This window comes from Suncus etruscus, chromosome 9, assembly GCF_024139225.1.
Source record: "Suncus etruscus isolate mSunEtr1 chromosome 9, mSunEtr1.pri.cur, whole genome shotgun sequence".
NCBI lineage: Eukaryota > Metazoa > Chordata > Mammalia > Eulipotyphla > Soricidae > Suncus > Suncus etruscus.
In genome coordinates, this window is record NC_064856.1 from 30,919,298 (window position 1) to 31,061,988 (window position 142,691).

General features: G+C 49.6%; 2 protein-coding genes across 2 annotated transcripts; one reads left to right on the plus strand and one right to left on the minus strand.

Moving 5' to 3' along the window:
- Positions 1-1,295: 1,295 nt before the first annotated feature.
- RIPOR3 (RIPOR family member 3) lies at positions 1,296-67,863 on the minus strand. The gene is made up of 22 exons (XM_049781365.1): positions 67,846-67,863; positions 31,804-31,930; positions 20,078-20,209; positions 19,704-19,782; positions 16,602-16,625; positions 16,269-16,322; positions 15,369-15,518; positions 15,100-15,163; positions 14,796-14,839; positions 14,560-14,685; positions 14,273-14,418; positions 13,459-13,588; positions 11,691-12,239; positions 8,722-8,821; positions 8,376-8,524; positions 7,541-7,676; positions 7,144-7,305; positions 6,540-6,701; positions 6,067-6,269; positions 4,366-4,449; positions 2,546-2,636; positions 1,296-2,262 (listed from the first exon to the last, which is right to left on the minus strand). The coding sequence occupies exons 2-22, from the start codon at positions 31,920-31,922 to the stop codon at positions 2,159-2,161; spliced, it is 2,808 nt and encodes a 935-aa protein (XP_049637322.1). The 5' UTR covers positions 31,923-31,930; positions 67,846-67,863; the 3' UTR covers positions 1,296-2,158.
- A 39,218-nt stretch (positions 67,864-107,081) lies between these two features.
- On the plus strand, positions 107,082-125,393 carry PARD6B (par-6 family cell polarity regulator beta). Its single transcript, XM_049781347.1, has 3 exons — positions 107,082-107,159; positions 113,414-113,636; positions 124,286-125,393. The coding sequence occupies exons 1-3, from the start codon at positions 107,094-107,096 to the stop codon at positions 125,116-125,118; spliced, it is 1,122 nt and encodes a 373-aa protein (XP_049637304.1). The 5' UTR covers positions 107,082-107,093; the 3' UTR covers positions 125,119-125,393.
- The last annotated feature ends 17,298 nt before the right edge of the window (positions 125,394-142,691 follow it).

The following is a 142,691-nucleotide window of genomic DNA, read 5'->3' on the forward strand; positions in this document are numbered from 1 at the left end:
GGTGGGGCTGGAGTGAGCCTAGGATGGACCACGGTTTGATCCCTCTGCATCCCATTTGGTCCCCCAAGCCAGGAGCGATTGATTCCTGGGTGCATAGCAAGGAGTAACCCCTGAGTGTCACCGGGTGTGGCCCAAAAAAGTATGGTGATAGTACTCGAGGACTAGTCCATCTAGGCAGCTTGCCACAAATAGTGGGGAAGTGCTTTTAGGGCAGAGAAGGGACCTCTCTGACAATGACAGATGGAAATGATGGCTCTGGACAAGAATGGGTTACTAAAAGGAGATAAAGGTGTGATAAGTATGATACCTCCTCAGTAATAATATTGCACACTACAGTGTCTAAAAAATGGAGAGAGGGAAGAAAGAAATGTCTGTCATAGAGGCAGGCAGGGGAGAAAACAGAAGGGAAACTTAGGGACATTAGTGGCAGTAAATGTGCACTGGTAAAGGTGTTGGACATTGTATAACTGAAAAGCAGTCACGAACAACTTTATATCTCAGTGATTCAATTTAAGATTTTACTTTTTAAAAAATGTCTCTTGGAGCTAGAACAATAGCACAACAGGTAGGGTGCTTGCCTTACACACAGCCAACCAAGGTTCAATCCTTGGTATCCCATATGGTCTCCCAACCCTGCCAGTAGTGATTCCTGAATGCATAGTCAGGAGTAATCTCTGAGCACCGCCAGGTATCCCAAGCCCCCACCCCTCACAATGTGACTAGAAGCCAGAGTGATAGTTCAGCAAGAAGGGTATTTGCACATTACAACAAAAAATGGCACTTAGGTTCTCACAAAGGTGTGAAAAAAGTGCCTAGTTCAGAAGTCAGAGGAATAGGCCAGACATGGCCTGTGGTACTGTCTGCAGGTAGCACTTATGTCTTGGAGAGTCAGTAAATTGGAGAGGTACCAGTGTAACCTTACGTGACCTAAACAGGGTCACATTGGAAAGAAAGCACTCAGCCAGCACTGGGAAAAGTTTTCTCTTTAATGAAAGTTTCAGAAAATTGTACACATAGACATGGCAAATAAATACTAAATTCAAAAAGCACACACTCTTCAGCCATGAGAAGAGTAAAAATCTGACTCGGTTCCCCACGCCTTGGAGGCAGCCACACACCAACCCTTTGCCCCCTCCTCACTAGAGTTCCAAATGGTCATGTTGGCGGTCTGGAAGTGCCTTGGATTATTTTTTAACAGCTTGCTCAGATCTCTGCACGCCATCGCAAGGCTTCGGAGACCAGCTCTGGGTCCTTGCATGCCTGCACCCCATGCTGACTCCTGCTCATTCTGTCAGAATGAGCCCTTTCATTAGCAGCACCTGAGTGCTGTTAATTAGCTGAAACGAGGGGTCCCACAGCTCACCATGGCCTTGTTGCAGCTGTGAGTAAGCCAGCAGCCCCAGCGCTGGCCTTCCCACCACTCCTGCCCACAGTCTGTCTGCATTCACCTGAGCAAGACCAGCCAACTAGTCATCACCATGGGCCCAATCTTGGCCTCTTGGTTTTTGTGTTACACTCAATAGTGCTCAGGGGTTACTTCTGGCTCTGCACTCGGAAATTGTTCCTGATAGGCTTAGGGGACCATATTGGATGCTGGAGGTTGAACTCAGGTTGACCATGTGCAAGGCAGACAAACTCCCTACCTGCTGTGCTATCACTTTGCCCCCAATGTCAACTTCTCTTTGGGAGCTACTACAAGCTCTGCTTAGGGAATCTTAACACTCAGCCCAAGAGCATCTCTCCAACCCTGTGATGGTCTTTAACAAACTAGAAGTGCCATGCCTCTGCCTGCAGGGAGACCGCCAGTTCAGCACCCTCACCTCAGAGCCTTTATGCCAGGCTTCTCCTTGCTTGGCCATTACCCCTCTGCCTACTGACTACCCTGGCTCTGCCTCTGGGAAAGGCTAGGCCACCCTAATGCCAGCGCCAAGAGTGCAGTGCCATTGTGCAGTCCTCAGTTTACCAGGCTCACCCCTTTGCTCTCTGGGCAGGAGCCCCATGTAGACTCAAGGCTTACAACAGGTGTGGAGCCTGAACATTGTTCAGCAGCTCACAGTGTCAGAGTGCAGGGGTGCAGTACACACAGCAGGCCCTGCCCTGGCCAGTATGGCTGGACAGCAGCAAAGAAGCCAGAACTTAATGCATCCACTGGGGTCTCTTAAAATACTGTGATTTCAATGTCTGGCTCCTGGCTCAGGGCAGCTTCTCTCTGTTCCGAGCAGATTCTGTCCATCTTCTCAAAAGCCAAGCGTCCTTTTTCCCCTGAATGAGAAAAAGGATGGATGAGGGCCTGCTTGTCCCCTACTTTCATGCACCCTGGAATGAATGGGGAAGGAGGGGAGGGATCATATCCTGGTCCTTCACTCTTTCATCTGAGCTGCAGTCAGACACACTAGCCCTGCCTTGCACCTTCCACCAGGAAGGAGGCCAGCCTTTGGCCAGGTGCTGGAAATGGGTCCAAAATGCTATTGTGCTCGTCTGTGGCCTGAGCACCCCCTTCCCAAGGCCTCAAGCCCAGAGCTTGAACGGTACGGTGGCTTTTTACCAAAGGACAGTGTGGCTTCCCGGGCCGCTGAGCGCACGTCTTCCAGCTCAGACCAGCACAGGCTGGCAATCTGATCGATGCTTTCCATGGCCTGGGGAGAAAGGGGGAAGCCTGTGAGGGGAATTTCTGCTCTTGGGCAGAGAACCTCAGGAGCCCAGCAGGGTTGGCCTTGCCTGTCTTGGGGTCCACACACCACACCACTTAACCTTTTGGTTTAATTTTGCTTTTTGGTCTTTATTTTTGTTTGTTTGGGGGCTATACCCAGCTGTGCTCAGGAGTTACTCCTGGCTCTGTGCTCAGAAATCCCTCTTGGCAGGCTTAGGGAACCATATAGGATGCCAGGGATTGAGCCCAGGTCTGTCCCAGCTCAGCAGCATGTAAGGCAAACACCCTACTGCTGTGCTATCACTCTGGCCCTTGGTTTTGTTTTGGCTACTCAGTGTTGCTCAGGGTGTTTACTCCTAGCTCTGTGCACAGGGATCATTCACGGCAGTGCTCAGGGGACCATATGTAGTGCCGGGGATTAAACCTGGATCAATAGTGTGCAAGGCAAGCACCCTTCCCGCTGTATTACTGTTCTGGCCGCTGGGCTTAGCTTTTCATTACAAATGTTGCCAGCCAGGCCAGCAGAGATTGCAGGGGCATGTGTGGAGCCTTACTTGCTTCCCTTCTGGAGTCTCCCCTGCTCTCCCTGCTCTCAGGTGGCACTGCCATCTGTCAGCAGACCTAGTGCCCATCCTAGCTCCACTTCCTGTGCACTGGGCACCAGCTCTCATGCTCCCTCTGCCAGGCACCCCACCCCTCTGACTAGTCATTCACTCCATCCCACAGGCTCCTGGAATTTCCTGTGGACTCTTCCAGAAACCAGGAGGGGGGGGTTCATCGACTTTGGCTGTCTGCTAGACTTCTGCATCTGGCAGAGCTACAGGGTTTGTTTTAAGCAAGAGTTCCAGGTGCAGGGGAGCTTGAGGCTAATCCAGCACCCCAGCAGGCCTATTCTAAAGAGGTCTGAGAAACAGTGGCCTTCTTCCCATGGCCTGGAAAGACTTGGAGTTGCCTCAGAAGTGATGCAGAACCTGAATTTTCAGAGTTTTCTGTACAGAAAGGCTTATGATAGAAGAGTTAAAAAAAAAAAAAAAAGATTCAGTGCAGGGGCCAGAGCGATAGCACTGCGGGTAGGACATTTCCCTCACACTCAGCCAAACTGGGTTCTATCCCCTGCATCCCATATGGTCCCCCGAGCCTGACAGGAGTGATTTCTGAGTGCAGAGCCAGGAGTAACCCTGAACACCTCTGGGTGTAGCCCAAAATGAACAAACAAACAAACAAAAAAGATACAGTACAAATATTAGGCTAAAGCAGACATTTGGCAGAGACCTTCAGAACAACCAATGTGCAAGCCTGAATAACTCCAAAAGGGGCGTATTGCTGTTTCAAAACTATATTCAGAGGTCAGAAAGTATACAGTAAGTGGACTGCTTGCTTTGCATGTGGCTAGCCCTGGTTACATACTCAGTATCACATTGTCCTCCAACGACCACCTGGTGTGGCCCAAATTTCACCCCCAAAATTAAAGTGAGACCATACTGAACAGTCAACTCTGTGACATGCTTCCACATACAATTGCACACTACATAGACATAACATGCACACACACACCAGGATAGCAATAGTATTCCCACTAAGTTTGAAGATAATGTTTGATTTTCATATTTTTCTATTTTCCACTTTTTCTGCCTACTGTGCTGCTTGAGGGGACCCTGAAGACTCCACTTATGCCAGGATCTGCTCCCCTCAAACTGATCCAGCTGCTCACTCACCCCAAGGTGCTGCAGTGCCATGCAGGCCGCCTGCTGGAGCCGTGGTTCATTCCCAGCCAGGGCATCGGTGTAGAAGAGCAGAGCCTAGGGATGCGGGGGGGGGGGGGTGGGGGGTGCTGCAGTGAACCCAGATCAAGATTCAGCAGACCTTTGGCATCCGCTCCCCCACAGTGGGAGCAAAAGCAGCTCTTGAGTCAGGGTTCACCCAGCGCATCCGGAACCCACCGTCCACACAGGGTGCCAGATCCTGAAGCAAATGTCCAGGGTAACAGGGTGCCCTCTCCCACTTCTATCCATTCTCTGACTCCTCCTGCCCATCATATGACCACAGCCCAGTCACCTCCACTAGGAAACAAAACGGGCACTGCCACTGCAGTCTCAGGAAATAGGGGGGCATGTATAGGAGCTCTTTCCTACCAGGTGTGACAGCCCAGCGGTACCACGCAATGGCAATGCCAAATCCAGCCTGTTTGCACCCACTTGAGCTGCCCTGTTGCTTCTTGTCCCTCAGGAAACAGATCTTTCTGGGGCCCCACTCCCTCAACTGTGTGAAGATGCTTGCTTGGCATCTTGGAGGAAGCCTAGCCCTGCGCCCCAAAGCACAAGGCCCCTTCCTGGATCAGATAGAATTATAAATGCATCCAGGGGGACAGAGAGCTAGTACAGCAGGTAGGACACTTGCCTTGTAAGTAGCTGACCCAAGTTCAGCCGCAGCATCCCATATAGTCCCCCAAGCCCACCAGGAATAACTCATGAGCACAGAATCAGGAGTAACTGCTGATCAATGCCAGATGTGGCCCAAAAAGCAAAGGGGAAAAATAGCCATCTACTGCCCTATGGAAAATGGGGGGATGGACTGAGTTGAGTGATATCTTTAAAGCCACCATAGTTTTAAGGAATTAGGAGGGAAAGAAACAGACTGTGGTAATACCAGCTGTGTCTCACACACTGCAGGGCAGACTTAGATGAACTGCAGGGAAACAGGGAGCAAAATAAGTGGGGTCCAAAAGCTCAGGCTGGTGCCTTTTCAAGCCTTAAGTCTTTTTTGTTTTTGTTTTTGTTTTTTTGTTTTTGGGCCACACCCGTTTGACGCTTAGGGGTTACTCCTGGCTATGTGCTCAGAAATCACCCCTGGCTTGGGGGGACCATATGGGACACCGGGGGATCGAACCATGGTCCATCCTACGCTAGCGCTTGCAAGGCAGACACCTTACCTCTAGCGCCACCTTCCCGGCCCCAAGCCTTAAGTCTTGTGCCATGACCACCACTGTGTTGGGTGCCATGGAAAATCTGGGGGAGTTTCTGCTCCCTTTGGCAGAGTGTCTGCTCTCCTGGCTACCCACATATACGGGCCACATGAGCTGGCACTTGCCAGCCTCCACATTCTGATTCATTGTGGGAACGACGCTGAGTGTTCAGAAATGCTTCTGCATGTCATGGGAACAGTGCAAGGTACCCTTCAGACACTGGCTTGCATGTTGCTTTAGGAACAAACAGCATGGCATGTTATGGGCCTGTGCTTACTCCCAGGGAGAGGAGTGAGTGGACATAGCTGAAGTTCTCCAAAGTCAGCCTGACAGCCCATTGCCTTTTTCCAGGAGAGAAAGCTTCGCCCGCCTCATACCTACAGTCAGCCAACACACACACACACACACACACACACACACACACACACACACACACACACACACACACACACACCTTTTCCCGAAAGCTCTTGTTCCGAGCTGCGCTGGCGAGGCGGGCACTGGCTGTCCTGCAAGTCTGCGGGGTCCCGTCCAGCTGGAGCAGCGCCCAGGCACGAAGGGTCTGGGGCAGGGGCTGGAGCTGGCCCAGCCGCTTGCCCCGCAGCTTCCTGATGGCCTTCGCCTGCCCTGCACACTGTAGCTCTTCCACGAGTGTGACTAGGAGAGAACAGAGGAAGCCCTGGGTACCACCCCTGCCCCCCAGCAGGACCAGGCAACACCACCCATGCAAGCAAAGCCCTGTCTCCCAAAAGGTTGGTTGGTCGCAAGGAAACCTGGACAGACTGGAGAAGGGTATCCAGGCTGTCTGGCACCCTGAGCCGGCCCTGATCTCCCTTGCTAAACCTCTATGGTATTGGGGCTCAAAAGAGCAGCCAGGGCAGGAGACAGAGCCTGTCACTGTCACTCGAGGCCACCCACCACCCCTACCTTCCTTGGTGAGCTGTGCAAAGTGTTTCTCCAGGTCTGAGACTCTCTGCCTCTGCAGGTAGCTGTGAAACTGGAACCAGGTGACTGTCTGATCTTCAGGGAGCCCAGCTGTGACCAGTAGCCCCCCACAGCTGAGCACCTGCTCCAGCAGCCTGCGGCATGCTGGCAAGACACAGCCAGAGGTGAGGAGTAGGGCACGTGGACAAGAGGCCCTCAGCAAGGCAAAGCCCCTCTGGGGTGCATCTCTGTGTCCTCGCCTCCCACTCCCCCAAGTCTCAGGGTGCTGTGAGAAGGGCAGATGTGAGATCCGGGGTGGGAGTCACTGCTGCGGCCAAGGGTGGACCCACCCACATTCTTGCAGAAGTGCCTGCCAAGCAGCCTTTCTCGGGCCTGACACATCTCCCTCCATAAAGGTGCTGAACTCTGGGTTCTGAGGACCCGCCCCAGGGAAAAGCACCCTCCTGCTTACTTGGGGAGCCTCAACCGCAGCTGCAGAATTGCAAGGGGGAGAAGCTAGTGAGGGCTGGAATGGGTCAGGCTGGGAACCATGGGTCCTGCCACCTTTACCCCCACCCACCCCACAGTGCTCTCAGGGTAGGAGTACCTATTTCCAACTGTCCCGGGTACTTCCCTCGCACTCTGTGCACAAACATTCTCTTCAGCTGGCTCAGCAGCACTGGGGCAGGGCAGGCCAGGACCCTACCATGCTCTGTGCAGCCCCGCCACAGCTTCAGGCACCCCTTCCTCCGTGTGGCCTGAGGAAAGACTGAGAAAGCCTGGCTTGGAGACCAGACCTGGGTCCCGAGTCTTGGAGCTGCGTCTGGGGGCCTCTTCGCCTCATCCTTGGTCTCTTAGAAGCCTGACCGCATACCACAGGGTGCACTGATGACTGCTGCCTCCCCACAGTCCCGCCACTGTCCCCACTGGAACACCCCCTCCCCGCTAGCTGGGGCCACTCTGGACTTTGATCCCCAGCCCTACGGGGGTGAGCAGGCACTTACTCTTCTCAATGGCTGTGGCTGTGCAGGCCTTCTCAGAATCCATCCCTGACAGTGTCTCCAGAACCTGCTTCTGCTGGGCTGCCTCTTCCAGGAGGCATTCCTGGACCATCCTCGACAGGTTGGGAGAGGCGAGTTTCTGAGGGGCAACCACCATGCTCCAGGTTAGGAAGGAGAAATCCTACCAACGCTCTGGAAGCTGCCATGTGCCCACAGTGGTACGTTTTGAGGCAGCTCCTTACCCAGAGTGGGGGTAGGGTCTGCCTGATGGGGAGGACCAACTCTAGCAGGAAAGCAGGAAATAAGATGAGGTCCTTTGTCAGGCCTCTTGAGCCCTTGGTTCTAGCTGAGCCTGAAGCCCACCTTTGGGGAGTTTTTTAACCTGAGGCGATCCATTTTTCTTCTGCCTGAGCTCCTTTTGAGTTGATGTTCCAGAACCAACAACTAAAGGGAATCCAACTCCACCTTTAGCTCAGATCAAAATGTGGACAGGATCCATGCTCCAGGGACGTTCACCCAGGCCTGAATCCCTGTCCAGAACCTTCCAATCTCACTGGCTCTTAGGACACGGCTCTCTATATCCCCATTTTACTTTGGTTTGGGGCCACACTCTGGTGATGTTCAAGACTTACTCCTGGCTCTGAGCTCAGAAATCACTCCAGTGAGACTCAGGGAACCACATAGGGTGCTGGAAATAAAACCCAGGTTGACCACTTGCAAGGCAAGTGCCTTCCCCCACTGTCCGATATAACTTCCCTTCCCAACAGCCTTTGCAGAGAGGACTCCCAGCCCGATACCACCCCCCAAACAGGCTCTCACTCTCCAGTCCCTCTCTGACCTGCAGCAGAGCCTTGCACACTTGCAGGTGGACCTCAAGCAGCATGTCCAGCTCAGATACTTCGGCCGGAAGTTCCCTGGACATACTCGGAGCTGACTCTGGGGGCACTGTCCTGTCCTTCCTGAATGGGGAGAATTGAATGAATGTGTCTCATATGCCCATAGGCCATCAGCTCCCTCAGGTCCAAGGAGGCCCTCCTTCCTGAGGAGAGGTAGTTAAACTGAAAGGAAGCACCATTGTGCACAGCTGGTCCAGCCTCATCCTAAGACTGTGTGGTCTTTGGGAGGTAGCAACGAGGCTGAGACTCCCCCCCGAGTTGGAACAGGTTGGCACACTCACCAGGGACGCCCAAATAGGGCCAGGTCATCAAGCAGGAAAGCAGAACTGTCCAGGAGACACTCCATCAGGCTCTCGGCAGAAGCGCCTTTACGGCTGGCCACCCGGGGCTGCGAGAGAGACCATGCCTGAGGGCTGAGTCCTCCTCCCAAGGCAGTCCCTCCCCCCCCCCCCACCAAGTTTGCGAGTGGCTGGGGGACAAGGGAGACAGAGCTGAAAGGCCTCACTGGGGACACATCTGTCTCATCGAGGGGACCTTCCCCCAGGGGTTCAAAATATCGCTTCTGGAACACCTACTGTGTGTCCATGCCCTGGAGCAACAAGCTGCCCCTTTACTAAGAGCCAGGGAGTTCAACTGCAGTTTCTGAACATTTGCACTGACCTTGCAGTTGTCAAGCTTAAAACCTTTCGCAGAGGAACTACCAAGGCCATGGGTCACTGGACATAGTTTTTCGCCAGCTCTAAGACCACACCCCTATTTTTCTGTGCCTCTATTTTTTTGTTTTGTTTTGGTTTTGGGCCACACCTGGTGGCACTCAGGGGTTACTCCTGGCTCTGCTCTCAGAAATCGCTCCTGGCAGGCTTGGGGGACCATATGAAATGCCAGGGATCGAACCTAAGTCCGTCCCAGGTATCTGCGTGCAAGGCAAACACCCTATCGCTGTGCTATCACTCCAGCCCCTGTGCGTGCATAGATCTAGTGTGAGGCCCTGAGTTCCATCCACCCTGCTATGGTCCCCTGACCACCCACTGTGTGCATCTGGATGGGAGAGGACGAAGTCAAAACTGAGAGGCTCAGCATGCATGAAATGCCTGACGTTTAGCTGCCTTCTGAAAATCATGCCCACTTAACAAACAACACCTTGAAATAAAACCTGCAGCAAGGCAAGAATCAGAAACATCAGCTCAGCACCAGCGTGGTCACACTTGGCCCAATAGCACTAGGTTCATCTGGACCAGCTCGTCTAACACGATTTGCTTGAGATGGTCCCTAACAAGTCAGCCTGTGCTCCCAGACCCTCATCCCAAAATGTTGAGACGAAAAGTAAGTGGGAAGTGGAAAGCGAAGTGTTGGTAGATAGATAGGTCAGCAGCACTCGTGAGAGGCAGGGACAGGAGGCAGTGAGCCGTGCTTACACTGCCACATGGCAGTTGGTACAGTGGAATCCGGTAGAGTGGTAGGCTGTGTGGGACCCCGAGGAAATCTTAGGAAGTAGGTGAATGGAAGACAGAATCTATGGAAAATGAGAGCTGACAACGGCGCTGCTGCACACATGCAAACACACACACACACACACACACACACACACACACACAGGACTTCTCTAAAAGGTGAACTGAGAGGTGAGAAGCTATTCTTTGGGATAGCACTCACCTTACAGGTGAGGCCCAGGGTCCCATTCCCAATACCACAAAAAGTTGGGGCCCGGAGAGATAGCACAGTGGCGTTTGCCTTGCAAGCAGCCGATCCAGGACCAAAGGTAGTTGGTTCGAATCCCGGTGTCCCATATGGTCCCCCGTGCCTGCCAGGAGCTATTTCTGAGCAGACAGCCAGGAGTAACCCCTGAGCAACACTGGGTGTGGCCCCCAAAAAAACAAACAAAAAAAATCCCAATACCACAAAAAGTTTTTTGACTAAACTTTAAAACAACCACTTCAGGGCTAGAGATATTAATAGTCCAGAGGGTAGGACACTTGCCTTGCACTCAGCAAGACCAGGTTTGATTCCTGGTACCACAGAAGGTCCCCTGAGCCCACCAGGAATAATAATGCCTGGGCATAGAGTCAGGAGTGAGCCCCGAGCATCACCAGGTGTGGCCCAAAAACAAAAACAAAAAGTCAAAGATGTTTCCAATTCTTGCCTTGCTGCAGGTTTTATTTCAAGGTGTTATTTGTAAAGTGGGTATGATTTTTCAGAAGGCAGCTAAATGTCAGGCATTTCATGCAAGCTGACTCAAACTGCCCATGGAAGCCATGATTAGTATTCTGTGACTAGGAAATGCTACATAGATCCCCATCAATACATGTTCCCGGGAGTGTTCTGACTGCCTAAAAAATAAAAGATTACCATTGATAAATACAAAAGGGCTAACATCCCATATGGTCCCTGAGCCTGCCAGGGGCAATTTCTGAGCACAAAGCCAGGAGTAAAACCTAAGCACTGCTGGGTATGCCCCCCCTCCGAAAACACACACACACACACACACACACACACACACACACACACACACACACACACACACACACACGTTTAAAAAAAGACAGCCAAAAGGATACATTATAGCTAAGTGTTTTTCTTGAAGTTTTTGGACAGAGCCTTGTTAAAGACAATAGCAACGATCAACAGTGAAAATTTTAAGTCTTAGAGATGGATAGAAAAGTAATATTTAAACTGTCTCTCACAGCATAGGCTGTGAGTCAAGTGAGAAGAAATAGTCCAAACCAGCTTTGTGTTGTTTTTATTTTTGTGAGAGCCACAACTGGCAATACGGGGAGCCTTGGGGCGCCAGGGCCAGCCCACACTCTCTCCGGCTGAGCTCCAGCATGGTGGCCTCCTGGGTTAACTGATGTAGAGGCAGATGTTGACTGTCTCACCTTTGCTTTTCGTTTCCACAAATCGAAAAATTATTTTACCCCCAAGACTGTCCCAAACTGGGTCTGTCTCGAAGGTTCTGTGCGGAACATACAACCCTTAGTGACCTTTCACGGGGCCAGCTCCATCCCTGGGGTGTGCAGCCCCCACCATTCCCACGAGGGTCAGAAGCCTTGGGCCGGACCCTGGTTCTGGCCTGACCGGGAACAGAAGGCCTGCCAGGTGTCCTGACTTCCTTCTGTGACCTCCCTCCTTGCCTAGTGCCAGGCACTGCTGACCCCATTCAACAGACAAGCAAACTGAGGTCCCCTGGGGTCACACAGGGCTGGGGGCAGGCTGCCTGCAAAGCAGGGGCACCTCCCAGCTGGACACAGACATGGACCTACCTTGCACCGCTCCCTGAGGCCAAGAACCTGTTTCTGTAGCTCCCGGAGCTGGGGCTGGGCAGGCTCCAGGGTCCCCAGTAAATCCAGAACCTCCTGCAGGGACCCCTCGAGGACTGCCTGGGGCTTGTCCTCTGTGTCCCCCGTTTCTGCCTCCTCCTGGTCTTGCTGGGTCCCTGAGACCAGGTGGTGGTGGAGCAGGGGGGCCCCTGGCATTGGGGGGCACCCAAAGCCCAGGTTCCTCCAGCCAGGCTGTTCCACCCAGGGACCTCCAGACAGGTCGCCAATCTCCGGCAGGAGGCCTGGTGGCAGGGGCTCATCTAGGACCCCCTGTTCAGCGGAGGAGTCAGGGCCCACCACCAAGGGCATGAAGCCCACGTCCAAGGTGGATGCCGACGTGCTGGTCTCAGTATCCCGCGGGTCCTCGGAGCTGAATGAGTCCATCTCAGGGAGCTCCTGACTCGGGGCACGAAGGTCACCATAGGACAGGGAGCTTCGGAGGGAGATGGTCCCGGGCAGGGCTGGCGGGGGCAGCAGCGGCTGCAGGACAGACTGAGAAAAGACCAAGGACCAGTGTTAGTGCCTGCAACCATAGTCAGTGGCCCCTCGGGGTCCAACTCATGGCTCTGCCTAGAATATTCCTCACCAGTGCTCTGACTTCCCTGTAGTCCCTGGAGGGCCTGACTCAGGCATCCTTGCTGGAGACCCTTCCTCAGAGCCAATTTCTCCTTCCCACTGTGCCACTGCTGCATGTGCCACATGTGGGACACCCAGACACCACATTTAAGCAATGTTTCCCACTTGGCTCCAGCAAGCCCTCCCCTGCCTGTCCTCACTCAGGGACTTCAGGGTTTCTGGATACAGCTGAAAGAGAAGAGCAGCCTCGGGCAGATCCTGTGTCCACCTCATCTCCTCATTCTCCCAGAGTCCATCAGGGCAGAGCTATTAATTTGCTATGCATCACTCTTCCCACGGGCTCAACTCAGCTTTCTTTGTTCTTAACACTTTTCATGGGAGTGCATAAAGAGTCCCCTCACTTGGAAGGGGATACATGGGACAATGCCTGGCCACCCCTAAAAGGAACTGAGCTCAGTCCTGGAGGAAGAACACAGGGCTTAGAGCACCTACAGGGTAAGGCATGTGATCAAGTTCAAGTCGCCGGTATCCCTCATGTGCTGAGCGTAACTGGCTCAGCAGCCCCCACTGTCTGAGCCTAGATGTACAGCTGTCTTCAATCCCAGCATTAAAGGCGATTTCTGCATCACATATAGTTGCATAAGCATCACAAAGGGGTGCAAGGGTCAGGAGACATGGAACAGCCTTGCACATGATCAACCCAGATTCAATCCCTGGCACCCCATTGGGTCCACCAAGTCCCACCAGGAGTGATCCCTGAGCAGAGTCAGGAGCAAGTCCTCAGCACCACCGGGTATGACCCAATGCCCTCAATAATAATAGTAAGAAGTTCACAATCATTAAGTAGGCCTGGGCAATGAGAGAGACCAAGTTCCCCAGAATAGACCTCAGAAGGAACCGAGAAGGCCCAGCAGACACCCCATGTCCACTGGGGGGAGAGGGGCAGGAGTGAGTGGGGAAGAGCAACACAGGGGTGCCCCCACAGAACCACAGTGCAGGGGCCTGAGCCCGAAACTACTCCCCCAGGAGGGGCCACACTGCCCAGCCTCAAGGGGTTACCCAGTCTGAGAGCCCCTGGATCACAGAGAGCTTGAAGGTCACCCCCAATCCAGCAGCCCCCTGGAGGCATACTCACCAGATAGTATCTTTCCCGGAAGCTAGGGGTGCTGGGGGGCGTCCAGTTGTACAGGGACCCCTTCCTGCTGCCCATGGAGAACTTGCTAGCCAAGCCAGGTGAAACTAGACAGCTCTCAGCATCCAGGGGACTGTGGGGTGAGTAGGAATGACAGATCAACCCAGAGGAGTCTGTTGTCACCCTCATGGAACCAAGAACAACAGGCCTCACTGAGCACTTGCAGTTACAGGAGGGACTCCAGGAGACAACCTCCTGACTGGAAAAGTAGCTCTGGGCAGCAAAGGTAAATTTGTGGAGGTTACTTACCTGCCCAGTATGGCCCAGGGTAGTGAAGTCAGATGGACCTATACCTGGACTACACTCAAAGACTGAGGGGTCAGGAGATGGGGTCAGCGGGTCCTGACCCCCAGCCTGAATGATCCCACTTGTGAGTGATACCTCGCCTGTCAGGGGACTCAGTTTTGCCATTTGTATGAGAACTAAACACCCTGACAGCCTTGTCCATCTCATCATAGGGCAGCAGGGAACCCCTCTTGGGCCTTCCAGGAGGACCAGCTGGAGGCTGGCTCCTACTAGGGTCCTTTGAAGCAGCGAGGAGACAGCAGGGGTGCCCATAGGCAACATGGGTCTATAGCAAGGCATAGCCATGGTCTGAGGGGGACAGAGGACAGGCCCTTCCCACCCCCAAAATGGGAAAACAGCTTTGATTGGGGAAGACTATGCACTCTCAGGAGTGGCCCTGCCCTGGGCAGGTTCATTAGGGAAAGGATATGCTGCCCTGAACTGACCCTGAAGACAAAGCCCCTCCACTCACTTCCACAGCACCTCCAGCTGCAACTTGATAGTGCCCAATTCAGTGATGTCCACCACGATGACCTGTGGCCTGGTTGTGAAGAACTCGGTGATGTCGCATGTCACAGCACCCACAGCCAGGGAGCTTAGACCACGAAGCTCAGTCACCTGCAGGGGCGCAGTAGTGGGTGGTGTCCCATGCTCCTCAGCTCTGTCCTCCCAGGGCCCACACCAAGGTCCCCACCCTATCTTAGCCCCGTCCACACTCCACCCATTCCAGGCCCGCCCACTCCAGTTCTCTCTCCACACCTTAATCTCCAGGTTGTCATGTAGGGTGGGGATAAAAGCCTTGTCCTCTTCGTCCCAGGTCTGGCTGTCATCTGACTCTATCCGGCCCCTCAGCTTCCAGCGCTGGCGACCCAGGCGCATAAGCACCTGTGGACCAGGTCAGACTATCATCAATGCCCAGTTGGGACACTCTCCCCCAGGACCCTGGTTCTCAGTAGTGCCCAGCCCTAGAGTAGAGTAGAGCTAAGATGGCGTACCTCGTACTGGTCTCCAGGACAGAGGCGTGCATAGCCCACCAGGCCTGGAATAGAAAGAGAGAGAGGCCTGGTCCCTTCCTACGCCAGGACTACAAACCCTCAGTGAGTGGGTTGGGGGGGGGGTCCCTCTGCCTGGAATCTCAGGGGAGAAGGAAAGCTATCATGAGGAATAATAGTCAGGCCTGGGTTTTCATAGTTCACTCAGAGGGTATAGGGTTAGACTGAGGCCTCAGGTCCTGGTAGTTCCCGCATGGGGTCTGACTAGTCCCATAAGTGGAATCCTCTGCCCACCCTCTCCTATCACCTTTCATCCTGATGTGGAACTCGCCCAGGTGCACCTCCAGGGCTCCCTCTATGAGCCACATATCCTGCAAGAGCAAAAGGTGGGTCAGACCACAGACCTGAGACCTGCAAACAACAGAAGGCCCCTCCCACTCCTGCACACACAAACACACACACACACACACACACACACACACACACACACGTAGGTATACATACTCCTGGAGGCTTCACACACATAGACTTATGATACCTCAGCACACTCCTCAGGCTGTCAACACACACACGTACCTCGGCACATTCCTGAAGGCTGCGGCCCAGTTCCTGCACACTGTCCCGGGAAGCACGGCTGGGCGGGCGTCCCGAGAAGGCTCGTTGCATATTGCAGGCTCCGTCCCGCAGGCGACACTGGACACAGTAGCCCTCATAGAGCTCATCCACCTGCGGGCACACAGCGGATGGGCATTGCCTGAACAGAGGGCGAGGTAGTGGCACGCCGCCTTCTCCTTCTCTTGGCCCCCACCATATCGGACCCCTACACACACAGAACTTGAGCCCATAGGGCAGGGACCACGAATGTCAGGGCCCTACAGCCACACCCACTGCCACTCCCACTATGTCCGTGGCCACACTCACAGTGCCCACACTCAGTTAAAAGCTGAATGGGGGAGCCAGAAAGATAGCATAGTGGTAGGCCATTTGCTTTGCACGTGGCCAACCTGGGACCACCTGGGTTCGATTCCCAGCATCTCATATGGTCCCCGAGCCTGCCAGGAATGATTTCTGAGCTCAGAGCCAAGAGTAACCTCTGAGAGCCGCCAGATGTGACCCATAAACCAATAAATAAATAAGTAAAAGTTGCATGAGCGCTGCCTGGCTCTCTGCGTGAGTGTTTTACTGTGAAATGTCCAAGGGGATTTGCAGCATCTTCCACTGCTCCCTGCACCCTGGCTCCCTACAGGGGGAGGTGATCCAACCAACATCTAAAGGAATCTGCTGTGGGACCGAGACTACTTCTGACCCTCTCTAGGTCACTCCTCTAGATTCTACAGTTTGGGACAGCACACCCTGATCCACTTCAGTCCCTGCCCAGCACTTGGCACCCAGGAAGTCCTTGCCCATTGCCAACCCATCAGAGACCCAGGAGCTGAGACACTCCCACTCGCCTCAGCCCCCAGGAGCCAGGCCCACCTTGCTGATGTGGAATTCCATCTTCCGGATGTGCCTGTCCACAGCGCGAGTTTGCTTCTCCCCAAAACAGAGACACAAAGAGGTTGTTTGCATAATGGCTTCACCCTGTTCCTGCCACACTACATGCCCGCCCATCTCAGCATTCTGCTAAGGAGAACTGAGTTCACAGCCAGCGCATTCCATCCCCACTCTGGAAAAGGTCTCATGGTGGAGTCTCAGTTTCCCCATTTGCAAAATGGGTAGGAAGCCCCAGTGTTCTTCCTGGAAAAAGCGGGGACTCCAGGACAAAATACCGACCATACCAACTTCCCATCATGTTGACCCTGCACTTACCTTGTCCAGGTCATAATAGAATGCCTGCAGGGAGAAAAGAAGAGAGGAAGGAAGTGTGGGGACGGCAACAGACGTTACCGAGAAACTCACACAAGGCTCAATCCTGATGCCTTGAGCTCAGAAGCCAACAGGGTTCTGCCTAGCAAGGCCCTCATCCAGCCTGAGGACATCTGCAGTCAACCACCGACACCCTAGCCCCTATTTCCAGGGCACCTGCCCCAGAGTGTCTGCGAGGAACAGAGGACATGCGAGGCACTTCACAAAAGGCGGTCACTATTTTTAAGAGGTGACTTTAGCCAGGATCAGAAACATGGGATAGGGAAATGTTGCACCCCATTCTGCCCTTCTGGAATGGTGCAGCCTCTGTGCCATGCACCAGAGGGCACCAGTGAGAAGAATTTACTATGGGGATGATTTTCTTGCTACAAGAGAATATTTGAGGGGTGGAGGGCTTGACGACTAAACCCTCCACCCATTCTGGTGATTGCATGATCCTGGTGCCTAGGAAAAGCCCTTCATGCCTGGCAGCAGAGAGGGGCAGAGAGGTGCATTTTGGTGCAGAATGATGGAATTTAAAGCCAGGCAGGAAAAAAAGAAGGGCTTTCCCACTGCTTTGGAAAGAGGTGGGACCTCATAGAAGGTCTCAGCAGCATTCAGGGAGGCTGGACCCCAATTCTGTTCTTGCCATGTGGCCCTCTGTACTAGTCCTGCCAGTCCCTGGCCTCAGTGAGCTCATATGTGTACTAAATGGAAGCCACTGACCCATAAGGTAAGCCTGAGGGCAAGGTCTAGAGCCCATGAGGGCCCTGGGGCCATGTGCACTGGAGCCCCAGCCTGAGGGCACTGGCCCTGGGGGGTGGGATCTATCTGAGCTGGCCGGGCCCTACCTTTGCCTCCCTGTCCTTTGCTGGGTTACAGATGTGATGGTGCCAGCTGGATGGAAAGATTCAGTAGTTCCCCCTTTTCTAGTCCCTTACCTGCGTGATTTGGAGGATGTCTGGATACCCCATCTTTGGCCTTTCTTTTTTTGGGGGGGACACACCTGGCAGCGTTCAGTGGTTACTCCTGGATCTGTACTCAGGAATTACTCCTGTTGGACTCAGAAGACACCGTGGGATGCCAGAGATCATACCCTACCCACTGGACTATCACTCTGGCCCCAGGTCTCTGCTTTTCTTTTCCCATCTAGTCCTGTTAGGACAGGAGAGTCTCACAGTCCCCACAGAAGTATGAGACCCCAAAGCTAGACGGAGTCTATAACCAGAGTGATGGGGTACCAGAGCTGGGGAACCTCATTGACAGTGAGGGCAGATAAAACCAGGGCACCCTGACATGTAATTTTCCAAACCCTGCCTATGTTTACATCCCACAGATTACCTGGAACAACTAATGCTAAAGATTATTGTGGTTTATTTGAAAACTGTCCCCTCTCCCCTTTTAAAAATGATATCTGGGACCAGAGCAATAGCATAGCGATAGGGCATTTGCCTTGCAAGCAGCTGATCCAAGACAGAAGGTGGTTCAAATCCTGGCATCCCATGGTCCCCCAAGCCAGCCAGGAGTGATTTCTGAGCCCAGAGCCAGGAGTAAACTCTGACCGCCACCTTTTAGTATGACCCAAAAACAAAAATAAAAAAAGATATCTGGGGGGCCGGAGTAACAGCATAGCAGTAGGGCATTTGCCTTGCACGCAGATGACCCAGATGGACCCGGGTTCAATCCCCAGCATCCCATATGGTCCCCTGAGCTTTCCAGGAGCAATTTCTGAGTGCAGAACTCGAAGTAACTCCTGAGCTCCACCAGGTGTGGCCCCAAAACAAACAAAAAAAAAAGATATCTGGGGGCCCTGTTGGGCATTTGTCTTTCACATGGCTGATCCAGGTTCAATCTCTGGTATCCCACAATGTCCCTTGAGCACTGCCAGGAATGATCCCTGAGTATAGACCCAGGAATAAGCCTCGAGCAGCATCAGGTATGGCCCAAAAACAAAACCAAAAATAGTAATAATAGTAGTAATAATAATAATAATAATAATAGTAATGTAATTAAATTAAAAATTTAAATGATATCTGGGTCTGCTAAGGAGGAGGAGTGACAAAAACTCTGAGAAGACTACATTTGGGTTTTAAAGAGCCCTGGTCAGTGTCACCCTAATATAGCAGGAAGCCCCCAGGCCAATGGATGTAAGGGAACATGCCAGCCTGATGAAGGTCAACATGGGGGTCTCTGACTCCTACACAGGTGTACGCTACACCTGACTCACTTCCACATCAATTGAGTCACTGATTGGGGGTGGGAGACCTGTAAAATTGGGATGATCAAACTGGTAACCTGAAATCCTCCAAGATTTTGCCATATTGAAGAAAGAATCTGCCTGCCAGGACATCCCTGACAGTAACTTCTAGAACCAAGGATAAAGGGAATTTGGAAATCTGAGTAGCTGGATAAGGGTGCTATGGGGGGTGGGGGACAGATGCTCCCTGCCAGTCTATGAGATCAGATCTTCAGGGCCAAACTCAGGCTGATTCAGTTCCAAATAAAGTCTATTCCTGGATCCAGGCTGGGCTCAGTGGCAGAGCACTCACCCTGTGAGTTCGATCCCCAGTTCTACCCAGCTCCATCCAAATCAATCAGGCTGTTTTTGGTCCATACCTGGTGATGCTCAGGGGTTACCCCTGTCTCTACACTCAGGAATCACTCCTGGTGGTGCTTGGGGGATGTTCTGGAATACTAGGGATTGAACATGGGTTGGCCACATGCAAGGCAAGCGCCTTACCTGCTATGCTATCACTCTTGTCCTTCAATCAGGTTCTGAAATGGACCCTCACTCCCATGAACACACAGTCAGGTGAGGGTGGGTTTATATTTGTTTGGTATGGTTTTTTGGGCTTGGGGCCACATCTGGCAATATTCAGGACACTCTGTGCTCGGAATCACTCCTAACAGTGCTCAGGGGACCATATATGTATGGTACTGAGGATCAACCCTGGGTCTGCCAAGTACAAGGCAAGTGCCATTCCCTACATACCATCTCTCCTGCCCTAATGTCTGCATTTAAATTTGGCCTCTACTGTCCCGGAAGTGGGTGGAGCAGTGACTCACCAGTCTAGAATTCCTGTGTGTGTCCTTGTGACATCCTGACAGATAATCTAGCTCGGCCTGCTGTACACACAGGTGCTCCCTGTGGAGAAAGGACCAGGAGTTAGACAGAAATAGGGAGAAGATAGAGCATGGCAGGGCAGTGCGCTGGGCATTGGGGACACAGCTCTGCCCCTACCAGATGCCCAGCAGTCTGCAACCCTCACACATGAGAACTGTGAGGGGTTTCTTGGTTATTCTCCGAAAGCAGCACAAACCAGTGATGCCCACTGCAGAGACAGACAGAGCAGCTTTCAGAGCCAGTTGGCAGCCAGGGACACGGGCACCATACCAGCATTAGAGCTACAGGAATGAACCCATCTGTTGGTCAAACTTACTGGAGGCCTCTCTTGAGTGCTTCAAAGATCTTCTTCACTTGTTGCGGCCTAGGGCCAGGGCACACTGCCCCCTTCCTCAGCGTGCCATACATCCTGGCTGACTTTGTGGACATCCGTGCCCTCACAGAGTTCCTGAGAGCAGAACAAAGATTCTCAGTGGGCTCTGGATCAAGTGGTCGGCAGTGAGGGGTACAGCCTGGGGGTCAGGAGGCTGGGGGATAGTGGTCAGAACCTCAATAAATGGTCAGGAGACTGGGGGAGCTCAAATATCATATATACTCACAAACACCCGTATACTCCCAGACACTCAAATATACATCTTCAAACACAACTCATATTCTTCCAGATGCTAATATAGACACATACTCATAAACTCCCGGATGCTTAAATATATTCACACCCTCTCATATAACTCACAGACACTCATATAGACATATACTCACATAGATGTACATTTACACACAACTCACCGACTCTCATAGACCCACACACACTCAGGCTCATTCACATCCACATTTGCACACGCTACCTAGACTCACACATGCTCAACTATCCACACACTTAAATATCCACTCACTAATGTATATTCACACCCTCACATATATTCATACATTTCACACACATTCACTCATACTTACAGACTCAGAGTCACACACCCACACCTTCAGTCAGACACTCATACCTGTAAGTACATTCATGTGTTCCCGGCCTGATCTATCCAGTGCCTCTGATCCAGGGATCTAAACAGGGCATGTCCTTGCCAGGTTTTGGATCTACAAGGATGATTCTTTTTTTTTTTTTTTTTTTTTTTTGTCGTTTTTGTTTTGTTTTTGGGTCATACCCAGCAGCACTCAGGGGTTACTCCTGGCTCTACGCTCAGAAATAGTTCCTGGAAACAAAAAAGAAATCACTCCTGGCAGGCTTGGGGGACCATATGGGATGTCAGGATTTGAACCACCATCCTTCTGCATGCAAGGCAAATGCCCTGCATTCATGCTATCTTTCCAGCCCCCCACAAAAAGGATTCTTGCCCCAGGCTCACCTGTGGAAACTATACTTAGGGTTCCCAGTTGCCAACATGACTCCCACAACAGGCATGTTGGAACCAATGCAGAAAGAAACAGATGGGACTGAGAAACTTTATATGCAGTGAGTTCCTGGACCAAACCACACCTAAGGCTTATGTATGCCCAGATGCATTGAGTTAGAGAAGCTCCTGGCTTGCCTTTTTGTTTGTCTGTTGGAGTTGGGAGTGGCAACAGATAAAAACAAATGTCTTCCAGCAGGGATGGCTAGTCTCCCTGCCCTCTGGGGAAATGCTGGCCCTCCAGGATTGGTACAGTCTCACAGGGTTGAAACTAAACCCCCCCTTGGTCTAAAGGATGGTGGCCCTGCAGGAACCTCGTCTCTGAGCTCCAGACACAGTCCAACTCATGCTCATATCACTCCATCCACCTCCTGGCCAACAGACCTTGAGACTGCAAGACTGAGCAGAATGACGCTGAAAATGGACAAATGGCAATGGCAAAGACCATTTTTCTAGAATACGCTTGTCCTTTCCTACTGAAAAGGAAATACACATGGGCACTGCCATAAAGGGCCTGAGATGGGAGCACTGCCAGGCTATGCAAGGCTTTCACTTCCACCCCAAATGCAGGGAGGGACCCCCTAAGCACTACCAATCATGACATTCCCCAGCACCAATAGACTGAGCAAGAAATGTCACTTCAGGCTGAGTGGCCTTGGAGTGGCTCTGGGGCTCTCTTGCACACCCCTACCTCAAAAGGCACAGCTAGGCTATGACCTCCTGCCCATGAGAAAAGTCCACACTTGAAAAATATTAGAAATAAGTATTGCCTGAAGAAAAAACTTTGTTAGTGGGAGAGGAAATTAGAGCAGCCTCAGTGGGCAATGGAGGATCTTTTTTTTTTTTTTTGGCTTTTGGGCCACACCCGGCGGTGCTCAGGGGTTACTCCTGGCTGTCTGCTCAGAAATAGCTCCTGGCAGGCACGGGGGACCATATGGGACACCAGGATTCAAACCAACCACTTTGGTCCTGGATCGGCTGCTTGCAAGGCAAATGCCACTGTGCTATCTCTCCGGGCCCGCAATGGAGGATCTTTTAAAAATAAAAATGAGGGGCCGGAGCGGTGGCACAAGCAGTAGGGTGTTTGCCTTGCATGTGCTAACCCAGGACGGACCACAGTTTGACCCTCCGGCATCCCATGTGGTCCCCCAAGCCAGGAGTAATTTCTGAGTGCTTAGCCAGGAGTAACCCCTGAGCATCACTGGGTGTAGCCCAAAAAAACAAAAATTAAATAAACAAGCAAACAAACAAATAAAAATGAGCTGGAGCAATAGCACAGTGGGTAGGGTACTTGCCTTGCATGCAGCCAACCCAGGTTTGATCTCCTGAACCCACCAGGAGTGATTCCCAAGCACAGAGCCAGGAGTAAACACTGAGCCCCGCTGGGTCTGGCCAAAAAACAAACAAACAAAAAAGAGAGGACTAGGGAGACTACACATGGGGAGTGGCCCCAAATAAATAAGAAAATAACAACAGAAATCCCATCTGACCCAGTAGTAGCACCCCTAGGCATTTATCTGAATCCACCTAAAGACCTGTCCACAGCCACAGGATAAAGCGGCTGTGGTCAGCAGGTCACCAGAATGTTCCTCGAACACAAAGAAATAACGAGGTTGTAAGCCTCCATCTTTCCAGCAGAAAAAGGATCCAGCTCCTCCACCAAGCTCCAAAAGAAAAAAATGAAACTGATACTTCCCACGTAGTCTGGTCAAGACTCATTCCTCTGAGAAATCCTCAGAAGGGGTGGGAGGGGGGCAGATTCCCCTTTTTGCATGAACTACAGTAGTCCAGTGTAAACCCCTATACCCTCCCACAGAAACAGCAGCCTAGTTCAATGATTTAACCTTATCCAACTTTCAAGCCACCAAATTTGTTTCATAGATATAAATCCTGGACTGCGGCACCTCACTATCATATAGTAGTGTCTTCCCAGAAGAAATCTTATGGGAGGGGCCAGAGTGATAGCACTGCAGTAGGGCATTTACCTTGCACGAGGCTGACCTGGAACAGACCTAGGTTTGATTCCCAGCATCCTATATGGACCACCGAGCATGCCAGGGGTGATTTCTGAACACAGAGCTAAGAGTAACCTCTCAGCACCGCCGGGTGTGGTCCCCCCCAAAAAAATCTGATAGGAAAATTACATAGTCATAATCTACCAAAATCAGTGAGCCTAAATAGTAGCACAGAAAGTTCAACTAGCATCAACCAATAAATCAGCCCAATAAATCATCAGACACTGACTTTAGTAACACCTTGGAGAGGCAGAACAATCATCTCCAATTGACCAATTGACCCATGTTTTTTTTGGGTGGGTGCTGGGGCTACACCTGACAGTGCTCAGGGGTTACTACTGGCTCTGCGCTCAGAAACTGATCCTGGCAGGCTTGGGGGACCATCTGGGATGCTAGGAATCAAACCCAGGTGTAACCTGAGTCAGCCATATGCAAGGCAAACACCCTACCATTGTGCTATCTCTCTGGCCCCAATTGACCCATATTGATTTAAATGTTGATAATTCCATTTGCCTTTGTGTTGTAACGAGTAATAGGAAGTAAATGTGTTTGTGCCTGCATGGAAGCAGGCTAGGGTGGAGAATAGGAAATTAGGGACACTGGTGAAGGGAAGATCACACTGGAGATGGGATTGGGATTGGAACATTTAATGCCTGAAATGAATGTATTATGAACAATTTGATAAATCATGGTGTTATAATAAAAACTTGAGAAAAAAAGAAAAGATTGGAAAGAAGCATTAAAATGTTAGGGGTAGTCATGTTTATTGTCTTTGAGTAATGAATCTATTTGTCACTTTGGAAAAGAGAAGAAAAGGGCAGAGGGCAACACCCACATCCATATGTGGATGTGAATTTGGAAGAATTGGGTGGGCTACACCCAGCGATACTCAGTGGTTACTCTTGGCTCTGCACTCAGAAGATGCTCCTGGAAGGCTCTGGGGACCAAATGGAATGCTGGGAGTCAAACTTGGGTCCAACCCTGGTTGGCCACATGCAAGGCAAATGCCCTACCACTGAGCTATCTCTCCAGCCCCTAGATGTGAATTATTAAGGCAGATACACAGCATTGAATATGGAGGCAGATCAGACCAAGAGGGCTGAGAGGGGTTGGCAATGGCTTGTGAATGTCAGCTAAGTTCTGCACACAGAGAACAAGAAATTACCACCACCACCACCACCACCCCCGAAATTCTACATGGTCATAAACTCATGATGGATCTGTTAAAAAGGAAAAATCCTTTGCATGTGGTGAATCCATTTTCAATCCTCGTCAACCCATATGGTTTCATGAGCACTGCCTGGAGTAATTTTGGACTCTAAGTCCTGAGTATTGCTGTGGCACCAAAAACAAAAACTGAAAACAAAAATAAGGGCTGGAGTGATAGCACAGTGAGTAGGGCATTTATTTTGCAGACAGCTGACTTGGGTTCAATCCCAGATATCCCTCAAGCACTGTCAGGAGTAATTGCTGAGCACATAGCCAGGAATGACCTCTGAGCACTGATATGTATGGCCCAAACCTTCCCCCAAAAAAGTAGGGTGACCCAAGCAGAAGGGCAGGAAGTGGGGATTCTGCCTACCTTTGGGAACCAAGCTGGGGGCCCTCTGGGAAAATAAGCAGAGAATATGCTCTTGGCTACAACAGGGGAGTTGGCCACCCAGAACGCTCTCACCACCCTGATGCTCAGCTGCTGAGAGACAAATATGCTGGAAATACAGACACAGGGAGAGAGTGAGGACCAGACCTTGGGCCATATCACTAAAGAAAGAACTGGAACCCACCTATAGCCTTGGGGACTCTTGCCAGGCCAGAGGTCCATGCTCTGGACTGGGACCCAGCTCTTGGTCATTGCTATATCTCAACCCCAGGAGCACAGGAAACTTGAGCCTCAGTTTCCCCTTCTGTGAAAGGAGTGACCACTGGTCAATCAGGCATAGTTTTCATTGAGTAGTAGCTGGGCAGTGAGCTGTGCCCCCTTGCTGGCGGGTGGGGTCATATGGCACAAAACACTATAGCAGAGATGACAAACATGGACCCCAGATCACAGGCCAGATCTCTCTCTGGCTCGCCCCCTTACAAGCTGTGTGACCTAGGATAAGTAACTCAGCCACTCTGTCTTGGTGCTCTGATCTATGAGATGGGGGCAAAGAAAGATTACTGAGTTGTGTGAGTTAAGTAGAAAAGGGCTTTTGTGGTGCCCGGCAGGGCCTAAGTGTTGTGTCTGCTTATCAGTGCTATATATGACATGTTTTTAAAACCACCAGAAAGAAGCACCAGAGAGGCTGGAGCAATAGAACAGCAGGTAGGGTGTTTGTTTTGCATGTGACCAACTGAAGGTCAATCTCCAGCATTCCATAGGGTCCCCTAAGCACTACCAAGAGCAAGTCCTGAACATAAAGCCAGGAGTTAGCCCCTAGCATCACCAGATGTGACCCAAATCCCCCAAAAAATAAAAAGGAAGGAAGGAAGGAAGGAAGGAAGGAAGGAAGGAAGGAAGGAAGGAAGGAAGGAAGGGAGGAAGGAAGGGAGGAAGGGAGAATGGGAGGGAGGGAGGGAGGAGGAAGGGAAGAAAGGGAAGGAGGAAGGAAGGAAGGGAGGGAAGGAGGAAGGAAGGAAGGAAGAATGTGGGGAGGGAGGGAGGGAGGAAAGGAGGGAGGAAGGATGAAAGGAAGGAAGAAAGGAAGGGAGGGAGGGAGGGAGAAAGGAAGAAAGGAAGGATGAGAGGGAGGGAGGGAGGAAGGGAAGAAAGGGAAGGAGGAAGAAAGGGAAGGAGGGAGGAAGGAAGGAGGGAAGGAAGGGAGGAAGGAAGAAAGAAAGAAAGCAAGGGAGGGAGGGAGAAGGAAGGAAGGGAGGAAGGACGGATGGAAGAAAGGAAGGAAGAAAGAAGGGAGGGAGGGAAGGGAAGGAGGAAGGAAGGAAGGAAGGAAGGAAGGGAGGGAGGGAGGGAAGGAGGAGGGAAGAAGAGAGGAAGGAAGGGAGGCAGGGAAGAAGGAAAGAAGGAAGGAAGGAAGAGAGGGAGGGAAAGAGGAGAGAGGTAAAGGAGAAAGGGAAGGAGGAAGGAAGGGAGAGAAGGAGGGAAGAAAGGGAAGGAGGAAGGAAGGAAGGAAGGAAGGAAGGAAGGAAGGAAGGAAGGAAGGAAGGAAGGAAGGGAGGGAGGGAGGGAGGGAGGGAAGGAGGGAGAAAGGAAGAAAGGAAGGAAGGGAGGGAGGGAAGGAGGGAGGAAGGAAGAAGGGAGAGAGGAAGGAAAGAAGGAGGGAAGGGAGGGAGGAAGGAAGGAGGGAAGGGAGGAAGGGAGGGAGGGACTGATGAGGAGGGAGGAGGGAAGAAAGGGAAGGAGGAATGAAGGGAGGGAGGGAGGGATGGAGGGAGGGACTGAGGGGGAAGGGATGGAGGGAAGAAAGGGAAGGAGGAAGGAAGGAAGGGAGGGAGGGAGGGAAGGAGGAAGGAAGGAAAGAAGGAAGGAAGAAAGGAAGGAAGGAAGGAAGGAAGGAAGGAAGGAAGGAAGGAAGGAAGGAAGGAAGGAAGGAAGGAAGGAAGGAAGGAAGGAAGGAAGGAAGGAAGGAAGGAAGAAGAGCTGGAGAGATGGTATAGTTAAGACATTCGCCTTGCATACCCCCAGTCTAGGCTCAATATCTGGAAATCCATATGGTCCACCCTGAGATGCCAGAAGTGAATCCAGAGGTAGAGTCCGGAGTAAGCCCTGAGCTGGGTGTGGCCCAAATAAAACAAATTAAAAAAAAAAACAAAACCAACACACACAACATCAATCAGAAAGAAACTCTTGTCAAAGAAACAAAGGCCAGAATTCAAGTGGGAGATGGAGGATGGGACGGGGTGGGGTGGGGTCACTCAATGGTGGGGTTCAGGTCCTGGGTTTAATCCTTGAAACCCCAAAATTAATCACTGTGAGAAAACAATGTCTTAGGCATCTGCCACCTGCCTTCACTCAGACAGTAAATGCCAAGAACCCCTCTGCAGAGCCCCGTGGGGGTGCGTCCCCCCACTCCCAAGACACATCACCCACCTTTTGGAACAGGACCTCCAGAGATTCGCCATCTCCGGCAGCTGCAGAGATGGGGGGCAGAAGTTTGAGGGGTCCTCAGAGTAAGAGGATGGTGAGGGAGGCAGGCAGGGAAATGGGGGTGCTGAGCTGCTGGGGACGCGGTGCTGCCCAAGCTCCACTCACCTGCCAGCTCCCAGGGGCCCCAGTCTCAGGCTCAGGCCACCTGCCTGCTGTGAGAGCCCTCCCGCCTCTGCCTGGCCTGCGGTGTAGACGACTGTCCTGCAGTAAGTGGACAGTCTGACAGCCTCCCCAGGCAGGCGGATGCACGGCTCCCTCCGATGGTGAAACCCCGCGTCAGTCTCTGTCCCTGTCACCCCGCTGGGTCAGGGCCCCGCCCCTGGGGGCGGAGGTGTGAGCAGGTCTGTGGACTCAGTAAATATTCTACAGCCCCTGGCAGTCAGGTCTTCCTACAGCCAGCCACAGCCATTGTCTCCTGCTCCACTCTCACGGAAACTTAGAACTGGACCTGGTGGGTGGGTAAATGGACAGGAACCCCCAGCCTGTCACCTCTCCCCTTTCACCCCCGCTGAATCGGATCTGTGATGGAGGTTAGGTCTACACAGGACTAGACACCCCACTGGACACAGTACTAGAAACCCCACGATTGGGGCCGGGTAGGTGGCGCTGGAAGTAAGGTGTCTGCCTTGCAAACGCTAGCCAAGGATCAGGACCGCGGTTCGATCCCCCGGCGTCCCATATGGTCCGCCCAAGCCAGGGGCGATTTCTGAGCACATAGCCAGGAGTAACCCCTGAGCGTCAAACGGGTGTGGCCCAAAAACCAAAACCAAAACCAAAAACAAAAAAACAAAACAAAAAAAAAACAAACCAGAAACCCCACGATTACACTGGGCCCTTCCTCCCCACTCAGGCCTCTGGGCAGAGGAAAAGCAAAAACTGCCAGTGGCTACAACTGGAGTTCAGAAAGTGCCCTCTGGTCCCACATCTCTGCCTCTGTCCTCAGCCCTCCTAAGAATTCCCCATGGATCCTGACTCAGACAGTGTCCGCCTGGCCACAACTGGAAGGGGCTATTACCCGGAAGAAGCCGGCAAACGGTTAAAGCAACTGCCTGTCTGGGCAAATCCGGCCATGCCCCTACTGGGCTTTGTCTGGGAATGTGGACAGTGTGGATAGCAACCACTCACACCCTAGTATGAAATTTCCCTGCTGCATTGACTTCCTCTGGAGATTTCTTTCACCATGGATTAAAAAGTTCTCTTCAGAGTCCAAAGGGGTTCAGGGGCCAGGATGAGGTAGAGAGAACACACACACACCCTCAAAATGGAGTTCTGGTCCTCTGCCTGGTTGCTCTGGTCACTGACTGGCCTCACCTATGTCTTAGCCTGGTTGGATTAATTACCTGGGAAATAAGGCCAGAAGGTGAGGCCTGAAACCCAATCCAGGCCGTCCGGCCCAGAATCCAAGGTGTAGACTCTCTGAGCTGGCCAGGCAGGACCTGAAAACTCACTGTGCCTTCCTGATGTCCTGCTACTTCTGTCTCACCCGCAGGAAGCAGGTGGCTGAGCTCTCAGAGGGTAGGCAACTGTCTTTTCAATTCCTAATTTTAGAAAAGTTTCCAGAGGTAAGGGGCCCCAATACATTGAAGGAAGAGGTAACTCCAACTTGATTCTGCTGATGGGACCAAAGAGAGAACGATGGAAAAGGCACCTGTTATGCAGCAGCCAACCCAGTTTTGATCCCTGGCATGCCATAGACTCCCCTGAGCTGCACCAGGAATGATCCCTGAGCATGGAACCAGGAGTGACCCCTGAACACAGAGACAAGAAGTATGTCCTGAGCACCACTAGATGTGTCCCAAATAGAAACAAAGAGGACTTCTTCCTCCAAAAGAGTTCAGTTGAGAAAAAAGATCTGAATATGGCAAGTTTCTTAGCCCTTCTCAGCAGCACTGAATGGAGCACCTACTGTGTGCCTTCCTTGCTATGTGGCACCTACTGTGCCTTCCTCAATTTCTTCCCACTGGAGATCAGTTTCTGGTGCTCTGATCCTCCGGAGGATAGATGCCCTTACTCTTCTTCTTCTTCTTTTTTTTTTTTTTGGTTTTTGGGCCACACCCAGCGGTGCTCAGGAGTTACTCCTGGCTGTCTGCTCAGAAATAGCTCCTGGCAGGCACGGGGAACCATATGGGACACTGGGATTCGAACCAATCACCTTTGGTTCTGAATCAGCTGCTTGCAAGGCAAACGCCGCTGTGTGATCTCTCCGGGCCCGCCCTTACTCTTCTTACTGTGGCTCATGAGACCCTAAGTCTAAAGTGGGTGCTAGAACAGCCCAGGGGCTGGTGGAACCCCAGTTGTACTTTCAGTGTGTTCAATGTCAGTCCATTTCCTGGAGGTGCTAAGTGACTTTTTCTGATGCGAGGGGAGACTTGAAGACAGTCTGGAACTTCCAGCCTAGGCAATGCAGCCTTTGTCTGTCAGCCATGCACCCACTTCTGTCCTGCAGCCCAACCTGCCTTTTCCCTCCTGTCCCCTCCACCTGAAAGGCTCCCTCTCCCCATGTCCCTCCCCCCTGATTCTCACTGAGCCCTTGTGCCATGTGTCCCTTTGTCCTCCCATATGCCTGCTCTGACTTCCTCACAGAACCACAACAGAGTGAGTCATCTGCTAATTGCGACCAATCATCACTTTGGCTGCTGGGCCAGGAAGGCGGGTTCTGGGCAGCCTCAGCTCCAGAAATCTCTGCAGCATGAAATTAGGGTTCAAGCTGGCCATTCCTTCCAGCACCCAACTGAGAACTGAGAGGCCTGAGGCCTCTGGGGGCTTGCTTCAGTGATGCCCTTTGTGTGGGGCTGGGACCCATGGAAAGATCTGGAAGAAGTACTCACATGATCTGGGAGCAGGTGTCTTTCCTGGGCATGAAGAAGTTAGGCTTGATGGGGAGGATTTAGTAGATCCAAAGAAAGGAGGAAGGGAAGTGAGGGTGAAGGAGAGCTGGGGGGACAAGACACCGCCCCCTCCATTGAGCTAAAGTTCAAGCTGCTGGGAGCCAGATCATAGACCCTGAGGCCCAGTGGGGCCTGGCTGAAACCTCTGGGGCTCTGGTAGCAGGTGCTATTGCTGCTTTGGATTTGTTGATCCGCTCATTGTTGGTTCAGCCCTGCTATCCAGACAGGTAGAGGTGGGTGTCCCTCAACTGATGTCCCTCGGTGATGGCTAAGCAGTGAGCTCCAGGTCAAAGGGTCTGCGGACTTCAGAGGCAGCCCTGCAGGGAATGGTCCCATCCTTGGAAGCTTTCCACCAGCTCTTTCCTTCACCTGCTGGGTCAGTGGGTGCCTGCCCAGTGAGTGCATCTGTCCTGCAGCCTCCGCCTACCTGTGCCAACATAGATCAGCACAGATGGTATGCACCAGCTCAGCCAGCATCCACCAGCTTGGCATGCATCAGTATGTGTGTCCCTTGCTTGCAGGCTCACCGCAGCCCTCAGGGAAGGGCCGTCCACCATCCCATTTCTCTGAGGACACTCAGAGATGGAACATCACATGCTCCAGGTCACAGGGCCAGGAGAGGTGGTGGCGCTTCCTGTTCTGTCACACAGGAAAAACATTCCACCTTCATGCTCTGCATGGGATGAAGCTGAGTTAGACCCAGCCTTCCTGTGCCCGGGGCTAGCCGGACTCACCCCTCTTCACCTCCATTCTCTGACCTGCCAAGCGGGTTTAATGAACTCAGCAGGCGAAGTTCCCAGTGGAACCAGAGCATGTGAGATGCCATGTGCTCAGGTCTCAGGCAGGGACACAAGAGGTTTGGTCTATGAAGAGTGTCTGTGTTGCATACACAAACAGACATATATGCCCTGACATGAGACATGCACACATAAAACACAAATGCACATGCATACACTCTGCATAGAAACATACATAGCATCACACACACAACTAACTATATGCATGCATTCTTGTCTATACATACATCAACATGTGACCTTCATGAACATGCACATTAACTCAGAAGACAGACATGCATGAACATACACCTAAAATATTCATATGCGCACACACACATCTACATGCATAGAAACTCATCCACACACTGTACAATGCATTACATATATACATTCATACATGTAAAACACCTGAATACACAAATAAATAGGCATATGTCCACATGCAAGTGTGAGCACACATGCATTCATACATGCATCCAGCAATGATCTACCAGTGGTCCTCAAACTATGGCCCGCGGGCCACATATTGTATTTGTATCTGTTTTGTTTCTTCATTGCAAAATAAGATCTAGGTAGTGTGCATAAGAATTCGTTCATAAGTTTTGTTTTTACTATAGTCAGACCCTCCAATGGTCTGAGGGACAGTGAACTGGCCCCCTGTTTAAAAAGTTTAAGGACCCCTTAATTCTAGACACATGCATGCATCTTTGGACATATGCATTTATACATACATGATGCAGTGTTGTACTCATACACACATACATACACATGCTTGCATGGACTTTAGGAGAGACATGATCTTCAGGGTTGCAAGGTAGGACATATCCTGCTGACCCCCCAGCCAGGCCCCACCAGGACGGGTTCATCACTCACGAGATCCTCCGGCTCTGGGCACTGCTGTAGCCAGCGAAGGAAGCACTGCGACCCATGGCCCCTACGGCCCCCATGGCCGCAGCGTCCCCCGAGGACAGGAAGCGCAGCCTCACAGACATATCAGCACCTGGGAGAGAGGACAGTCAGTCCCACAACTACCCAACAGTGCTGCCCACAGTCCCCACCATTCCAAACAACCCAAGAGGGTAGCTGGGTACGCAGGCAGAAAACAGGGAAGGCACGAGAATGAGATTGGAGCCAGGCGATGCCCTGTGAAGTGGGCCCAGACCTCCTGGCCTGGTTCTTCCCACCTCAGCCCGGACCCTCACAAGCCCTTACTGGGAGCAGCTACTAGGCCAGACTCAGCACTGGACCATGCTCCGAGCAGGCTGGCCCTCTTCAAGCTCCTATCCGTGGGGTGGTCACGAGACCCCAGTTACTGTGGGGAGTTTACAGAAAAGTGATGGGGATGCCAGAAGATGTCAGGCCCAGCCATGGAGGTGCCAACCAGAGCTGAGAAGAAAAGGCTACAGAGAGCAGGAGGGGAGGAGAGGGAGAGGAGAGGAGGGCAAAAGAAGGCAAAGGAGTGGGGGCGAAGAAAGGAGAGGAGGAAGGGAGTGGTAGGGAGCAAAAGGTAAAGGAAGAGGGGAAGGGGGAAGAGGAGGAGAGAGGGGGCCGGGCGGTGGCGCTAGAGGTAAGGTGCCTGCCTTGCCTGCGCTAGCCTAGGACGGACCGCGGTTCGATCCCCCGGCGTCCCATATGGTCCCCCAAGAAGCCAGGAGCAACTTCTGAGCGCATAGCCAGGAGTAACCCCTGAGTGTCACCAGGTGTGGCCCAAAAACCAAAAAAAAAAAAAAAGAGGAGGAGAGAGAAGAGAGGAGAGAAGGAGAAAGGGAAGGAAGAGGAAGGAGAAAAGAGGGAAGAAGAGGGCAGATGAGGGGGAAGAGGAGAGGAGGGGAGGAGGGTGGGAAGGAGGATATCTGATGAGTGGGGAGGAAAGAGGATAAGGAGGGGAGGGGAGGGGAGGGTGTGCAAAGCCCAGGGAAAGCTTGGGCATAGGCCTGGAGGTACAGAAGACATAGTGTGGCCCAGAAACAGTGCAGTGGGGTCAGGCTGACTCCTGGCCAGGCTCAAGATGCCAGCAGAGTCTCAGGGCACCCTGGTGTCCTCACGGAGGGTTTCAGTCTGGGTGAGGGTAGCTGGGAGCCAGGGGGACTTTGAGCAGGGAGTAACCAGAACTGGTTCCTGGGTCTGCTCCTTTGTACTGACCCAGGCCACACTGATGCCAACCTGGCACTTTGCCGGGCTCGTCTGTTTCCAAACCTTCACTAGTCTGGAAAAACGCCGACTGGGCAGTCGGAAAATTCATGAAGTATCTGGCCTCGATCTTGACTGCTACAGTTTCGAGCTCATTCCCAGCCAAACTGGCATCTGGTCAAGGATGCCTGAGACCCCTCTGATCTGACTGTTCATGAATCCCTCATGCCTTTCCCTTGCTGAGATCCACTCCGCTCTCTGGCAGGACTGTTGCTCCAGCCTGCTCTCCATCAGCCCCGCTTTGGCGCATTGTCCTGCCTGCTATTCTGAGAAGCTCTTCCTCCTGCACATCCTCCTCTCCACGCACCCCCCAAGCTTGTGCAGGTGTGGCTGGAAGCGAGAGCCTGACTGAGCTGGAATTCCAGAGTGCCGGCTGCTCCTGGGCTCTGGGCCTTAGGGGTCCCTTCTGGAAAATGGTCTCCTGGCAGAAGCCAAAAGAGATGCAGATTGGGAGAAGGAAGTGCCGGGTGCCCTGTGCCATGGCCCATCTGTCCATTCAGCAGGCATATGCCAGGCCTGCACGAAAAACTAAAGCCTGGGTGAGAACTACGTTCCATCAAGGGAGAAACTGAGGCTCAGGGTGGGGAGAGATTAGGGTCTTAGCAGAGCCATTGACTCAGGAGGCTGGAATCCTCCTGCTGTGTTCATCCCCTGGACCTTCTGGAACATTCCTCAGCTTGACCCTGGTCACTGCTTTTTAGGCTAAAAGAGGACAGTTACTACTCTTCACATACACACACACACACACACACACACACACACACCAGCTTCTGGGGGTACCAGGGAAGATGGGAGGGATGCAGCTGTGCGCTCAGAGGGTCAGTGACTCTACTTTGCATAAGAGCAAAGAGACTCCTGGGGATCACAGTTGACAAAGTATGATTTTCTGTGAACCACTCCTCCTTGTCTAGGTCAGATGCCCCCTCCTCCAGAAAGCCTTCTTAGGCTGCCCCAGCCCCACCCTCCCCTTTAGATCCAATCTGAAACTGTGATGAGTCTGTCTTCTCCCACTACATGAGGAGCACACACAGACAGAGTCAATGCTGTTCTTCTTTGGTGCTTGGAATGTTCCCACACATGTTCATGAACCCAGAGAACAATGACCAGAAATGAAAGGCTGTCTCCTCATCACCAGGCTGTGTGCTCCCAGGTGAGCAAGCAGTGGGAAAAGCAAGGATGTGGGTGATGTTAAGTCTGAAATAAGAATAATAACCAGAGGGACCCTGAGGATGGCACCATGGCAAAAGTATCTGCCTTTCACTTATGAGGTTGTAGGTTCGATCCCAGACTGCCTACATGTGCAAAACTCCATCCCGGGAGCTCTTGGCCCTCTGGCTTTGCAGTAGCATCTATGACAGCTGAAGCACAACTGGGCATGGGAAAGCAGACTCCAGTTGAGAACTTGCCACTCCAAAAGCAGGCAGGCACTGCGACTGGGTATACGGCTCCTGCAAGCATGTATGTGAGCACAGCTGAATGTGTTCCTGTGAACACGGTGAGCAGAATATGCACAAGCACAAGAAGTGTGTGAACCCCACAGCTGTGAGCAAGTGTGGGAGCACCACACCCAGGCATATACTTGTCCCTGGTCACTGCATCATAAAGGGGAAAGGTGGTGGATAAAAATATAAATGGGGTGGAGCTGGAGAGATAGCACAGCGGTGTTTGACTTGCAAGCAGAAGATCCAGGACCTAAGGTGATTGGTTAGAATCCCGGCATCCCATATGGTCCCCCGTGCCTACCAAGAGCTATTTCTGAGCAGACAGCCAGGAGTAACCCCTGAGCGCCACCGGGTATGCCCCCCCCAAAAAAAATATATAAATGGGGCTAGGCGTCAGTACAGGGTTAGAGTGCCTGTACTAATTCAGTCCTTAGCATCTCTGCACCCCTGAAAGCCTTGGGGGTCCCTGGCATTCCAGGACAACCTTGACAGCCTGTGGCACTGCAGCGAGTGACACCACATTCTCATCACCTTGTGTTGAACTGTCCGACCAAGGAGGCTGAGATTCACCAGGAGCAGCCCCAGCCCCCTGAGCACTGCCCCCGAAATAGTATAAAAAGAACAGACATAAGCATTTCTCTTCTGTGCTAGACTCCAAGGCAGGGAAAGACAAACATTTTCTCTAAAAAGCCGGATAATGAGTATAGTTGGCTTTCCAGACCATATAATTTCTCACAACTATTCAGCCCTACTGGTTTAGTGCAAAGGCAGCCACAGGCAGTATGTAAACACAAGAGCTTGGCAATGATCCAGTAAAACTTCATTTATCGAAGTAAAAGTGGCTTAAACAGCAGTCCCTCTGACCCCTGCACAGCCAGCACAACCTCTGGCCCCCAGAATACCAGCACTATCTCTGGTACCTAGGTAGTCAGTGTAATCTCTGGCCCCTATCTCTGAATACTAGGTGGCCAGAAAAACTTTTGGCCTCCAGGTCCCAGCACCGCCTCTGATACTAGGTAGCCAGCGCAGTCTCTGGCCTCTGGATGAACAGCACTACCTGTTATGTATGTAGTCAACACTACCTCTGGCTCCTGGAGGGAAGGGGTTCCTGGAAGAGAAGACACTCTCAAAGGGGTCCAGCAGGCTAGAAGGAAAATTCTGGGGAGACTGAGAAGAACCAAGCCCCCACCCCTACCTCCACATACTGCAGGAAAGGAGGCCCAGGTGCTGCTCACCCTGGAGTCTAGCTGCGCCTCCTAGTGTCTGATACCGGTAGGGCAGGTCTCTCTGAGTTGCTTTCAAATATTCCTTCTCTAGGAAACCAGAATTGATGGGATACTGGGGTAGCATGAGGTCCCAGAACCCCAGAAGTCTATCAGGGATGGGACTTAGTGGTACATCAAATCTGGCCTCGATCCCCGACACCAAACTAAAAAAGAAAAGACTTTCCAAGGACACTCCTTATACTCCCCAATGACTGTCACCCCAATGACTGCTCACCAAATGAGCAAGACCCCTGCCACAAAAGGTCAGAGGGGTATGAGTCTGAGGGCTCTCACGCCCTATGAGACATCCCACTCCGGCTGGCAGGAAGGGGGTCTCTCACAGCCGCAGGGAAGGAGGGAGGCGCACAAAAGTCATGCATCAGTGGAGCCCAAACCTTTGGTGGCAAGCAGGTGGCTCTGTGTCTTGCTCGGTGTCCTGCACCCTGGACAGGGCGATGCAACTTGGACCAGCTCTCGTGCACAGGGAAGGTGAGTGGCTGCTGAGGGGCTGCTCCCCAGGGTAAGTGGTCCCGGCTTCTCTCCCAAGTGCAGTGAGCAGAGCTCACGTCTGCTGAATCTGGCCACTCACTCGGACCACGAACTCCCTGGCCAGAGCAAACCTGCAATTTCACCTTATTTGGAGGTAATGTTTCTAAATTTAATGTCTGGACTTCCAGGCGAGGCAGCTGTTAGGCCCGAGACCCTCACTTATGGCTCTCTCATATCCGCTCAAATGTCAGCCGGACCTTAGTTTGCTTATAGGAGTTTCCAAAATAGCCCGTTTGGTGGAGCATGAAAGGAAACGGCAAAGGAGCCCTGGAGGAGGATTTTGAGTTCAGATGGGCGTGGGGCAGCATCCAAGGAGGCGAACAGGACTGTGGGCCAAATGGAGTCCAACACCCCACAGGACACGGATGGCTGCCCCGCAATCACGTGGCCTGATGGAGGAGCCAGAACAACCTAATTCCAATTCCTCCTTCCTGCCCAAACCCATCTCCTGTTCTTCATCTATGCTCTGGTCCAGGCTTCCAGGCAGCTCCCTCTCATCTGCATCCTCAGCAGCTGGCGGAAAGATCACCTCCTCCCAGAGGCCCTGGGGGACTCCTCCCCACCAGCCCTGGTTATAGCAGCTTCACCCCCTCAGCTTGTCTCAGATCCTTCCGAGAACTTGGCGCCAGTTCGCTCAGTGCTTAGATTAGCATTGTCAGGGACATCAAGAAGGCCAGGAATCAAAGCTGGGGGCCTGGGCATGCCAGGCATAGGACCCAAACTGCTGTGCCATCTCCCCAGACCTCAAAAGCTGTTTATTTTTTGTTTTCTTTGTTTTTTTGGGCCACACTCAGTGATGCTCAGGGGTTATTCCTGGCTATGCGCTCAGAAATCGCTCCTGGACTAGGGGACCATATGGGACTCCGGGGTATCAAACCATGGTCAGTGCTAGGCTAGTGCCAGCAAGGCAGACACTTTACTGCTCCATGCCACCCCGGTCTCCAAAAGCACCTCTTTTTTGTTTTTGTTTTTGTTTTTGGGTCATACTCGGCAGTGCTCAGGGATTACTCCTGTCTCTATGCTCAGAAATCGTTCCTGGCAGGCTCAGGGGACCATATGGGATGCTAGGATTCGAACCACCATCCTTCTGCATGCAAAGCAAACGTTCTACCTCCATGCTATCTCTTTGGCCCTCAAAAGCACCTCTTTAAAAAAAACAGTTGTTGGAGAGTTGGAGAGATGGCACAGGAATTAGGGCACTTGTCTTGCATATGGCTGATACCTGCTCAATTCTAGCTTGGCATGGTCCCCCCGAGCATAGCAGGAGCAGCTCTGGGACACTGAACATGGAAAAAGAGAAAAAAATCAAAGAACTGGGGCCAGAGAGATAGTCTGGAGGTAAGGCATCTGCCTTCCATGCAGAAGGGCGGTGGTTCGAATCCTGGCATCCCATATGGTCCCCTGAGCCTGCCAGGGGCGATTTCTGAGCATAGAGCCAGGAGTAACCCATGAGCATTGCCAGGTGTAAACCAAAAACCAGAAACAAACAAACAAACAAAGAACTGAGACACCAGGCATTGGGTGTCAGGAACCAGGGGCTGTGTGGTTCAATGGCATAGGACTTGACTTGCACTTATGAGGTCCCTTATGCTGTGGTCCCAGCACCGAAGAAAAAACAAATGAAAGAGAAGCCAGAGAAAGCGCTGCAAATTTTCTCACTTACTGTAGATAGACAGGACACTGATCTAAGCCAAATAAACACACAGAATCCTAGGTCCCTAAGATAGCTCTGAGCCGCTCCAAGCAGCACCCACTTCTGTCTTGCACTTGGGGCTGAGCGTCAGCTGCCAGGAATCTACCCATCCCATGCACAAAGCCCCAGCCCAGCTCCATCCTGAGGACTGCATGGTCCCCAAGTGACTCCTTAGTCAGCCTCCAAAATTAATAAAGAAAAGAAATAAAAACCTGGCTGGAGAGATAGTATGGAGGTAGGGTGTTTGCCTTGCATGCAGAAGGATGTTGGTTCAAATCCCGGCATCCCATATGGTCACTGGAGCCTGCCAGGGGCAACTTCTGAGCATAGAACCAGGAGTAAACCCTGAGCACTGCTGGGTGTGACCCAAAAACCAATAATAAAAAAAAGAAAAGAATAAGTTTCTTGGGCCAGAGTGATAGCACAGCAGTAGAGTGTTTGCTTTGCACACAGTTTACCTGGGACAGATCCCAGCATCCCAATTGGTCCTCCAAGCCTGTCTGGAACAATTTCTGAGTGTAGAGCCAGGAGCAATCCCTGAATGCTGCTGGGTGTGCTCCCCCCCCAAAAAAATACCAACAACCCCCCACTTTTTGCCATACCCAGTGGTGCTCAGAGGTTACTCCTAGCTTTGTGCTCAGAATATGAACAATCTGGGCTGGAGAGATAGCACAACGATAGGGCATTTGCTTTAGATACAGAAGGACGGTGGTTCAAATCCGGCATCCCATATGGTCCCCCAAGCCTGCCAGGACCGATTTCTGAACGCAGAGCCAGGAGTAACCCCTGAGCACTGCAGGGTGTGACCAAAATCACTTTATGGTTTTTAGCTTGGAATTGCTTTGGGTTTTTGTTGATTTTGGTTTGGGGGCCACAACTAGAAGTGCTCAGGGCTTGCTACTGGCTCTAGATCTGGAACCACTTCTGGTGGGGCTCTGGGGATCATGTGGGATGCTGGGGATTGAACCCAGGTTAGTCTCATGCAAGACAAATGCCCTCCCTGTTTGCTATTACTCCAGCCCCCAGGCATCCTTCAGAACAACACAAGGAAGGGGTTGATCATTGTAGACTCACAGCTGGGTTGCTGTGGGCACTGGAAGGGAATATTGGCATCATACAGCCTTTAAGGGCCAGGAGGGCTTCTTGGGGTAGAGCACTTGCCTTGCCTTGTGTGGGTTTGATCCTGGACATTACATCGTACACACATGCATACAAGGACAGGTACACAAATACACCACTACACACACATACGAGGCACCTGAGTGTTGAGAAGTGAGGGCTGGGTGGCCCCCAAAGTGAGTGAGGAGTCCCTAGGTGTTACTAGCCCAGTGGGTCTGAGCCAGCTCACTCTTCTGGTTGTCCTACCTACACCCTGGGTCTAGCAAAGATGAAAACTCAGACCCTGGAGTGCTGATTCCATCTCCAAAAGCACTCTACTTTGGGAAGGAAAGAGGATCTGGTAAGGATTTGAGCAGGAAAGAGGACTTGATAAGGCAAGCGCGCTATCCACTGTACTAACACTTAGCCCAGGAAAAGGTTTGTTTTCTGTAGCCAAATGCTTTGAATTTCATTTAAATATGGCAAGACGCCCCCTACTGGCCTCCTCCGAGTATTGCAGTTTCACTTACATAAACAGATGTGGCCTCTGAGCCTAAAATGAGTGGCTCGTGCAGGAATTGTAATCCTGGAGTTTCCAAGTGTTGCAAAATGCCCCAGGCTGACCCTGGCTTTTTCGTACTGGACAAACTGTTTATCAATGAAGTCCTGCTTTGCCAAGCCTTCTCAGTGGTGTCTACTGGGAGATGATTTCTGTGGGGATGCATCTCCAGTTTTTTGAGTGTTTTTTTTTTCTATGAAAATCACCAAGATTTATGGGGCCGGCGTGGTGGCACTAGAGGTAAGGTGTCTGCCTGCCAGCGCTAGCCTAGGATGGACCGCGGTTCGATTTCCCAGCGTCCCATATGGTCCCCCAAGCCAGGAGCGACTTCCGAGCACATAACCAGGAGTAACCCCTGAGCATCACCGGGTGTGGCCCAAAAATCATAAAAAAAAAAAAAAATCACCAAGATTTATAAAGTGCTCACATAGATCAACAACAAAAAATTCACTAGCCCGGGGCCGGGCGGTGGCGCTGGAGGTAAGGTGCCTGCCTTGCCTGCGCTAGCCTAGGACGGACCGCGGTTCGATCCCCCGGCGTCCCATATGGTCCCCCAAGAAGCCAGGAGCAACTTCTGAGTGCATAGCCAGGAGTAACCCCTGAGCGTCACAGGGTGTGGCCCAAAAAAAAAACCAAAAAAAAAAAAAAATTCACTAGCCCCATCCAAGAAAATAAGAGACACTTTTTTTCTGGGTTTTTGGCCCACATCTGGCAGTGTTCATGGGGTTACTCCTGGCTCTGCACTCAGAAATCGCTCCTAGCAGGCTCAGGGGACCATATGGGATGCTGGAAATCAAACCCGAGTCTGTCCCAGGTTGAGTTGAACACGTGCAAAGCAAATAACCTACCACTGTGCTTTTGCCCCAACCCCAGACACTTTCTCAGAGGAGACAAATAAATGGCTCAGAGGGATGTAAAAAAAAAAAATCATAATGAAGCTCATTGTCACTTATTATCAGGAAAATCAAAGCAGCAATGTGATTTTTCACTCCAGTGAGAATGGCAGGTATTAGGGGGACTATCGAGGATGGGGTTGGCAGGGGAAAGGAAGAAGAGATGGGCTGAAGCGATAGCACAGAGGAGAGGATTCTGGAAGCATCAGAAAGCCCCACATGGCTCCGCTGACTGCTGGGCAGAGCAGGGGCCCAGTCCTGCCTACTGAGGCTGTGCCCTACGGGTGCAACTGGATTGGCATCACCACTTTGAGGCCTGATTCCCCCAGCAGTATGCTGGGCCTCTGCCCACTCTGTGGATGAGGCTACAGGTTCCTGACAATGTTCCCAGCCACAGAGCCAGCCTGGAAAGTGCCTCAAACCAGAAGTGCCCTGGGTACAGCCCAGGTAGCCTAATAGTTAGAGATGGTCATGCCCTCTCATGACCCACTTCCTAGGTCCCCCCACCCCTCATCTCCAGAGGAGCAGAGGCAAGTGTGTGTGAAACATGGAGCAGATTAGTAGGAAGGGCTGGAAGGAGCAGAGCCTGAGCAGGACATATGCAGAGACCGGGTGGTCCCCATGGCTGTACGGATGGCCCAGCTGGGCTGGCTCTAGTTTGTCTAGAACACAGGGGACCCACTTGTCATCCTCAGCCCTCCCCTGTCCCCAAGTCGTGCAAGTATGAATGCTCCAAAACCCTGGCCCTGACAGTGCTGGTGCTGGAAGCCAGCTGTCTGCTAACAGGGTGGCACGCCTGGGCTGTCACAGTCTGTCCTCCACACCCAGGACATGGAAACACCTTCAGGTTCGGGGTCCTGAGAACCAAGGGGGAAATGCAGGACATCCTGAGTCAAGGGCACAGAGACAGATTCAACAGCCTAGTGTTCCCGCTTCTGCAGAGACCCTCCACCCCTGTACACTGACCCATCTTGGACAACAAGGCCAGCCTGGTCCCCGCAAGGGAGATGCTGCCTCTGAACCCTGGGAGAGAGACAGGGTATTCAGCCCCCCCCCCTTCCTCCCCAGTGAGCCATACCCTCAGATTCTTTCCGGCTTCAAATCTTAGGTCCCTCGGACTATACTTCTCCTTCCCTCCCTTCCTGAGAGGCCACTGAGTTACCCACACACACACACCATGCACCCTCATGAGCAGCCATACTGAACCCTATCTGCTCTAAACCCCAGTTTCAGCATGTGGGACATGCGTTTCTGAATCAGCAGTGCTCAGGGCCTTGTAAAACACATCAGCACACCCAGGTACCGCCTCCCACCCACAGACAGCCAGCAAGCGTCCGAGTGTTGGCGTGAAGGTGGAGAAATGGGAACCAGGCGGCCGGACTGGTAGGAGGACAGAGCAGAGGAGCCACTGTGGAGGGCGGACCGGGCCCCTTGGTGACTCGGCACAAAGTTTCAGCTCAAGAAATGAATCCTGAGAACAGATGTCTGCATGCAGCCCGCACCTAAGTATTTGCAGCTGTGCAGCTCACACAACCTAGACATGGATACGGGGCAGTAGAATCAATGGACAGACAAGAGGGGTCTGGCCTGAAAGGAAAGACCCCCACCCGCACCCAAGGCGGCAAATCTCAAACACCTGGACCCCCATGAAATAGGAAAACCAGGCACAAAAGGTCATGCACTGGGACTCGGTTTACATGAAATGGAGCAGCCTGACATGGCTCCTTCCCAGATGCAAGAAACAGGTTGGGGGTTTCTTTAGCCAGGTGTGAAGAGAGAGCCACAGTGGCTGTTCCTGGGTGCGGAATATTTTGGGGGTGATGAAATGTTTCCAAACAAGCAGGGGGGTATGTTTGTGCAGCTTTGCAAAGATGCTAAAAGAGGGGCCGGAGAGATAGCATGGAGGTAAGGCATTTGCCTTTCATGCAGGAGGTCATGGGTTCAAATCCTGGCGTCCCATATGGTCCCCCCATGCCTGCCAGGAGCAATTTCTGAGCCTGGAGCCACGAATAACCCCTGAGCACTGCCGGGTGTGACCCAAAAACCACACACACACACACACACACACACACACATGCTAAAAGATCACAGAATTAACCCGGGTTTGATGCCTCGCATCCTATATAGTCACCCAAGCCCACCAAGAGTTATTTCTAAGCACAGAGCCAGGAGTAACCCCTGAGCACCACTGTGTGGCCTAAAAACAAAAATAACAACATGGGGCTAGAGTGATAGCATAGCAGCAGGGTATTCGTCTTGCACGTGGCTGATTCAGGATGGACCTTGGTTCTATCCCCGGCGTCCCAAACTTATAGCCAGGAGTTACACCTGAGCATCACTGGTTGTGGCCCCAAAAAGCAAAACAAACAACAAAAGAAAAGATCACAATCTTGTGTCTTGGATGCAGTAGATTTGATGGTCGTGAGTTATCTCTTCATTTAGAAACAGACAAATATAAAAAAAAAACTCTCAGTGCAGGAGAGGGAGCCAGAAGGGCTAGGACTTGCTAGCTCTGCCTATACATGGCTGACCCAGGTTCAATTCCTGGTATTCTCTGGTTTCCTGGCTCCACCAGGAATAATCACAGCACAGAGCTAGGAGAAAGCCCTGAGCCCTGAGCACCTGAAACATTCCTGCTGGTTCTCTACTAGCTACCTGGACAGGTGAGGCCATGCAGGCTGACCTAGCTCAGGTCCCATTCTGAAGACCTAGACCCTGTCCACAGGGCTCCTGCATGTATTTGTGTGTGTGTGTGTGTGTGTGTGTGTGTGTGTGTGTGTGTGTGTGTGTGTGTGTGTGTGTGTGTAGAGGGTGCACGGAAGCATAGAAAGGCCACAGAGCCCTGCTCAGTTCAGAGAGAGTTCAGGCTAAGGTTTCTGGGTGCATGTAAATTGGGGGTGGTCTGCCAAAGCCCTGCCCTTTTCAACCAGGCAGCTGGGTTGGACTGTCTCCCATTGTGTTGCAAAACTGCCACCCTCAGAGCTCCTTAAAGGTGATGCCTATCATGGTCATGCCACATCCCACACTGGGCACTGAGCCCCTCTAGAGAGGGACCCTGTCACGTTCACTTCATTACCTGTGCAGTTCTCCAGATTTTAACAACTCCTAGATTGTTACTCAATGTTTGTCTACCTTCCTCTCTCCCTTTTTCTTTCCTTCTTTCCCTCCCTCCTTCTTTCCTTTCCTCCTTTTTCTTCTTTTCCTTCCTTCTTTCTTTCCTGTCTTTCTCTTTCTTTCTGCCCTCCCTTGCTCACTCCCTCCTTCTCCCCTTCCTTCCTTCCTTCCTTCCTTCCTTCCTTCCTTCCTTCCTTCCTTCCTTCCTTCCTTCCTTCCTTCCTTCCTTCCTTCCTTTCCTTTCCTATTTTTTTTTTTTGATTTTTGGGTCACACTGGACAGCACTCGAGGGTTACTCCTGGCTCTACACTCAGAAATCATTCCTGGCAGGCTCAGGAGACCATATTGGATGCTGGGATTTGAACCATTGTCCTTTTGCATGCAAGGCAAATGCCCTACCTCCATGCTATCTCTCAGGCCCCTCTTCCCTCTTTCTTTTTTCTTTTTTTGTTTTTGTTTTTGTTTTTGGGCCACACTGGCTGTGCTCAGGGGTTACTCCTGGCTATTTGCTCAGAAATAGCTCCTGGCAGGCACGGGGGACCATATGGGACGCTGGAATTCGAACCAACCACCCTAGGTCCTGCATGGGCTCCTTGCAAGGCAAACACCGCTGTGCTATCTCTCTGGCCCTTCTTCCCTCTTTCTTTCTTTCTTTCCTTCCTTCCTTCCTTCCTTCCTTCCTTCCTTTCTTCCTTCCTTCCTTCCTTCCTTCTTTCTCTTTTTTCTTTCTCTCTTTCTCCTCTCTCTTTCTCTCTTTCTCTCCCTTCCTTCCTTCCTCCTTCTTTCCTTCTTCCTTCCTTCCTTCTTTCTCTTTTTTCTTTCTCTTTCTCCTCTCTCTTTCTCTTTCTCTCCCTTCCTTCCTTCCTCCTTCTTTCCTTCTTCCTTCCTTCCTTCCTTCCTTCCTTCCTTCCTCTTTCCTTCCTTCCTTCCTTCCTTCCTTCCTTCCTTCCTTCCTTCCTTCCTTCCTTCCTTCCTTCCTTCCTTCCTTCCTTCCTTCCTTCCTTCCTTCCTTCCTTCCTTCCTTCCTTTCTTCCTTTCTTTCTTTCTTTCTTTCTTTCTTTCTTTCTTTCTTTCTTTCTTTCTTTCTTTCTTTCTTTCTTTCTTTCTTTCTTTCTTTCTTTCTTTTCTAGATGGAACCCCGGCCTCACTTATGCAAGACAAATGTTTCTACCATAAAGCTTTGTCCCTGATTCTCAGTGTTTTTCTGGAGAGAAACTCACTTTCTCAACAGTTCGTGCATCTGGATAGGAGCTTTACTAGTGCATGTTGCATGCAGGAAATCTAGCTCAGCAGCAGGACCCCGGCAACGGCCAGTTCACAGGAGTATCTGCTTTCATCGGGAGTATGGAGCACATGCAGGCTCCCCAACAACAGAAAGAGCAGGCATATGGCTCAATAAGGCAGAGCACATGCCTGGCATGATGCCACTCTGTGCTCAATCCCTACCCAGCCAGGTCTCCAAGCACTTCCTGGTGTGGCTTCCACCAGTCAACAAAACCCAGAGACATCTCACCGGCATAAGCTGGAACTGAAGTAAAAAACCAAGGGACTTTGTGACAGGTGAGTCACTGTTATTTAGGCCCTGTCCCTCCAAACTCTTCTGAGGGAGCTATTGACTGGCCCCTTTTCTAAAAGTGTGACCATCTTTGCCCCCTTATTCCTGTCCTTGCTTAATATTTTTTTTTCTTTTTTCTTTTTTTTTTTTTTTTTTTTTTTGGTTTTTGGGCCACACCCGGCGGTGCTCAGGGGTTACTCCTGGCTGTCTGCTCAGAAATAGCTCCTGGCAGGCACTGGGGACCATATGGGACACCGGGATTCGAACCAACCACCTTTTGGTTCTGGATCGGCTGCTTGCAAGGCAAACGCCACTGTGCTATCTCTCCGGGCCCGCTTAATATTTCTTGTCAGTATTTAGTACCAGCTCACATCCATACATGAGCTTTGACTTGTGTGCCTACTTTGTCACTCTGACTAGAATGTATTTGCAGTGAGAAAATTTACTATTAAATGTATCATGTTTTCGGAACATACCAGGCACCCAGGGGAGCATTCAGAAGATAGCCACCAGGGCCCGGAGAGATAGCACAGCGGCTTTTGCCTTGCAAGCAGCCGATCCAGGACCAAAGGTGGTTGGTTCGAATCCTGGTGTCCCATATGGTCCCCCGTGCCTGCCAGGAGCTATTTCTGAGCAGACAGCCAGGAGTAGCCCCTGAGCACCGCCGGGTGTGACCCAAAAACCAAAATAATAATAATAATAATAATAATAATAATAATAATAATAATAAAGATAGCCACTGGATGGGTGGATGCATGAGTGAATAGATAGGTTGGGGAGTGGAGATGGGTTCTGGGTAGATGAATTGATGGGTCTGGGTAGGTGGATGTATGGAGGAGGGATAAAGGGAGGAAAGGAAGGAAAGAGGCATGAATAGACGGACGAAGATGGGATGAATGGTTAAATGGATTAATGAGTGCAATGACTGGCAGAGAGAGGCTGGAAAAGGAGAGGGCTGGATGGAGATAGCAATGATGGATGGAGGGGTCGATGAATGAATGGGTGGATGGACCATGCATCTCTGGAAGCTTTGGACTGTCTGAAACTAGCTTTCTACCAAATCTTACACTTACATGTTTGCCCAGTAAACAGTTGTTGAGTGAGGAAATTAATGGATGAGTCAGTCTATGAATGTCTGTCTAAATAGGCGCTCCCAGTGTCTGAGAAAATCCACATTTCTTCGTGTGGGTAAATTGGCAAAGCTCCTTAGTAAGTGCTGCTTGCAGATTGTCTACGGGTCTGAAAGAATAGAGCCTTTGCCAAGAAGCTAGTCGGAATTCTTAGGCCTCCAATTTCTATAGTGCATTACCAGGAAAAGAAAATGGGGAACCCCAAAAAGTTGTGGGGATCTCAAAGAGCAAGGACAGCCCTCAGCAGGGCCAGATTTCTTCTCTCTCTCTCCTGGCCCCCTGAAGAATAGAAGCCGCAGAGACGCAGACATGCTGCACTGCTGCGCCATCTAAGTACATCAAGATGGGCGCGGTGACGCCAGCGCTTGAGTGGATCTGGAAAGAATTGGGGAGTTGTTAAGATCGCTGGCTTCAGCCTCTTCTTGCAAGAAAAATATTTATTTCACTGAGCTTTGCTTCTTGGAAAGCTGCGCCTGGAACAACAGTCTGCATGGGTCTTGCAGACTTTCGGATACTACCAGCTTTTGCTTCTTCTGGCTTAGGGTGTGGACTCAGCGTGTGTGTGTGTGTGTGTGTGTGTGTGTGTGTGTGTGTGTGTGTGTGTGTGTGTGTGTGTGTGTGTGTGCTACATCACCCATAGCAAATCCTGAAACCTAGGAAGGCACCAAGTTTAAAAAGGCCCTAACTGCCTAAAAGGAAGTTTTTTAAAAGCAGTCTGCTATTACAGGAACTTTTTCTTTTTTCTTTTCTTTTTTTTTTTTTTGGGGGGTCACACCCGGCAGTGCCCAGGGGTTACTCCTGGCTCTATGCTCAGAAATTGCTCCTGGCAGGCACAAGGGACCATATGGGATGCCGGGATTTGAACCACCATCCTTCTGCATGAAAGGCAATGCCTTACCTCCATGTTATCTCTCCAGCCCCTACAGGAACTTTTTCAAAGCAATCTGTACTCGCAGAGAGGATGTTTGAAAAAGTTGCACCTGTAAGAAAAGATGCTTGGGCCCGGAGAGATAGCACAGCGGCGTTTGCCTTGCAAGCAGCCGATCCAGGACCAAAGGTGGTTGGTTCGAATCCCAGTGTCCCATATGGTCCCCCGTGCCTGCCAGGAGCTATTTCTGAGCAGACAGCCAGGAGTAACTCCTGAGCACTGCCGGGTGTGGCCCAAAAACCAAAAATAATAATAAAAAATAAATAACCTGTACTCATGGGTATTTGGGCCCTAAAAAAACTTGGTTGCCTGCCCATAAGGCATTCAAGAAATAAAGAAGGGGCTGGAGAGGTGGCACTAGAGGTAAGGTGTCTGCCTTGCAAGCGCTAGCCAAGGAAGGACCATCGTGCGATCCTCCAGCGTCCCATATGGTCCCCTCAACCCAGGGGCGATTTCTGAGCGCTTAGCAGGAGTAACCCCTGAGCATCAAATGGGTATAGCCCAAAAAAACAAAAACAAAAAAAAGAAATAAAGAAATGTAGCATAAATATCAATTAATACATAATTTTAGCTGACATTTTAAAGAGTACTCAGATATATAAACAACCCTATAAGGAACATTTGCATAGACTCAAGTATTTTTATTTAGTCTTATAGGAATATTCCTCATCCTCTAATCTAATCTTGCTCTTAGCCTTTGTGCAGTCATAGTAAGGGTTAACATTTCAAGCCCCAGTTCAGTATGCATAAAACCAAAGCAACTCTGAACTAACTTTACTACTGAGAAACTTCTGATAGCAAAATGTGGCTTCAAAAGTGAAAATGCTATGTGTCAAACTATGTTTTAAACAATTTGTCCCTGTGCCATTTTTGGTAAATTAGTTTTGTATGAATAACTTTGAAAATTATGACTTGTCAAGAAATTGAGTATAAGTGTTCCACTTTTTGCTTTGAATAAAAGGAACAGAGCTTAAATCCAACATGAGTCCTTGGCCTCTGTTTCCCACAGCCACCCGTGCACACACCTTTCAAGGGAACCTCAAAGATTCCATAGTGTCGGGACCAATCTGTCTGTGACGTGTGTGTGCGTGTTTGTGTGTGTGTGTGTGTGTGTTCAGGATCATGGACTGCTTTCTTTAGCTGGAACTGAGTTTGTGGCAATGAAACAAAGTGCTTACTCAAGGCAAAAGCTTCTTTCCTTCCCTTTTTATCTAAGACGCTGAGCCCCTCTCAGCCCCCAGCTTTATTTTTTTCTGGTTTGGAGAAAAATACAAACAAATAGGAGGGAAGAAGTTGAGGCTCAGTTCTGGCTCTTCTTTAGTGCACAGTAGAACTTTCTAGTCTTCTACTGGGTTTAAGACCTGGCTCTGTCATGTCAGGCTGCCCAGAGAGTCACGTCACCATTTGTTCTTCTGTTTGTTTGTTTGAGATCAGCCCACACCTGAGCTGTCCCAGGGATCTGACATTGTTCTACCACGTGCAGGGATAGTGCAGCTCCTTCTGTGCCATCACTCTGGCCCCCGCATCTTACCCTTAGTGACTGCTGAAAAGCATCATCTCATCAGGTTTGGGCATCAAGGAATGTCTCGACAAAAGATATTTTTCTAGGATAAATACATGTGATATTTTGGTTTGCTTGGGGGTCACACCTGTGATGCTCAAGGGTTACTCCTGGATCTGCTCTCAGGAATCACTCAGGGGCTCAGGAGACTATCTGGGATGTGGGAAATAGAACCCAAATTGGCCCTGTGCCCTACAAAATGCCCTACAAGCTCTGACTCCGGATGCATGTGATTTTTATCAGTGTGTGTGTGTGTGTGTGTGTGTGTGTGTGTGTGTGTGTGTGTGTGTGTGTGTGTGTGTGTTGGGAAAAAATTTTGACCTATACCTGGCAGTGCTCAGCTTTATTCCTGATGGTGCTCAGAGCAGGAATTGAACTAGGGCTGGCTGTGTGAAAGCAAGGGTCTGGTCTGAAATCTCTTGTTCTATGTGAGGGAAGGTAAGTACCTTTTTCCATTTCACCCTCTCATCAGCATTTTTTTGAGGGGAGCATACCCAGAGGAGCTCAAGGCTTACTCCTGACTCTTTTCTCAGGAATCACTCCTGCAGGGCTTGGGGACCATATGGGGTCCTGAGAATTGAACCCAGGTTGACGATATAAGTCAACTGCCCTGACCACTATACTCTCTCCAGTCCCATCTCATCAGCATTTTTTTTTCATTCCTGGCAGGTTGGGAGAAGGGCTATACGGGGTGCTCAGGATCAAATTCAGATTGGTTGTATGTAAGGCAAGAGCCCTGCCCTCTGTACTATGGCTCTCATTAGCATTCTGAATGATGTACGTTACCCCAAGGTGGGACACCTAGTACCTGTTTCATTCTTCCCTTCCAGGAGAAGTGAGACTGACTCCCTGACAGCCTGAAGACTATGTGAGTCTATTTTGTTTTGTTTTGGGGCCACACCTAGTATGTGCTAAGAAATCACTCCTGGCAGGCTTGGGGGACCATATGGGATGCCAGGGATTGAACTCAGATCTGTCCTAGGTCAGCGGCATGCAAGGCAAATGCCCTACTGCTGTGCTATCACTCCAGTCCTTATGTGAGAGTCTTTTTTTTTTTTTTTTTTGGTTTTTGGGCCACACCCGGTAACGCTCAGGGGTTACTCCTGGCTATGTGCTCAGAAGTTGCTCCTGGCTTGGGGGACCATATGGGACGCCGGGGGATCGAACCGCGGTCCATCCAAGGCTACCGCAGGCAAGGCAGGCACCTTACCTTTAGCGCCACCGCCCGGCCCCTATGTGAGAGTCTTAAGCTCACATGATGGCATCCCTATAAGTCCACCTTTAGGATGCTTTCTCAGAGGAGGACCCACTGGGTCAACAGGATGGACATTTCTGAGCATGCCCACACTTTCTGCTCTTTCCAGAAAGATCACAGAGGTTTATGTGTCTGTATATCTCACCTCTTCCTGCTGCGCTCACATACCTTCCCTCTCACTAGTTGCTCAGTGCATGAACAGAAATGACGCCTTTGCATTCTCAACCACTTTCCCCCACTGTCTTCCTAATACTAGCTCAGCTAGATTTGTACTCAGTCACTTAAACACAGACTCGGGAATTTCCATCAATGACCTAGGTTTGTGCACACAGAAGGAACACGAGGGCTGGAGAGATGGGACTGTCCACATAGTAGAGAGATGGACATAGTGGGAAGGGCGTTTGCCTTGCATGCAGCTGACCCAGCTTTAATCTGCGGCATCCCATATGGTCCCTGAGCACAGTCAAGAGTGAACCTTGGGCCTGGAGAGATAGCACAGCGGCGTTTGCCTTGCAAGTGGCAGACCCAGGACCAAAGGTGGTTGGTTCAATCCCGGTGTCCCATATGGTCCCCCGTGCCTGCCAGGAGCTATTTCTGAGCACACAGCCAGGAGTAACCCCTGAGCATCGCCAGGTGTGGCCCAAAAACAAAAACAAAAACAAAAACAAAAAAAAGAGTGAACCTTGAGCATTGACCCAAGGGTAAAGCTTTGAGCACCATCAGATGTGGGCACCCCCACAAAAAAAAGGAAAGGAAAAAGTAAATGGTTCAAGTGGGGCTATGGATATAACTCAAGTGTCCTTTTTTTTTGGGGGGGGGGGTCACACCCGGAAGTGCTCAGGGGTTACTCCTGGCTCTGCACTCAGAAATTGCTCCTAGAAGGCAAAGGAGACCATATGGGATGCTGGGATTTGAACCATTGTCCTTCTGCATGCAAGGCAAATACCCTACCTCCATGCTATCTCTTCAGCCCTCAAGTGTCCTTTTTATGGGAGGCCTGGGTTCTATCCCCATCACTGCATATGCCCTGATTTCCAACCAGACATCATGGGTTGTTATCCCCAACATGGTCCAGAAAAGCCAATGGTTAGAGAGGGGAATCATAGAGACAGTCTGTTTTACCAGGAGGGAAAAATTATTTCTCTTTCTAACTTCCTGAGGTTGGCATTATGCTCTGTCCCTTGCCTCTAAAGCTCAGAGAGGTTGAGCTGGGGCAGCACAGCACCTGCTTAGGACCAGATTTCTTCCTCATGGCACAAAAGGAAAGTTCCAGAACTCTCAGGAACAGGTGGTGACCAGAGATGCACACAGCACCATGGGCCTGGAGGTTGAGTTGTTCTAAATTTATTCTCTGACCTTCTTGAGGGTTCTAAATTTGGCCAAACAAGTTCTTCCAGCCCATTTGGTTACGTACGTGGTGCTTTGTTTTGGAGATTAACCTTTTTCCTGGGAGGAGCCTCAGAATAAAGCCTCATGTGTTCGGGCCTGTGTCATCCTGCTGGACATTAGCAACAGCCCACAGTGACTCAGAGGTGGGGACACGTGGTCACATGCATGATGACTGATTTCTCCAGCGTGTACTGAGACCATTTCCTGAGTCCAAGACTGAATGTCTCCTCCTGAATAAGCCGGGAATAGAGTTCAGGTAGTACAATCAGACCAAACACGCATATGCACACACATGCATACATATAAATACACATGTATTCATACATATACACAGATACATCAACTTTTTAATAAGCAGACAAAATTTTAAATGGTCCTAAAATTGCTCACTGAGCCGCCAGAGATAATACAGCAGGGAGGGTGTTTGCCTGGCACATAGCTGATCTCAGTTTGATCCCCAACACCCCCTATGGTCCACCAAACACTGCCAGGTGTGATCTCTGAGTGCAGAGCCAGGTGTAAGCCTGCAGCACCTCTGGGTGTGGCCCTCCTCAAAATAAATACTCCCTAAAAATTGAAAGGACTCTGCAGAGAGTCCTGGCCAGAGAGAGATGGATACAAGAGCTACAAGCACTGTATGATGAGTCCAAAAGTCTCTGGGGGGTCGGGAGAGATGGCATGGGGGTAAGGCATTTGCCTTTCATGCAGAAGGTCCTTGGTTTGAATCCCGGCATCCCATATGGTCCCCCCGTGCCCGCCACGAGCTATTTCTGAGCGTGGAGCCTCAGCTGAGCTGCCGGGTGTGATCCAAAAAAAAAAATCTCTGGGAAGGAACTTGAGTGGCCACCCAGGCCATGATCTTTTCCTAGATGTCCTGCCCCCCTCTGAACAGTGGCCACATGGCCCATGTGGTCTGTCCCCCAAGCACCAAATATGCCTTGGACACTAGACCTAAGAGAGACCATCACTCATTGGCCAGACCCACACAATATGCTTAGTTCACATCCTTTAACTAAAGCAAAGCCAGAGATAAGGAATGTTCCTGTGACTACTGGGAGTTGGGGTGGCTATGCTGGGGGCACAGGAACACAGAGACATAGGGAAGAGGGCAGATCAAGCTTCACCTGAGACACATACACACATTGCAAGACTTTCCATTACATAAGCAACTGACATTCTTTCTTCAATTTATCATATTGGGGTTGCTAGCAGGTTTTTTTTGTTATGAAAATATGCTTTTTTTTTATCAAAAGGAACATCTCTATAGCCTTCCAATGCATGCCCTTTCCAATGCATTCCAATTCCTGAAATTTTTGGGTTTCTGATCCAAACTGATGGTACAAAAGGAAGCAAAAGCCCATGGGAGAGCATAGGCCATGAGCCTGCATCTCCTAGGGATAGTCATGAAGACGAATAAGAGGGCAAAGCAGCTCAAACACGGCTGCTGGATCAGGAGGCCCTCAGCACCTCCCTCCTGGTCTGCAGCTGCTCAGGAAGGATCCAGGACTTGCTGGGGCTGAAGGGCAGCTTCATCTGAGGTGCAGCAGAAACACATGTGCATTTCCGGCACCCATGTCACCACTTGGCTTCAACCACCAACAGACACAACATTTATTCCATGCAGGCAGCCACCCAGCATTCAAGGTGATCTGGAGGTAAGCCCAGCTCATGGAGGAGAAGGCGTGGAGCAGGACGGGAATTGAACCTGGATCTGAGGGCACAAAAGAGGTTCCATTTTTAATCCACAGCACTAACCTCAGCCTGCAGGCCTGAGTCAGGCCCTCTCAGCCCTCACATTTCCGCTCCAGCTGGTTCTGCAATCAGCCAGCCCTGTGGGTGCCCCTGGGGGCCTGGAAGAGGAGAGGATTAGCTGCACACTTGACTCCCTCTCCAGGTCTGTGTCCCCCTACCTGAAAACTGGAACTGGGGTCTTGAAACAGGCCTGCCTGCCTTGATCAACCAAGAAGGAGTTCTTGGGGGAAAGCCAAAAATAGGATTAAAAGTACATGTTCAAAAAGAAAATAAATAAGCAATCCTAATTGGCTACATCTGTAAGTCTGAGTGCTTGCTTGGTTTGGGGTAGCTTTTTAGGGTTTATTGGTTTGGAGAGCATCATACCAGTAGTGCCCAGGGGCTGCTCCCAATTCTGGTCACCCCAGTGACACGATCTCTCTCTCTCTCTCTCTCTCTCTCTCTCTCTCTCTCTCTCTCTCTCTCTCTCTCTCTCTCTCCCCCCCACACACTCACTCACCACCACCGCCACCACTCTATACCACCTTCCCAGTGCACAAGTTAGTGCCTTCCATCCACTGCAGGCCAACGCCTGGTTTTATCTGTGGTTCTCAGCCCTTGCAGGGGCCATGGAGGGGTACATTAAGCAGAGCCCCTCAAGTATTTTCACCCTTGGCACTTCCAGCCTAATGCACAGCTGCTTCTGGGGCAGACTGAGGACTTGGAACCTCAGGACAGATTCAGGCCTGGTCCCTCTCTCTGCTCATGGCCTAGAATTCAGAGAAAACTGGGCCCGGAGAGATAGCACAGCGGCGTTTGCCTTGCAAGCAGCCAATCCAGGACCAAAGGTGGTTGGTTCGAATCCCGGTGTCCCATATGGTCCCCCATGCCTGCTAGGAGCTATTTCTGAGCAGACAGCCAGGAGTAACCCCTGAGCACCACCGGGTGTGGCCCAAAAACCAAAAAAAAAAAAGAAAAGAAGGGCCCGGAGAGATAGCACAGCGGTGTTTGCCTTGCAAGCAGCCGATCCAGGACCAAAGGTGGTTGGTTCGAATCCCGGTGTCCCATATGGTCCCCCGTGCCTGCCAGGAGCTATTTCTGAGCAGACAGCCAGGAGTAACCCCTGAGCAATGCCGGGTGTGGCCCAAAAAAAAAAACCAAAAAAAAAAAAAAAAAAAAAAAGAAAAGAAAAGAAAAGAAAAGAAAAGATGCTTGAAAAAAATAACCTGTACTCATGGGTATTTGGGCCCTAAAAAAACTTGGTTGCCTGCCCATAAGGCATTCAAGAAATAAAGAATTCAGAGAAAATCAACCCTCCCTACAGCCATTAATAAGAAGAAGGGCTGGTGGGGGTCCAGCGCCTTTCAAGCTGCTGGCTCTGCCTTTGCCAAGAGTTTCCCTATGCACCTGCAGTGAGGTATGGCTCTCTGAGCACCCCAGACCTCAGAGTACGTGCTCCCCAACCCCACCCGGAAGCCACCCTCAGTGAGTCACATTCCTGGGTTCCTCAAGGCAGCATCAGCCAGGCTGTCACTCTGGTGTCAGCACACCTGACATGACACAGAGCCTGAGGTGGCCGTGGGCAGGGCCTCTCACCTGCCCAAGCCTCTGAGGTCAGTGTCAGGCTGCAGGGAGCAAGCCCCAGCAGTCCTGTGACTTTCAATTTGGGATTTGCTGTCCATGCTGGTCTCTGGTTGCTGTGTGGAAGCCACAGGAGCCCTGTGCAGCCCCCTGAGATGACAGTTGCTGTCACTCAACATGGTGCTGCCTAGGGGCCCCTCTGGACCAGTCTGAGGAGCTGGCTTCTCCCAGATCAGGAAGAAACCAAACTGGCACGAAGCCCTGGGGGTACGGCCTACTCACCTCTGCCTCCTGCCCTACTGCCTGTCATTGCCTCCTGCCCCCCCCCCCCCAGCCCATAGGTGATGTTCTTCAGCCTCACCCACATGAAGATGAGCCCGCTAGGCTTTGTCCCCAAGGGTGCTGGGATCACATTTTGAACAGAGGGACCCCAGAATCCATCCCACTGCTCTCCAGCATGGCTCTCAGCAGGAGTTGGGCTAGTGACCAGCTCTGACTTTGTGCAAGTTCTTCTTGCACTGCAGCAGCAGTGGCCTGGAGTGGAACTGTCCACCAACACAGACAGCCAGGCTCCAAATACACGGCAGCAGCTTGGGTCTGAGTCCTGCGGCATACCAGCTAGCCGGTTCTGCCTCTGAGCAGGGCCTGTTTCCTTCCATCCTTTGCTTGATTTTCCTTCCTTCCTTCCTTCCTTCCTTCCTTCCTTCCTTCCTTCCTTCCTTCCTTCCTTCCTTCCTTCCTTCCTTCCTCCCTCATTCATTTTTTCTCTTTCTCTTATCTTCTTTCCTCCTTGTTTTCATTTCCTGGGGTGTAACCCAGGCTTCATATATGTGTACTCTATCACCAAGCTCCATTTCTGGTCTAAGCTCTGTGGGTTTTCTTATCTCTATGACTAAGATGCAGGAATTTGCCAGTAGGTTTCTGCTCCTGTTCCGACACCAACTGGTGGATGCTGATGGCTTCGGGTACAGTGTTGAAAGAATTCTGTTGAAAAGGATTTCTCTCTGAGGGCTGAGAGGTAATGCAAGGTGTATGGTATATGTGCAAACAGTATGTCATATAGCACCCTAAAGCACACCAAGAGTGATCCCTGAGCACAGAGCCAGGAATAAGCCATGAGCACTGCCAGGTGTGGCCCCCATGAAAGGCTTCTGAAGCTATGTTTGGGTTTCTGAGAGAAAAGTGTGGGACTGACTAGCAATGTTGGCCCTAATTTGAAGGATGGGAAAAACCTGCATTTGTTCTCCCATATTTATCCCCCCACACCCCCCCCCGCCCTCATTCAGGGTGTTCTAGAATGTTCTAGAAAGCTGGAAATGGTTCTGATTCTTAGAAATCACAGAAACTTTCAGGAAATCTCTGTCAGACTGAGCCTTCTCTCCTGATGTCACTTGGGTTCCTTGTAGTGATCCTTACCTCTCTAGGCATAGCACTGAGTCAGCACAGGTTGGGATCCACATAGAACAGGGTGCCTACAGTCACCAAAGCCACCATATCTCAGCCAAGGGGATCCAGGCCAGGCACCAATACCAACCCTTCCACCCCACTAGAGCCAACCACAGCTCATGCCAGTTCTTGCCCCAGACTCAGAAACTACCCGAGCTGATTAGTCTCTTTCAGCCTATATCAGTGTGACTCAGGGCTCTGTTACCTGTAGTCGAAGACCTCTCCTGCACAGATCCTAACTCTCTCTTTCCCAGTGGCCCAAAGAACAAACCAAAAAGGAATTAACTAATAGGACAGTGAAAGGCAAGACCTTTGCTGTTTGTGTATTTAGCCCATGGACAAGGTAGAGACAGGACTGCAATTCCTGCAAATGCAGAAGCATGAGGGTTCCTTCCAAGAAGCTTGTTGATAACATGGGCTCTGCTGCATGTTGCAAAGTGTCCAAATGCAGGCAACATATATGGCATAGTCTGTCCCCACCCCTGCCCACAGTGAATTTTCATGGAAGCTTTTTCCTTAGCTTCCCGGCCTTCCCAAGTGTCCAGCTTGGTTGGATTCTGCTTTCCAACACTGGGCATAAATCAGAGTTGTCCTCAGAGGAGATAAGTACTAACCACCAGCTAGCAAAGTGCAAGCTTCAGCCTGACTATTTCCTGCAGGTAAATGGGCTAGAACTTCCACCCCTACCCAGGGAGGTGTGTTCCCCACCAATCCTAGAACATGTCTAAGTTGGACCTCAGCTTTTGGCTCTTCCATCATTCACAGCTTCTCCACCATGAGCATAAGGTGTGGATCAGGATGAAAAACTGGCCATTGTGTTTATTTTTAGAGCCCATTTACAAAAGATGGTGCTGGGAATATTTTCATGCATGCACCAAAACTGAAAGTGCATAGGTTTCTGGGGTGGTGTTGGAGTCAAATGTGCCTGGACCTCTGTTGTTCCCCTCTCTGAGTCTCAGTTTCCCCCCTCTGTACAATGGGACTGAAGATGCACCCCTCAATGTAAAGCTACTTTGAACCTTCCATGGTCTATCTCAGCATTGGCATTCTGTGACCCTCTCACAGGTCTGTGTTCTATTGTGAGCATGGGAGGAGAGAGAATGCAGGAGTCTGGAGTGCACTGTCTTTCTGCATGAAGTCTGACCTGGTCCCTCTTGCTGCCACCACAGTCTGAGAGAGCCCTTTGCAGTGAACATGGCCCTCAGCCCAGAAGCAGTGACAGCTTCTCAGAAGCTGCTCTGGGATTTGCACAGGTGAGAACACTGTCATGAGCCTCAGTTTAGGGACCAGGTGTGGGGCTGTTATAATCCTGCTTGATGCAGGGGCTGGCTGAGCCCCGCTGGGCAGTGGAGATGCCGGTTTGAATGCAGGCAAGGCCAGCTCTCTCCCATGGCACTGCTCTGCTCTACAGACCAATCTTGTGTTCAGACCTATGATCTCCTAGGAGCCTCTGGCCACTCGGACAGCAACTATTTCCTGGCCCTGAGGCTCTGGCTGAAGAGAATGTAGGCCCCTTCCTTCCTGGCTCAAGCTCATGATTCCGAGAAGTCCCATCACACACTTGACCCACCAGCCAAAGCTGCCCTGACCCCAGTCATACAGACAGCCCCAGTGGGTGTCCAATAGCTGACGCTCTGCCCCAACAGCTCCATCCAGCCCAAGCCTCTGACCCCATCACCTCCTCCCACCGGCCCCCAAGGCCAGGTCCACTGAGACCCTGTAAGAACCAAACTGACCTCAATAAATCTCAGCCTTGTGGACTGTCTCCTGATCAGCAGCCCCGGGTCAAGAGTGTTCAAAGGTTGGCAGATGGCCAGGAGGGAGGCCCATGAGTTGGAGCACAGGGTCAGGGACCCCTGAACTCTCTCCCCTGCCCTCCTGCTGGTGGGAGAAGGGGAGAACATGGGGGAACAGGGCCACCTCCTGTTTCCATTCTGAAGACAAGAAGGTCCCATGCTTGAGCCACTCAGGAAAGGGGCTGGTGTGATAGGAAGGGATTGGGAGGACATGGGATGGAATGGACTGGGAGGGAGAAAAGCTCTAATTCTGGGATTTGGGGACAGAAATTGTAGGAACTGAAACTCTGGGGTTTGGGGTGGGAGGGTCTCAAAGTCTTTCCAGCTGGGGTTAAAAACTCAAAACCAAAAAGGTCTAATGCCAGATGCATTATGAATGTGCTACATGACTGGATGCTAAGGGCCTCATGATAAGCTCAGTCCCACTGGAAGGAGCTTGAAGCAGAGCCCAACAGGCAGTGAGGAGTAAACCCTGTGACCTGAAGCATATTCCTGCTGGCTCCTACTTACAGGAATCAAACAGCGTCTCTCCAACATTCATGTCGGCCCAGATGGTGACCTCAGTTGGGAACAGTGTCCAGGTATAATCAGCTAAGATGAGGTCATATTCAAATACAGTGACCCCCAAGGCAGTGACAGACATCCTTAAAAGAAGAGGAGAAGGGGCAATATAGCACAATGGGTAGGGCACTTGCCTTGCACATGGCCTCCCTGGGTTCATTCCCAGCTGCTTATATGTTCCCCTGGGCCCAGCAGGAGTGATCCCTAAACACAGAGCCAGGAGTAAGTTCTGAGCACCGCCTAGTGTGACCCAAAATCAAAAATAAAAATGAATAGAGGAGGAGAGGACCCAGGGTATGAGCCAGTGTTAAAGCACCTGCCTAACAAACATGGGACCTTGAGTTTGATCCCCAGGGCCACCCACACGCACCATGAAAATCCTAACAATTCTGTGTGGGCCCCACAGATGATTTTTAATAGCACAGAGTCACTAAAAGTACTCACACGAGTACTATGGCCCAGATCACAACTCTTAGCAAGCATGTATATGAGACCCTAGAGAACAAAACAGTTAGAATGTGTGTGTGAGTGAGTGTGTGGGCATGGTCCAGGCCTGGGGACAATCCCCAGCTGAGGGACATCCACAGAGGAAAGTGAATGAGGAGAGGGGAGGGGAAGAAATAGGAGGGAAGGAGAGGGGAGTGGAAAGGAGGGATGGGGAACGGAGAGGAGATGAGCAGAGAGGAGAGGAGAGGAGATAAGGAGGAAGGGAGGAGAGGGGAGGAGAGTGCAAGAGAGGGGAGAGGGAGGAGAAGGGAAGGAAGAAGGGAGAGGAGGAAAGGGGAGGGAAAAGGAGAGAGAGGGAAGGGTCTGAAGCATCAAGTTGCTGTCAAGTTCAGTCTGCACTCACTGGTTCTAGGGGTACCTCTGCAGAGTGGGGAACATAGCTATGTGAGCCCTCAGGTGTCCTTGGAATCTCCTGATTCCATCCCTGGGTAAACAGAGTTTTGGTTTGGTTTGGTTTGGTTTGGGGGCCATAGCACTCTGCACTCAGGAATCACTCCTGGTGGTGTTCAGGGACCATATGGGATGCCAGGGATTTAACACAGGTCAGCCACTGCAAGGCAGACACTCTCCCCGCTGTGCTATCATTCCAACCCCCAGCAGGAGTTTTTACAGCTGTTGCTTCAAAGTCCTGGGGAGCATGGGATGGTGGAGCTCACTCTTAGGGTAAAACTCAGCCCCTCCAAGGGTTTTTCCACCAGGAAACCAGCAGAGTTCATCCGAGTTTCTTCATCCTTTGTCCCAAGATGCAAAAATGTCAGCAATGTTCGGTGTCTTGACCGCTGTAGGACAGTGTCCAGCCCTGTGGTTCACTTCCTGCAGGGTTGAGGGTCAGGATGGTGAGCAGAGCCCTGAGAGCTGGAGGAGGAACATGTGGACCCTACATGCCTGCCCTGGGGTGTCGGGGGCTCCCCCTTCTGAATCCCCTTGGCTTAGTAGAAATTGGGGGGTCACTCCCAACTTTTGTGCTCAGGGTCAATATTTGGTGGTGCTGGGGTGGCATGTGGACTTCTTCCATAATACACCCGTGCAAAGCCCTTAGAGCATGTCCCTAGCCGAAGCCCAATTTTTCTGTGCTGTGAATTCAGCTCATGACCAGTCCATCTGCTGACCCCCAAACACCACTGCATGTCCAACCTTGAGCAGGCTTCTGGGATTTTGCCCAGTTGGCCTTTGCAGGACTGGAAGCAGTTTGTGCTTTGCCTCACTCCATCTTGGGAGTCCTATCCTTGGCCCCATTTTCTAGGGAAAATGCTGTTGAGAGGGACCATGTCACAGGATGAGGTCAGAGGTTATTTCCAAACACAGGTGAGAAGAGAGAGACCCAGCCACACAGGGAGATGCAAACCCAGCCTCCTGTACTCTGTGCTCTTAGTTGCTGTTCTGTCCCCCTAAAAGAGACTGGACACTTTGGCTGCTTAGTCATGCTGAAACAGCCACAGACACTGGAGCAGATTTCCCAAGGGGCTTCCTGGAGGAGGAGGACTATCTAGGAGGGGGTGGGATCCACAGAGCCCCAAACTGTTCTTCACCCATACCCTTGATCCTCTTTCCCAGTCCATCAAGAGAGGAATCTCATGGCTGCAGTTGGGGAAAAGAACCCCATCTCCCACCTAGCTGGTAGCCAGAGACCCACACCACTACCCACAGCTTTGATGGCCCTTCTTGGAGTCCTGACGAGGACCCTCACCCCACTTTATCCCACTCTGAGCAAATCACCAGCACTGCAGACCAGGCAGCCAGCGCAGCAAGGCTGAGAAAGCTGTTCTCAAGCAGAACTAATTGGCAACAGGAATGGAATTCCTCCCCCCACCCCAAAAAAGTCTATAAACATGTTTTATCCGGGGGACTAAAACTGCTTTGGCATGGATATTCCAACAGACTGAGGACAAATGCCCAGGCATCACCAGAACACGGTTTCAACACTGGGGGCCCCTCAGCCAGGCCAGGTCTTGGAGACCAAGGATCAAACCAGCTGGTCCCTTCCTCCGCCCAGGAACAGTATCTGGTTTGAGGGTCCCCAGGCCCTGCTTTGCCAACACTGGTTTGGGGGGAATAGGTGCCCCACCAACTCAGCTGCAGGCTTAAGTCTGGCGGCTTCCCATAAGGTCTTTCAGGAAGCGGGCCACAGCCCTGCATGGTCAGTGAGGAGGGAGGAAGACACAGAGGTAGGAGGATAAAGAGCTCCAGTATCTTGAGAGAAACAGGTAGTCCCCTACCCAGAGCCCCAGCCCACACAGCGGAGAGGAGGAAACAGAAGGGGAATTGCATCCCGACTCTGGAACTGAGGATGCACCAGCATGCCGCAGCTCAACCGCCAGCTAGACCCAGGCCCAGCCTGGCCACATTTCCTGTGTGATGGGGCAGGTGACCTGTCCTCTCTGATCCTCTCTCCTCATCTATGAAGTGCGGATGGTAGAGACAGGGCCAAGGTGCGGGTAAATGAGCAAAGTGAGAGAGTCACCAAGGGAAGGGTTGCCCAGCCCCACCCCGAGCCCCCCTTTTGGATATTCTCAGTTGGAGGCTCATTGCGATAGTCCCGGGGGCGCTGCAGCAGAACAGGGGAAATTCCACGCATTCAAGTGGCAAGAAGTGAGACATCTGGCAAAAGCCATGTGGTGGCAGTGGCATTCGAGCCAGGCAGCCACATGGGGAAGCTGTGAGGACAGTCCCACGTGCTAAGGATGCTTTGGCAGCATAAAGGACAGTGGGAGCAGTAGAAGACCTGGTGCAGAGAAGGTAGCATCATGGTGGAGTGTCTAACTGTCCCTACCACTGCACATTTTCTGTATTGCTGCCTGTCACCAAGTGACACTCACATATTCTCCATAATTTCTGCGGCCCAGTCCCAAATGCTCTTTGTTGTGCAAAGCCCCTTCCTGAGTCAGGGATTCAAACCTTGAGGGTCCAAGAGTGGCTGCCCAGCCAGCATGGGGCCTCAAGTCAAACCCCTACAGATCCCACATTTGCCGAGTACAGACCAAGTTGCGGGGCTGTTTGGAGGTGGTGGCCCAGCTATCTGTGACTCCCAGTTTTATGCAGGATTTCCAGCCACACCACACCAGGCGTGTTCAAGCAGCACAAGAGAGAGGTGCTCCCTTTCCCCCTCGCTAAATCAGAAGGAAAAACTAGCACCACAGACCAGAAGTGCAGCTCCCTGTCATGAAGAAAGCAACCCCAGTGAGTCTCTCAACTGGAACCTGAGCACCTCAACTAAGAGGGCACAGCCAGGGCACACAGATGAACACAGCTCACTTTTAATAGGGTTACACTTGAAGCCCCCTACAACTGGGGGCATATGGTCTTGGGAGCCCACCCAGGGCCTCACGTATGCTGGTCACATCCTCTATTGCTGAGCTACATCCCCGGTGGCTCAGATGATCCACTTGTCTAACAATTAAATAGCAAAAGAAGAGCTTAGGGACCAGAGAGACAGCACAGTGGGTAGGACATTTGTTTGCCTTGTACATAGTCAACATGGGTTCAATCTCCAGCATCACATATAGACTCCTGAGCCTACCAAGAGTGATGTTTTTGTTTTGGTTTGGTTTTTTGGGTCACACCCGGCAGCACTCAGAGGTTACTCCTGGCTCTATGCTCAGAAATCACTCCTGGCAGGCTCGGGGGACCATATGGGATGCCAGGATTCTAACCACCATCCTTCTGCATGCAAGGCAAACGCCTTACCTCCATGCTATCTCTCCAGCCCCATCCAAGAGTGATTTTTTTTGGGGGGGGGTCACATCTGGTGGTGCTCAGGGGTTACTCCTGGCTGTCTGCTCAGAAATAACTCCTGGCAGGCACGGGGGACCATGTGGGACACCGGGATTCGAACCAATTACCGTTGGTCCTGGATCGGCTGCTTGCAAGGCAAACGCCACTGTGCTATCTCTCCGGGCCCCAAGAGTGATTTCTAAACACAGAGCCAGGTGTAATGCCTATGTGCTGTTGTATGTGCCCCAAAAATCAAAAGAAGAGCTTAAATGCAAGTAAATGGGTGACCTGGAAAGTCACAACCCTCTGATAGTGGTTGGTTTCCATTAGTTTTGTGCTATGACACCCCCTGTCCCCCACCCCATTGATGCAATTGTCATCTGTATATCCTTGGAATATCATGGGTGCCCAGTAGGGCCCGTAGAGCCCCTGGTGTGCCCAGCTGGAGTTCGTCAGAGTGGAGAATTAAACTTTCATGTCATTCCTACCACACAAAGCAAAAGGAGCATCAGCCATTCTTGACCATTTTCTTTTTCCACTGCTATGGGCACGGACACCCTTTCTCCATCATAGGTTTCTCAGCCAAGTCCCCACCTGGGCCCCCATCTTGGCCCGAGCTGTTCAAGAAGCAAACAAGAGCATGAGAAATATTTTCCTCTCGTGCTTACTGGCTCGGGGAAACTGGAAAGGACCCACCTGGCTCCAGGGCTTGCTAAAAATAAAAGCTGTCCGACTTCCCTATAGCTCTGGCTGAGGCTTTCTTCTCTTGGTTCCAAGAGGCCGGTTCTATTGGAGTCTTGCATCTGCACAGTCAGAATGAAGGAGCAGAAGCCAGATGTGAAGGCGAGTGAATGGACGGGGCCGACAGGACATTCAACAGGCAGGAGGGGAAGTGTGTGGTGGACAACAGTCTCGGTTGGTGCGAGAGCCGAATGCAGTTGGCCTGTGTAGACAACACCTTGTCTCTACTGTCCCCACTTCCAACACTCGGGACAAAGGCAAGAGCTGGGCTCTTGGCCTGCTGCAAGGGGAGGAGGAAGTAGGAGGGTTCCTGGAGTGTGCAGCTCCTTGGGGGAGGGCTAAGGACAGTAGGAGTCTGACACATACAACACATTCATGCCAACTCACACTATCACACAAAGACCCACACTCACACACATTCACACACACATACACACACTTTTTCACTCACACACTTTCACACCTATGCACTCTCACACTATCACATAAACACAGTCACTCACACACACTCATGCACACATTATCACACACACACACACACACACACACCACTCATAGCTGGGCTAACAGACTATGGTATGCAGATGACAATATAATAGCCAACTCCCCCACCCCAGGGAGAGAGAGGATGTGTGTTTGTGTGTGAGTGTGTGTGTGTGCGTGCACAGATCGTTGGGTGTGGCATTCACACGTGCACACATTGATTCTTAGATTCACGAGTGCACACACTGATTCTTAGGTGTCGGGTTGACTGCACGGCTGTGAAAGGGGACAGGATTTAAACCACCGCTCACCACTAACACTCAAAGTTCCAATCCCCACACCCACCCCCAGTTTGCCTGGACCTTAAGAAATTATGCAAAAGTCCTACAGCAAAGAGAAGGTTGGTGCTTTGCTTGCTGGTCAACAGAGCCATATCTGCAGTTCCGAAGGCAAGTGACCAGGGAAGAAGCTGCCAGGAGAGCACAATTACACACTTCACCTGAAGCAGGAACCTTGTCTGCATCACTGAGACACAAAACAACATGTGGAGACTTGAGTGAACTGTTTTTTGTTTGTTTTTTGTTTGTTTTGTTTTTTGGGCCACACCCGGCGGTGCTCAGGGGATACTCCTCTCTGTCTGCTGAGAAATAGCTCCTGGCAGGCACGGGGGACCATATGGGACACCGGGATTCGAACCAACCACCTTCGGTCCTGGATCAGCTGCTTGCAAGGCAAACACCGCTGTGCTATCTCTCCGGGCCCGAGAGTGAACTGTTTGACCCTGAGCAGAGCATACAGATTTCCCTCTCCACTGGCTGCTCACCTGCTACTGACTGACTTATACTTGCCTTACATTTGGCCAGCTCCGGTTTGATACCCAACATCCCATATGGTTCCTTGAGCCCACCAAGAGTGAACCCTGAGTGCAGAGCCAAGAGTAAAAATCCTGAGCACTCCCAGATCTGACTCAAAACACACAAAAAAATTTAAAATAAAAATAAGAAGGAAAAATTAGGTGCCAGAGACATAGTACAGCAGGTAAGATACATGGATTAAACCCAGGCTCTATACCTGAAACCTCATAGGGTCCCCCAACTCTCCCCTCTAGAAGTGACTCCTGAGCACAGAGCCAGGAATAAGCCTTGAACACTACCAGATAAAGACACCCAAACAAACAAAAGTAAATAAAATGGAAAGAAAGAAATGAAGCTAGAATGGGGACAGAAGGAGTTCTGAACCTCCTGTTCCCTTTGTCCCGACTATACTTAGTTCTCTGCTCTCTGTACCACATTCCATATGATACTCTCAGTCTAAGAAGCTTCTTTTTAAATCAAGGTCATTTAGCCACCCATTTGCCAAAGTCCTGGAAATCTAACCACTGTCTTTCCCTTGGCCAACTTGTTCCCTCCACCCCCATGAGGGAGCCAGGCCAAAGCAAGAAGAGCTGGAAGACTCATCTCCTGCTCAGATTCCAGGACACCGGAGCACTAAGCTATTGGAGGTGCCACGGGGTTAGAAGCAGCAGGAAGGGACAAGGAGAAGAGACCAGCTGAAAGGCACACAGTGGGACACATCTTTGGCACTCCAAAAAGGATCTGGGGGCTCGGGGTGGGGATCTGTGCTTCCTGGAACAGTGGCCGAGGGCACTGCTCTGAGTGCCAACATCTGGCTTAAATCACAGCGCTCCGGCTAACCTGGGAGTGTGGCTGTGCTGGTGAGGGTTCATTAGGCTTTCTAGAAGTCAGGGTGGGGATGCACTGGGAGGTATAGCCTAGAACTCATCTCTCCAACATCAGGAATGCCTCTCTCCAAGTCCCCTTCACCCTAACCAAACTCTCCTTTGCCCTGTCTGTGCAGGGGTCCCAGGAACTGGAGGTGGGGAGCTCCTCCTATGAAAACCATGCCCTGGGCCAGCTCCCAAACACATCACCATGGGTGCCTTCAGCCTTTGGGGCTGGAGAGAGATTTCAGAGCTTTCCCCAGAGAAGCCCCAGTGAGAGCAGTGAGGACAGAATAAGAAAAGGGTAGATAGGGGCCGGTGAGGTGGCGCTAGAGGTAAGGTATCTGCCTTGCAAGCACTAGCCAAGGAAGGACCATGGTTCGATCCCCTGGCATCCCATATGGTCCCCCAAACCAAGCTCTTAGCCAGGAGTAGCACCTGAGCATCAAACGGGTGTGGCCCCGAAATCCAAAAAGAAGAAAAGGGTAGATAGAGTCCAGGGCAGAAACAAGGAAAGTGACATGACCCTCCATCTGGGACAGGATCAAAAATTGGAGAGTGGGAGTCCTGCCACAAGTTGTTTCCCTAAGAGCCAGGAACACCTCTGGCTTCCATGAGAACCCCAGGCTTGTAAGGCAGCAACGGATAGAGCTGTCCGGGATGGAATTTTCCAGAAGAGCAAAGGGTCCCCTCTGGGCCCCCCAAGTCTGTCCAGATGCCTGGAAGTTCCTACTTACTATGTCTTGCTGTGAACACCCCTGCTCTTGGCGAGTTCTTGAGTCTTTCTGGGACCAGGCAGACGAGGGGCACCAGGTGGCCAGGCTTTGTGCCCCTCATAACTAGCTGCCAACCTGCATGCAGGCTTATGTGCAAATACCCTGTGATGGCAAAAGGAATTAATCCTTGAACCCCACTCCCCTGAGGGGTCACTCAGAGCTCTGCTGGGCATTCTCCTCCCTGTGCAGAGTTGAGAAGGTGTGGACACCCCTAACGATTTGAAACAGATTTTTTTTTCAAAAAGGCAAAAATGGGGGCCAGAGAGATAGCATGGAGGTAAGGCATTTACCTTTCATGCCAAAGGTCAATGGTTCGAATTCTGGCGTCCCATATGGTCCCCTGAGCCTGCCAGGAGTGATTTCTGAGCACAGAGCCAGGAGTAACCCCTGAGCGCTGCCGGGTGTGACCCCCCCCCAAAAAAAGGCAAAAATGATGGGGCCGGAGAGATAGCATGGAGGTAGGACATTTGCCTTGCATGCAGAAGGACGGTGTTTCGAATTCCGGCATCCCATATGGTCCCCTGAGCCTGCCAGGAGTGATTTCTGAGCATAGAGTCAGAAGTAATCCCTGAGCGCTGCCGCGTGTGACTACCCCCCAAAAAAGGCAAAAATAAAACTAGAGCCATCCTTCACTTCACTAAGTCATCTGCCAGTCTCTGCCCTTTGGGGACTCCAGGAGCCACCACAGGGAGCCCTCAGTCCATCTGGTGCCCTGCTGCAGACAGGCAGTTCTCCCCCCCACCCCACCCCACCCCCCGACTCGCTGTCACAGAGGGAGGACTTGGTGGGCACAAACTGTTGTGGACACAAACTCAAAAGCTGATGCTGTGATCGCAGGCAACACAAACACTTCTCTTAAGCAGCCTTTTGTCCTGTGTGCAAGGAAGGTGAGACCAGCTGAGGAACTCTCGGGTGCCTCAACTTCACAAGTGACCATACTGAGCCTCTCAGTAGCGCCACAAAAGGGGGGATCAGAATCAGTGTGTCCCCTCCCCAACGAGAGCCTGTTCTCCATATGTTGGACCCATGGGCAAGAACATGCCCAGGGACACACAGTGCGTGCGATCTCGTCTCTCCATCTTCACCTCCTTGGAGCTCCCCAGGGCTCTAGCTTCAAGGTACCATCACCCTAAGCCCTCCTCTCCCCTCCCTGCAGAGCTTGGTCCAAGCACCCACCGTCCACACTCCGTCTGTCCGTCAGGGGTTCAGTCTCCGTGGTGTGGTGTCCCCTGGGCACTCACCATGAAGCAGGAAATGGGGTCACTCGGGTCGCTGTCCTCCTCTGCAACCCGGCGTGCTATCCACAGGCCAGCACGCTCAGCACAACTCAGAGACACGCCAGGGCTGGACCCGGGCCGAACGGACACTCACTCAGCCTGGCCCCTCGGAAACTCACTTCGTTGCAAGCCCAAAGCCGGATCTTCCAAGACCCGAACCCCTCTCTCGGGCTCTGCAGGGCTCTGATACGGCGACCCGTGGCCAGGGACCGGCTTATCTGCTGTCGGGGTGCAGGCGCTGCGGAGCCCGGGGCTGGGCGTCCAGGAAGCCGCTGGCCTGCCCGCCCAGCTCGGCCCCCCTGGCCCGGATGCGGCCGCTGCTCTGCACCGCGGCGATTGCCTGTCAGTGTCACTCTGCTCCGGCCGGCCGCCGCGACAGTTCCATGCTGGCCCCCCAGCAGGCGGGGCCCCCCGCCCGCAGGCCCCACCTCCACTCCCATCTTGGCAGGGGACTGGGCAGAGGCAGCTAATTGGAAGTCCGCACAGGCGGCGTTTGTGGGGAGTCCTGAACTCCCCGCGATTAATCACGGAGCGCGGGGTGGGGGGGTGGGTGCCGGCCAGTTTCTGTCGTCTCCATTCTGCTGTGGGCTTTGGGCTAATCACAAACAGACTGAGGCTGCCCTGCTCCTTCCCGCTTACCTTGCAGCCTCCCAGCCCCTTCTCCTTCTTTCCTCCTGTCCTTTCCTTTCCCCGTTCCCCTCCTTCCTCCATCAGGGGCTTGGTCTCCTCCACTGCCTCCTCTCTAGGGGTACAGGGACCCCCCCCCCAACCCATGATCTCCAGGATGCAATTTAGCTCTTTGGCTCCTGCACTGACCCAGAGAGTGGACTGATTTTTTTCTTTAGGTCTTTTCTAGATTTTTATTTTTATTCATTAGTAAGGGTCTCCGTTACTCCCCTCATTCCTGCTGTTCTCGTGGACTTGACTGTTTTGAGGCAAGAGATGGGGGCCAGGCTCTTCTTGACACCTAGACGTAGGGTGTGGGTCTTTAGGGTTCTGCTCAGAGCTGAGCTCAGGAACAAAGGTCCATTAACAGCAGCAGAGTGGGAGTGCATAGCCCTAGGTGCCTCCAGGCCTTCAGTACCCTGAAATACATTCATCCCTGCCTCCCCTTGGCTCCCTCTTCCCTGTGACCACTGCAGAGAAGTCAGGAATAAAGAACCCCAAAGAGGGTCGAGGGATAGTACAGTGATTAGGGTCCTTGCCTTGCATGCAACTGACCCAGGTTCCATCCCGGCTGATAGTCCTCTGAGGACCACTAGGAGTTATTCCTGAGTGCAGAGCCAGAAGTAACCCCTGAGCATTGCTGGGTGTGGCCCCAAAACAAAACAAAACAAATGAAAAAATAAAATAGTCCATCATAGGAAAGAACCTAAATGAACAGTCAATGAGTTAAAGAGAAGGTGGGACCAGTTCAAGAGTGTGTTAACAGCATATACTTTGGGGCTGGAGCGATAGCACAGTGGCAGCACATTTGATTTACATGGGACAGGCCTGAGTTCGATTCCCGTCATCCCATATGGTCCCCCGAGCCTGCCAGGAGAATTTTTCTGAGCACAAAACCAAGAGTAACCACGGAGCGCTGCTGGGTGTGGCCCCTCCCCCCCCCAAAAAAAAACAGCCGCATATACTTTGTATACCAGGTTTGAAACCAGGCAATACATAAACGCTCACCCATCCCAATACCACCCCTAAGAAGCCCAGGAGCACTGAGTGGGGAGTAGCATCCTAAGCACTGCCAGCACTACCAGGTTTGTCCCTTGAATCAAACTACTAGTAGTGAGAGGCCAGAGTGATAGTCCAGCAGGGAAGGTGTTTGCCTTGCACATGGCCAATGTGGATTCATGGATTTGATCCCTAGAAGCTCATTTGGTCCCTGAGCACCTCCAGGAGTAATTAATTCCTGAGTATAAAGTCAGGAGTAACCCCTGAGCATTGATGGGTATGGCCCCAAAACAAAACAAATACTACTGAGTTTTGTGGGGGTGTGGAGAAGTGGATCTCTGAAAGGGGACCAGAACGGCACATTTGGATTGATCCTGAAGTGGGGTGACTCACTTCCTTCACGTGCACAGATGATGAAATGCAAAGGAAGTGTCCACTAAGCCCAAACCATTATTTGAAAAGTCAGAACCAACCTAGCAGTAGTCAATGCTGCTAGGAAAAAGGCAAGCTCCAGGGTTTGTACGATGCTTTGCTCACAAGAACTCCTTTAATAAAACGGATCTGTCCATACCTAGGTCCTGACCTCTCCTCCTCTAGGAGGGGAGTTCTCAGGTTTCAGCATCCCTTTGCCTCCTGGGACTAATTCAGGATTCTCCAGTAGGCTTGCTGAGAAATGAGCTACAACCATCCAGTTTCATCGCTTGCAATGCAATAAAGATTCTTTATTGAATCAACAGTCACATCCTGAGGATAAACTCAATTCCTTAGAAATGAGGGTGGGGTAGCAGGTGAGTGTTTGGGGTGGGTTTAGAGATCCTAGAAATGAGGATATCAGATCTGTACCCGGAAAGTGCTGAGTTGGTTTCATAAAACAGTATCACCCACTCACTTATAAAACTAGATGAGGCAGTTTCACTGTGACCATGTTCCTCTCCATCCCTGGGGTCAGTGTGAGCATGTCCCTGGACAGGGCAACAGTGTCCTGTGTCCCTGGAGAAGTCTCATGACTTCTCCAAAGGAGTTGCCTGGTCCCCCAGGTTTTGTTGCTAGAAAGGAGGTCACAGAGGGTGAGTAGAGGGAGGCAGATCTAAGAGAAGACAAGACCTTGTACATGTGGCTATTGCTAACCAGGGCTGAAGGAAACTCAAGTCCCTGCATAACCTGTTACAGCCAGACTTGACTCTGAGTTTACAGTCATCGAGGGTGAGAGGAGGAGTTTCTCCACACGGGGCCTCCCTAGAGTGGTGGCCAGGATGATTTCTGGTGACTCACGGGCACATGCACTCATGCACACATACGCAGGCACACATGCACAAACACAGACATGCCCAAGTACACTTGCACAAAAACACATAAGCACATGTACACTGGCACATACTTGTACACTTACACACTAGCACACACATGCACATATACTTGTAAATACACGAACACACACACAGCTCTAAAGAATGCTTCAAGTGGGGCCCGGAGAGATAGCACAGCACATTTGCCTTGCAAGCAGCCGATCCAGGACCAAAGGTGGTTGGTTCGAATCCCGGCGTCCCATATGGTCCCCCGTGCCTGCCAGGAGCTATTTCTGAGCAGACAGCCAGGAGTAATCCCTGAGCACCACCGGGTGTGACCCAAAAACAAAACAAAACAAAACAAAAAGAATGCTTCAAGTGGCCCCATGGTCCTCTGGTGGCTTCTCAGTCCCACCCAGTCTCTGTTGTGTGCTCTGCCCCCCCCCCCACCAACCCAGCCCTTCCTTGACATTTGCAACCTCTTCACCAAGAAAGCCCAGCCTCAGGGTAAGAGATGCAGCAGTTGGCTAGAACTGAGTTTGGCAAGGGAGACTGTCTTTCCATGAACAGTTTTCTAAGTTTAATTTGTTTTTAAGTTGAAATGAAAGTCCAACAGATAAAAGGGAAAATAATTCTAATAAAATTGAGTTGAATAAATGAAATGCACTAATATGGTTGACATAAGATGTGGAGACACAATAAAAGCCAGAAAGAAAACAATCCCAGTGGGTTCTGGGGAGAAGGTCAGTTACAAAAAGCTTCCATTGGGGCCGGAGAGATAGCATGGAGGTAAGGCGTTTGCCTTTCATGCAGAAGGTCATCGGTTCGAATCCCGGCGTCCCATATGGTCCCCCGTGCCTGCCAGGAGCAATTTCTGAGCATGGAGCCAGGAGTAACCCCTGAGCACTGCCGGGTGTGACCCTAAAAACAAAAAAAAAAAAAACAAAAAAAAAAAACAAAAAAAAAAAAAAAAAAAAAAAGCTTCCATTTCTCAAACGCAAAGCACTGTTTGAGTTTGATCCCCAGGGCTGCCTGCATGTGCTGAATATGGGTCCTGCTTGCTCTCTTGTCTGGGGTCACCAGCTCCTCACAGATGGGTGGTATCTGGGGTCTACTATCAGAGTGATTGTACAGCAGGTTATGTGCTTGCCTTGCACATGACCAACCTAGATTCAATCCTTGGCATCCCATGTGGTCTCCCGAGCACCATTAGGAGTGATTCCTAAAGGAGAGCCAGGATTAAACTCTGAGCATTGTCAGGTGTGGCCCAAAACAAACAAACAAATAGAATGGGTGGTGTCTTACCTATAGGGGTGTATGCAAGCAACCCAGCTGAAGGGGTCAGCTCCTCCCCTGCATGCATCTGCACCCTCCAGTGAGCCACACAACTAAAGAACCCCCAAGTGTAAGGCTAGAGAGATAGCACAGCGATAGGGCATTTGTCTTGCAAGCAGCCGATCCAGGACAGATGGGGTTCGAATCCTGGCATCCCATATGGTTCCCTGAGCTTGCCAGGAGTGATTTCTGAGCGCAGAGCCAGGAATAACCCCTGAGCACTGCCAGGTGTGATCAAAATAAATAAATAAATAAATAACCCAAGTGTGTGTGCTCCCATCTGCACCCCTGTAAAGCAGCAAAGGAGGGGTAGGAAAGCAGCTTTCCCTGCATCATTCCCTGTACCTCACATCTAAAGTGTTTCCAAAGCCAAATGATGCTGGGAATCAAACCCTGGTCAGCAACATGCAAGACAAAGCCCTACCTCGGTGCTATCACTTCAGCCCCAGCATAGTTATTTACATGCATCCATGGAGGCCCAAAGAGAATCAATACAGCAGGTAAAGCACTTGTAACCTATGTTTTATCCCTGACACCACTTATGATCCCTCCAACAGCACCAGAAGTGAGCCCTGAGCACAGAGCCAGGAGTCAGCCCTGCACCTGCTGGCAGAAAACTGTTCCTCTATAAGATGCAATGGCCTCAGAAAGGAAGACCTGGGTGCAAGCTCCCGGTACACACAGATTCAGGTTGTCATCCTCTTTGTCACTGAATAATCAATCATCCTGAAGATTACAGAGATTCAAGGTTGTCATCCCCCACTGAATAATCATCTTAACAGATCCACTTGCTTATTCTTTTTTTTCCGCCCCCTCTCCTGCTTATTCTTATTTGTCATTCTCACCTTTGAGAACAGACACCCCTACCTCACCTAGGATGGCCACACTGATTTGTTCCCCTGCCTCATTGCCAGAGGGGAGCCTCCAGACCTCACTCCTGACAGTGTTCAACTCTTTCATGCCCTGCAGTACAAAGTCCCCCGCTAGGCAGAGGTTAGTTTAGCAGAGGAGAACAGCCTGCTCCCCAACTCCCCCATAAAATGTAGCCTTTTTCCGCTAGACAAGGCAGCTACACTATCCTGCCTTTACAACCTAGCAGGCCTTGAGCACCAACAAATGTTGGATAGCGTGATTCTTCCTGAAGATAAGCGCCCCAATTCATCATTCTCAGGCTTTCCCCTACATTCATCTTCACCCAAGCGACCCCTGCCAGAGCCACTGTCTCTTGGGCCAAACTGCCAGTTAGCTGGGACAAGTCAGTTCCTTGGAGCTGGGGCGCCTGGGACAAAGCCAGGCCCCCTTTCTGGAATAGCCTGAGTTCTGCCCATCCAGAGATCTGGAAGCTTTATCAGCCTTATCAGATGGAGGGATTAGAAAAGGCCTGCCTGGGTCCTGGCCTGCAAGAGAACCCCAGACACCCACACACATATACACATTCCCTGGGGCACCCTCCAGAGTCAAATATTTCCAGAACCTACTGCAGTTAAGTAAATAGTTTTCTGCACGTGAGTACCCACGGGGTTCCTTGGAGGACCTGACATTCTCCAATTGGTGACTGTCATTTCCTTCCAAACAGAACCCTGGACACAGTCTCTGCATTCCCGGGATGATTTCCCCTGCAGAAGAATTCTGTGACTTTGCCTCCTGGGGTTGGAGAGGAGAATCTGCTTTCTTGGGGTTTTTAGACCCTCACCCCCTGGATGCATCCTGGACTATTTGACCCGACCCCCACCGCACCCCCCACCCCCACCCTATGCGTCTTTCTTTACCAGCAGTTTCTAGTAAATACTCCAGCTCCACACAGCCTAAATGCAAGCCTGATGCTGGGAGCGCTCTGGGCAAAGCCGCACTCAGCAAATCGGCAGTTTACAGGGTCCTGGAAACAATGGGTTTAAGCGGCAGGATTTATTTGGCTTGGCTGGTCTCAAGCTGCTTGGAATCTGCTTGGGGGAGCAACAAGCTCTGCATATGTTTAGATTTATAATTTATTCTGAAAGCACAAAGACCTCATCCTGGGCCAGAACGCAGGCCGTGAGAAGTGGGAAGGCGCCACGCACGTGTGGCCTCGCCGCTCCAAGGACTCTGAGATGACCAGCTGCTCTGGAAGGGAAGCGGCCTGAGCCTTCTCGGGTTTCCCTCTGACAAACCCTTCTGGCAGAAGCTGCCCAGTTCAGTGCCCAGAGCAGGCTTTCCCGGCTGCCCGTAGGACCTGTGGAACCATCTCTTCTGCATACTTTAAGAAGTACTGGGAAAACCTCCTGGCTCTCAGGATCCCACATTACAGAGGAGGAAACTGAGGCAGCAAGAAGGGACTGACTCTGCTGCATGGTCCCCAGTAGAGCCAAGATTCTAACTCAGGACAGGCTTTGTGTACTCAGCACTTAGGAAGTTTTATCGAAAAATCTGCAGAATAACCAGCCCAAATGCTCCACTGTCTCCCTCCATCCACCATTCCCTCCCCCTTCCCTCCCTCCCTCCCTTCCTCCCTCCCTCCCTTCCTCCCTTCCTTCCTTCCTTCCTTCCTTCCTTCCTTCCTTCCTTCCTTCCTTCCTTCCTCCCTTCCTTCCTCCCTCCCTCCCTCCCTTCCTCCCTCCCTCCCTCCCTCCATCACTCACTCCCTCCCTCCCTTCCTTCCTTCTTTCCTTCTTTCCTTCCTTCCTTCCTTCCTTCCTTCCTTCCTTCCTTCCTTCCTTCCTTCCTTCCTTTCTTCCTTCCTTTTCCTCCCTCCTTTCCACTCTCCTTCCTTTCCTCTCTCCTGACCACTCTCCTTTCTTCCTTTCTTCCCTTTCTTTTCCCTCCCTCCCTCCTACCTCTAACTCAGGGATCACTTCTGGCAATGCTCTGAGACCCTATGTGGTGGTGGTACCTGGGCTCAAACCAGAATTAGCCACTTGCAGGGGCTGTTTGTAGTAGGATGTTTGCCTTGCATGCAGCACCTGGGACAGACCTGCGTTCGATCCTCAGCATCCCATATGCTCCCCCTAGCCTGCCAGAAGTAACCCCTGAGCACCGCTGGGTGTGGCCCTACCCCAATGAATTAGTCACTTGTCTTGCAAGAACTATTCTTTTTTTTTTTTTTTTTTGGTTTTTGGGCCACACCCGGTGACGCTCAGGGGTTACTCCTGGCTATGTGCTCAGAAGTCGCTCCTGGCTTGGGGGACCATATGGGACGCCGGGGGATCGAACCGCGGTCCGTCCTAGGCTAGCGCAGGCAAGGCAGGCACCTTACCTTTAGCGCCACCGCCCGGCCCCATCAAGAACTATTCTAGCTCTTTTTGTTGCACTTGAAAGTGAACAAGGCAGAAAAGAGAAATGAGGGGCTGGGAGGTGGCGCTAGAGGGTAAGGTGTCTGCCTTGCAAGCGCTAGCCAAGGAAGGACTGGGGTTCAATCCCCCGGCATCCCATATGGTCCCCCCAAGCCAGGGGCAATTTCTGAGTGCTTAGCCAGGAGTAATCCCTGAGCATCAAACGAGTGTGCCCCCCCCCAAAAAATGGGGGGGGGAACCAGAGCGATAAGCACAGTAGTAGGGCATTTGCCTTGCACACAGTTGACCCAGGACAGATCTGGGTTCAACCCCGGCGTCCCATATGGTTCCCCAAGCCAGGAGTGATATCTAAGTGCATAGCCAGGATTAACCCCTGAGCGTCACCAGGTGTGGCCCCAAAACAAAAAATAAATAAATAAATAAATAAATAAATAAATAAATAAATAAATAAATAAATAAAAAGATTTGGGTCCTTGTAAAATAAAAATCCACAAGTTGGTGAGACCACTCCAGGCATCATGTTTCTAACCCCTTAGGCAAAGGGATTTAATGAAGCAGGGTAGCCTTAGAGAAATAATACTAAGCCAGTCACAAGATTTATCAGAGTCAGTCTGCTTTTTGCCTCATGGCCTCTCTCTGTCTTGTGCTCTCTCTGCTAAGACCTCAAAGCCAGAACTGCTCTCTCTTTATTCTCCACAACCAAATCCACCAGGGTGGGAGAAGGTCCTGTTATCCAGGCGGGCTTTTACATATCAAAAGAAGAGGTTACTGGGAAGAAGAAGTTGGAGAAACATCTTTATTTGGGGTTGATAGCTGGCTATTATCATATAGGTCTTGAGCACAGCACCAAGGGCACTGAGAATCCAGACCCTATGGGTTCAGGCCTGTTCACACAAGGAGTAGTACATGGAGGGCCACAGATGGTGTGAGACTCTTCGGAGCAAGTGCCAGGGTGGAGCAGTTATAGATAGGGTGCTCTGGTGACATGGAGGAGGTTCTGGGCTATATTTCAGCAGTCTATCCCTACCCAAAAGAGCTTAAAGAGCATGTCAAATGTATTCCCCACAGGATGAAGAACTGTCCAGACTTGGGGAGTGGTGTAGACAGGGTTACCCCAGGAGTGGTCAAGTGAATTAGGTTTGTGTATAAACCACCCTGCTCTGTTTGTACCAACAACTCAAAGTTATAAACACAGCACTTTCTGCCTGTTTTGGACATAGACTGAATATCCTGGAATGTTGGGACCATGTAAGCTGAGAAAGATTGAACTTTGGGATTTATTTGGTCACAATTGTAGACAAAAATCTTTGGGGAAACCATGACATTTAGGAATTAAATGGTGGTGATAATGGACTAATTTGGTGGGCTTTTATTTTTTTTCTTCACATTTTTGAAGATCACACCAATCAGTTTTCAGGGATCACTCTAAGCAGTGCCTAGGGGACTATGAGGTCAGGGATTACCTGGTATCACTTCATGCAAAGTCTATATGCTGGCCCACTGAGCCAGCTCTCTGATCTTGTGGGAACACATTTTTTTTTTGGTTTTTGGGTCACACCCGGAAGCGCTCAGGGGTTACTCCTGGCAGGCTCGGGGACCATATGAGATGCCAGGAATTGAACCACCATCCTTCTGCATGCAAGGCAAACGCCTTACCTCCATGATATCTCTTGTCCCCTGTGGGAACACATTTAAAGTGACTTAAAGGAGACAAGACCACTCAAGGCAACCATGATGATGCTGAATGTCTTCACAGGTATCTTCACACTGGCATCATCAGGAGCCCCAGAAGTTCACAGAAAATGTAGGAACAAAAGATGTTGGCCTTTCAGACGGATCTCTATGAATCAGGGAGTAGAAATAGGGAAAACTAGGTGGGTTGGAGGGTGGCAAAGAGCCCCATGTCAGGACGGAAAGCTAGCATGGAGGTAAGGTATTTGCCTTGCATGCAGAAGGATAGTGGTTTGAATCCCGGCATCCCATATGATCCCTAGAGCTTGCCAGGAGTGATTTCTGAGTGTAGAGCCAAGAGTAATCCCTGAGCACTGCTGGGTGTGACCCAAAAACTAAAAAAAAAAAAAAAAAAAAAAAAAGAGCCCCATGTCTTGAACAAGGCCTGGCTTCCGACTTGAGCATGTTGTGGAAGGGGATGCATGTGCTTGGAGAAAGGCTGGGAGACCAGGGTAGAAAAGGGGTGATAGCCAGGTGGGTGGCTCCATGAGGGAGGAGAGCAGTGACTGGACTGCTGTCCTCTGGGCATATTCCCTGGAGAAGATGGTATTTGAGCCAGACTTGCAGGGTTGGATTAAGGTTTACAGAGATTCGGGGCCGGAGAGATAGCATGGAGACAAAGCGTTTGCCTTACATGCAGAAGGACGGTGGTTCAAATGCCGGCATCCCATATGGTCCCCTGTGCCTGCCAGGAGTAACCCCTGAGCACTGCCAAGTGTGACCGAAAACCCCCCCCCAAAAGAAAGTTTACAGAGATTCAAGGGACATACAGAAAACATCCAGCAAACTTCTAGGGGTTAATAGTATTCGGGTTTAACAATGTTTCAATTGGCAAGATCACCTGCTAAACAAAGGTTTTGGAAACAGTTGTCTTGGAGAAGCAGAACAAATGGGATGGATGGATGAATAAGTGGTTGGGTAGAAAGATGGATGGATGGATGGATGGATGGATGGATGGATGGATGGATGGATGGATGGATGGATGGATGGATGGATGGATCAATGGACTGATGAGTAGAAGGATAGGTGAATGAATGGATGAATGAAGATTAGAAAGAGAAAATTTGGGAGGATTCTGGAAATCACAACCAAGGCTTGGGGCCAGATTTATAGCACAGCCGTAGGGCATTTGCCTTGCACGAGATTGACCCGGGACAAACCCAGGTTCCGTCTCATATAGTCATCCCCCACCCCCCAGAGCCTGCCAGGATCAATTTCTAAACTCATAGCCAGAATTAAACCCTGAGCACCGCTATGTGTGGCCCAAAGTTCATTCATGCAAAGCAAGTACCCTGCTACTGAGCAACCTCTACAATGGTCCTCAAACTACGGCCCTCGGGCCACATATTGTATTTATTCCCATTTTGTTTCTTCACTTCTAAATAAGATATATGCAGTGTGCATAGAAATTTGTTCATAATTTTTGTTTTTACTATAATCTGGCCCTCCAACAGTCTGAAGGACAGTGAACTGGCCCCCTGTTTAAAAAGTTTGAGGACCCCTGCATAGGTATTTACTCAACTAATTTTTTTTTTTTGGTTTTTGGTTTTTGGGTTACACCCGGTGGTGCTCAGGGGTTACTCCTGGCTGTGTGCTCAGAAATAGCTCCTGGCAGGCACGGGGACCATATGGGACACCGGGATTCAAACCAACCACCTTTGGTCCTAGATCAGCTGCTTGCAAGGCAAACGCCGCTGTGCTATCTCTCCGGGCCCTACTCAACTAATTTTTGAGGTTCACTTTGCCCTCTGGAAGCCAGAGAGTCTGAAAAGTAATGATAAAATCCACTTCCAGTCCAAAGATCGGAGAATTGAAGATCAACAGTGTGTGATTCAAGCTGAGTGTGAAGTCCAGAATAGAAAGAACAGTGATACTGGGGACAGAGACAGTTGTCTTGGCTGGATTGGAGAAACCACACCCCACCTTGCCTCACCTTTTGTGGGTGGATGGGCACACAGCTAGCTGTGCTCAGAGGCTACTCCCAAAGAGGTTATGGAAAACCCAGGCTTCCTAGTGCTCCCACTACAGCTGGCTGCTCCATCTCTACACCCTTCTCCACCTTTTGTCAGACCAGAACAGGACAATACAGTTGTCCTCCAGCCTGAAAGGGTGACCTTTACTATGCTTCCTCATCCAAAGCTCATCACTTCTGGAAACATCCTTGAGTCACACCCAGAAATTTGCATGTGTGTATGTGTTCGCAGGGAGTGTGTGTGCCCATGTGTGATCCTATATTTGTGTGTCCATGTGTTTGCACATGTCTTGTGCATAGATGAGGGGCTTTATTTTATAGTCAACAAAGTCCCTTCTCTTCTTGAGCCCATAAAACTCTGTCTTCCGGGCAAGTCTGTTTTGTATTACACATTCCAATCCTTCCAGTCTCTCGATAACAAGTTTCCACAAGGGAGAAGTTGTGCTCAGTGTTTGGAAAATGAGATCCAGCCGAGCACAACAGAGGACAAGGGGGCCATGGAACCTCTGGGGAGAGTTTGAGGGTGTGTGTTCAAGGGCCAGAGACACCCTAACCTGTCAGCTTGTCACTGGGGTGCTGACAGTGCCCGTTATTAATATGTTTCCTTCTGCCTCTTAGACCCCCTGGCTTTGCTCAGAGTAATATGGACCAAAAACAAAGGCATATTTGTTGAATTTTTGTTTTGGTTTAGATTCCTGTTGTCGAGATAGAATCGCTTATTTTATTTAAGCATTTCCATCCTCTCCCTTCCCTCGTTGCTGTTGTGATGTCTGAGTGTGACACATGCGATTGCTCTACATACATACTCAACTGTTCTGTATAAAGTCTAGTTGTCATGCTCTCTGGGGTTGCTGGTACATTTGCTGGCAATGTACCAGGGGAAAGTGCCAGGGATCAAACTCAGAGCCTTGAACCTGGAGAGACAGTACAGCATGTAGAGAACTTGCCTTGCACATGGCCAAGTCAAAGTCCTGACACCCCACATGGTCCCCAAGCTCTGCAAGTATGATTCCTAATCACACAGCCAGCCCTGAGCGCTGCCTGGACCAAATACAAACCCAAACTCATAGTCTCAGGCATGCAGAGTAGATGCTTATTGTCCCTAGGAGCCACTTCCCTGTGTACCCCTTCTTTTTTTTCTTTTTTTCTTTTGGTTTTTGGGCCACACTCTGCAGTGCTCAGGGGTTACTACTGGCTCTACACTCAGAAATCGCTCCTGGAAGGCTTGGAGGACCATATGGGATGCTGGGATTCGAACCACCGTCCTTCTGCATGTAAGGCAAAGGCAGTACCTCCATGCCATCTCTCTGGCCCCAGTGTGTACCCCTTGTGCAATTTTTTTTATTTATTTCATTTTATTTTATTTTGGGTTTGAGGCCACATCTGGCTTACTTTTAGCTATGTATTCTGTACATGTGGGGGGGTGGGCCACACCCGCCAGTGCTCAGGGTTTCTCCTGGCTTTGTGCTCAGAAATGGTTCCTGGCAGGCTTGGAGGACCATAAGAAATGCTGGGAATTAAACCTGGATCTGTCCCAGATCGGCTGCGTGGAAGGCAAACGCCCTACCACTGTAGCTCTGGCTCCACATTTTTAAAATATATTTGAGAGGCCAGAGCGATAGTACAGCAAGTAGGGCACTTGCCTATCATGTTGCTGACTGGGATTATATCTTTAGCATCCCAGGTGGTTCCCTGACATGACCAAACTCAAAGCCAAAATTAACTCCTGAGCTTTTCTAGGTACATCCCTAAAAACCAAAAAAGTAGAGCCAGGGGCCGGGAAGGTGGTGCTAGAGGTAAGGTATCTGCCTTGCAAGCGCTAGCCAAGGAAGAATCGCAGTTCGATCCCCCAGCATCCCATATGGCCCCCCCAAGCCAGGGACGATTTCTGAGTGCATAGCCAGGAGTAACCCCTGAGCATCAAATGGGTGTGGCCCAAAAACCCCATATGATTCCCCAAGCCTGATAGAAGTAATTTCTGAGTGCAGAGCCAGGAGTTACCCGAGTCCCACCAGACATGGCCTCAAACAAATACATATACTTGAATTTTGACCTAGGAACCACCATGAGAAAAATCTTGAATATTTCCAAAGGAAAAGAGGCAAGCCCAGAAAATATGATGGGAATAAAAGATACAATGATCTTAAATTAAGAAGCAGTGTCGGGGCCGGGCGGTGGCGCTGGAGGTAAGGTGCCTGCCTTGCTTGCGCTAGCCTAGGATGGACCACGGTTCGATCCCCCGGCGCCCCATATGGTCCCCCAAGAAGCCAGGAGCAACTTCTGAGTGCATAGCCAGGAGTAACCCCTGAGCGTCACAGGGTGTGGCCCAAAAACCAAAAAAAAAAAGAAGCAGTGTCAGGGCCAGCAAGAGCTCAAAGGACCAGGGCACAGGCTTTGCACACAGAAGGCATGACAGATTTCCAGCACCATATGGTCCCTGGACAGCACTTTTGGGACTGATTCCAGAGCACAAAGCAAAGGAGAAGACACAGAGCTTCCCCAAACGTGACCTCTAAAATGAAACAATGCCAAGGAAACATGGTGGAGATGAGTGGGACTCTGAGAGGGCTGGACACAGTGCATGGCCCCTGATGTCCACCTGCATGTTGGTTCCTCTGAGATAAACTGAGAGGCCAAAGCAAGACCAGAAGTGATGGGGCACCTCTGGGAGGCTGCAGAGGGTCACAGACTCAGGTTTTGCTTTTCTCAAATGCAGTCTGTGGGCCAGAGTAATAGTTCTCTCTCTCTCCTCTCTCTCTTCTCTCTCCTCTCTCTTTCTCTCTCCTCTCTCTTCTTTCTCTCTTTCTCTCTTCTCTTCCTCTTCTCTTCTTCTTCTTCTCTCTCTCTCTCTCTCTCTCTCTCTCCTCTCTCTCTCTCTCTCTCTCTCTCTCTCTCTCTCTCTCTCTCTCTCTCTCTCTCTCTCTCTCTCCCCCCCTCTTCCCTCCCTCCCTCCCTCCCTCCCCAGGATGACTACTGGAGAAAGAAGGGGGAAGAAATGAGGGTGAGGCAGAGGAGGAGCTAGAGGCTGTCTGAGGTGATTCTCCAAGAGCTGAGAAGTACCCCCAGGGGAGCTGCTCTCAGATCTCTTGTGCCCTTCATCCTCAGTGAACAGAATCAATTGAATATGTGGCAGGAGCGAAGCCACTATTGCTAGCAATCTAGCAATCATACTGCCAGAACATGAAGGCTGAGCCCATGAAGAAGAGAGGTGGGTGGCCCTAAGTAGTGAGTTCTGGGTCTATTTTGGACTGGGTAAGTCAGTAAGATTGGGCATGAGATAGGAGGGAAACCAAAGAGTTATTTCCCAGGAGCCAGAGATATAGTAGGTGAGTAGGGCACTTGCTCTGCATAAAGCCAACCAGATTAGAACCCCAGTACAGCATATGGTCCCTCAAACCCTGCTAGGAATGACTCCTGGTCAGGAACTACCACACCTTACCCTAGAGGCAGAAACAGCCCAGAGCTCCTGGGGTGAGGATGGAGGAGAACTGCACAGGATCCCCTCAAATGGGATATGGAGGAGAGAAAACGGGGAGAAAAGGGAGGAAAACGCACACCCGACACCTCTCCACTGTGCATGTCCCCAGGGTCTGAGGTGCTGCTCATGTGCAATAAATAGACACAACCCATGGCCAGTCCTAACACTGTCCCTTTGCTGAGTCCCTGAGAATGTGTGTTTTGCAGGATTTATTAGTTTTGGTTTTGTTTTATTTTTGTTTTGTTTTGGTTTGGTTTAGTTTTTGGTTTTGGGGTCACACCCGGCTGCATTCAGGGTTTACTCCTGGCTCTATACTCAGAAATCGCTCCTGGCAGGCTCGGGGAACCATATGGGATGCCGGGATTCGAACCACCGTCCTTCTGCATGCAAGGCAAATGCCCTACTCCATGCTGTCTCTCAGGCTCCTAGTTTAGGTTTTATTTTAGTTTGGAATTTTGTTTGCTTTGTGGTGTTTTTGTTTGGGGGCCATACCTTGCAGTGATCAAGTCTTACTCCTGGCTCTGCACGCAGGAATTCCTCAGGAATCAAACCTGGATCAGCAGCATATAAGGCACTCTCACAGAACTCACTGTGCTGTCCTTCCAGATCCTTGAGTTTGGATTTTGAGGGTCACACCTGAGTCCACAGAGATATAGTTGAGCCAGGGGTTGAGTCATGCCTTCCTCATGCAAGCATATGCTCACCCTCCGAGCTATCTCCCTGACCATATTTTGCAATTTTTTGGTGACTTTTAAACTTGTGTGTCTGTATCTAAGCACAGTGATTCTTTCTTCTCTTTACTTAAGAGCGTAGCTCCTGTATAGGCAGCAGGTAGGTGGCATCAGCTTTTTTTTTCAGGAGCACAAGCTCGTCTGCCAGGCTGTGCTCTCTATGAAGACCCCAGCATCTGCGTTTAAAGATGAAGGCAACCCTAACCAGGATGCAACTCAAGGTGGTAGAGCATAGGCCTGGCATGTGAGGCCCTGGGTTCAATTCCTGGCATTTCCTGGTACCCCAAGAATAGGCTGAGTGACTGTTGTGCCCCACTGGCCTGACATTGGAAATGGGTCTGAATTTACAGGCACAATTCCCTCACTCCATTCCCCAGCATGAGGGGAGTGAGCCCTATTAAAATTAAAAAAGGGGCCAGAGAGATAGCATGGAGGTAAGGCGTTTACCTTGCATGCAGAAGGACGGTGGTTCGAATCCTGGCATCCCATATGGTCCCCTGAGCCTGCTGGGGGCGATTTCTGAGCGTAGAGCCAGGAGTAACCCCTGAGTGCTGCCAGGTGTGACTCAAAAACCAAAAAAAAAAAAAAAAAAAAAATCAAAAATAAAGTGGGGGAGCCAGAGAGATAGCCTGGAGGTAAGGCGTCTGTCTTCCATGCAGAAGGATGGTGGTTCAAATCCCGGCATCCCATATGGTCCTCCGTGCCTGCCAGGGGCGATTTCTGAGCGTAGGGCCAGAAGTAATCCATGAGCGCTGCCAGGTGTGACTATTTTGTGGGGGGAAACCAGAGCAATAGCACAGCAGGGAGAAGGGAGGATGCTTGTCTTGCACATAGCTAACCCAGATTTGATTTCCGACATCCCATATGATCCTGCAAGTCTGCCAGGAGAGATTTGTTGTTGTTGTTGTTGTTGTTGTTGTTGTTGTTGTTGTTGGGTCACACCCAGCAGTGCTCAGGGGTTACTCTTGGCTCTAAGCCCAGAAATCACTCCTGGCAGGCTCGGGGACTATATGGGATGCCAGGATTCGAACCACCATCCTTCAGCATGCAAGGCAAATGCCCTACCTTTATGCTATCTCTCCAGCCCTGCCAGGAGAGATTTCTTTGTGTGTGTGTGTGTGTGTGTGTGTGTGTGTGTGTGTGTGTGTGTGTGTGTGTTTTGGGTCACACCCGGTGGTGCTCAGGGGATATTCCTGGCTCCAGGCTCAGAAATTGCTCCTGGCAGGCACGAGAGACCATATGGGACATGGGACGCCGGGATTTGAACCGATAACCTTCTGCATGAAAGGCAAACACCTTACCTCCATGCTATCTCTCCGGCCCCGCCAGGAGAGATTTCTGAGTGCAGAGCCAAGAGTAACCCCTGAGCACTGCCAGGTATGCCCCTCCCCCCCAAAAAAAAAGTAAAGAATGAAAGCAACTTAACCAACCTGTAGCCTGCTTGATGCAAATAATGAACCTCAGTTCTTGCCCTCTGTACTCCCATCCTGCCATGTTTGAGAGGAAAGTGGAGAGCAAGAGAAATATTACAAAGGGGCTAAAACACATGTCCTGGCATCACACAGTCCACTGGGAGCCAATGCAAGTTTGCCCTGAGTATGCCAAGGGTAACCCCGGAAACAATAAAGGGACATTTTGGAATGATTATCTTTTGTTGTTTTATTTGTTTAGGTTTTGGGTTTATTTGGGGGGGCACACCCAGCAGTGCTCAGGGTTTTGTGTTAAGGGGGGCTCAGAGGAAACTATGCAGCACATGTAGTGCTGGAATTCAATTCTAGTCAGCCACATGCAAGACAAACACCTTCCTCACTGCACTATATCTCCAGTCGAAAGAGTGATTTTTTTTTTTGGCCACACCCAGTGACGCTCAGAGGTTACTCCTGGTTATGCGCTCAGAAATTGTTCCTGGCTTGGGGGACCATATGGGATGCCAGCGATCAATCCCAGGTTTGACCTGGATCAGTTACGTGCAAGGCAAATGCCCTACCGCTGTGCTATCACTCTGGCCCCAAGAATGAAGATTTTTTTTTTTTTTTTGGTTTTTGGGTCACACCTGGCGACGCTCAGGAGTTACTCCTGGCTTTGCACTCAGAAGTTGCTGCTGGCAGGCTCAGGGGACCATATGGGATGAAAGGATTTGAACTGGGGTCCTTCCTGTGTTGGCTGTGTGCAAGGCAAACACCTTAATGCTGTATTCCTCCAGCCTCAGGAATCATTTTTTTTTTTTGGTTTTGGGCCACATATGTTGACGCTCAGGGGTTACTCCTAGCTATGCTCTCAAAAATCGTTCCTGGAGGGCCCAGAGAGATAGCACAGCGGTGTTTGCCTTGCAAGCAGTCGATCCAGGACCAAAGTTGGTTGGTTCGAATCCCAGTGTCCCATATGGTCCCCGTGCCTGCCAGGAGCTATTTCTGAGCAGACAGCCAGGAGTAACCCCTGAGCGCTGCTGGGTGTGGCCCAAAAACCAAAAAAAAAAAAAAAATCATTCCTGGCTTGCGGGGACCATATGGGATGCCGGGGGATCAAACCTCAGTCCGTCCTAGGCTAGCACTTGCAAGGCAAATGCCTTACCTCTAGTGCCACCACTCCAGCACCCTATCCTCATTCTTTCCCTCCTTCCTTCCCTCTTCCTTCCTTCTTTCTTCCCCCCTTCCTTCCTTCTTTCATCCTTCCTTTTTCTTCCTCCCTCCCTTCCTTCCCTCCTTTCATCTATCCTTTGTTTTGGGACCACATCAATGATGCTCAGAGTTCATTCCTGGCTCTGCACTCAGGAATCACTCCTGGCAGTACTCTGGACCATATGTGGTTTCAGGGATTAACCTGAGTCAGATGTGTACAAAGCAAACATCCTACCCACCCAAACAGACCTACTCTTTGGCCCCATCTTTCTTTCAAATTTTAGGCACCATGATTTACAATGCTGCTAATAATCGAGTTTTCTGCATTCTTCATATTTCAGGAGTCCTTCTGCTCACCTCTAGCCTACATGAAGAACTGAGAAAATTGATTAACACAGAGGTTGCAGCTTCCAATGTGGTCAAGTCCCTGCTGTGTGGCAAGTCACCATGTCCTGGAGGATCTCTGATCTAGAGGAAGAAAAGAGGGGTTGGAGTGATAGCACAGCTGTAAGGCACTTGGCTTGCACGTGGCCAACCTGGGACGAACCTGGGTTCGATCTCCAGCATCCCATATGATCCCCTGAGCCTGCGACTTCTGAACCCAGAGCCAGGAGTAACCCCTGACCACTGTCAAGTGTGGCTCAAAACAAAACAAAAGACAGAGAAAAGATATCCAGATATCAGATCCCAGACATGCTGGTACCTCCCCAGATGAGGCAGGGGTTGAGTAAAACCCTGCAGAGCTCTGAGTGCTAAGGAGAGGCAAGAGAGCTCACCTAGCCAGGGGCCTACAGCCCTGGCCTGAATGGAAGGAGATCAGCTCTGGCGAGTGTTCTTGAAGGTCTGATGGAGTTACTAGGGTAACTGGGTAGGCCCAAGTGTCTGTCATTCAGAGGCACATGGAGAGGAGAGAGAAAGAGAGAGAGGGTCCAGGCAGTGGTCCCCAGGGCCAGAGAGAGGACAGAGCCATTTAGGAAGCTCTGAGCCCAGCTCAGTGCAAGAGTAAAGGGAAAGGAATATGGTAGAATTTGGGGATGTGCCACTTGTCGTCCTTAGATAACCTCTCTAGGCCATGGTGAATGGAAGAGACTGACCACAGATGCTGCAGAACCGGAAGTGAAGTCCCCACAGGGGGCAGTGACTGAAGGGCTCAGCTCGCAGCACAGGCGGCGCCCTCTGTTGGACATCTCTCCGGCTTGGCCAGTAATTTCTCAGCTGCTTGGCAAGAAGGAAGCAACATTGAGAGTCACTGTGCAGCCCACAGCCTCTTCCTGCTCCTCCCTGTGTTCTTCCTGCTCCATCCTCACCATGATACCGTGGGCGATTACAGGTGGGGAAACTGAGGCCCAAAAAACAATTGGAGGGAAAAAAATTGGAGGGAAACCAATTGTCTGGCTTTATTGTTTGGGGGCCACGTCAAGTTGTGCTCAGGCCTAATTTCTGGCTCCGCACTCAAGGATCATTCTTGGTAGTGTTTCAGAGACCATATGGGATGCTGGAGATCGAACCCATATTATCTGTGTGCATGGCTACTACCCAGAGCTAAGTTTGCAGGTAAGTCCCAGGCTTCCATCACTGCACTCAGCTTTCCCTATAGCTGACCAACATGGAATAAGATGGCCATGCCAAAACAGTCTGCCTGGCCAACCCCTAAACAGTCCCTTGTGTAAGGATTTAGACATAGTCTTAAAGTCAGAGAGTCACATTCACTGTGAATATATTTTCCAAAGCCATCACCCACTTAGCCAAGGGTTCCTGCCAGGGGACTGGCAGAGAGGGACAAATACTGGTGCCAGAGGCTATGTGGGGCTCTGTCATGAACTCAAGGGTGGCCTTAATCAAGCTCATTCCTCTTTCAGCCTCCTGGCCTGCAAAGAGTGCTGGAGGGCCAGTGACTTCAACAGTGCAGTGCTGGGCCAGAGAGGTAGCATGGAGGTAGGGTGGTTGCCTTGCGTGCAGAAAGATGGTTCGAATCCCAGCATCCCATATGGTCCCCCGAGATTGCCAGGAACGATTTCTAAGTGTAGAGCCAGGAGTAACTCCTGAGCGCTGCCCGGTGACCCAAAAACCCAAACCCCCCTCAAAAAAAGAGGAAAAAAAAAAAAAACACACAGCTCAGTGCTACTTTAATTCTTTTTTTCTTTTTTTCTTTTTTGGTTTTTGGGCCACAGCCGGCGTTGCCCAGGGGTTACTCCTGGCTGTCTGCTCAGAAATAGCTCCTGGCAGGCACGGGAGACCATATGGGACACCGGCATTCAAACCAACCACCTTTGGTCCTGGATCGGCTGCTTGCAAGGCAAACACCGCTGCGCTATCTCTCCGGGCCTGCTAGTTTAATTCTTATTGTGGGGCAGGAGAGATAGCATAGGGGGTTAAGCACTAGGTTTGTTTTTGGTCAATAGTTAGATTCCCAGAACCACTTATGGTTGCCTGAGCACCACTAGGGGTCACTCCTGAGCACAGAGCCAGGAATAACTCCTGATTACCACGAAACAAACCAAAATATTTCATTGGTGGCAAGAAGTTGCACTGATGAAGGAATGTGTGTGTGTACATTTTATGACTTAAATCCAATTATGAACATGTTAGTAAACATGGTGCATAAATAAATAAGGGCCAGAGCGATAGCACAGTGGTAGGGTGTTTGCCTTGCACGCAGTCAACCTGGTTTCAATTCCTGGCATCTTATATGGTCCCTGAACCTGCCAGGGGCAATTTCTGAGTGCAGAGTCAGGAATAACCCTTGAGCACCACAGGTTGTGCTCCCCATAAAACAAAAAATTAATAATGAAAATATTTGAGGATGATTGAGGGCTGGAAATATAATACAACAGATTCTTGGAGTCTTTCCTAGAGAAACACCCACAAAGTGTTCCCTGACAAAGGCAAGTGATGTAACAATGATCTAAATGTCCACATCACAGACAGATTCACTGAGCCGGGGCATACCTGGGCCTTGGAAAGCAACACAACCTGGCAAACAAAATAAAGATGGGGCACTGTTGGCAGAATGGAAGTGCCACTCTCCTGTGAGCTTTGCAAAAGAAGAGTGGTCCCTGAGCCCACCAGGAGTGATGCCTGAGCACAGGATAAATAAAACAAAAGATAGGGGCTGGAGAGATAGCACAGCAATAGGGTGTTTGTCTTGCACAAGGCCAATCCAGGACAGATGATGATTCAATTCCAGTTTCCCATATGATCCCCTGAGCCTGCCAGAAGCAATTTCTTTTTTTTTTTTTTTTTTTTTTTTTTTTGTGGTTTTTGGGTCACACCCGGCACTGCTCAGGGGTTATTCCTGGCTCCATGCTCAGAAATTGCTCCTGGCAGGCACGGGGGAACATATGGGACGCCGGGATTCGAACCGATGACCTTCTGCATGAAAGGCAAACGCCTTACCTCCATGCTATCTCTCCAGCCCCGACCAGAAGCAATTTCTTTTTTTTTTTTTTTTTTGTTTTGGTTTTTTTTTTTTTTTTTGGTTTTTGGGCCACACCCTGTGACGCTCAGGGGTTACTCCTGGCTATGCGCTCAGAAGTTGCTCCTGGCTTCTTGGGGGACCATATGGGACGCCGGGGGATCGAACCGCGGTCGGTCCATCCTAGGCTAGCGCAGGCAAGGCAGGCACCTTACCTCCAGCGCCACCGCCCGGCCCCCCAGAAGCAATTTCTGAGTGCAGAGCCAGATGTAGTCTCTGAGCGCTACTGGGTGTAACCAAAACAACAACAACAAAATAAACCAAAAGATATGTGGCTTTTCTTTTTGTTTGTTTGTTTGTTTTTTGTTTTTGGGTCACACCTGGCAGTGCTCAGGGTTACTCCTGGCTCCATGCTCAGAAATCGCTCCTGGCAAGCTCAGGGGACCATATGGGGCACTGGGATTTGAACCAATGACCTTCTGCATGAAAGGCAAACGCCTTACCTCCATGCTATCTCTCCAGCCCCATATGTGGCTTTTTTTAAAAAAGAGAAATGCTTTCTCGTTTGGGGGATACTTGGGGTCACACTCAGTGGTGCTCAGGTGTTATTCCTATTCTGTATTTTGAAATCACTCCTGGTGGTGCTTGGGGGACCATATGGGGTATCAAGGATCAAACACAGGTTAGCCACATCCAAGCCTCATCAGTGCTCTGGACTAAGTATGCTTGGCCCTGTCTGAGCAGGTGCAACTCTGCAAGTGGCCAAAGGACCCGAGAATGACACATTTGCACATAGTCCCTCAGCGTTGGATCTACTTGTACCTATCAGACTTCAGCTGCATCCCATAACCTGTTGGGTTTTCTGATTGGGGGAAATTGAGGCAGCAGACTCTAATATTTTTGTGGCTTTGCACCACACCCAAAGGTACTGAGGGATATGCTAGGGTCACTGCAGGTGATGCTTAGAGGGATGGTGTTGTATTGGAGGGACTGAACCTGGACCTCTTGCATGCAAAGTCTGCTCTTAGCAGTTGGGCTCTCTCTCTGACCCTGCTCTCTAATGTTCAAGGCTCTTATCAACATATCATATCAGCATAATCAAACCCTTCTGTTCCTATGATACTCTTCATGTACTACTCACACTTCTGCGGGATCATGTGTCACACTGCACTGAATTGTGTGTTCAAAGATAATGCTACTCCTAAAGTGGCTCTTTGAATCATCAGGGCTTATGTTGTGTTTTTCTTTTTAATTGGGGGAGGGTGTCATACCCAGCTATATTTAGGGCTTACGTCTAACTCTGCCCCAGAAACAGTCCTGGAGGGGTTCAGGGGACTATATGAGTTCCAGGGATTTAACTGGTCTTGGCCATATGCAACGCAAGAACCTTAGTTTCTGAACTATTTCTATGAACCCCTCTCCTGATTTTTGGGGTTTTGTTTTTTCTGGTTTTTTGTTTTGTTATGTTTTGTTAAATCATATCTGGTGATACTCAAGGGTTAGTCCTGGCTCTGCACTCAGGAATTACTCCTGGTAGTACTTGGGGTACCATAAGAGTTGCCAGAAATTGAGCCCGTGTCAGTTGCATACAAGGTAAGTTCCCTACCCACTCTAGTTCCCCTCTCCTGTTTATCAACAATGGAGCAGGGATGACCAGAGTAATAGCACAGTATATAGGACTCTTACCTGGGCTTGATCCTCAGCATCCCAAATGATCCCCCAAGCCTTCCAGGATGCAGAGGCAGGCGTAGCCCCAGTGCAGTCAGGTGTGGTTCAAAGTAAAAAGAAGAGGGGCCAGAGCAATAGCGCAGCGGTAGGGTGTTTGCCTTGCAAGAAGCCAACTCTGAGGGACCTTGGTTAGATTCCCAGCAACCCATATAATTCCTGAGCCTGACAGGTGCGATTTCTGAGTTTTAGGGCCAGAAGTAACCCCTGAGCACCTCCGAGTGTGACCCAAAACTAAAAACAAACAAACAAACAAACAAAAAGGAAACAAAATAAAAACTTAAAAATTAATTAAAAAATAAAAATGGGGGGCCGGCGAGGTGGCGCTAGAGGTAAGGTGTCTGCCTTGCAAGCGCTAGCCAAGGAAGGACCGTGGTTCGATCCCCCAGTGTCCCATATGGTCCCCCAAAGCCAGGGGCAATTTCTGAGCGCTTAGCCAACAGTAACCCCTGAGCATCAAATGGGTGTGCCCCCCCAAAAAAAATGGGGGGCCAGAAATTGCATGGAGGTAGGTGTTTGCCTTGATGCAGAAGGACAGTGGTTCAAATCCCGGCATTCCATATGGTCCCTCAAGCCTGCCAGAAGCGATTTCTGAGCATGGAGCCAGGAGTAACCCCTGAGCACTGCTGGGTGTGACTCAAAAAACAAAATAAATAAATAAATAAATAAATAAATAAATAAATAAATAAATAAATAAGTAGATAAAATAAAAATGGAGGGACCGGAGAGATAGCATGGGGGTAGGGTGTTTGCCTCGCATGCAGAAGGACGGTGGTTCTAATCCCGGCATCCCATATGGTCTCCTGAGCCTGCCAGGAGTGATTTTTGAGTGTAGACTCAGGAATAACCCTTGAGTGCTGCCAGGTATTATCCAAAAAACAAAAATTAAATTAAAATAAGGGCCCGGAGAGATAGCACAGCGGCGTTTGCCTTGCAAGCAGCTGATCCAGGACCAAAGGTGGTTGGTTTGAATCCAGGTGTCCCATACGGTCCCCCGTGCCTGCTAGGAGCTATTTCTGAGCAGACAGCCAGGAGTAACCCCTGAGCACCACCGGGTGTGGCCCAAAAACCAAAAAATAAATAAATAAATAAAAATAAAATAAAAATGAAGCAGGGAGAGGTCCCCACCACCACCTAAAAAAAATAAAAATCAGGAAGTATCCCAGAGGAAAAGCAATGGTAAGGCAGGCAGTACACAAGAGGAAAGGGGAAAGCAGCATTCAAGGGTGAAGAGAGGCTCAAAGTGGGCTTCAGGCTCTGTCATGGCAGATAGGTCTGGCTCCATGCAGGCCTGCATTGTCGTAGAGCACAGAACTGGAGGCAGTCTCCATTCACCAGCGAGTGTGGCTGAAAAAATCCAAAGGAGATTCACTATTTGCAGTGACAGAAACCAGTTGGAACTGGCTGACTAAGATAAACATTCTGAGCATCCTTCTTGAGAAACAGCAAATAGCTTCCCCAGTTTCTGGCTTAAGAAAGGGAGGCTGTTAGCCCTGAGGCTTAGGGAAGGAATAGACAGAGGACAGAGGCAGGGCCCACCCCACCTTGGCACACCTCAAGCTCACCTAGAAGCCCTTCTTTTTGTTTGTTTATATTTTTGTTTATTTTGTGTTTGGTAGCCACACCCACCAGTGCTCACAACTTACTCCTGGGTCTGTGCTGAGAGATTAATCTTATTTTTGTTTGTTTGTTTGTTTGTTTTGGGGGCCACATCCAGTGGCACTCAGGAGTTACTCCTGGTTTTGCGCTCAGAAATCAATCCTAACAGGGTTGAGGACCATATGGGATGCCGAGGATTGAATCTGATCTGTCCTGGGTCGGCCACGTGCAAGGCAAATGCCTTGCCAATGTGCTATCGTTCTTGGTGATATTAATTAATCTTGGTGGTATTCAGGGGACCTTACAGTGTGCCAAGGATTGAACCCAGGTCAGCCTCTTGTCCCTAAGTGCCTTACCAACTGAACTATCTCTCCGGCCCCCTCACATGAAGGTTCTTTATCAGTGAGAACAACAAAAAAAACTCTCCCTCTGAGAAAGCTGCAGGGACCCCTGAGTCTATCTTCTTTACATTCCAAGAACCCTGGAAGGACCACAATGACATCTGTTTTTATTTACTCTTTTTTGTTTGTTTTGGTTTTTGGTTTTTGGGTCACACCCAGTGGCACTCAGGAGTTAATTCTGGTACTGCACTCAGAAATTGCTCCTGGCAGGCTGGGGGGGGGGAGGGGAAACGACCATATGGGATGACGAGATTCGAACCACCATTCAGCTACATGCAAGACAAATGCCCTACTGCTGTGCTATCTCTTCCCCTACTCATTCATTTTTTTTAATTTTTTCTGTCAAATTAGAGCAAACAGGCAGCTTTTCTTTTTTGGTTTTGGGGCCACACCCAGCAATACTTAGGGCTCTGGCTCTGTGCTTAGGGATCACTCCTGGAGGGATTGGGGAGCCTATGTAGTGCTGGGGATCAAATCCAAATCAGCCAAGTGTGCAGCAAACACCTTACCTGCTGTCCTATTCTCCAGTTTTTGGTGCCAGCTTCACAGCAGACCAATGATTCTCCCCTTCTTTCCTTTGGTCTCTGTCCTTTATAAGAGAAAACTGGGAGAACAAAGTGAGAAATAAATATTAGAATGAGCAAATGAGGTTCAACTCAGGATTCAAACTGTCTTGGACAAGACACAGTGGATCTTGTCATCGGCTGCATAATCACAGACCAAACGGGTAACCCAGGAACCTGGTGTCCCAATATGTGCCACAAAGTGATCACTTAGCATCAGCCCAGACTCTGCTCAGCCACCAAGGGATCCAGCACCCCCATGCCCAGCCCCACACAGGGTCCCATCACCCTTGCTTTCTGCTGGTTTCCAAGCATCTCAACTGGGCATCAATTCTGACTGGGGCAATTGTTCTCAAGCCTCTTTCATTATTGGTATAATTTTACATAAGCTTGATGCTCCTTTACATTTGTTTTTTAAAAAGAGGCAAAACAAAAACAACATTCAGCACAGCTCTGAAGTGTTTTCTGGAGGAGAGGAAAGCGTTTCTCTCAGTGACAGGTTCTTCATGCCTTAAGAATGCAGAGTCCCTGGCTCTCTGCAAACAAGCTGAGCTTTTGGCTGCTTGTTTTCATTTTGGATCCTCCCTTCAATGCAGGGAGGATCCTCCTGGAATCCCGCCTCCTGGAAAAAAAAGAAACCCTGAGGAATTCTGATGGGAGGCTGGGGCTGTGGGGCAGATGTCCAGAGAGTTTCGTGTTTCTAGAAGTCTTCTAGAAGATATGTCTTGCAACCTGATTCTTATCTGACTTTCTACCTGAAGGGCTGAGTCGGGCATGAGAGAAGGCACAGTTCTGCTCTCTGCTCACAAACAAAAGCCATTAATTTCATGGAAAATTAAAGCCTTGTATTTTGTGGAAAATTAAAGCCATGTATTTTATGGGAAATTAAAGCTATGTATTTTTACTACTTTTAAATTTTTTATTCTTTTGAAAATCTGGGCTTATTCCTGGCAGCTCTGTGCTCGGGTCTCCTGGCCTGGTGTTCTTGGGGAACTATACGGGGTACAAGGGACTGAACCTGGATCAGTCATGTGCAAAGCAAACACCTTACCCACTATACTATCTCTCAAGCCTCTAAATACTTATTTTAAATTAATTAATTTGGGGGAGCACATCCAACAGTGCTAAGGGCTTACTTCTGGCTCTGAGTTTAGGGATCAGTCTTGTTAGGATTTTGGGGACCATAAAGGGTGCCAGGAATCAAACCTAACCAGTCAGATGCAAGGCCAGAACTCTACACTGCACTGTATTCTCCCTGACCTCTAATTAATTAGAAATAAAAAAAAAAAAAAAAATAGGGGCCGGGCGGTGGCGCTAAAGGTAAGGTGTCTGCCTTGCCAGCACTAGCCTAGGACGGACCGCGGTTCGATCCCCCGGTGTCCCATATGGTCCCCCAAGCCAGGAGCGACTTCTGAGCGCATAGCCAGGAGTAACCCCTGAGCGTCAAATGGGTGTGGCCCAAAAACCAAAAAAAAAAAAAGAAATAAAAAAATAAAAAAAATAAAAAACCACACTCCTGGAGGTTCTCAGGGGTAACTCCTGGTTCCGCGCTCAGAAATCACTTTTGGCAGGCTCAGGGGACCATATACTATGCTGGGGATCGAACCAAAGTCTGCCCCGGGTCAGCTACAAGCAAGGCAAATGTCCAACCAATGTGCTATCTCTCAGGCACCTACTTTTTTAAATTTTTCCGGGGGAGGGGAACATACCAGTAGTTGCTTGGGTCTAGAGCCAGCTCTGGGTTCCTGGGTCATTCTCAGGTCTCAAACCATTTCATGCCAGGATGGAACCCAGGCCTCCTTCAGGCAAAGCATGAGCTCAGTTTTCTGAGCATCTCTCTGTGTTCTAAAATGTTTGCTTTTTCTTTGTTTTTCATTTAGGGGCTATACATTGGGGGGGGGCTACACCTGGAAGCACTTGGGTTACTCTGCCTCTGTGCTTAGAAATTGCTCCTGTTTGGGATTGGAGAGATAGCACAGAAAGGGCATTTATTTGCCTTGCATACGGCTGACCCAGGATGAATTAGGGTTCGATCCTTGGCATGCCAAATGGTTCCCCGAGCCTACCAGAATAGCAATGGAAAGGAGGGAGGGAGGGAGGGAGGGAGGGAGGAAGGAAGGAAGGAAGGAAGGAAGGAAGGAAGGAAGGAAGGAAGGAAGGAAGGAAGGAAGGAAGGAAGGAAGGAAGGAAGGGAGGGAGGGAGGGAGGGAGGGAGGAAGGAAGGAAGGAAGGAAGGAAGGAAGGAAGGAAGGAAGGAAGGAAGGAAGGAAGGAAGGAAGGAAAGAAGGAAGGAAGGAGGGAGGGAGGGAGGGAGGGAGGGAGGGAGGGAGGGAGGAAGAAGTTGCTCTTGGCAGGCTCGTGGACCATATGGGATGCCAGGGATAGAACCCCAGTCAACAGCATGCAAGGCAAATGCCCTGCTGCTGTGCTATCTCTCCGGCCCCTGAGGCCATACATTTTTGTTTGTTTGTTTTTGGGTCACACCTGGCTGTGCTCAGAGTTTACTCCTGACTCTATGCTCAGAAATCACTCCTGGCAGGCTTGGGGGGGGGGGAGTGGGGGACCATATAGGATGCCGGGATTCGAACCACCGTCCTTCTGCATGCAAGGAAAACACCCAACCTCCATGCTATCTCTTCGTGGGGCCATACTTCTTGATGCTCAGGGTTTATTCCTAGCTGCACTCAGGAATCACTCCTGGCAGAGCTCTGAGACCATATGAGATGCCAGGGATGGAACTTGAATCAGCCATGTACAGGACGAGCACTCTACATGTTGTACTATCATTCCAGTCTTGTTTAGAGTGACAACTCAGAAATGTTCCAAAGAGGTCATGTCTGGAAAACAAATCTGGGGAACAAATCAGGGCCTCATATCTGCTAGGTGTATGCCCACATTTGGGTACCTTCTCACAGCCCAAGATAAAGCAATATTTTGTTTGTTTTTGGACCATGCCCCACAGTGTTCAGGGGTTACTCCTGGCTCTGCACCCAGAACATACTCCTGGTAGGCTTCGGAACCATATGGTAATGGGATGCCAGAGACTGAACCTGGGTCAGCCACATGCAAGGCAAACGCCCTACTCACTGTGCTATGACTGTGCTATGGCTCTGGTTCCAGATAGCTTTTTTTGTTTTGGTTTGTTTTTGGACCATACCTGAAAGCGCTCAGGGGTTACTCTTGGCTCTGTGCTCAGAAACCACTCCTGACAGGCTCAGGGGATCATATGGGAAATTGGGGATCAAACTTGGGTAGGCATGCAAGGCGAATGCACTACCCACTATGCTATCACTCTGAATCCCAGATAGAGCAATTTTTTTCCCTTTTTTTTTTTTTGTTTGTTTGGTTTTGGTAATGCTCAGGGGTTACTCCTGGCTATTCACTCAGAAATTGCTTCTAGCTTGGGAGACCATATGGGACACCGGGGATCAAACTGAGGTCTATTCTGGGTCAGCTACGTGCAAATCCAATGCCCTACTGCTGCGCTATTGCTCCAGCCCCCAGATAGAGAAAATTTTAATCTAATCATCAAGGGGTCATCAGGAACACCTGACTGATTACCACTCGCTTATGCCATCATTCTGTCTTACCAATCTGCACTCTTTCAACAAGACTTTATTTTCAGGGGCCAGAGAGTTAGCACAACAGTAGGGCATTTGCCTTGCATGCAGAAGGGCAGCGGATCAAATCCAGGCATCCCATATGGTCCCACAAGCCTGCCGGGGGCAATTTCTGAGTATAGAGCCAGTAGTAGCCCTGAACATTGCCTGGTCTGACTCAAACAAACAAACAAATAAAGACTATTTTCAAACCCCTCAGAGTTCTTCCAAATATTCATGGACAAAAGTCTGGTTGCAAACCCAGGACCAGGACCTTATTTTACATTATGATTTAACATTAGCCAATTTGGGGTTTTCTTTGAGGGCTACACCCAGCTGTACTCAGAACTTACTCCTGGCTCTGTGCTCAAAAATCACTCATGGTAGTACTGAGGTACCATAGGCTATGCTGGAGATTCAATTGGGGTCAGCTGCATAAGGCATCTTCACCTTTGTACTATCTCTCCAACTCAATGTTGTCAAATTGCCCTTTTTTGTTGTTGTTGTTGTTTTTGGGTCACACCCAGCAGCGCTTATGGGCTACTCCTGGCTCTATGCTCAAATCGCCCCCCTCAGGCTCGGGAGACCATATGGGATGCTGGGATTCGAACCACCGTCCTTCTGCACATAAGGCAAACACCTTACTGCTGTGCTATCTCTCCGACCCAAATTGCCCATTTTTGACAAGCATTTCATACTGGAGATATGAGAATTACTTGCTTCTGAAATGGAAAACTCCAAATATCCCTGTTTATGGGACAAACATGGGATAAATGTGTGACGTGCCCGGCCAGGCCTGCAGCTTCTCAACCAAATCTGTATCTTTCCCTTTTTCTCTCTCTCCCAGATGTCAGGTTTAGGAGGAACAGTCAGCAGATGGTGGCGGGGGAGAAGGAGCAGTCGGGGCTCACCATGGAAAGTCAGTGATAGCCAACATGGCACCTCGAGCAGCAGCGGGAAAAGCCAGGACTGGGATTTCTCCTGAAGCTCCAGAAAGGGAAAACTGCCAGCCCCAATTTCTAACTATGGTCCCCAGAGTTTTCCCTTTTCTAGAGACTATGAGGTTCTGACCCTGGAACCTAGCCCCCTGAATGCAAAGCCTATTTTTCAAGCCATCAAACTATTTCTCCAACACCCTCTATCATGTCAACTTGCTTTAAGGCCCCAGTATGCTGCACATTGCTGAGAGTTCTAGGAAATGATTATAATCCTGACACAAGCCAAGAGCATCCTTTCTTGGGGGGATTAGTGGGAGTGGCCACACCAGACAGTGCTCAGGGATCACTCCCAGCAGACTCAAGAGACCATATGACGTTAGAGATGGAACTCATGTCAGCTACCTAAAAGGCATGTACCCTGCCACTGTGTCATCTCTCCAACCTCTCCAAGTATGCCCTTGAGGCTTAAATCCAGTGCATACCAGAGATTACCCTGCTCTTTCTTCAAATGTTCCTCAGATCTGTCTTTAAAAACCACCTGCTGAATCTCTGGCCCCAGGCCTCAACCCTGCAGTGACACCCAGACTCCAGAGTCGGCATTTCTTTCACTTCTTTTTTTCCCCCTCCTACTTCTTACAAAAGATCCCACAGATGAGCGTCAAAATTACAGGCTCCCAGAGTCCCGTTCCAGATCTGCAGAAATGGGATCACCTTGGAATCTGCATTTTTGGGGGGTCACACCAGGCAGCACTCAGGGGTTACTCCTCGTTCTACACTCAGAAATCATTCCCAGCAGGCTCGGGAGACCATATGGGATGCCGATTCAAACCACCGTCCTTCTGCATGCAAGGCAAATGCCCTACCTCCATGCTATCTCTCCAGCCCCAGGAATATGCATTTTTAATAAGCACCCACTATGATCCTTATGCTGACTTACCAGATAAAATCTAAAAGAGATCAAGGCAAGAGACAGAACAGGGGTTAAATCATCTGCCTCACCTGCATCTGGCCCCAGTTCTATTCCTAGTACCACATAACACCACCAGGGCTGCACCCTGAACACTGTCAGGCGGTGGTCCAACCTCCTGCCTCCCTCCCCTCCACCAAATAGTCAAAGTATTGACTTATCTTTGCAAAGTCAATACTTGCAGCTCAAGTATTTTTTTTTTTTTTTTTTTTTTTTGGTTTTTGGGTCACACCCGGTAACGCTCAGGGGTTACTCCTGGCTATGCGCTCAGAAGTTGCTCCTGGCTTGGGGGACCATATGGGACACCGAGGGATCGAACCGCGGTCCGTCCAAGGCTAGCGCTGGCAAGGCAGACACCTTACCTTTAGCGCCACCGCCCGGCCCGCAGCTCAAGTATTACACACTGGAAACCTCAGGTTCATCCCTAGCAGTGTACATTGGTGAGCTGCATGTCTCTCTTTCCCTCCAGGCCTACCTGGGAATCCCTTTATTCCCAGAAGACCTTTCTTTTGTGTTTTTTTGTTTTTGTTTTGTTGATTTGTTTTTGGGTCACACCCGGCTGTGCTCAGGAATTATTCCTGGATCTATGCTCAGAAATCGCTCCTGGCAGGCTCGGGGGACCATATGGGATGCCAGGATTGGAACCACCGTCCTCTGCATGCAAGGCAAACGCCCTACCTTCATGCTACCTCTCTGACCCCCTGAGAAGACCTTTGATTGTCCTCCCTTCTCAAGACAAATGTAGGTTCCATGTCCTATTCAGAGGAGGTCTTTTAGGGAACTCAGGGTAAAACCCAAACTCCTTACCAACAGCTCAATCCCCCACACTCCAGTCTCAAGCCCACCCAGATTTCTCTCTGGGTCTCTAGTAGGTGGTCTTTTATCTCCCCACCTCCTGCACCTAGAATACTTCAATCTTTTTTTTTTTTTTTTTTTTTTTTTTGGTTTTTTTGGGCCACACCCGTTTGACGCTCAGGGGTTACTCCTGGCTATGCGCTCAGAAATCGCCCCTGGCTTGGGGGGACCATATGGGACGCCGGGGGATCGAACCGTGGTCCGTCCTAAGCTAGCGCTTGCAAGGCAGACACCTTACCTCTAGCGCCACCTTCCCAGCCCCGAATACTTCAATCTTATCTCCTGTGCGAACACACACACACACACACACACACACAACACACACACTCCCTCAGATCAGAAGCCAGCATTAAAAAACCAGGAAATGCCATGAGAAAATGCCCGCCTCTCCTCAAAGGACCAGCAGAACCACATCTCTGAAGTCTGAGCCCAGGTCCCACAGCTGGGCTGACTGGAAGGAGCACCCGCCCCCACGATGGCCTCTGGCTGACCATCTGTCAGGTGAAGGCTCAGGGTTTGCTCTGACACCCCAGTGAGGCCCCAGTCTGTGCCTGCGGCATGACCTGTCTCATAAACAGATGAGGATGGAATGAATGAATGAGAGAACATGGTAATCCTGCCTCCTCCTGAGTCCCGCAGGCCACACCACTCATTTGGCCACTAATCACACCCTGGCCTGTAACACTCTTTCATTTGCTGCCCAGGTGCTGGCCTGTACCTTGCAGAGTTTAGCACAACACGGCTCATCTGTCTGCATTTTGGGGGTCTCAGACACCAACTGGAGGAAGTGTGCAACCCTCTCCAACCTTCCAATCCATTCTGATGTGGTTCCCACACCCTACACCGCAGTGCCCAGAGAGGGAGCCATTCCTCCTCCAGTCTCCTTTAATCAGTGTGGGGATCCCCACTGCCCTGGCTCCCCACCCCCTCAGCGCCAGGGTCCTGGAATGCACCTCTGCCACCCCCACAGCCCCCACCGTGCCACCAACAAACTCCTACTCATTTCTCAGACCCGGCCCCCCATCACTTCATCCATGAAACACTCCAGACCCCCTCCCCCAGGGGGCTGAGTCATCCCCTCCTTATTGCTCCCTCCACTCCCCCATTTCATATGGGGGCCTCAGCCCTGAGTAATGGCTCCCAAGGGCAACTGGTGTCTCCATGCTGTGTGCCAGGCACGAGTGCCTTTATCTCTCCTAATCCTTTAGCCCCTGCTGAGCCCGGCCTGGGAGGCTCCACTCTGCTCCTCCCCCATCTTGCTCTGTTTTCACCGCCCCCCCCCCCCCCCATATCAGAAACCAGAGGATCCCATTTCACATGGGAAACTCCAGCTTCCAGCCATTCCTGCCTGCCATAGTTTCAGATTAATTTGTTTTCAGGGCCACACCCGGCAGTGCTCAGGCCCTACTCTTGGCTCTGTGCTCAGGGTTTACTCCTGGGGGGGCTCCAGAGAACATGTGGTAGCGGGAATAGAACCCAGGACCCCATCTCTGCCTGCAAGGCAAGAGCCTCAACCCCTATAACTCTCTCTCCAGCCCCCAGGGCTCCAGATTCCTGTTTGTTCCCTTGCCTGGCCCTGCTGGCTAGGTGCCTTAGGACATTGCTGAAACATGTGCATGCAAGCTGTGAAGTGCTAAAACACTTAAAAAAATTATATATACACACTGTCCCAGAACCTTCCCAGGAGAAGTGTATGTACCTCCCCTTCAGAAAGGCCAGAAAGTAGAAACCCCACCTTTATTCTTTTTTTCTTCCTCAACCATGACCTCTAAGCCAAGCACTATGTCTCATACACACTTTCAGAGCCCAAGAATATATTGCTCTGCAGATGTGACTGAGTGGAAAGAAACACCTCATATGCAGGAGACCTTGGGTTCAATCATTGGTTCCTTATGACAGACACCTCCCAACCCCAGCAGCCCTACTACTAGGTACAATTCTGATAGCCTCAGAAGAACACTGTGTGTGGTCCATACAACAGCAACAACAATAAGCTACATTAATAAATCCTATTACAGTCTTAGAAAATAAAAATAATGAGCAATAATGACAATAATAGGTAACACTTGGCGTTCTTCCTCTCAGCTGGGCTCTATCCTGAGTGCTGTTTACGGGAAAGAAGAGAGTCAAATCTCTTATATTACAGACCAACGTCGAAACAGAGGCTGAGAGAAATTAAGACCCTGGGCAAGGTCACATAGCCAGGAAATGGCAGCTGTAGGATTTGAATACAGAAACTATCTAGCCCCAATCTCAGCTGGGCTCCTTCTCAGCCTCTCTAAGAAGAGATGTTCTTGGTAAAAAAAAAACACAAAGAAGGAAGCAGTACATATTTCTGTTGTATTTATTTTTTTGGTTTTTGGGCCACACCCAGCAGCACTCAGGGATTATTCCTAGTTCTGTGCTCAGATATTGCTCTTAGCAGGCGTGGGGGACCATGTGGGATGTTAGGAATCGAACCCAGGTCTGTCCTGGGTTGTCTGCATGCAAGGCAAATGCCTTACCATGGTGCTATCTCTCTGGCCCCACATTTCTGTTTTATTTTAAGGAACTTCTTTTGAAAGTTGTGGGGGTCATTATTATTTTCTAGGTAATAATCACAAATCTTCATCCCATATTGATCACCATATGCCACCCAATATCACGGGAGATTTATTTAGTTGGGCGGCCACATCCAGTAGTGGTCATGGTTTACTTTTAGTTTTGTGTTCAGGGATCTCTCCAGGCGGGTACCATCTGGGATATTAGGGATCAGACATGAGCCAACTGCGTGCAAGGAAAGAGCCTTAACCGCTGGACTACACGATGGCCTTTTGCACTTGAGGGCATCTAGCCCACGAAAGGTCACTGGAGTCAATTCCCTCCTCCTGGCTTCCCAAGCTGTGCCACCCTACCCGCCCCCACACAGGACTGAGTGGCTCTAAGTTATTAACCAGAAAGCAGATCGCATGACTTAATTCCGCCTCTGCAAAAGGGCTTAAATGCTTTGCTGAATAGTCGGAGATTCAGAAACAGTCTTCAACTCTTTCTCAAAGAATTATTAACCATCAGAACTGAAACTTGGGTGATCAAGGAGAAAGAGAGCTGGCAAGAAAAAAACATTTTTAAGCGGGGGTGGGGTGTTTAAGCCTCACCAGATGGTGTTTTAGGATTATTACTGGCTCTGTGCTTAGGGGTCATTTCTGGTGACACCTGGGGGACCATATGTGGCGCCAGGGATTGAACCCAGGTCAACTGTGTGCAAGGCAAATTGGCCTATCCGCTGTACTATTTCTCTGGTCCCAGGAAGAGAAACTTCTTGAAAACAATCTCATCAATTACATGAGTTTTGGCCATTTGTCTTCCTGCCCCCCCCCATCTCTCTCTCTCTTTCTCTCTCTCTCTCCTCTCTCCTTTTCTGGCTTTTTCCTTTCTATCTTTATTTTTGAGTTGTTGGCAGAGGAAAAATGAAGTACTATTCTGGAATCTGTCAATTCATAAAACTATGAAAAACGACAAATATCCATCTCACCACCCAAGGACTCAATATCATACTCATGGTTGTATTCAAGTGAGAAAATTTGGAGAAACCAGACAGAAATGGAACCTTACAGGACTGGAGGGTGGCACCAAGTGGGAGAGCTGCCTCAGGGTGTGGGCAGGATCTGCTCCAGTACTCCCATTTTCAACTAATAATCCTGTAGCCCTGTAATTTCTAGAGTCCATGCCCTGTACCTGCCCTCCTTATCTCCTTAATTTGTGAGTATTCCTTCTCTCCTGGCCTGCCACTAGCTTTTCATTGCACACCAAAGTCTTATCAGCTTTGGCTTGAGAATTTGGGGGGAGGAGTGGGATGATGGAGAGAAATAAGATTAGTGTTCAGTCACAGCATTAAGGACCAGGGAATCTACAGGCTGGAAAGATAGTCACAGCAGATAGGGCACTTGCTTTGCATTTAGCAGCTAAGCACTGAAAGGTGTGATCCCTGAGCACAGAGTCAGGAATAAACCCTGAACATCCGGCTTCCCAAAAAGAGAGAAATAGGAATCTAAGCTTTTCTTGGTGCTCCTTAAGGTCTCCCACTTTTCAAGCAAAGCTGAGATCCAGACACCACGGGTGGCAGCGAAGAAGCAGCACTCCTCAGGGCTCCCCTCCTCCGCTCCACCCTACCTTTATCAAATTCAAGCCACGTTCCACATTCCTTCCTTCCACAGCCCAGGCTCTCTTATGACGCAGGCCTCAGAGCAAATTCCACTTAGAAGATCCAGGCAGGGCTGGCCTGGACCCACTTCTAGAAAGGAAAGTCCAAGTAAAGAGGGGTGCCGCACCCCAGGGAGGGGAGGGAGAATATGACGACGCCTCCAGGAATGTGAGCCCACGCAGGTGTGCTGGCACCCAGGGACTTCCTTTTTCAGACAGCCAGATAAATCAGTGCAGATAACATTGCTCACACAGTAAATGTTTGTGTGGAGGTGGGGGGATTCTTGTGCCCTGACAATTGGGGAGTGTGGTGTGACACCTGGAAACGGAGACTCCTAGACTCCTGAGAACTTTCTCCAGGGTCCTCAAGTCCACAGTGATTCCGTCACTTATTAAGATGTCACCATCAACATGCTCTTCTTGCTCCATCTCAGATGGGGCAGTGGCTTTCTAGAAAGGAAGTGCCCTGATGATGTCAGCATCCAGGTGATGTCTAAGTTTCACACAGTTTGCTTTTCATTGGATGAGTGCAGAAGCACCTGATACATACGTAAAAGCAAAAACAGTTCGGTGCCCGTGGTTTTGTTTTTGTTTTAACACGTTTTATTCAAGAATTGTGATTTAGTTAGTAATAGTTGAGTTTTAGATAGTTAATGTTCTTGCACCAATCCCACCACTAGTGTCAACTTCCACTATCAGTGTCCCCAAGTTTCCTCCCATTATAAGTTTTTAAAGAATCCAGGGATCTTGAGAACAGTCCAGCTGCTCTAGTCAACACCCCACTTCATTTCCAGCTCATCACGAGTCATCACATCATAGGTGCTCTGGCACTAATAAGTTATAAAGCTGGAGATGGGCTCCTTCCCATCTCCTACAGACTCTCCACCACCAATAAAGCAAGAAAATTTTAACCTCCTCCAGTCCCAGTACTTAGAAAACAAAAACCCTCCCGGGGAAAAATGGGCTTCTCACCTGTGAACCCACTCGGGGTGCTGCCAGCACAAACCTCACTCCCTCTGCCCCACACCCTTCCCCAAATCCATTCACCTCGGTTCCTGTCGGAGGCCAAATACCTTCCCAACATCAAATCTGATTTGGCCTCTGCTTTCCCCGACCTCTTTTCACCCCCACACTCACACAGCTGCCCAGAAACAAGGCAAAACTGGACCTGCCACAGACGAAGGAAGGAGGGGAGACAGGTAGAATGTGGGCTCTGGGAGAGAGCCTCAGGGAGCGGGGAGGGGAGTGGGTTAGTGAGAGAATTCAGCCAGTTAGCCTGGACCGGCCAGTCACTCTGGGAAACGAAAATGACCCTACAGCTCTGGTAGGTGATGAAATACAGCAAATTGCTTAGAAAAGAAAAAGGGGGGAAGAACGACTTTAGAGATTAGGGATAAATAAATAAGGATGAGAGGCCGGAGAAATAGCACAGAGGTAGGGCGGTTGCCTTGCAAGCGGCCTACCCAGGACAGACGGTGGTTCGAATCCCGGCATCCCATATGGTCCCCTGAGCCTGCCAGGGGCAATTTCTGAGCACAGAGCCAGGAGTAACACGAGCGCCGCTGGGTGTGACCCAAAAACCAATAATAATAATAATAATAATAATAAATATTATTTTATTTTTATTTATTTTGGTTTTTGGGTCACACCCGGCAGCACTCAAGGATTACTCCTGGCTCAGAAATCGCTCCTGGCAGGCTCAGGGGACCACATGGAATGCCGGGATTCGAACCAGTGACCTTCTGCATGAAAGGCAAACGCCTTACCTCCATGCTATCATCTCTCCGGCTATATTTATTTTTATTATATTATTTATTATTATATTTATTTATATTTATATATTTATAAGGATGAAAGACATCCCACGAGAAATCCTAGGAAAGGGCACACCTGCAAGAATCTCCCTAACTTCTCTCCCCCAAAGGGCGCCCACTCGACCTCGTCTTTAAAAACGAAACAGTCCTGAAGTTCTTCCCGAAAGCCAAACAAACAAAAAAAGCAAAAACTTGCAGAGGCGGGAAAACTTAAAAAATTTGCAGAGTTGCAGCCTGACGCCTAACAGCCGGAGTGGCCGGGTATCGTTACAGAGTGGCAGCTGGGAAGAAGAAGGCTGCGGGAACCCGGCCGTCCCAAGGATGCTCGCATCCCCATAAGTAGCGCGGAACGAACCCGGAGCCAGCAACTGCGGCTGCTAACCCGCAATCCTGGACTCGGGCCGCGTCCGCGCGTGCGCAAAAGGCTCCTAGCGCCAAGTCTCCTCCAGGTGTGAGCTCGCGCGAGGCGCTTCCGGCCGGCGCCTCCTGGGCGGAAACCCCCCGGCGCTTGCGCATGCGCCCTTTAGCGCTCCTGCTGGGTCCCGCGACCAGCCCGAACCGACCCAACTCAGGTGATCCCGCCCTCCCTCCCGAACTCGGCCAATCGCGTGCGTGTGGGCGGAGCCTCGTCGAAGCCGGCCCGCCCACGCGCAGAGCGATTCGCGTTCCTATTGGTTGGCGCCGCGGGCGCAGGTGCGCGCTTCCTATTGGGTGTGGGCGGAGCGCGAGCTTCCGCGGCGGCGGCCGAGGCTGCAGGTGAGCGCGTGTCCGCGCTCGCTCGGCCGGATCGGGTGCGCGCGCGCGCGCGGGCCGGCGGCTGGGGATCTGGGCCGTGGCGCCCGTCGGTCCGCGCTGCTCCGCCCCGTCCTCCTCCTCCTCCGCCGCCGCCGCCGCCTCCGAGACCTGGAGGGAGGGAGCGTCCCCGCCCGCCGCGCTTCCAGTCGGACCGTCGGGCCCCTGCCGAGCGCAGCTGTGCGTGTGCGCGGCCGCCCCGCTGCAGGTGCCTGGGAGGAGGCGCGGGCCGAACCCGCCGAGCGTGCACCGGCTCCCCGCGCTCCCCAGGGCCGGCCTCAGCATGAACCGCGGCCACCGGCACGGGGCGGGCAGCGGCTGCCTGGGCACCATGGAGGTGAAGAGCAAGGTAGGTGCGCGGGGCCCGGGCTGGTGGAAACGGGCAGGCCTCAGGGGCCGGGCAGGCCTTTTGGGGTGGGCGGGGGGCGCCCCGGCAGCTTGTACCCCTGGGTTCTGGGGGCGCTGGGCGCGGGAGATGGACCCCATGTTCGAGCCCAGTGGTCGGAGCACCGACTCTCATTCCTGTGCTCATTCCCGTGCAGGAATGGGAAGGGCGGGAGGGAGGCGTGCTGGCTCTCCTCGGTGTGGCCCCGAAGATCGGGAGGGGGTGAAAGTGGGGGTCACTGGCTCGCTGAGTCCAGGGGATCTTGGACACCCGTTGCCGCCGCTCCCCAAACAATCGCTCCTTTCTGCGGTCGCTCCTTTCCCCCCCGATTGCCTTCGGGGAGGGACGGGAATCCTGTGAACTCCGAGCGCTCTGCTGGCTCTGCTTCCTGGCCGAGCTCTGGAATGCATTTAATCTGAGAAATGAGCAGGATCGCTTTACCTTGGAGGAGCACTTTGCAGTTCCCAGGCTGGGTACTGGGCTGCTCTTTTCATTCCATCGTTTGTACCTTGCCACCTCAAGTGTTTTTTTTACTCTTGATCAATGGCACGGGAGGCTGTTTGCTTGATAATTGCGGGGCCGTATGTGTGTGTGGGGGGGAAGCCTGGAAGGTTGAGGCGTTCACTGGCCACCCGAATGGGCTAGAATAAGGTCGGGAGGGTCGCGATTGAATGTGGGGACGTTTTCCAAAGCGGTTTGGGAGTCGGAATTTTCAGTAAATATTTCTTGAACTGAAAAGTCAGGAGTTCGGATAATTTGGTCTGTTTCTCCAAAACCAGCTCCCAAAAGGGCCATGATTTGGCCAAACTCTGCTACTGTGTCAAACCCTTGAGCTTTTTTTTTTTTTTTTTTTTTTTTTTTTTTAGATAGAATACTATTGGGCTTTATAGAATACAAAAGGAAGGACTCTAACTGGATTTGAAAAGCAGTTAAAATACTTCCGTAGACCAAAACAAAAGGAGGAGGAGAGAGGTTAAATCCTAATCAACTCCAAAGATAAGGACTATTGAATGTAAGACCACTTAGGAAGAATGGCTAGTAAAGGAGTGAGTTTGAGTCCTGAAAGCTCTCTGAATCCTGGGCGTCGAATGGTTTCTATTATCTAAGTTTATAAGCAAAGTTCTGTCCCTCAGCCCTCAGTGAGATCATGGCAAGAGTTCTGTACATTCATTTTAAACATTACTTGAAATTTTGTTAGTTGCTGCTCAACTCCTGTTGCGATGGGCAATCGTTTCGGAAATAGTTCCCTTTAATAAGAATCCCAATGTAATTGTAGCAATTTAAAGAATAATGCTGTGCCCCAGTCCTGCCCCAAATCTCCCCAGCTAATTGAAGTGACATGTTTAAACTAAGGGTGTAGATGAGAAGAGGGAGAAAAGGCTGCTTGCAAGTAACTGCAGGAATGAGGAGTCTGTGGCTAGTGGTTGAACCTTCTCACCGCTTTTTCTATTCTCAATCTAGTTTGGGTTTGTGGGAGTTGAGGTTAAGAAAAGAAAAGCACTTGGGATGTTACGTAATCATGAAAGTTCAATTTGTGGTCCTCATCTTTGGAGCAGGTCTTAAATTTTTTATCATAGGAAAAAGGGAGGGATTCTCAGTGCAAGGCTAAATACAATCAGATCTTAGTAGTTTTGTTTCTCTCTGGAACGAGCAACTACACTTAAGGACTGGAATTTCAGGCTCCCTGTCCTACCCTTCTGTCAACTGATCTGCCATCAGTCCCAGACTCAGGTGTGAGCTGTATGCTATATATTTGACTGCCCATACCACATATAAAGTGAACACTGCCTGTCAGAGTCCTGGTGTTTGAGAGGCTGCAAAGAACCCATAGGGGGTTTGGAGTATACAAGATAAGGTGTTTTCCTTCCACGAAGCCAACCTGGGTTCAACCTCCAACATCCCATATGATCTCCCAAGACTACCAAGTACTCCCAAGGAGTACTATCTGAGCACTGAGCCAGAGTAACCCCTGAGCACCACCAGGTATGGCCTAAAGGCCAAAAAGCAAAACAAAACAAAGAATCCAGTAGGTACATTATAAGTTCTGCTCCACTGTGACAGCCAGGACTCCTGTTTTAAATTTATTATTATTATTATTATTATTATTATTATTAATTACTATTATTATTTGGTTTGGGGGCTACACTCTATTGCTCAGAAATTATTCCTGGAAGGCTCCGGGACCATATGGGGATGCCAGGGATAGAACCTATTGTATCAAAGCCATAACCTCTGTGCTGTAGCTCTGGCCTCAGTTTTAAATGTGTATTATGGACACATTTACTTTTAAGAGATTAAATTTGATATCTTAACCTTTTAATACAGGTTCTGAACAGATTTTGGTAACAGTGTTTCTTTTCACTGCTACACTGTTATCTGTACCTTATTTGTTTTGTTTTGTTTTGTTTTACCAAACTGATCTCTAAGCAGTAACCACAACAAGATGCCTTCTGCATAGAGAACCATAGTGTCAACTTGATTATCTTCGTTCTAGAAAAGGAAAAATGGTGCACCTAATCAAGACTGGGTCATGCAAATGTAGCTCGTTCAGTTGTGATACCAGTCTGCCATGTGACTTTTCTCTGGTAACTGATTATCTTTTGGTTTCTTCAGAGTAGGGAAAGTTCTTAATCAATAATCAAGGTGGCATGTCCTTTAATAACCTTGGCTGTACATTTCCTAATTACTTTTCATAAGCAAACCGAATATTAAAATGAGTTTGCATTTGTCGTATGTATCAACAGAGACTGGGAGAAGGGTGTCCAGAGCCTTTTGGGTGCCCACTTGTGCTTGACCAAACTTACAACAGTTTCCACAAAGAGGATAGCTGTTAATCGGGCCTAAGTTTTCTTCATCTTCATCTCTTCATGTAGTTAAAAAGTTCTCTTAATCCTATTGTTTTTGCTGCAAACGGCATAACAATTTCTCTTTTTCTCTGCTAACATTTGCAAAGGGCACATCTGTGAGGCCATACAAGTTCCCATTGTTTTTAGCATAGCATTTAAAGCAAGAGGAAAAAAATGTTGAACAAAGAATTTCAAAGCCTATTTAGTCTTCCTATTTAGGTCCAGTTATTAGAAGGTGCTCCCATGCAAAAAGAGAGAGATGACAGACCTGGACTGAATGAGAACTTTATGTGTTGTGACTCAGAATCAAGAATATGGAGAAAAATAAAAAAAGAATATATGGAGGAGATGGACCCAGAGAGATAGCACAGCAGGAGGGCATTTGCCTTGCACACAGGCAACCCAGGACTGACTTGGGTTTGATTCCTGGCATCCCATATGGTCGGTCCCCTTAGCGATTTCTGAGCGCAGAATCAGGAGTAAGCCCTGAGCACCACTGGGTATAACCCCCCCTCAAAGAATATGGAAGAGAAACTATGACTTTTGATAACATCATCAGGTTCACTGATATGAAGGGCGTTGCCCACTTTTATTTACTTTGAAACTTGAAGGTGTGACTAAACTTTCAGAACACTTTAGATGTGACTCACCTTATTTTCTCGATGTTAGTATTTATAGTTCAGGAATGTTTTGGAAACTTAATTTATCAGTAGTGGTTTTGGTGCATATTTAGTGCCTTTTAGTACCTTCTAGTGCATTAGTAGGTGACTTCAGTGTATTTTAAGTCAAATGTTAAGTCTTGAATTTTTGAGATGTAGCAGAAGTGGTGCATTTGGTTTTTTGTTTTTTGTTTTTTTGTGGTTTTTGGGTTACACCCCGTAGTGCTCAGGGATTATTCCTTGCTCCTGGCAGGCACGGGGGACCATATGGGATGCCGGGATTCGAACCGATGATCTCCTGCATGAAAGGCAAATGCCTTACCTCCATGCTATCTCTCCGGCCCCAGAAGTGGTGCATTTGGATGGCTGCAGATGCAGGAGTTGCTTTGACAGGGTTGTGTGGGGTGTTTAAACCTGACCATACATTCCAAGTTCTTTTTCTTTTCTGTTTTGTGGAGGTAGAGTTGAACCCAGGCTTCACACCAGTAAGGCAAATGATGCAACATCCCCAACCCCTCAAAATTTTTTATCTTTTTTAAAAAATTTAAGGGTGTCTCAGCAGTGCTCAGGAATTACTCCTGGCTCTGTACTCAGGACTTCTGAGTACACAACCTTAAGATTCTGGTGGGATGGGCAGGAGAGATAGCACATTTGCCTTGCATGCAGAAGGAGGGTGGTTTGAATCCCAGCATCCCATAAGGTCCCCCGAGCCTGCCAGGAGCGATTTCTGTGCATAGAGCCAGGAATAATCCCTGAGCACTGCTGGGTGTGACCCAAAAAACCAACAAAACAAAAAAATTCTGGTGGGGTTGACTATGCAAGCAAAGCAAGCTCCTTCCCCACTTTTACTATTGCTCCAGCTCTTCATAGATTTGTCTTGATATTCACAGAGAAAGTTAGCTCAGTAGTCCAGCATTTTGTTTGTTTGTTTGTTTGTTTAGCCTTTGTTTTTTGGGTTTGGTTTTTGACCTTAGGATACTTCTGGCTCCCAGGTTAGGGATTGCTCCTGGGGGCTCCGAGAAACCCACATCAGATACATACAAGGCAAGTGCCCGACTCACAGTCTTTCCATCCCTAAAAAGTGATTTTTTTATTTAATTTAATTTTTATTTTAAATTTTATTTTATAGGAACCACACCCAGGGCTACTCCTAGAAGAACTTGGTCTCACCGCCTGGTATTACTGGGTCACTCCCAGTGCAGGGGGTGGCATTGCTATGCCCACGATGAAACACTGAACCTTGTACAAGTAGGGAGTGTGCTCTACCCCTTAAGTTACCTCCTCAGCTCTCTAAAATACTTTGGTTTTTTTGTTGTTTATTTTTTCGGTTTGAGGCCATACCCAGAGGTGCTGTGGTTTGTCTCCAAATGCTGCACTCAGGAATCACTTGTGGCAGTGCTGTGGGGGCAAGGGGGAATCTATGGTGTACCTGAGATTGAATCAACCACAAGCAAGGCAAGCATTCTTTCCTGCTGTATTATCAGTCTGGGCCCAAAAGTACTTTTTTTTTTTTTTTTTTTTAGGGGGGGTACCACAACAGGCAGTGCTCAGGGGTTGCTCCTGGCTCTACATTCAGGAATCACTCCTGAGGGCTCGGGGACCATATGGGATGCCGGGGACCAAACCTGGGTGTATGTGTGCAAGGCAAGTACCCTACCTGCTGTGCTATCACTTTAGCCTGTAAAATACATGTTTTTTAAAAAAGCATTGGAGCGAGGAATGCGATACAGGAATGTGGCTCAGTAGTAGTGTTTGCCTTGCTTGCATGAGACCCTGGACCAGATACATAGTGCTATGAACACAGAAAGAATAAAATCAGTGATCAATAAAGGCAATAGTGAGACATAACTAGGCCTTTAATCTGCTACCTGAATGAGCCACAAGAGTGTGACCACAGATCTGCCCCACTCCCAGGGGGGGGGTGGGAGGATGACCATGCCCACATTGATGGCAGTGCTCTGGGCAAGTCAGAGCTCTTGATTCTCCTGGGTCCGATGAGCCATTCCCTTGTGTTCTGAGAGCCACTTTTATGAGGCATGGTCCTAGAGGAGAGACACAGAGCCAGCTCCCTTGTGGGTGTGCCCCCAGGGTCTTGCTTCTGGAAGGTCAGTGATTTTCTTCAGCCTGTACCTTGGGCCTCCAGGGCCCGTCCCCGTGCTGTTGTGCAAACACTGTGTTAATTGGACACGCTCAGGCAGCACTGTTGGCTTCATAAAGCTAAAGCTGCTTTTTTCCCTGAGTATCATAATAAAGATGTTGTTTCTCCCTCCACACAGTTTGTTTCACAGCCCAGGGTTCCTCTTTTGTATAAGACCATTAGTATCCAGAAACTCGGACCTTCTTGTATTTGCTTCTTGGGGGTTTGGTGTCTCCTCTTCAGCGTGGTCCTGGCTCTGAATGTGTCCCTGTTCTTTTTGCCCCCTGGCTGTAGACTGTCATTCCTTTCTGATGGTGCCCGGAGTTGAGATGCTTTCTGCTACTGGTAGATGTGGAGGACTGCTGACAGGGAGGGTCTGGAATTTGAGCTGAGTCATGGCGCCGGACAATCCCCAGTGTGGGGGTGGCAAGGACCGGGAAGGACCGGACCGCCTGCAGAAGGCACCGGGTCCCTCACTCAGTTGCCCAGCCTGTTCACATGCCAGGGTTGAGCATCTGAAACTGACTGCAGAAAACAGACCCCGCCGTTAACTGTCTCTCTTGCTCATGTTTCCAGTTTGGCGCCGAGTTCCGTCGCTTTTCACTGGAGCGGTCCAAGCCTGGCAAATTTGAGGAGTTCTACGGCTTGTTGCAGCACGTGCACAAGATCCCCAACGTGGAGGTGCTGGTGGGCTACGCTGACATCCATGGCGATCTGCTGCCCATCAACAACGATGACAACTACCACAAGGCTGTTTCCACGGCCTGCCCGCTGCTGAGGATCTTCATCCAGAAAAAGGGTAAATGCCGCTGTTGGTGTAGACCACGCAGGACAGCCTCATCTGCAGGAAACCCACTCTTGCCACAAACTTAGCGAACAGAAGTTTGGCTGGGGTGGTGGGAGAGATTGGACCACACCCAGCTGTGCGCAAGGCTTCCTCCTGGCTCTGCGCTCAAGATTCAGTCCTGGCAGTGCTTCAGGCACCATATCCAGTGCCAGGCACCCAACCAGGTTCTGCTACGAGCCAGGCAAACACCTCACCCTCATCCTATCTCTCCAGCCCTTAGATTACTGTTTGGGGGGTGGGGTTGGTTTTTTTTTGGCCACACCCAGTGATGCTCAGGAGTTACTCTGGCTATATACTTAGAAATTGCTTCTGGCTTGGGGGACCAAATGGGATGCCGGGGATCGAACCGAGGTCTGTTCTGGATCAGCCACATGCAAGGCAAACGCCCTACTACTGTGCTATTGCTTCGGCCCCAGATCAGTTTTAAATTGAAATTATGCATTTGTCATTCTTTGAATGGCATTCTTGATCAGGAAGATGTGGTAAGAAGCTGGGGATTCTGGAGTTCAGAACATTCCAGGCTTTGCGGGATGACCATGTGTAGGGTTGGCCTTAGTAACCATCTGAAGGTGCATTGTTTGCCCTTCCTGTGCACTGGCTTTCTGAGTGCCCCACCAGCAGTCCTGGGGCTCTGGACCTCTGTGTGAGTGCCACCCATGGGCTTTCTCCTTGTCGCTCTCTGCTTTCACTGACTTTGAAGCAAGCATTGGCTTGGCCCCATGTGGTTTCCTGGCAGGTTGCAGGCATGTCCTATAGAGATCTTTAGGATAGTCTCCACAGAAATAGTTAATTACCTGGAAAATTAATATAGCCCTGATTTTGAAGGAATGTAAACATTGATATTATTAGTTTTGCAAAAGAACACTGGTAAGAGGGGCCGGGCGGTGGCGCTAAAGGTAAGGTGCCTGCCTTGCCTGCGCTAGCCTTGGACGGACCACGGTTCGATCTCCCGGTGTCCCATATGGTCCCCCAAGCCAGGAGCAACTTCTGAGCGCATAGCCAGGAGTAACCCCTGAGCGTTACTGGGTGTGGCCCAAAAACCAAAAAAAAAAAAAAAAAACCACTGGTAAGAAAGCATTTCATGACAAAGCATTTTCCCATGTATTTTGGCCCCAGATGGGGCCCTGCAGTGTTGGGGATTACAAGGGCCTGGGGGCTGGGTATCTTGGTCTTTCAAGCCTGGAGACTCCCATACTTGTGTCCCTTTGTCTTTGATTTGGTTTTTGGGCCACACCCGGCTATGTTCAGGGGTTACTCCTGGCTGTCTGCTCAGAAATAGCTCCTGGCAGGCACAGGCGACCATATGGGACACCGGGATTCAAACCAACCACCTTTGGTCCTGGATCGGCTGCTTGCAACTGTGCTATCTCTCCCGGCCCTGTCTTTGATTTGTGAAGCTCAGAACTTTCTAGAGGAGGAGGAGTCCTTTGTCCTGGGGTCACTTAAGCTTTAACTGTGTTTGTAGCTGTGTTTGTAAGCCGGCCCTGAGCAGTTTGAGAATGCCTGGGGGATTCCTCTTAAAGGTGAAACTTTATTTCTGATCCGCTGATAAGACCTGGGCTTTGAAATTCCACAGATTGTCTATCTTCCCTCTCTGAGTTTGTAGGAACTAAAATCCAGCTACAAAGTAACCCCCAAGAGAGGCGGGTTTACAAAGCACTTCCCACAGCACAGCATAGAGTTTGCGAAGGCCCCTGAGATACACTTCATACAGGTGTTGGTAGCATTATGGGACAATTCAACTGTTCCAGGTAGGTGGATTTGTTTGGTTGGGGTGAGAATGGGAGAGCAGAACTAAGATCTGAGCGGACTGCTGCCCAGTGTATGTGGGTGGGAGAGGGGATTGGTGGTGGTGGTGGTGTCTGGAGGTCAGAGGTCAGAAAATTGGGTGCGGGGAATCCAGAGTCTCAGTTTGAAGCTGACAGTTGAGAGCCCATAGACAGAAGTATTTTATGGGTCTGTTCATGGAGAAAGTAGGTTTTATCTTGGGACAATTAAGTTCATCTGCTGGCAAGGATCAGCCCTGTCATGGTGGAGGTTGAAGCCTGAGATAGGAATCCAGAGGTCACTGAGATAGAGTGGAGGTCTGGTCTGCAGGCCAGAATGATGGAATCTTCAGGAGTGTCATGAGGGCTTACAGAGCCAGGAGCAGAGCTAGGAGCTTGGGGAGCTGCATGCAGAGTGAAGAGAGAGAGCAGAGAACAAAAACCTGAGCAAGAACTTGTCATTTGGGGAACCCTGAGATAGTACAGAAATTGGGCACAGGCTTTGAAGACACCTGCCTATGTTCCACTCCTGGCACCACCTGCCTCCCAGGTTTCTAGGTACCACCTCGGAGGCCCCTACAGGACTAGTGGGGTTGAACCCTGGTGGACTGAGAATTGCTGGGAATGTCCAAGGATACTTGAGCACTGCTGGGGTGACTCCCTCCCAAAACAAAGAGGTCATTTTGAGCAAATAATAGGCTTTCCTTGCTAGGCTTTATTTTCATGAAAAAGTGAGTTGTGGGCCAGGAATTTAGCACTTGAGTAGTATACTCTTTGCTTCATGCATGTGAGGCTCAGGGTTTAATCCCAGTACTGGAAAAGAAATTTTAATTGTTAGACTGTGTTTTCAGGTATAAAATAGCGTAACTATTTTAAATTGATGTCATCAGATAAGATCTTCGTTAGATTATAGGGATTGTATTATTTATTTCACCCCCATCCTGTGTGTTTTGTTTTTGGTGTTTTTATGTTTTGGCCTTGAAAACACACCCCAGAGCTTACTCTTCGCTCTATACTCTGGAATCACTCCTGGTGGTGCTTGGGAAACCATATGGGACGCCAAGGATTGAATTTGGGCCCACTGCATGTAGGGCAAGCACCTTGCTTCTATACTGTCTCTTCAGCCCCTTGTTGATGTATTTATTTGGTTTTTGAGTCACATCCAGCAGCACACAGGGGTTACTCCTGGTTCTGCGCTCAGAAATCTCTCCTGGCAGGAGACCATATGGGACGCTGGGAATTGAACCCCACTGTCTGTCCTGGGTTGGCCGTTGTGCTATCGTTCTGGCCCCCCTTTGTTTGTTTTAGTTTTTTTGGCTTTTTGGGCCATGCCCAGCAGTGCTCAGGGGTTACTCCTGACTCCACTCAGAAATAGCTCCTGGCAGGCTTGGGGGCCATATTTGATGCTGGATAGAACCTGGTTCTGTCCCGGGTCTGCCATGTGCAAGGCAAACACCCTGCTGCTGTGCTATTGCTCCAGCCCCCCTTTTGTTATTATTTGACTGAGATTGTTACAGTAGGATTGATTATGAAACAGGATCTTGACATCTATTGTTTGAGGATCAAAGTCTCCCCAATTCACAGTATATACACAGCCCTTTTAGCTAACTCAGCATCCCAATCCTAACATCTTTTTTCTTTGGGATGTGAAGGTGATGGTGGAGGTGTCTAGGCAACACCTAGTAGTACTCAGACTGTTCCAGAGTGACCCCTGGTGTTGCTGGGGGCCATATGTCATAGTATTTGCAAGTATTTGCAAAGCATGTATCATGACCCTTGTACCATCCTATACCTTCAGTTCTGCTGAAAGCGCTTAGCTTTTAGTGTTTCCTTCTTAAATATGCTTATATGGTAACAGAAGTTTTATCTTAGAGGTTAACATCTAGCACACACTACTGGTGTGGCCCAATCTCTCCCCTCCCCCAAAAGAAAAAGAATAAGAGATAGCCAGAGCCATGTTTTTTGTTGTGTTTGGTTTTTTTTGTTTTTGTTTTTGGGTATGGGGAGTCACACCAGGCAGTGCTCAGCATGGGGGAACCATATGGGATGCTAGGATTCGAACCACCGTCCTTCTGCGTGCAAGACAAACACCCTACCTTTATGCTATCTCTCTGGCCCCTGTTTTGTTTTGTTTTGTTCTGTTTTTTTTTTTTACCAAGGGAATTAAAAAAATTATTTTCAAAGCATTTAGAAAAGTATTTTTTTTTTTTGGTTTTTTTTTTTTTTTGGGCCACACCCGGTGACGCTCAGGGGTTACTCCTGGCTATGCGCTCAGAAGTCGCTCCTGGCTTGGGGGACCATATGGGACGCCGGGGGATCGAACCGCGGTCCGTCTCCTAGGCTAGAGCAGGTAAGGCAGGCACCTTACCTCGAGCGCCACCGCCCGGCCCCAGAAAAGTATTTTTTAAACTATGCAAACTTTAAAAATCTGATACATTCTCCTAACGGAAAGCTGCTTTGAAGTGGAAGCTCACGGTTGAACCTGCAGAACTCCTTGATGGCCTAAATCTTGAGACATTTTGTGTTTTATAATAATTTATTGCCAGAAGGGAAACCCCATACATTAGTTCTAGAGTTGTTATTTCAGAAACAAGAATGAAACCCCCAGGCTAGGTGATCTCCTTTATTTCGAGGAGGGAGGATAAGTACAGAGAGCTTCTTCTGTGGTAGTTGGTGTCCTGACAGTGAGCTGTGTCCCAGCTCACTTGGTTTGTGTCTGCAATTGATGTGACACCAGGCAAATGTGGGGATGGTTGGTCAGGGACTGCTCCAGTCACTGTACTCAGAGCTCACTCCTGCAAGATCACACCAGGGCTGTGACTGCACAGGAGCAGCAACAGCCCAGCCCTGTTCTCTCTGGCTCTGTGTATGTTGTTGTTTTTGTTGTTGTTGTTTTCAGTTTTAGGACCACACCTGGAGGCCCTCAGGGATTATTCATGCTCAGAAATGACTCCTGGCATGATCAGGAGATGCCAGGAATCCAACCTGAGTTGGCCAGTGCAAGGCCCCGTGTTGTTGTTTATATATAGAAAGGTTTATTAGAATGTAAAAGAGAAAGAAACTCCCTAGCTGGGGAAGAACTTAGTATAGGCCTAAGTTCATGTTTGTTTTGTTTTTTGGGGCCACTCCCCCACCTACCCACTCCTACAGGGATTACTTGTGGCTCTGAGCTAAGAATCACTCCAGCTCAGGAGACCATATGGGGTGGGAGTTAAACCTGGGTCAGTGGCATGCAGCAAGAGCCCTCCCCTGCTGTGCCATCTCTCAGACCCCACAGGGGTGTACGTTTTAACAGTAAATTTTAAAAAATAATAAAATAAAGTATGGTCACCCCAGGCTACCTGCAATTAAAAATGAAGATAAAAAGAAATCAAAGATTAACACCTAACAGTTTGGTCCCTGGTGCTCATGACAAATGTCACCTTTGTCTTTGTGGGGGCCACACCTAGCCATGCTCAGGTTACTTCTGCCTTTGTGCTCAGGAATTATTCCTGGCGGAGCTCAGGGCATCCTAAGGGTTGCTGGGGATTCAACCTAGGTCAGTTACAGGCAAGGCAAGCACCCTGTCCCTTCTGGTATTGCTCCAGGCCAACCTTTTGTCTTTTTTTAGTCACAGACATATTGAAATGACTGCAGTAATTTTTCAGTTACGTGTACACACACACGTATGTAAACACACACACACACACACACACACACACACGCAAAACTACAGGAGCCTTGGGGTTCCCTTGTCCACTGCAACCTGTCTCTTCCTGGTGCCCAGAATTTCCTTCTCTCTTTCCCCAACCTTTCACCTTTGGGACCTCTGCACTTGTCCCAGCAATTCTGGGATTCCCTGTGTTGCCCTTGCCCAGATGGGTCTCTCTGCTTCTGCCAGGGTCTAAGAGGCCTCTTTCTCAGCGAGTCTCCCTGAACTGCCTGACTTTCCCCGGCCAGGCTCCCAACTACAGGCGCCTGCTGGGGCCCTTACCACTCCAGGCTTCTTTGTGAACACCACTATGTGTTAATGCGTCTTTAGCGTTGCTAAAGAACCCTATAAGCCTGGCGGGCACCTCCTCTCTTTCAAGGCCCTCTTGGCCTTGCTGCTCCAGAGCTCAGAACTAACTGCCTTGAAGCTGACTGAACATTCCTGGATTGCTTCTTGAAGTAAGGGCAAGGTTTGTAGGCATTGCTTTGAGGTTTTAATCCTTTTAAAGTTGCCATTTCTGTTGCATGTAACCATTTTGAATTAGAAATAGAGTTAGCAATTGAAGGCGTGCTGGCTGCTTTTCTAAGAGAATGAATTTTCTTGGATGGGAGCCCTGCTCACTACTTTAGGTACTGCCTGTGACTGAGTTTGCAGTAGGGATTATGACCTCATATACAGATACATATATTAGAGTCAACTTCCTGGGAAAGGGCCATGGTCCCTGACGTAGAACAGTTTTAAAAATTCTTGCATTCAGCCCTGTTTCCTATTGAATTTCAAATGAGATGTAATCTTGAGCTTTCTATCCTGCACTATTACTATTTCCTTACTATACAAGGATACCTCTTCTGGGTTCTGATTCTCTTCCCTGATATTACCAATCCCGCTTTTTTTCTTTGGGTGTGGGGGTGGGGTGGAAGGTGGTGCACAGTTGTTACTCCTGGGTCTACACTCAGAAATTACTCCTGGTGGGCTCAGAGGACCATATGGGATGCTGGTGATTGAACCCTGGTCAGTGGCATGCAAGGCAGGTACCCTCTGCACTATGCTATCGCTTAGCCCCTCCACTTGGCTGTTATTTACTATGGGCTTTTTTTTTCCTTCGGTTTTTGGGCCACACCCAGTGGCACTCAGGTCCTGGCTTTGTGCTCAGAAATCGATCCTGGCAGGCTCAGGGGGCCATGTGGGATGCTGGGATTCGAACCACCATCCTTCTGCATGCAAGGCAAATGCCTTACCTCCATGCTATCTCACCGGCCCCTCCCCTCCATCTTTTCTGTCTTCACCTTTAAGGAGAAAGAAGCTTATGACTTCTTACTCATAAGTAAGGTAACAGTATGGCAGAGGTTATGTGAGACCCTGGGTTTCATTCCTGGCATCCGGAGTCTCCTCTGCACCTCCAAGTGTGGCCCTGGTGATCCCCAAACTCTTTACATGCCAAGCATTTGGCCACTAGGTCCTGGCAGTGGTCTTCTGACCCACACCACCATCATAAGGGGTGTGTGCTTGGCCCCCCAGCACCAGTGGGCATGGCCGCTATAAAGAAGAGTGTTAGGAATGTCAGGGAGTGTCTGGGCCCCTCAGTAAGCCTGTGTGTCCCTGGGGGAGTGATGGTCCAGTTTGACTGTCAGAGGCATGGCAGATAGACCCCGAGAGTCTGAAGTATGATGACTATCTGCTGAGGGATCTGGCTCTGCCTGTTGGAATGTTGGGTTGTTCTTCAAGTTGTTCTGCACCAAGTGTGCAAACTTTGCGTCTCACTCTGTGTTAAGTGCTTTTGACCGGCTCAGGTAGAAAGTCGGCTCACCTTCCCTGTGGACGTTCACCTTTACACTTTCAACTAACACCCCGCACATTGGCTTTCAGCCAAAATATTTCTCTTCCCCAGTGGCTGGAAACTGATTAGCTCAATGGGCGAACAAAGGTGCCTTTGTCCTGGGGCATATTGCTTTTGAGAATCGAGCTGCAAGCATTCAAACAGTCTGGATGTGATGCCAAATTATGCAGATTTGGGGGTTTTTCTTTCAAGTTTCCCATGAACGAGCCATGGAGACAACTGAATTCTGTTCCCAGCTTGTATGGTCTGGAACGCCCTTTTTATAAGTGTTGGGGAAACTTTCTGAATTGATTGCTTGAAGAGGGAAATAATTTTGAAATCACATCCCCCTGGAAGACGCTTCTTAATTAGTTTTCTTTTGAGGAGCTTGCTCTGGGGGTTGCTTGGGTGGGCCCCGGCGATGCTGGGCTCCTGCACGTAAAACCTGCACATTAGCCTCTTGAGACATCTCCTCAGCCTCAAGTATAAGATTCCTATTCTTCATATATTTGCCAAAAAGATTCCTGTGCCAGTAGATTTATTTCCAAAGGTCAGTCATACATCTTTTTCTACGCCCTCCGACTGACCGCTCCAGCCCTAGCCCCTCCAGTTATTTTTATTATTTTTGTTTTTTTCTCCTTTTGTTTATTTGGGTCACACCTGGAGGTGCTCAGGGGTGACTCCTGGCTCTGTGCTCAGAAGTCACTCCTGGCAGGCTCCGGGGAATCGAATTGGAGTCTGTTTGTGGTTGACCGCTGTGTTCCTGTGCTAAATCCCATTTCCTCGCCTATAGTCTCCCTCTGGTCAGAAATCTTGTTTGCCAGTTTGATTCTAGCGTCTCTGCCTTCAGGTGTCCCCACTTCTGCTTAGTTTACATCCCAGGTTGTTCTCCACCCACACACACACACCCCTTTGAAGGTTCAGTTCAACCCCAGATGGTTTGGAGCCCGTTAAGTGTTTTGTTGTGATTTAATTACATGCTGCATGAGGTGTCAGCACTTCGAAAAAAATAAAAAAACAAGACTGAGTCCTGGATGTAGCACCAAAGCACATACTTTGCATTCCGGAGGGAGCCCAACTTTGTTCCCTGAACTTCAGGGTTCAGCATCAGCCCCCAGCAGTGTTGAGAGCAGCCCCACCAGCGTGGAGTAGCCCCTAGTCCCCCCCTGGTGTGGCCTGAAAAAAGAAAAACCTGCCACATTGGATTTGGCCACATAAATTCCTCCAGTTTATGCGGGCAAAGTGCCAGGATTGAGGAGCAGTCGTGGGCAGGCCAGCTTAGGCTCTCTGGCCTCCCACTTCCCATTGTCCTTGTCAACCTAGAATATGCATAAAGAGCCTGGCACTCAGCCTCTGTCAGAAGGGGACAATGAACATTTACGAATCCCAGCACCTCCCACCCAATATCACCCCCCACACCCAAGAAAAAAAACAAAACCTGAAGGAGAGTTTTTGTGCAGAAAGACCCAAATTCTTAAGTATTGACCATACATTTGATGATATTTGCTTTCTGTGTGGATTATCTGCCTTATTTGACTTTATTATCAGCCCTACCCCAATGAGTATTTTGGGGGAGTTGTGGATTGTTGTTGTTTTGGGTTTTTTTTTTTTTTTTTTTTTTTTTTTTGGTTTTTGGGTCACACCTGGCAGTGCTCAGGGGTTATTCCTGGCTCCAGGCTCAGAAATTGCTCCTGGCAGGCACAGGGGACCATATGGGGCGCCAGGATTCGAACCGATGACCTCCTGCATGAAAGGCAAACGCCTTACCTCCATGCTATCTCTCCGGCCCCTGTTGTTTTGGTTTTTGTTTCTTGGGTCACACCTGCTGGTGCTCAAGGGTTACTCCTGCTCTATTCTCAGAAATCATGCCTGCTGGCTCAGGAGACTGTATAGGTTGGTCCAAGGTCAGCTGCATGCAAGGCAACAGCCCTATTGCTGTGCTATTACTCCAGCCCCCTAATGCCATGTTTGTTTGTTTTTTGTTTTTTTTTTGGGGGGGGGGTCACACCCAGCAGCACTCAGGGGTTATTCCTGGCTCTACGCTCAGAAATTGCTCCTGGCACTCTCAGGGGTCTATATGGAATGCCAGGATTCAAACCACTGTCCTTCTGCATGCAAGGCAAATGCTTTACCTCCATGCTATCTCGCCGGCCCCCTAATGCCATGTTTGAACTCATTGGCACTCTTGCTTGTACTTGGGCAGTCAGGTCCATGGTAGGAAGCTTGTCAGAAGAGGGCTGGGAGCAGGTAGGACAGAGAAGGCACCACTGTGACAGTAAAAGTTGGAAATGAGGGCCCGGAGAGATAGCACAGCGGTGTTTGCCTTGCAAGCAGCCGATCCAGGACCAAAGATGGTTGGTTCGAATCCCGGTGTCCCATATGGTCCCCCGTGCCTGCCAGGAGCTATTTCTGAGCAGACAGCCAGGAGTAACCCCTGAGCAACGCCGGGTGTGACCCCCCCAAAAAAAAAGTTGGAAATGATCACTTTGGACAAGAACTGGGTGCTGAAAGGAGGGAAAGTGATATGCAGGATATCCCTTCAGTAACAATATTGCAAAACATAATGCAATAAAGAAAGAAAAAAGGGCCAGAGAGATAGCATGGAGGTAGGGCATTTGTCTTGCATGCAGAATGACCGTGGTTCAAATCCCGGCATCACATATGGTCCCCTGAGCCTGCAGGGAGCGATTTCTGAGCGTAGAGCCAGGAGTAACCCCTGAGCACTGCCAGGTGTGACCCCCCCCCCCAAATTTTTTTTCGCTTTGGGGCTAGAGCAATAGTGCAGCGGTAAGGCATTTGCCTTGCACGTGGCTGACTCAGGACAGAACTGGGTTCGGTCTTCAGTGTCCTATATGGTCTCCCAAGCCAGGAGCGATTTCTGAGCGCAGAGCCAGAAGTAACCCCTGAGCATCACTGGGTGTGGTCCAAAAACCAAAAAAAAAAAACAACTTTTTTTTTTTTTTTTGCTTAAAAATGATGCTTAAGAATAAGAAAAAAGGTTTGTGCAACTTACCACCATATACTGTCATTTGTCACACTTCGTGCTGTTTTATGGTCCCTTTGCACAGCATTTGTGAGTTTTCCTTGTTCCTGTGAGAGGGCCCCCTAGTGTCTCTCTCCTGTTAATGCAGCTCCCTGCTGCTCCACACATGAACCTTTAGTTCTGAGATGAGGTGACATTATATCTATGTGGTGCTGGTGGACTTGATCAGAATTAGCTAGTGTTTAATTAGTTACTGGGCTTGCTGTACTTGTTTTTCTTTCTCTTAGGTTTATCTGGATAAAGAGGTGCTTTCTTTACAGTGTTTCTCCCATTTTATTCCCACAGAAGAAGCAGATTACAGTGCCTTCGGTACGGACACTCTGATCAAGAAGAAGAATGTTCTCACCAATGTCTTGCGTCCTGACAACCATAGGAAGAAGCCGCACATAGTCATCAGCATGCCCCAAGATTTCAGGCCCGTGTCTTCCATCATCGATGTGGACATTCTCCCCGAAACACACCGCAGGGTCCGGCTGTACAAGTACGGCACAGAGAAGCCCCTGGGCTTCTACATCCGGGATGGCTCCAGCGTGCGGGTTACGCCCCACGGCTTGGAGAAAGTTCCCGCGATCTTCATATCCCGACTCGTGCCAGGCGGCCTGGCCCAAAGCACAGGGCTCCTGGCAGTGAATGACGAAGTCTTGGAAGTAAACGGCATAGAAGTTTCCGGAAAGAGCCTGGACCAGGTGACCGACATGATGATCGCCAACAGCCGCAACCTCATCATCACGGTGAGACCCGCCAACCAGAGGAACAACGTGGTGCGCAACAGTCGGACTTCGGGCAGCTCCAGTCAGTCCACAGACAACAGCCTCCCCAGCTACCCGCAGCACGAGGAGCCAAGCTTTGGACCAGTGGATGACGACAGCGAGGACGAGGACATCATTATTGAGGAGGACGGGGTGCCCCAGCAGATTCCCAAGGCCGTGCCTCACACTGAGAGCCTGGAATCCTTAACCCAGATCGAGCTCAGCTTCGAGTCCAGCCAGAATGGTTTCATTCCTGGGACTCAGGGGAGCTTAGCTAAGTCTGTGGCAGGTGGCACAAGCGTGGAATCTGAAACACGCACCTCGGAACAGAAGCTCCTGGAAGAAGATGGCACCATCATAACACTCTGAGGCTGTGTCCCCAGGATTCCCACTGACAGGGCTGCCACGGAGGCAAGGTGCCCACTTGGCTCACAGCACACACTTATCTGTACACATACCTCTGCACCAGCCACCGGGAACGGGCGTGACAGCCTGGCATAGCGAGCTTGAACCCTGATTCCAAGGGGAGAATGGGAGTTGTGTGTGAACCTTGGGCAGGCCCAAGGGCCCTGCAGTCTGAAACAAAGGGGTCCTTGGCTAAGATGCTGTACTTTCTATGTCTGCTGGGGGTGAAACTGGACTCACTTTTTAGAACTGGCTTATGGCTTAGGTCTGCTCCTCTGTGCCGAGTCCACCCATATTTCCTTTGACTCTTTTTGGGGGGAAGGGGCACACCCGGCAATGCTCAGGGGTTATTTCTGGCTCTGCACTCAGGAATCACTCCTGGCAGTGCTTGGGGGAACCATCTGGGATGCCAGGGATCAAACCTTGGTTGACCACATGCAAGACAAGCGCCCTCCCACCTCTACTTTTACTCTGGCCCCATGTTTCTGTGGTTCAAATGTGAAGAAGTCTGATTCTTTGTCAGTACCTAGGGAGACAGAGCTTTTTTTTTTTTTTTTTTTTTTTTTTAAGTTTTCCCAGTATTTTATTTTCCACTTTTTAATGTTGTTCTTCTCTTACTAATTGATATACATAATTTTTGCAAAGGCTTTTATTCCCCCCCTTTTTATTTTTGCTAATTTCTAAGAAACTAAATAGTTGATTGTCTTGTTTGGAGGAGCTGCCTCTTGTGTTACAAGCATTGAATCTAGGTTCCTAAATTATGAAGCTAGAGCAGTTAAATTCATGTTCATCCTCTTGCTGTCTTTCTGTTTGTATTTTGGGGCCACACCCCAGCGGTGCTCAGGGCTCTTACTTCTGGCTCTGCACTCAGGAATCACTCCTGGTTGGCTCTGGGGACCATATGGGATGCCAGGAATTGAATCCAGGTTGGCCACATGCGAGGCAAAGGCCCTACCCACTGTACTATACCTCCGGCTCCCATCTTGCTGTCATTTTTACAAGCTCATTCCATATGACTATAACTTACGTTGTCACTCTGGTAATGTAGGGGGACTCTTTTCACCTCTTTTTGTCCTCTTTCTCGAACTCACTGGACATCATTCCTTTTAGTGAGTGAATGTGTGTGTGCACAAGCATGTGTGAGTATGTGTTTTGTTGTTGTGCTTTAATACTCTTTAATGTGTTTGAATAGTGTGAATCATTTTTGGGTAAAAGATGCCCTAAATTAAAAGAGTTGGGGAGCTTTTTTTTTTTTTTTTTTTTAAACACAGGATAAACTTGTGCACTTTTTATGTGAAAATATTGGGTTTTCCTTAATGGAATTTGGGGAGGATGTTGCCTACCCCTTGTGACAAATATGTAGCATTCACCCTTTACCGGTAGAGTGTATCTCTCTTAAGTTTTCTGGGACTATTTATTTCTCTTCCAGTGCATCCACTTCTATCAAGTGAGACGAGTAAGGCTGCTAATTCCTTCCTTGCCTGGTTTCGTTGGACCATGTATGTGCCCCAGCACTGGAATGTGCTTGTATATAGGGTGTTGAAGCACCTCCCTCTGTTTCCTGTGACTTCTGGGTATCCCTCAGTTATTTATTAATGTTATGGTGGGGCTAGGGTAGGTATCTTTATAACAGTTGTGTGCTGTTGAGACCATGAAGAATCAAATGACTCCGTTTTGAAGGATAGATACTCTAAGCTAAAAATAAACATGAAGAAGTGAAGTCTTGATTAAATGAAGCTCACTTGACTCAAAATACTGAGATGTATTTTGTTCCTATTACCACTAAACATTTTCACTAAACTATTAACTGCACAACAATTATGTACTTTGTGTTGAATTCACTGAAGTTCTTTATTTATCAACCACTTTCTTTCAATAGCATTCCAAAGCTTTACATTCTGTGAGTGGTAGAAATTTGACTCTCGGATGACAAACTAATATTGCTGTGTAGAAAGTTAACTTTCCTTAATGGGTGGTGCAGGGGTTCAACATTTTAAGTAAAAATACTTTCACATACTACCTCTTTCTCTCTCTCTCTTTTTAAAAAAAGTTTTAACATCAGAACTTTGGGGAGGAAATACTTCAGGGCTTGACTTTTTGTACAAATTTTAACTGTAAAATACAGATTTATCTTGTGTATATTCATGAAAACAAATCAAAGCTGCTAGTGCTTTTTATTTATCCTGAGGGTATATTGCCAGTGGTGTTTTCAATTAGATCTCAGTTAAATTATTTGTTGGGGGGAAAATCGACTTCTAGATGTATTATATAACCAATGGGCCTTGGTTATGTAATAAAATATCAAGTCTGAATTATTTCCAGTGTACCCTTATTAACCAAAATGACGGTGGATTCAGTATAAAATTGTATAGTACTAAATGTCAAGCCTACTGTGAATTTTGTTCTGTATTTTAAGTAAATTTATGCTAATGTTCTCATGAGCTATCAACAAAATACGTACTTTTGTGAACTATGAATTTTCTAATTAAATTTTACATGCAACGATATGATTTTTACATGAATGAAACTTTGTTTAAACTATCAAATGTCAGTATTTTAATACAATTTTATTATAAGATGTACATTATCACAAAATGAACTTTGATTTTTAAAATCAAATTAGCTTTAGTTGTATATTATTTTTTACAAATAAAGATAGACTTGTGTAAAGACTACTTTTTTGTTTGCAAATATATGAAAAATCACCCAACAGAATGTCTACCAAGCACCCACCTCTAATAGAAGGTGGGTGTGTGAGGAAAGTTCTGAAAGAAAAGTTTGGGTCTCATATTTTGGGGGGTTTGGTGTTTTTGGCCAAACTTGGCTAAAAAGTGATCAATATTCAGATCATTCCTGGTAGGTCTCAGTGGTGCCAGGAATTGAATATAAGTCAGCCCTATATAAAGTAAGTGCCTTCCCTGCTGTATTCTCCAGCCTCTCAATTTTTCACTTTTTGGGGGGGTCACCCCTGGTTATGCTTAGGGCTTTTCCTGGCTCTGCACTCAGGACTTTCCCGGTGGTACTTGAGCACAGTACCATATGGGATACCTAGGATCAAACCCAGGTCAGCCCCTTGCAAGGCAAACTCTAGCCCCTTAACTTTCCTCTTTTAAAGGTCATACTCCAAAGTCTATATAAATTTACATATATAAAGTATATATGTACTTAAGTATATAAAGTAACCCCAGGTGGCTATATGCCTGTGGACAGGAAGACACCATTTAAAGTAGTTCTGATGGGGCCGGAGTGGGATAGGGCATTTGCTTTGCATTTGGCTGACCTGTGGCTGACCCAGGACCAACCTGAGTTCCATTCCTGGCATCCCATATGGTCTCCTGAGCTCTACTGAGTGTGGCCCCTGCAAAACAAAACAAAACAAAAAACAAATAGTTCGGATGGTGTGAGAGTATGTGTGTTATCCACCCAGATTTGTTACTTAATTGTTCAGATGACTTGAAGCAAGACAAATGTTATCGTTGACAGTTTTCTGAAATTCAGATTCACTTGGTTTGGCCTATATGGATTTAGCCCTTGTATACTGGACCACACAGCATCTGAAATAAAGAAACTGCCTTACTGAGACATTTCTATTTTTTTGTTTGTTTTGGGGCCACACCATGTATATCCCGTGTAGGTCGCATGCAAGGCAAATGCATATTGCTGTGCTATTGCTCCAGCCACTGAGATTTCTTTTTTTTGGGGGGGTGGGGGGCCACACCCAGTGGTGCTCAGGGGTTACTCCTGGCTGTCTGCTCAGAAATAGCTCCTGGCAGGCACGGGGGACCATATGGGACACCGGGATCCGAACCAACCACCTTTGGTCCTGGATCGGCTGGTTGCAAGGCAAACACTGCTGTGCTATCTCTCCGGGCCCGCCACTGAGATTTCTAATTTTAAATCAGTTCCCTGTTATTGGCTTGGTTGTCTCTGCACTAACCTTTCTGCCAGTCTAGAGGGCAATCCCTCCATTTAAAAGCGTGTGGACGAGGGGCAGATAATAAAGTAAAATGAAAACATCAGATGAGTCCTCCAGGAATTTGTCCTGGTACAGAGAACTTTTCACATCAGTTTTGTTGTTTTTGGGTTACACCCGGCGGCGCTCAGGTTACTCCTGGCTCTGGCTCAGCAGGCTTGGGGAAACCATATGAGAATCCGGGATTCAAACCACCATCTGTCCTGGATCAGCTGCTTACAAGGCAAATGCCCTACCACTGTGCTATTTCTTCGGCCCCAACTCTTCACATTGTTAATGGATAGAAGTAGGTCACAATACATACAATTCTGATTTTCTTTAGGTTTCAGGGTTCATGAAAATAATGACCTAGAATGAAAATAACCCTTTCACCCCCAGGATAGGGCCTATAAGGCAGTTTGCATCTTAAATGCATCCAAGTTCCCAGTTCTGGGCCAATTAACATTTGATGGCAAGAAAGAACCAAAGAAACTAGTCCTCGTTGATATACCTTGAGGCAGCCTTTTTCAGCCTTCTTTTTTTTTTTTTTTTTTTGGTTTTTGGGCCACACCCATTTGACGCTCAGGGGTTACTCCTGGCTATGAGCTCAGAAAACGCTCCTGGCTTGGGGAGACCATATGGAATGCCGGGGGATCGAACCTAGGTCCACCCTACGCTAGCGCTTACAAGGCAGACACCTTACCTCTAGCGCCACCTTCCTGGCCCCCTTTTTCAGCCTTTTTATACTTGTAGATTAATTAATCCAAAGGCTGTTTGAGGGGCTGGAAAGATAGCAGGGAGGTAAGGCGTTTGCCTTTCATGCAGAAGGACGGCAGTTCGAATCCCGGCATCCCATATGGTCCCCCGAGCCAGCCAGGAGTGATTTCTGAGCATAGAGCAGGAGTAACCCCTGAGCGCTGCCAGGTGTGACCCAAAAACAAACAAAAAAACCCAAGTTAAATGGTTTTAGTTTGGTTTGGGGTTGTTTTGTGTTTTTTTTTTTTTTGGGGGGGGGCCAGAATTACTCGTAGCTATCTGCTCAGAAATAGCTCCTGGCAGGCACGGGGGACCATATGGGACACCAGGATTTGAACCAACCACCTTAGGTCCTGGATCGGCTGCTTGCAAGGCAAACGCCGCTGTGCTATCTCTCCGGGCCCATTGTTTTTGTTTTGTTTTGGGACTTTTTTTATCGGTGCTCAGAGTTTACTCCTTGCTCTGTTCTCAGAGGTCACTGAGACCAAGGAGATATCTCAAAGGGCTGGAGGACATGCTTTGCATACCATAGGCCTGGGTTTAATCCCCAACACTGTATAGTCACTAGTACTCCAGGAGGGATCCCTGAACACTGCTAGGCGTTGTCCCCAAAATAAAACAAATGCATGCATTGAACAGTGATCCAGGGCACAGATAAGTGTCTTGTCGATAGGTAGAAATCTGCACACACACAAATGCAAATATGTCTGTCCTTAACTGCAGGTTGAACAAGGTGAACCTTTATGATATGAAAAAGTTCTCATTTGAATCGAGCAATAGTACAGCAGGGAGAACACTTGCCTTGCATCATTACAGACCCAGGTTTGATTAGTATCACGTAGAGTTCCCTGAGCCCCACCAGAAATGATCCCTAGCAGAGACCAGAGTAAACCCTGAGCACAGTTAGGCATGAGCTCCAAAACAAGGAAGGAGGGGGCGGGAGGGAGAAGAAGGAAGGAATGAAGGGAGGGAGGGAGGGAGGGAGGGAGGGAGGGAGGGAGGGAGGGAGGGAGGGAGGGAGGAAGGAAGGAAGGAAGGAAGGAAGGAAGGAAGGAAGGAAGGAAGGAAGGAAGGAAGGAAGGAAGGAAGGAAGGAAGGAAGGAAGGAAGGAAGGATTCAGAAATCACCCCTGGCTTGGGGGGCCTATATGGGACGCTGGGGGATCAAACCGCCGACTGTCCTAGGTTAGTACTTGCAAGGCAGATAGATGCCTTACCTCTATCACCATTGCTCCAGCTCCATCCATGGTTTTTGGGTCACACCGGGCAGCGCTCGGGTTACTCCTGGCTCCTTTTTAAGTGTTTATTGTGACATCTCAAATCAGAATGCACTATTGGGGAAAAGAACCCATAGTTTTCACTTGAGAGAAGGTCCATGAATGGGTCTGAGCCATAGTATAGCCGACATGCTTGGCACAGTAACTGCAATAGGCTTGCTCTTCAAGCCCATGTTCTCCCCTGAACACGAATCTTGCTTACTTTTCTTTGTATTTCTTTGCCTGCTTATCCTTTCTTGAACATTTCTCCCACTTCTCACAGGTTTCAAAGAACATTTCGTTCAATAAAAACTATTTTGCTTTTTAAAAAAATAACAACATGGAGCTGGAGCAATAGCACAGCGGTAGGGTGTTTGCATTGCAAGCAGCCAACCTGGGTTTTATCCCCAGCATCCCATATGGTTTTCTGAGCCTGCCAGGAGTGACTTCTGAGCATAGCCGGATGTGACCCAAAAATCAAAACAAACAAAAAATACCCACAACAACAATCATTGTCTTCTAATCATTTATCAGTCAGGTGAGAGCTCATCTCCATCCTCACAGTGTTGTTGGCAGAAGCTCCCCATGCGCCCCTGCCCCAGGATCCAGATCTGAGGTGCTAACTTTCTCTTTATCCTTCTTGAATCTCCTCCTTGAATATTCCATCCTCCATTTTCTTGACCCTCTTTTTCAGCATTTCCATTGAGCTGAGGAGCACACCTGGTGGCGCTCAGGGATTACTCTTGGTTCTGCACTCAGAAATCACCCTGGCAGGCTGGGGAAACCATATGGGTTGCTGGGGATTGAACCCTGGTCCATCCTGTGTGTGGCCACATGCAAGGCAAACACTCTATGGCTGTGGACTGTGCTATAGCTTTGACCCCAGCATTTCTATTTTTGTGTTTTTGTTTTTTGGCCATACCAGCAATGTTCAGGGCTTTCTCCTGGCTTTGAACTCAGGAATCACTCCTGGCATGGCTCAAGGAACCATATCAGATACCGAGGATCGAACCCAGCTCAGTGCATGGAAGGCAAGCACCCTATCCAGTCTACTATTGCTCCAGCCCTCAATGTGGCCTTTTCTGTTGGTTTTGTTTGTTTGTTTGTTTTGGAGCCACAGCCAGAAATGATCAAGGTTTACTTTGGTTCTGCACTCAGGAATCACTCCTGGTGGTGCTCAGGGGATCATATAGGATGGGAAAGATTGAACCCAGGTTGACCACATGTGAGGCAAATGCCCTCCTTCAGTGTGGCCATTTTGAACATAGACTCATTCTAAACTGAGCTGGCTCTCAGTTTAGCTTTGTTTCAATGGTATTCAATTTTACTTTTGAACTTGGAGCAAGAATACCCAGACAGGGTGTTACATACTTAGCAGGCCCTACCAGGAGACATGGCATATCAGGGTTTATTTATTTTTGTGTGTAGGAGAGAGATTGGGTCACATCCGCTAGTGCTCAGGGATTACTCATGGCTCTGTGCTCAAGGGTTAGGTTACTTCTGGCAATGCTTTGGGGACCAGATTCATTGTTAGGGATTAAAGCCAGGTCAGCCAAGTGCAAGGCAAGCACTCTACCCCTTGTACTATCTCTAAGACCCCAGAGTCAGTTTATTTTGTACTGTTAATGATCAAACACTATTTGTAGATTTGGGGGGGGGCCACACCCAGTGGTGCTCAGGAATTACTCCTGGCTCTGCACTCAGAAGCCACTCCTGGCAGGCTCAGGGAACCATATGGGATGCCAGGATTCGAACCACTGTCCGTTCTGAATCTGCTGCATGCAAGGCAAACACCCTACCACTGTGCTATCTCTACAGCCCCCTATTTGTAGATTTGTTACATGCTGTCTATTTATTATTTATATTTGATTATTTGTAGGGGCCATAGCTGGTAGTGCTCCTGGCTCTGTACTCAGGAGACTGTATATAGTTATGGGGATGGAACAGAGAGGGACTGGCCACAGGCAAGGTTAGCATTTAACCCCTGCACTGTCTCTCCTGCCCTTCACCCTGACCAGACACATGGTCATCCCTAAGAACAAGTCCATGCCAGCACTGGTCTGATGAAGGGCTCATTAAAAGAAAATCAAGAAATGGTGGTGCTGCTCCTACATGGGACAGGAAAGATCACATTGGTGTGGACATGGGGAGACCATGTGTGGCTTTGCTGATGAAATATTTGAGAAGGTGTTCTTGACAAAGGAGAGAGGGATGGCATAAAAAGGCAATGGGAGGGGGCCGGAGAGATAGCATGGAGGTAAGGTGTTTGCCTTGCATGCAGAAGAATGGTGGTTCAAATCCCAGGATCCCATATGGTCCTCCGAGCCTGCCAGGAGTGATTTCTGAGTGTAGAGCCAGGAGGAACCCCTGAGCGCTGCCTGGTGTGACTCAAAAACAAACAAACAAAAAAAAAGCAATGGGAGATCTACATGGGGGATAGAGTGTGGCATGGAGCTATATCTCTGAGGACCTTGGGGACCATAAAGATGAAGGCTGAGTAAGTGCTTGTTTCAAATTTTAAAGTCAAGTTTAAATCTGACAATAATGACAATCATTAGGTTTTGAGGGATCATGATTTATTTTCTCTAGCCTAACCAAGTTTTATATCTATATAGTTTTAACCGAGAGGAATACCAGGAATTGAGCCTAGAGTACCCACATGTAAGCCATGCCTTCCAGTTCTTTGAGTCAATTTCCTGGTCTCCAATTTACCATTGGGAGTTAATTATTAATTAGTTCACTGATGAACTCCATAGGAATTCTGATCAGAAAATACCCAGGAACCAGAGTGATAGCACAGCAGGGAGGGCATTTGCCTTGCATGCAGCTGATCCGGGTCTGATCCCTGGCATCCCATATGGTACTCTGTGCCTTCCAGAAGTAACTTATGAGTGCAGAGCCAGGAGTAACTCAAAAAAAAAACCAAATACTGAAAGATCACATTTTTCTGACTTTCAAAATATAGAAATGAGAGAATCATCCATCTTAGACATGATGCAGAAAGAATTTCCAAGTTTGAAAGCCAGGGGTTGGGCTAGAACAGAGCTGCTGGTGTTGGCAAGCAGAGATTCCCCTTCTGCATTCTCCCCACACATTACAATAGACTTCCTATACATCCTGCTTGAATGTTTGGGAAGTCCTGGAATTCCCCACCTGCCCCCATCTCTGTCTCTTCTTGCTCTTGGCAAAACTGAACACAGCTTATCGTTTCTTCTAAAATTCAGAAGTCTTCATCTATATACTTTGCCTACTTGATTAACTCACTTGGTAAAGTGAGTCTCCTGTTTCGATCTTCTGTACACAGTGCCCACTTTTTCAATGAGTAGGAAATGCATCAGCACTGCAGTCTGGATCAAATAGAGTTAACTCCCCACACAAAACCTTTCATTTGTGCAGAAAACAAGCCTCTGAAAATACCAGGCTGGATTCTTGCACCGGATTATCTGCCAAAGGAAAAAAGGCCAGAAAGGCTAGAATGTGACAAATGGGGCAGCTCACAGGTTCCATCAGCACAGCATTCCTCTCGGTCCAGTTTCCTAGCAAAGCTCGAAAGAGGGGAATGGCATTTGTGACATTATTCCTTAGCAAGTTCTGGCCAATCGGACACTAGCTCTGCTCCTGAAGAAGTAGAGTTCTGAGCCAGGGAATCTGGACCTGAAATCTCAGGGGGTACTAAGTGGCCTCTCGAGTTTTCTCCAACATTCTCAGCAACTGTTGTCTTCGGTATGAACCCAAGGTGACTCGGGCTAAAGCATGTATGTTCAGTGACTCAGATGCTAAATCATTAACTTGGTAAATACCTGCCGAGCGTGGGTACATGGAGTTTGGAGCCAAGGGCTGGAGAATGTGGACCTTCCAATAATGCTTTGGATGTTGCCCGCAGGGGCACGGCACTTCGGGCTGCGTGCCTTCCAGGTGACTAACCATGGCATCATCTGACTCAGAAAGAATCTCCCAGAGTGACAGCACAGTGATAGAGCATTTGTCTTGCACATGGGGTTGGTTCCAGCATCTTGTATGGTGCCCTGAGCCTGCCAGGAGTAGTTTCTGAGCACAGAGCCAGGAGTAACTACTAAGAGCCACTAGGTATGGCCCAACTCTCCCCCCAAATCTCCAACCAGCCCCCATAGGAATATTACAGGAACTGAGGTACTTGCCTTGTATGTGGTCAACCCCAGTTTGACCCTAGTACTGTGAAGAGAGATTCCCTGAGACCAGATCTAGGAATAGCCCAAGTGCCATGGTTCAAGCCACTTCCCCCCACACACACACACACACACAAAGATAAACACAAAATAACAAAACTGTCGACCTAGTGAATAACTGACCAGGAGTATGGATTTCCTTGATGTGACTATCTGGTAAAACAAACATACACTGAAAATTTTTGTTTCCAAAAGCACCTGGGGAAGGATGATTTTAAATTGGATTTCTGTTTCTGCACATGCACACATATACACACACAAACACAAAATGCTAGGCAATACCTGAAGAGTTATTCCAAACTAATCACACCCCATGGGGCTGGAACCATTGCCAGTGGGGAAGGTGCTTGTCTTGCACACAGCAGGCCTGGGTTTGACCCCATATGGTCTCCTGAGTCCCACCAGGGCTCTGAGCACTACTGTATATGGCCCAAGAAAACTAAAAAACACACTCCTAAAGGGCCAGAGTGAGCTTTTCTGAGGCCCGTGGGATTTGGCAGTAAAATCTCTGCAATCACTTGCAAAACTCTAAGGGTTTTCCCAGTGCACCTCATTGTCCTTCCTCCACCCCCTGGCGCCTTGGCTGGGGCTCATAGGGCCTGTGCCCAGTGGGGCTGGCAAGTGTCTCCAACATCCCCACAGCTGCAGCCCAGGAGCCGGGAGAAGGAGGAACTAAGTGATAAAAGGAGAAAGATGGAGTAACTGGGAAGTAGCCAAATGGCAAAGGGCTGAGTGGGCCACATGAACTCTGACACCCCCCCTCCCACACAGACACACACACACACACACTGCCCACTGTCTTTTCCACCAGGGACCCCAGGGACATGGACCCTCTTTGCCAGGACATTTATGATTCCATCTACATACCTTTTGTTTGTTTGGAGGCCACCTATTAGCAATGGGGGAACCATATTCAAGTCATTGTCACATCCACAGCTACATGTAAAGCAAGTGCCTTCACCTCCTCCATACCATCTCTCCACCTTCACATGTCTTTATTTTGAGGGGTGGAAGAAGGTTAGTGGCACTCCCAGTGGTGCTCAAGATTTGTTCCTGGCTCTGTGCTCAGGGGACCATGTTCAATGCCAGGGATTGAACCTACATGCAAAGTAGGTGCCCTGCTCACTGTGCTTTCTCTCCATATGTCTTGCTTTACTCAAGAAGGTTAAAGTCTTGTTTGATCACAACAATGATGTGATAATTTCCTCCTTCCTTCCCCCTTTAGTTTTATAAAGACAAATAATTCTGAAGGATGGATGAACTTTTTGTTGTTTTATTTTGGGGGAGTCCACACTTTATGGCACTCAGGGGTTACTCCTGGCTCTGCACTCAGAAATTACTCTTTCCTGGGGAAAACCATATGGGATGCCGGGATTGAACCAGCATTTGTCCTGGTTCAGCAGCATACAAGGCAAACGCTCTACTACCACTGTGCTACCACTCTGGCTCCTGTTGTTGTTTTTATTTGTTTGTTTGCTTTAGGGCCACATCTGTTGATGTCGGGGGGTTAGTCCTGCCTCTGCACTCAGGAATTACTCTGGGGACCATGAGTAATGGGTATGATACTGAGGATCGAACCTGAGTTGGCCACAGTCCAGATAAACGCCCTTCCCGATGTTCTATGGCTCTGGCCCTGGATGACCTCCTTAGCAGCAGCCATCCAGAACTCACGTCTGAGCTCGTCCTCAGTTCTAGCCAATGGGCTCTGGCTGAGGGTGTCTTGGAATGTAGCTCCTTGGCAAATGGACACATGGCTGATTTTCACTCATCGCTTCCTGTAGCACAGTGTTTTTTGCATTTGCCTTGTGGATTTGCTGTCCCTGGCTGTTATTTACATCACTGGGCACAGAAGTATAAAAAGGTTGGCTGGGGTGACCTGGGCCTTCAGGTTGACTAGGAGACAGTATTTGGAGATATCTCTGGGGAAGGAGAAAATATTGTTTGCAGATCTTAGGAGTCTGGTTTAGGAGACTTTGTATGCACAGCAGCCAGGGAAGGGCTCAGGAGAAACTTTAAAAATACACAGTCGGGCCCGGAGAGATAGCACAGCGGTGTTTGCCTTGCAAGCAGCCAATCCAGGTCCTAAGGTGGTTGGTTCGAATCCCGGTGTCCCATAGGGTCCCCCGTGCCTGCCAGGAGCTATTTCTGAGCAGACAGCCAGGAGTGACCCCTGAGCACCGCCGGGTGTGGCCCAAAAACCAAAAAAAAAAAAAAAAAAACCACAGTCAAGGGCTGGAGAGATAGCATGAAGATAGTGCATTTGCCTTGTATGCAGAAGGACGGTGTGGTTCGAATCCCGGCATCCCATATGGTCCCCCGAGCCTGCCAGGAGCAATTTCTGAGCATAGAGCCAGGAGAACCCCTGAGCGCTGCCGGGTGTGAACCCCCCCCTAAAAAAAAAAAGGAAATACTCAGTCAAGGGCTGTAGTGATAGCACAGCAGTAGGGTGTTTGCCTTGCACATAGCCGACCCAGAATGGACCCTGATTTGAACCTCAGAATCCCATATGGTCTCCCGAACCTGCCAGGAGCAATTTCTGAGTGCAGAGCCAGGATTAACTCCTGTGCACTGCTGGGTGTAGCCCCAAAACCAAAATGAAAAAAAAGAAAAGAAATACACAGGCAAGACAAAAAGGCAACATCATAGATTTCTGCTCAGTGGTTGTTTTTTTTTTTTTTTTTTTTTTTTTTGGTTTTTGGGCCACACCCTGTGACGCTCAGGGGTTACTCCTGGCTATGCGCTCAGAAGTTGCTCCTGGCTTCTTGGGGGACCATATGGGGCGCCGGGGGATCGAACCGCGGTCCGTCCTAGGCTAGCGCAGGCAAGGCAGGCACCTTACCTCCAGCGCCACCGCCCGGCCCCTCAGTGGTTGTTGAATGTGCAAGTGTATAAGCAATCAGAGTGCAAGCTATACACAAAGTGCATGCCACCAGAATTCAGTACTGTGTATTGAGTCCTGGCATGCTCAGATAAGTTCTGCAGCTTCTGAGAGGATCCCATGTTATGACTGACTGCTCACAGCCCTGTCACTAAGCATTGCTGATTCTGCCTTCATCAATGGTCATCAGAAGAATGAATGTCACACGGGAAACCAAGTTCCTCTAGTAAACACTGTAGTGCAGTACAGTAAATAATAATCTTTATTCCCTGTGCAATTTTTTTTTTCATGGAATAAATCTCCAAAGTGGGGCAGGAGAGATAGTGCAATAGATAGAATGCCTTTCTTACATACGACCAATCCAGGTTTGATCTCAGTATCTCATATGGTCCCTTGAGCCCTGCCGGGAGTCATTTCTGAGTGCAGAGCCAGGAATAACTCCTGAGTGCTGCCGGGTGTGGCCTACAAAAGAAGCACAAAAATCCCAGAGAGGAAATCATTAGGTCAAAGTAAGTACATTGGTTGGAAAAGGATGGATGAGTTCATGAATGTACATACACTATCTCTTTCCAAGAAAAGTCATTCTAGTTTTCCCTCCCAGCTTGATCATTTTTTATCTTCTGCCTCTGGAGAGGGGAGGGAAGGACAGTTTATGATTCTATGTTGCATTTACTTGATTATTAGTCCAACAGGTAGTTCCTTCTTTCTCTGAGTTTCTCAGTGTCTCTAAATTCTTCAGAACTCTAAAAGAAATGGAGGTGGTGGGACTAGAACAATAGCACACTGGGGAGGGTAATTGACCTACCACTATGCTATTGCTCTGGCCTCCTGAGTCCTTTCTTACACGAAGTTAACATAATTTTATCTCTTGCCCTGCATATGGTCCCTTGAACACTGCCAAATATGGTCCCAAATACCACTCTGTCCCCTAAAAAAAGAGCAAAAGCAAAACTGGTTTTGTGTTGTTTTCTGGAGCACACCTAGCAATGTTCAGAGCCAATTTTTGGCTCTGTGCTAAGGGATCACTCCATGTTAGTGCTTGGGGGACCATATGCAATGCTGGGGACTGAACCCTGGTTGGCCCCATGGAAGGCAAGTACCTTACCCACTGTGCTATCTCTTCAACTCCCATATGAAACTGTTTTATAATATTTTTTGTTTGTTTTTATGGTGGTAATTACAGTGGTAATTACTCCTGGCTCTGTGTTTAGGATCACTCCTGGCAGGCTTGGATTGGTTAGTTTGAAGGCCTCACCTGATGATGGTGCTCAGAGGCTACTACTGGTGGTGTTGGGGGTTCCTATGGTGTCAGAGATTGAACCTAGCTCTCACACACTTAAAGCATATTAGTAAAGGTATTGGCCTTGCACACGACTGACCTGGGTTTGGGGCGGGAGTGATGACACAGCAGTAGGGCACTTGCCTTGCATGTGACCAACCTGGGACAGATCCAGGTTCGATCTTCAGCATCCCATATTGTCCCCTGAGCCTGCCAGGGGTAATTTCTGAACACAAAGTGAGCAGTTACCCCTGAGCACTGCTGGGTGTGCCCCCCCAAATGACTGACCTGGGTTTGATTCCTGGCACCATATATGATCCCCCAAGTACTATCAAAAATGATCCTTGAACACAGAGCCATGAGTAACCCCTGAACAATGATGGGTGTGGCCCCAAATCTCAAAACCAAGCATGATGCCCAGACTTGGCATTCAGGAGACTCAGGTTTGAGCCCCATTACTTGTAAGACCCTCAGCACAGTTGGGAGTGCCCCCCCAACCCCCATGCACAAAGTTAAAAATAATCCTGAGCACCATCAGGTGTGGCCCCAAAACAACAACAGAAACCTCTCATGAGTGTGTAGAGTTCGCACAGGTATGTGAAGAGTTGTTTTGTAAAAGCTCTTCTATTTCCTTTTTGACAAGGAACACTGCTGAGTGAACAGAGTGAGTGGCACCAATGGGGTGGGGGACAGGCAGTCAACTGGTGACAATCACAGTAAGGGCTTACCTCCACCCAAATCCATCAACCAAGACTTTAGTAACACAAGAGTGGCACAGTGTTCAAGATGGGAACCCAAGGACAGGAAGGGCCCTCCCTTTGTACCCTGTGGTGCCCTCTCAATGGGTAGGATTACTGCAGCACTGAGGTGTCTACCTTGAATACCGGAGAAGGTGGAACAGACCAATCCTTGGGTCTGGAGCAATAGCACAGTGGACAGGGCATTTGTCTTGCATGCAGTCAACCAGGATTCAATCCCCAGAATCCTAAATGGTCCCTGAGTCCATCAGGAGTGGTTCCTGAGTGAAGAGCCAGGAGTTACAAACACTGCTGGTGTGACCCCAAAACAAAACAAAACAAAACAAAATACATAGAAACAAAAAAAAGAACAGACTAATCCGCCCAGAATAATTTTGGTAATAATAATAATTTGATAATAATTTTGGAATGGCCCCCAATCTGAAACAGAACAGAACAGAAAGGCAGTAGTAGGTGGTGACAGGAGGTAAGTTTGGGGAGGGGGCAATGGGTATTGGGGCTTCTCTGAGATAGATGAAAATATTACCCACGGGGCTGGAGAGATAGCATGGAGGTAAGGTGTTTGCCTTTCATGCAGAAGGATGGTGGTTCGAATCCCGGCATCCCATATGGTCCCCCCGAGCCTGCCAGGAGCGATTTCTGAGCGTGGAGCCAGGAGTGACCCCTGAGCACTGCCGGGTGTGACCCCCCCCAAAAAAAAGAAATTATTTCCCCAGCCCTATCAATAGGACAGTGGGTAGGATGCTTGCCTGGCCTACACTGCAGCCTACTCAGGTTTGATGCCCTGTACCACATATGGTCTCTTGAGTCTGCCAGGGGTAAACCCTAAGCACAGTGGAGTGTGGCCTCAAAACCAAAAGGGAGGGAGGGAAGGAAGGAAGGAAGGAAGGAAGGAAGGAAGGAAGGAAGGAAGGAAGGAAGGAAGGAAGGAAGGAAGGAAGGAAGGAAGGAAGGAAGGAGAAAGAAAATGAAGGAAGGGCCCGGAGAGATAGCACAGCAGCGTTTGCCTTGCAAGCAGCCGATCCAGGACCAAAGGTGATTGGTTCGAATCCCGGTGTCCCATAAGGTTCCCCCGTGCCTGCCAGGAGCTATATCTGAGCAGACAGCCAGGAGTCACCCCTGAGCACCACCGGGTGTGGCCCAAAAACAAAAAAAAAAAACAAAAAAAAAGAAAGAAAGAAAAAAAAGAAAATGAAGGAAAAAGGAAGAAAGTTGGAAGGAAGAAAAAAGAAAGGGAGGAAGGAAAAAGGAAAGGAAGGATAGAAGGAAGAAAGGAAGGAGAAAAGGAAGGAGAAAGAAAAGGAAAAGGAAGAAAAAAGAAAGGAAAGAAGGGAGGAAGGAGAAAGGAAAGGAAGAAAAGAAGGAGAAAGGAAAGGAAGGTGGAAGGAAGAAAAAGAAAGGAAAGAAGGGAGGGAGGGAAGGAAGGAAGGAAGGAAAATATCCTCCCATTTGTGAGTAGCAATTCATGACATTAGCTTAGGACTGTCTACTTGTGTAGTGTTAAATAATTAATGAGGTTGCTGGATGGAGATGGATGGATGGAGACCTTTCTCAGCCATCCCAGGCCACGTGGCTCTGCAACCCCCTTCACCCGGTGGGTCTGGAGGTTCATGAGAGCAGCAGGTAGAAATCTCACTCACAGGTAGGCTTCAGGAAGTATCAGCTTTATTCATACCCTATCCACCACATGTGTGGTCAATCTCAACCATTCACGCATGCTATCCCTAGCTTGCCCTGCATCTTAACTCCTTTCAGCCATCTCCCCTTTGACCTCCATGCTGGCCAAAGACCAAAAAGGGCCTAATCCCCTGGGTCAAAGGCCTTATATAACTTCTAAGACCGCTCCCCGGAATGGGAGGGGTCTTGCAGGTAATGTTACATGTAATATCCGGTTCCCAAAGCCCCTCCCAGAAATGGGCGAGTCTCAGGTAGATACACCTAAATCCAGGGTGGAGTCACATCTGCCCCCTTTTCTTTTAACATAAAGACAAAAGGCATAATTTATGTGGCTTCCACCTATAGCCAATGGCGGGTAATATTCCCAATGCAACAACGTAATAAAGTGAAAATTAACATACCAGCCCTTTTCAAAAATATAATATTTCTGCAAAATATACCATACACCTGTAATTTAAAATTCTCTTAATGCGGGCCCGGAGTGGTGTTTGCCTTGCAAGCACCTAAGGTGGTTGGTTCGAATCCCGGTGTCCCATATGGTCCCCTATGCCTTCCAGGAGCTATTTCTGAGCAGACAGCCAGGAGTAACCTCTGAGCACCGCCGGGTGTGGCCCCCCAAAAAAAATTCTCTTAATGCTACTGTACATTATTATTGTTTCTTTACAAAAAAAAGGGGGGGGGGAATTGTAGTATATGAAAAAGTTTCCATAAGTTTTTTTTTTTTTTTTTTTTTTTTTGGTTTTTGGGCCACACCTGGCGGTGCTCAGGGCTTACTCC

Excerpts from the sequence above, each read along its gene's own strand:
- RIPOR3 (XM_049781365.1), bottom strand. The coding sequence starts at position 31,922 with ATGTCTGTGAGGCTGCGCTTCCTGTCCTCGGGGGACGCTGCGGCCATG. Across the intron at positions 19,783-20,077 it reads GCACTCAAGAGAGGCCTCCA|GGAGCACCTGTGTGTACAGC; the intron begins GTAAGTTTGACC and ends CTTTCTCCACAG. Across the intron at positions 12,240-13,458 it reads TCCGGGAAAGATACTATCTG|TCTGTCCTGCAGCCGCTGCT; the intron begins GTGAGTATGCCT and ends GTCTTTTCTCAG.
- PARD6B (XM_049781347.1), top strand. The coding sequence starts at position 107,094 with ATGAACCGCGGCCACCGGCACGGGGCGGGCAGCGGCTGCCTGGGCACC. Across the intron at positions 107,160-113,413 it reads CCATGGAGGTGAAGAGCAAG|TTTGGCGCCGAGTTCCGTCG; the intron begins GTAGGTGCGCGG and ends TCATGTTTCCAG. Across the intron at positions 113,637-124,285 it reads GATCTTCATCCAGAAAAAGG|AAGAAGCAGATTACAGTGCC; the intron begins GTAAATGCCGCT and ends TTATTCCCACAG.